The 137,668-nt window shown below is 37.8% G+C and overlaps 4 protein-coding genes across 9 annotated transcripts; 1 reads left to right on the top strand and 3 right to left on the bottom strand.

The window, feature by feature from the left end:
• Window positions 1-20,474: 20,474 nt before the first annotated feature.
• On the bottom strand, window positions 20,475-43,139 carry LOC129238717 (mediator of RNA polymerase II transcription subunit 18). Its single transcript, XM_054873849.1, has 3 exons — window positions 42,847-43,139; window positions 27,289-27,575; window positions 20,475-20,761 (listed from the first exon to the last, which is right to left on the bottom strand). Exons 1-3 carry the CDS (start codon window positions 42,969-42,971, stop codon window positions 20,523-20,525), a joined length of 651 nt encoding a protein of 216 aa, XP_054729824.1. The 5' UTR covers window positions 42,972-43,139; the 3' UTR covers window positions 20,475-20,522.
• A 12,935-nt stretch (window positions 43,140-56,074) lies between these two features.
• On the bottom strand, window positions 56,075-64,120 carry LOC129238877 (uncharacterized). The gene is made up of 2 exons (XM_054874100.1): window positions 63,905-64,120; window positions 56,075-58,012 (listed from the first exon to the last, which is right to left on the bottom strand). Exons 1-2 carry the CDS (start codon window positions 63,998-64,000, stop codon window positions 56,237-56,239), a joined length of 1,872 nt encoding a protein of 623 aa, XP_054730075.1. The 5' UTR covers window positions 64,001-64,120; the 3' UTR covers window positions 56,075-56,236.
• Window positions 64,121-65,568: 1,448 nt separating this feature from the next.
• On the top strand, window positions 65,569-70,042 carry LOC129239268 (uncharacterized). 6 transcript variants are annotated; one of them, XM_054874637.1, is made up of 2 exons: window positions 65,569-65,677; window positions 68,802-70,042. In XM_054874637.1, the coding sequence occupies exon 2, from the start codon at window positions 68,823-68,825 to the stop codon at window positions 69,744-69,746; it is 924 nt and encodes a 307-aa protein (XP_054730612.1). In that variant the 5' UTR covers window positions 65,569-65,677; window positions 68,802-68,822; the 3' UTR covers window positions 69,747-70,042. The 6 variants fall into 6 exon arrangements, with proteins under 6 accessions (XP_054730612.1, XP_054730613.1, XP_054730616.1 ...); XM_054874638.1 differs by having other exon boundaries at window positions 65,590-65,673; XM_054874641.1 differs by lacking the exon at window positions 65,569-65,677 and adding an exon at window positions 65,728-65,822.
• Window positions 70,043-74,482: 4,440 nt separating this feature from the next.
• LOC129237421 (autophagy-related protein 9A) lies at window positions 74,483-135,973 on the bottom strand. The gene is made up of 14 exons (XM_054872167.1): window positions 135,822-135,973; window positions 129,568-129,705; window positions 123,364-123,541; window positions 118,451-118,664; window positions 117,821-117,945; window positions 114,329-114,456; window positions 113,244-113,428; window positions 103,055-103,233; window positions 102,864-102,995; window positions 91,963-92,116; window positions 91,440-91,898; window positions 84,885-85,186; window positions 84,638-84,737; window positions 74,483-74,764 (listed from the first exon to the last, which is right to left on the bottom strand). The coding sequence occupies exons 2-14, from the start codon at window positions 129,701-129,703 to the stop codon at window positions 74,645-74,647; spliced, it is 2,412 nt and encodes an 803-aa protein (XP_054728142.1). The 5' UTR covers window positions 129,704-129,705; window positions 135,822-135,973; the 3' UTR covers window positions 74,483-74,644.
• Between the last annotated feature and the right edge of the window lie 1,695 nt (window positions 135,974-137,668).

Genomic DNA, 137,668 nt, shown 5'->3' with positions numbered 1-137,668 from the left:
ATTCCTTCCAGACGGATTAAGGCGAATCTAGAGTTTTACTATTTATAGTATTGCAAGTAGACGAGTACCAGCCAGTTCAGTGTCTAGGAACACGACCTGAATATAACGTATTAAACCACTGCTTGGGTGCGATCAACCCGACGCTTCAAGGGGAACGCCCGACGAAGTTAAACATACCGCACAACAATACATACATACGAGTAAGTGCTGCAAAGTGGGGGAGATGGAAACTCCTGTTAACTATTTTTGCAATTGTCCAGGTTTATTAACAACAAAATTACGAGCTTTTGGCAAATCATTCCTCAACAACATTGACGAAATTTCAGGATTAAAACTTAGGTCTTTACTTTTCTTTCTAGGTTTTTTTTTCTATATAGTTAAAATATTTCAAGATCACAGGACTTAGATTTTAAATCTTAAGTAGTAGGCATTTAGGAAGTTAAGTATTCTCTCTCTCTACAATAGAAAGGCTCATGTTAGGTATACATTTATATGCGTGTTATTAAACTTAATAATGGAGGAGCATTCCCCGAAGAACATATACAATATGTATGCATGCATATACACATATATTACAAGGTTTGCATTTGATATGTCCCCGTCCATTTGTAGTGTCGTCTAGAATTCAATTTAGGAGATCTGGTTCAGTGAAATTGCATTCAACTTCAAAAGGATATCATTTGCTTTCGCTAGTTTAGTCGTAGTCCTCTGATCTCCAGAACATGGGAACACAGGGGGCCATGAAATTAACTGCTGAGCTTGCCAGAAAGGGGCTGAATTGGCTGTTGTTGTTGTTGTAGCAGTAACTTTGCCCTGTCAGTGTAGTGTAATCATCGGTCGTCTTCGTCTAGCTCATCTGAAGGTAGGCCCAGGAAACTAGCTGTTTCGACAGGTTGGGTCCAGAGGAATAGCGGTGTCTGATGAGTGGGTTTGATGGGGCATGTGAAGAGGTGGTTAGTGTCGTGCGGGGTGCTTTCACATGCCAGATATATGTTTAGTATGTCGGGCTCAATTCTGCTACAGTATCCAGAACGTAGTTGTGCCAAGGTTACGCGGGACTCTCGGTGAAGTTGGAGCTCTTCGTCTGCGACGGGTGGTGGTTGGACTCCGATGATTCGGGGGTCGACAGCTTAAGAAGGTGGTCTCAGAGACCTGTTACCCGGTTCCTGTTGTAACAGCATAAACATTCCCCATACATATACGGGAAATGCTGCTGAAATCGCAGTCCTTGGCCAGATATAAATATAGGTCGTTCCGGTTACGTAGAATCGACTGTCATGGGAACGATCTCTTAATCGATCATGGAATCCCCCTGACTGTTGTTAAAGGGGAATTTCACAACTTATTTCTCAGGAAAACGCAACAAAGATGTGGCTCCATTTCTTCATGTGCTATTTCGAAAACCCTTTGGCCCCAGTACAATAGAAGAGGGACTCAGAAAGGCTTGGGGACTCCACGCCAATCAATATCCAAACTCGTCACTGTGTTTACTGGTTATTCGACGATCGGCACACAAGCGGAAAAACTAGGGTTACCATTTAACACCTATTGCAGAAGCTATGGGGACTTTTCAGAGAAGGAGAATGTTGAGAATGTTATAAACGCCCGGGTTTGGTAGCTAGACAATTCAGGTCACTGGGTGCGCCTTTCTTCGACAACCTGGAGCAATGCACCAACTTAAATCCCATCAATCTTCTACATTACATTAACAGCTCTGACTGGCTGTAGATATCTGCCTGTTGCAGGTTTCATAAAGGTATCAAAACGGCGCTTTAGTGCTAATTGGGGAGTGCCAGAGTGGTACTTCAACCATTTCACCTACCTACCTTAGTCGTCGTCCAAAATAAAAACTACATAAATATTATATTAATATGTATTCACAATCCAAAAAATTGAGGAGTCACGATAGTAGAATTCTCAATGCTAAACATGGGCAGTAAACACCAAGAAGATTTTTCTAATAGCTTTTGCCTCTTATCAAGCAATAACAAAACTCCCAGCGCACGAGTTTTTCTGCTAAGAAATATTTTCATAAAAACGCTTGTCCGTCGGAGACCCTCCATTTGTGGGATACTTCCAAGACACACATACTCATATGCTCATTAAAATAGGTACCCCCACGTTCATACGGAAATACAAGTTTTTTAAAATTAATAATAGCAGATATTCAGTGGTTTTTATATAAAAAATACCAGTCTAACGGTTAGACGCGATAGAAGTGAAACCTTCCGTAAAACAAACTGAGAGAGAATGAGACGAAAGCAGCATTAGGGGCGGGATAATTATAGGTTCATTATAATATTGCTATAAAGTTCATATTTTATTTTCTTCATTTTATTATTATTCATCCTCAATGTTTTCAATTTCAACAAATGATACGAGTGGTTTATGATAGCTAAAATATGATACAAACGCTTTGGTTTCGATGTTGTCAACATATCTTTGAAATACCGCGTCAATGGTTGTTTTTGATCGTGTTGTCGATTCAGTGCGATTGTTACACATTTTTAAATTGAATGTTGTATTCAGAAAGTCAATTGAAGGAACCACTGTGTCCAATGCAAAATTTACGTTAAAATCGCCACTTAAAATCATTGGAACTTTATCGTAATCTTTTCTAAGTATCCGCGATACTTCTGGTGTATACTTTATTAAATTTTCGTGAATGAATTCCGTGATGCTATTTATTGATTTTTTTTTCTGTCGATATTCACAACACTTTTCTGCATTATTTTTCGGCATAATTGCGGTAAATATTTAAAAATGAAAATATTTAAGAATATAAAAATACACACGCGGTTGCTATTATGAGCGTCCCCAGCAAAACCTGCGTGACCGAAACTCTAACACAATTACACATATGCACTCGTATTTGTTTGAAAATCGACTTTTTTTTTTGGTTCTCCGTCACCTTTGGAAAATGTGTAAACAGTAAGCAAACTTTATTCAAATATTTTCCCTCATTTTTGCATCAGTAAAATTAAACAAACGCCGTAGCCGAATGGGTTGGTGCGTGACTACTATTCAGAATTCACAGAGAGAACGTCAGTTCGAATCTCGGTGAAAACACCAAAATTAAGGAAAACTATTTTTCTAATAGCGCTCACCCCTCAGCAGGCAATGGCAAAACACCGAGTGTATTTCTGCCATGAAAAAAAGCTCCTCATAAACATATCATAAAATAAAATAAAATAAAATAACTGTATAAAAAAAATTTTTTTCTTGTGATTCGAACCAAGGATTTTGGATCGGAAGCTCACATTGCTAGTCGCTCGGCTATCGCGCCATGCTGTCGGCGCTGGCCTGAAAGTTATTTAGTTCGTCGCTACGTTTATATCAACATATAATATAACGCTTCGTAACTAAATAACTTTTAGGCCAGCGCCTACAGCATGGCGCGGTAGCCGAACGACTAGCAATGTGAGCTTCCGATCCAAAATCCTTGGTTCGAATCACAAGAAAAAATAAAAGTTATTTAGTTCGTCGCTACGTTTATATCAACATATAATATAACGCTTCGTAGCCAAGAGGGTCGCTTTTTTCGTTTCACTTTTTCTCAAATCACTCCCAACGATTCTAAAGAAGTTTTCACTTCAATAATAATTCATTCAATAAGAGATTTGGTGGGTCCTAAAACACTCAGGCAAAAAAGGAGGAAAGGAGAAAAGTATCAGAGAAAAAGATAGGAAAGAATAGAGACAGAGTCAAAGGTAGTTAGTGAGAATTTTCCAGATTCTTTATCAAATCTGTAAATATCCTCCAGATTTTGCCCTAGCAAAGGCAGGACACTCACAGAGAAAGTGCTCAGTGCTATTCGCCTCCTCCAAGCACGACAGGCTCATTGGGTCTTCAATGATTCCAATGGTGGTCATATGCTGCCCCATGGGTTGTGTCCTGTTATAATACCGACCGTCAACGGAACGTCTTTTCTTCCAAGTTTTAGTAGAAAATTTGACAGTTTTCTGTTCGGACTTGTTACAAAACACTCTGCAGTTCTGCAGCGTTTTAGACAGGACCATCGCTCTCTCATTCATGATTCCTGCGGAACTGATTCCGATTATTGGCTCTGGCCCTTGTGGGTGAACCGCTGATCCCCGGTTGGCCAATTCATTGGCAATTTCGTTTCCTTGAACACCGGAGTGTTCTGGTAGCCATAAGTGTACAAGCCTGTTCTGCGACATAATTAAGCTTCTTCTAACATCACAAATTGAACAATCTTTGAGGTTTGCTTCGCGTTCTCCAGGGTCTTCAGTGCAGCCTGACTGTCCCTGAAAGCTCCAATCTGTATCCCGCTCTATCTCTTCTCAAGTATCCATTCGACTACTTTCCGAATGCAAAAATTTCCGTTTGGAAAACACTTGCCATTTCCTTAGCATAGTGATACGTATTACTATCGGTTAAGTACCATCCGGCTCCATACCCTATTTCATTCTTGGACCCATCGGTAAAGAAAATATCCGTCAAAATGCATTTTGGATCATTCCATTGCTCACGCAATAGAAATCTGACATCAAATTTCCTTGTAAATGCAACTATGGGGATCAGGTCGTCTTTAGGTGCCAAAAACAGTGGATACTGCTCAGATAGCAATTTAAAGATTTCTCTGTGTCCCGAAGTTCCATCTTCGTGCTAGAAACCATATTTATGGAGTCTACACATTGCTTTTATTGCTTCCTCTTGTCTCTTAAGATCCATGGCGAGCAAATCAAGCATAGCATTTAGAGCAACGCAGGTGCATACTATCCGTAATGCATAAACATACAATTCTTTGCAGCCTGTATAGTCCCCAGAGTGTGGACCTAATTATAGGCCGTCTCCACCAAACCACAGAAGCATAATTGATGATTGGTCTGATAAGTGTTGTGTATATCCACCAGACCACGGAGGCGTAAGTTATAATAGGTCTGATAAGTGCTGTGTATAGACCCCAGGTTATGCCAAAGGCTCTACGGTATTGCTGCAAAATCCTTATTGCGTGATTCACCTTCAATGAAACGTGTGTCTCCCAAGTCAGCTTCTTATCCAAGATTACTTCTAGATATTTAACTTCATCGGAAAGACCAAGTGTCACACCTTTCAGTGTTGGAAGACTAAGTCCTCCTAATTTCTGTTTTCTCGTGAACAAGACTATGGTGGTTTTGTTCGGATTGACGGAAAGACCTTGTCTCATGCACCAGTCATCGATTTTATCAAGAATACTCTGCACTTTCGTGCAAAGCCTCCTTAGGGATTTATCCGATGTTAGCGCACAGACATCGTCCGCATATGCTTGGACATGAAAACCGAGTTCCTGAAACTCCGCTAGTAGAGAGTCTACGACGAAGCACCACAGCAGCGGAGAAAGAACACCCCCTTGGGGATATCCTTGCTTGGCCCTGACTGTGATTAGTTCGTCACTGTTCTCACCAGCGGTTAACAACCTCTCAGAGAGCATGGAATATATCCATTTTACAATTGTTTGATTAATTCCATGTCGTTCGGCAGAGGAACATATTGAGTCAAAAGTGGCATTATCAAAAGCTCCCTCAATGTCCACGAACACGCTCATTGTCTACTCGTTAGCTTCCAGCCCGGCTCAATCTTGCTAACAAGATCGTGTAAGGCTTGTTCACATGATTTTCCACTCTGGTAAGCATGTTGATTTCTATTAAGTGGACTTCTCGACAATACCTTCACTCGAATATGTTTGTCTACCACTCGTTCTAAACTTTTCAACCAGACCGATGTCAAACTGGGGAAACAGTCATCTTTTCCTGGTTTCGGAATAAATACTCCTCTTACGCGTCGCCATTGGGATGGTATATGACCAAGTGCAAGACAGGCTGTGAATATCCTTTTTTGGGCCTCAATCAGCCGCATTGCTGAATATATTCAGGGGACTTAAAGTTTTCAAAGGAAGATAAGGAAAAGCAAAGTACCTATTTTAGTGGTCGCGCAAAATAACCGTATCTATGCCCAACTCATTATAACGAGTCTTTTAAATTCAAAATGAAGAAGTGGTTGCATTTGTAAAAAAGCGAAATTTCAGTAGTAGCTTTAAACTTTTCCGAGCGGCACAATGAAATCTATAGATAAAGACAGCGTGCCTATTTTAATGATCATATGTGTAATAAAATGGAGGTTGGCTGGACATCTTTGGCTTTAATATCTTTCAAGCGTTTATACATATGTATATATGTACATATGTATGTTAAGTTTTTCCAGTTGAGGAAACACAGGCACTCAAACAACAATAACATCCCGCTCTAGAATGATACTGCGTCAATATTTTGGCCTTTTATCTTGAATGTTGATTTGTCTAAAACAAACCCTTGATCCAATTTAAAAATTTTTACAAATTAGAAAAATTCCATAAATTTTTCATTACATTCTATTAAGTGTAACTTTGTTATATAGAGAAAATGCGCAAAATCACCAGGGGAAAAAATTTGAAGAAATCAGCGGCATTATTCAGCACCTTAATGTGATATTATTTGTCACGGCGTATATGCGGCTAGTCTTCTACTATTAATATTTTAGATAAAACCCGCTCTGTATACAACTTGATTGAAAAAATAACGCATTCAAAATTATACATATACAAATATATATATATATATAGATACATACATACTGTATGGATGCACATATGTATATAGACAAAAATCCACATATTCATATGAATTTACATACATATGTGCCTTCTTAGCTTTGTTGTATAAACATACATAAATAAATTTTTTGAAGTTAAAGGATTTCAAATATAATCTTTGATGATAAAATGCACATTCATATATATGTACATGTGCGTCAACATTGATTTCTATGAACATACATACAAATATACATACATAAATATGTATGTACATATGTGCTGCATGCAATTTCGTCATGTGCATCAGATTCCGAACGACATGCGGCAGTTAATGTTCTTTTGTTTATGATTTTCGCACTCTATTCTGTTGTACCTATAAGCCTATGTATGTATGTATTTACATTTCCATGGGTATTTTTGCACTTATTCATATACATACATATATGTACGATTACGGATCTAATATGTATGTATATGTAAATGCGTATATTCCTATATACATATATAGATTTATATTGAAATGCATACACATTTACAGGTATATTAGTATGGGTATATACTTCAGTATGTCAGCGGTTCTAATGGATGTTCGGAGGAAAAGGCATGCATGTGTGCTAATACTTGTATTCACAAATTGTGTAGGTACTTATGTATGTATTTCAACCCAACGACACAAAAAAGACGCCTACATGCTAACATGCAAGTAACGTACAAACAAACATTCAAACATATATGCACACATAGTTAGGTATACCTCATTTTATATGTACATAAATATCCATGCATCTGTACGTGCAAGTAGTGTATTACGAATGTTCTTGCTATTTCAAACAGGTTTTCCATCCGAATCAGACTAAGCATACACTGTTGTCACATTTCATGCACGGCGGCGTTGAGTTAACGGCCGCTATGACTTGTTCCCGATGTTAAATTGTGTTGAAAAGGCAAACAAATCAATCCCTCGATGAAAATACATACACGTTGCTAGTTTCTTTTTATCACATCATTTCTTGCTTCAGACGCAGGGCATTTACAGATAAACTTGTTTTCGAGTTTCGCGGCGGCGTATGCACACATGCATATAACCCGATGCACACACATACGTGTATGTGTGCATTCAAAAGTTTGTAAATGTATGGGCAGGCAAGATCCGAAGTGTATTGCTGTGTAAAGCAACTCGTATTCTCAATTGCGGCTCCACGAAAATGTGGCAACAACGCTTGATCGGAGCAGACAGAATGTCGCCAGCTCTGGCGGTTATGCCAGACACTTAGTCGGGTTTTGTTTTCCCCTCTTTGATGCAAACAACAATTTTTTGTACAAACACATGAATGTATGTATGTTCGTGCATATTTATGTACATATGTATGTACATTTCACGTTAGTTTGAATATATATATTTGTATATACATACATACGTACATACATAAATCGGCGTGTATATGCATACATACTCAACTAATTGTGATTATTCTACGAATGCATGATTATAGGCAGCCTGCAATTATGGCAAATCGTATACAAACATACATATATGTGTACCTAAATATGCATACGTACATATATATATATGTACGTATATTACAATGTATATACAACTTTGGTCGGTATATACATACATCCATATACATACATAACTATGAATATTATATTTAAAATATTTCTGCTAAGGTGTTGTATATGTATATATGTATGTTCATGTACTTATAATATGAATGCAATATTATTTCTATTAATATTGTTTAATATTATTATTAATTCACAGCGCATACATAAATATGTACATACTTATGCACGCATGTGTATGGATATGTAGATATATACATACATATTTACATATGCATATATATTACATACATACATATTTACATATGTATGTATATACATACATATTATATTTATATAGATGGGTATTTTAAAGTGATAGCTATTTTGTATGCGCTAGCTTAAAGATAAGAGATTTTTAGTTTATTGATAATTTTATAACAACATACTTATATGTGCATACATATATACATACATAGGTAAGTAAATATTTGATATGTATGTATATGAACGTACATGCAGTCAGTCACTTTAGTAAATATACGCTCGTAGAGTTTACGCGGCCGCCGTAGGCGAATGATTAGTGCGTGACTACCATTCGGAAGTGCGCAGGTTCGAATCTCCGAGCATAGAACACCTAATAATAGAAAAAATTTGTATAAAAGCGGTCACCCCTCGGCACGCAATAGCAAACCTCCAAGTGCATTTAAGCCATGCCGTCTATGCTGACGGTATCTATGAAAGATTCTCCCTTCGGATAAAAAAAAGTGTATTTCTGCCATGAAAATCTCTTCATATATGTATAGGAGGAGCTCGACCTAACTCTCAAAAATAGTGTAAGCGCCAATATATACATATATGTATACATATATACATATGTATATACATAGAGTTCACTACTTTTTCTGTAGTGCCTAAGCCGATTGGCAATGTAGGAAGTAAAAAACCTACATATCGATGGTTTTCGAGAAAAGTGACACAATTCAAAAATACAAAATATTGAGTTGGGTCAGTTTTCTAGATAAGTGAACCGCCAATTCGATCACCTGACAAAACGACACTAACGCCATCTCTCAGAATTGCCTCAAGATTCGCTTATGACGCTTTTCCAGATAAAAATATATAAACTCTGTAGTTGATTTTTGCTTTTAACGGCAAAACTCCGAATTTGAGTTAATTTTGAGTTGTGTCGCTTTTCTCGAAAATCATCGATATGTATGTGTGTGCATATAATTTATTTCATTTTATATAATCGTTCAAAGTATAAGGGGATTCCGATAAAAATAAAAGAAGTATTTATCCATATAACACCTATGCATGTGCTTAAGTATGTATACACTAGGAGCGGTACATACCTGCATGTGTACTTGGCTTTAAATTGATTAATGTACATAAATGTATGTACATACATACATACTTAGCATTTGATTCGATAATGGCGAGCTACTTAAATGCTAGTACAAGTGGTTGATTGAGATCACATCCGGCGATTGAGAAGGGACCACAAACGGCCTTCGCATCGGTCCACTGTGTTATCAATTGTGATTACATTACACATTTCATTGGTAGTTATACAAGCCCTGGATTAAATCGAACTGCTTTTGTGGGTTTATTTTTCAAGCACTACCCTTAAGTGTTTACTTTAATATTCGAAGGATTACGTGATTGTCCCATTCAATGCAATTACATAAACGCGGTAAACATGGTTTGCAGCTTCATTCCCTATTGCGAACGAATCGTCTCCAGACGACCATACCATTCGCATTCCCTACGTTATTCGTCAATGCTCGCGAGCATGCTTGTTGTTGGAGCAGCTTACTAAACCCGGTCAGTGAAACGTAGTTACTGGACGTTTTGTTGTTGTAGCAGAAAAAACATTCCCATACATGGAATGACAGTCCTTGGCAGGATATATAGTAAATCCGGGTCATTCCCGTAACGTAGAATGGACTGTCGGGGGATCGTACCGGTCCTCTTCGTCTAGCTCATCTAACATTAGGCCCAGGAAACTTGCTGTTTCGATAGGTTGGATCCAGTGGGATAGCTGGAGCTCTTCATCTGCTGTTGGTGGTGGTTGGACTCCGATTACGTCATGATCATTGTTGTTGTAGCAGCATAAACGTTCTCCTACATACATGGGAAATGCTGCTGAAGTGACAATCCTTGGCCGGATATAAATCCGGGTCGTTCCGGTAACGTAGAACCGACTGTGTCGTTTGCCACAGACGGTGAGCGGCTCATATGTGATTGTATGCTGATACCGTAAAGATGGATAGCAAAAACGCAGATGATGCAATTGCAATGTTTGTAATGTATGCCAGTTTGAAAAGAAAAAATGAAAGAGAAAAAAACAAAAACAAAAATCAAAACGCAAAAATTATAGGAAAATATCTTCTTCACTAAGTAAAGATTTCTTACCTCAGGACAAAGCTACGAGGACTTCAAATTCTCGACGAATATTTCCACCACAACCCCTCGGCTTAATAGTAGTAGAAACATGTTCAGGAATTATTTCTACACTAAAGCCATTTAATCCTATCCCATGCTCTGGTATTTTCTGTTTTTTTTTTTTTCATTTTGTATTTATAGGCCCCTATTATGAGTTGCATTCGATCTTCGATATTCGTTGGTTGTCGAAGATCGAATGTCAATTTGGTATTATGAGCGGTGCAACGCTCTCGAAATTTTCGTTGTATACCGAATTTAGAGTCGAATGCAATATTGCTTTCGATTGTGTAGCGTATTGTGGGGAAACTTGTTAAAATGTAAGTTGTTTGCGATTATTTATTGTTTTATAGTAACCAAATAATAAATATATACTAATTTTGTTAATTTTATGCAGGTCGAAAGTCATGAGTACCAAACAGCAATTAGAAAGGCTAGTTGCATTAATGGAAGAGAATCCACAATTCGCAAAAGGGATTTCCACCAAAGTACAAGCAGCAGAAAAATGGGAGGAATTTACAACGGAGCTGAATTGCTTGGGACCACCAGTTAGAACGGCAGCAAAATGGATTAAGGTTAATAATGGTTTTTTTTTTTTGTGATTTATAGAAATACATTTTTATTTTCCCTTGGCACGTATGGGCTGAAATACGTAGAGGAACTGAAATAATTTTTTTTTTCGAATGGCGAATAATTGAATAAAGAAAATTTATAACAAAAATAAAACAGAAACTGTGGCGTAAAGGTTTCTATTTAATACTTTTTAGATTTTTCTATAATATTCTAAGAATTTCACATCTTATGTTTTCTGCTTCTCCGTTATTTGACTCCACTTCAATATCTTCAGTATCATCGTTGAGGGTCTAATCGGAAACTGTAAGGAAATTTCTTATTAAGTACGTCAACACATTTTGAAAATTCTAAACTTACTCAGTGGAAGCCATTTCTAGGGGGTTGGATGCGCCCCTCAACTGTTTTCTACTTCTAGCTAGTTCCACTAATCTTTCATCGTCCGATGAATCGTCGAACCACAACTCCGTTGTACTCATTTTCATAAAAAATACTTTTTTTAACTTTTAAAAATAATGTTAGCAAAGAATTTCAACACAATCGATTTTTCTTTCATTTTGATTTGCTGTATCAGCTGAGAAAAAATTATCTATTGTAAATGCGTCGAGCGATCGAAATTCACAATAGTCCTATTCTTCAACGAATGAGCACCATACAAGGCGAATTTATTACAGGTGACAGCAAACACATATAAGTAAAACCCTACATGTATTTGTTGTTGCGTTTGGTCCAACCATCACGTCAAAATCAGCAAGCAAATGTAAACATACGAATGTAAACATACCAATACATACAAACAAAGCATATCATTTTGACGTAAGCCATACCTACGGTGAAAAATTCAGCTGGGTGAATGCTGTCACCTTAATAAATCCACCTTGGCACCATAATACCAAATGAAAATTCGTTCGATCAGCACTTTCGACTACAGTCGAAGATCGAATGTTGCTCATAATAGGGGCCATAATTCTAGCTCGTTTATTAGACACTCAATTAACTGCACTATTAATTTCTGACTCAAACTCAGTTTTTCGTCTGTAGCCTACTTTACGTTTTAGCAAAATGTGAGGCGACAATATTTTTCATATCCGTAGTTACCATATGTAAATAATTTAAGTATTAAAAAACAGTACTAACAGTATTTTTTCAAAGTTTTTATCTTTTTTAAACAAACTTTACAATATTTGGCAGTGCTCGTCTGCATTGTTTACATACTTATTTCGTTATACATATAATCGTTTTTTTACATACGCATTTGCTAATTTTCATTTGGCGTTTTTACGCCTATTTTGTTGATAGTGTATATGCTGGCGGTGGTGTAGGTCATGATATTGTTGGTGATGCTGTTATATATAGATGGTGTTGTATTCAATATCAAATATGCACAACGATAGCGAAATTGCTTCCGTTTAAATTTGTAATGGCTCTTCGTTGTTTTGCCTACTACTACATGTCACAGGGCATGTTATTTCCTTACGTTAAATATAATACGTTCACATGTGCATTAATCACCTATAAATCCACCAAATTAATCTACCCGTTCACACATGAAAGATTGCCTGCAAAATTGACAATCATCTGTCAATACTGCTTTGAGAGGTTTTTCTTCATAGAAATTATTTTGGTGGAATATTTCGGTGTTTTTGGTTTCTCTAATTATTATTAACGATATGAAGAAAATATAACGAAGAAAAAGCTAATTTAATTGCGCAATTGGCTGCTAATAATAAACACTTGTAGGAAATCCGTATACGACGTTTACTGAGGTTGCAAAAAATGATGGGTGCAATGCGCATGGAATATTCTATTTTACATTTTATAATTAGTAATAAGAGAACAAAACGTTTATGAACACACGTTTTTTTCTGTAAAAATAAATCCATAATTCATAATATTTAACAAACATTTTATTAGAATTATATTTAAAGACCTGAGCAATTGCCTGCTAATAATAAACAGTTGGAGGAAATCCGTAAACGACGTTTACTGAAGTTTCAAAAAATTATGACAGCAATACGCATTCGAAATTAGATCTTACATTTTATAATAAGTAATAAGAGGACACACGCTTTGTTTTGTTAAATAAATACATAGTTAATAATACCTAACAAACATTTTATTAGAATTATGTCTACAAACCTGTATTCTTTGCCGGCATCCATTTTATTTAGTTTTTACTTTGACGTTTTTCTTTGTTGTATTTATAGGGTTATTTTATAATCTCAGATTTTGGGAGAGAAATTTTGTATGGGTAATCTCACTTTTTAATTACGAAAAAGTAGATCATCTACTTATAGGCGAACGCATTATTAGTCTCTGGTAGTTTATGAAAATAAACTTTTTGTTCAACCCATTTCCATACCTCTTAATTAAAGCAAATTGCAGCGTAGTAGTCATAGCAACTCATACAGTTTTAACTTACCTCTCATATGCACGGCTTCCAATAAAAGAGGTCGAGCACACAGATTGCGCTTTTATACTGTTTCACTAGAGTTTTCAGTGAAGCTTTTAGTATGGGTGAAAGCCAAGTGGTGAAATGCTTACACTTGGTTGCCATATATTATATAGGTGCTATAGCATATGCTATACATATATAGTGCTGTAGCTTCACTGAGGACGTGTGTGGTCATTAAACCTTCGGCTCCTACTTCAATGTTGTCTTGGCATCCCTGGCATTTATCGCCGTATTTTTGATAAGGTGATATTGAGGGATAAAGTTCTCGCTCTCTACTATTGCTTTGATATTATGCTGTATATCGTCGTGCGTAGTTCTCTTCCAAAAGTGCGGAATGCGACTGGGTAGCCGGTCGACTGACATTTGACAGTATTCATTGCAAAGCGGATGGATGCTAAATCAGAGGGCCAAGTCTTGTGTTGTTTCTGAACGAGTATTGCTAACTGAGCTTTAAGGTTTCGGATTTTGCGTTCTACAGGATTTGCTTCAGGGTGATATATGGGTGTGACAACTTTTTGTATGCCCCTACTAAAGGCTATAATTGACGAGACAAATTGTACACTATTGTCGGATTTAAGACGTCGTGGTACACCATAGCGCAGTTCAGCTTCAGTTGCAGTTACTTCCTTTGTTTACTACTGGTTGTTTGGAGTAAGCCCATTGGTTTCATATTTGAGAATTTGTAGCATTGACATATTTCGTACATATTTGGTTAAAAGGAGCGGCCGGCGATTCGATCGATGGTTTTCTCAGCCCCATAATGGCCGGCTGTACTTTCGTCGTGATATAATTTTAGAATATTTTTTCGCGCTCATGAGTGGGTAACTTATGCTGAGCTTCTTCATAGCAAAATAATTCAAAAAATAACCCCGATTGTACCATATAGAGATATTATTATTTTTTGTAAGTAGTCATCTTTAAGCTGATCAGTTCGTAGTTCATTTTGTTTCTTAGGTGGCAGTTGTTTGGAAATCACATATACAACTGAATGTTTTGTGATCTTCTGACGCACACGCCGAATTGGATAGCATATGAGCTACGCAATCACTTTTACCTGGGATATAATCAATTTGAAAGTCGTAGTTAAGAGGTTGGTTGGTTTTTGGTGTTGTAGCAGTAATAAGAGGCTTCGTCTGTAATCTAAAGGTAGGGCCAGGAAACATGCTTTTTCGACAGGTTGGGTCTAGAGGGAGAAGGTTGTTAGTGTAGAGAGAGAGGAGAGGTGGTTAGTGTCGTGCGGGATGCCTTCACATGCCGGACATATGTTTGGTATGTCGGGGTCAATTCTAGATAAGTAGGAGTTAAACCTGATACAGTATCCAGAACGTAATTGAAAACAGTGTTACCCGGGTCTCACGGGGAAGCTGGAACTCTTCATCCGCAATGGGTGGTGGTTGGACTCCGATTACGGCATTCTCTGGACAGGAGCTTATGAAGATGGTAACAGTCTCCCGGTGAATGTCGTTTACTGCTTGTCTAAACACTCTCTATTCCAGTAGGTCTATGTTTGTTTTGTCCTGGATCTCGTGTAGTGTAGTTGGCGTGTCCTGACGTGCCTAGGAGGCGGCTCTGGCTCAAGCAGGTGTTTGCAAGGGTTTAACCTGCTCGTAAAGGTGTTGTATTGGGGACATCAGGAGGCAACCCGTCGCTGTCCGAAGGGCAGTGTTTTGGCAAGTCTGGAGCTTTATCCACTGCGTGTCACTGGTTCCAGGCGACCAGACAGGCACAGCATAGTTTAGAATCGATCGGCCAATTCCCTTAAATGTCGATAGCAACAGTTCTTTGTCTTTGCCCCAAGTGCTGCCGGCAAGCGATTTGAGGACCTTGTTGCGATTTTGGACTTTAGTGGCAATTGCAGTTGTGTGCGCAGAGAAGGAGAGTAAACTGTCCAAGGATATACCCAAAATGTTGTGATTGTTTACCGTCGGAATTGGTGTGTCATCAACTTTTACCTTGAGGGGCAGTTTGACCTCCTTCGTCCAGGTGGTAAAGAGGGTCGCCGTGGACTTAGTGGCGGAAAGTTGGAGATTCCTCGCAGTGAAAAAACGAGAAAGGTCGGTGAGGTAGTTGTTCACTTTCGAGCACAGGCCATCGATGTCATTGCCCGACACCATTATCGTGCAGTCATCAGCGTATGACACCAGGGAGACTCCCTCTGGTGGCTGGGGGAATTTCGAGATGTAGAAGTGGAACAACAAGGGTGAAAGGACACCACCCTGTAGAACACCATGCTTAAACTTCCTCTGTTTAGATGCGTAGTCACGAAAAATCACTGACGAGTGACGGCCGCTCAGATAGTAGGCGGACCACCTCTTCAGCCCTGGCAAGAGTGTCGTCTGATAAATGTCATCTAGTCTCGTGGAATGCCTGATTGTGTCGAAAGCCTTCTTCAGGTCCAACGCTACTAGCACAGTCCTCTCGCAGGGGCGGTTTTGGTTAAGCCCGCGGTTTGTCTGGGCCTTTATGATGGTGAGTGCAGTGGTGGTGCTATGCACTCGACGGAAACCATGCTGAAGTGGGGTCGGGGTCAGATGTTTCGTAAAGAGTGGGAGTAGGAGGGCTTCAAGTGTCTTCACTACTGGGGAAAGGAGAGTTATCGGGCGATAAGGTTCCCCTTGGTTGGCGGGTTTCCCAGATTTCAGTAGTGAGACCACTCTCCCTGCTTTCCACTTGTCAGGGATGATGAGAGTGGTCAAGGACAGATTGGAGGACAGGTCCAATGGCTTTAAATGATTTCGCTTCATTGATGGCTTCCTCAACCTCATCGCTGGAGAAAGTAAGTGGCGCACTGTCGTTCGTCAGTTTGTGCAGCCGTCTGGTGGCACGACTTAGTTCTGTCGGCCGGAGGATGCAGTGTAAATAATCGGCTAAAATAGCTCGTGCATCTCTTCGGGTCCGACGAAGTACAACCGCTGAAGGTGATTGCCACCTTGTCATTGTCCTTCGTCGGGTTCGATAAAGACCTAACGGTGGACAAGAGCTTACTCACACCAGTGTTTAAATTGCAGGTCTTCAGGTGCTCAACCCCTTTGGTCCGCTTATGTTGATCTACCAGTTGCCGGTTCTCCAAATTGGGATCCCTTATGCGGGGCTCCCCGGGATCAATCTGGCGTAGGTGGTCACGCCCGTTTGCTAAACTGGCTGGTTCAGATGGGAAATTGGGACGTATGGGTGAGCCGCAGTGGCTGTGATCGCCTTGCGGAATGCGCGTTCGTCTGCGCCCACATCAGTAGGGATGGGAAGAGCGGCGAAGGTGTCTTCGGTGAATTCCGCGAAGCCGGCCCAATTAGCTTTGTTAAAGTTAATATAGGATCGGTGATTCGCGGAAACGAAGTCGGCGGGTCTCTCAATCGGGATGATAATGGGCAAGCGGTCTGATTCAAGCGATAGCATAGGTTGCCAGGTTATGCTATTTATCAGACCAGCGCTAGAAATTGTTGTCAGACGAGCTGCTGCAATTGCCAACTGGGGGGAGGCGTCGCACCTATGTCAAGGTGATATCCTGCCGGGCAACAGGTGACAGGGGGTATGTAGATATTATATATTTCGAGCTCGGCATCGCCTGACCGGACAGCTATACCTTGACATTCTAAGGTGCGGTCCCTGCGGTCGATGCCTTCGTCAATGAGACGATACTGCACTGTGTGGTGGACTATGAACGCTAGACCACCACCATTGTCTCGCTCGCGATCATGTCTGTACACGTTATAGCCATCCCTCGTGATCAGGGAGGACCTAACGTGCAGCTTGGTTTCTTGAACCGCAACTATTGGGATACTGTGTCGGCTGATAAAATCAGCTATCTCGTCGACGTCACTCGTGAGTCCGTTGCAGTTGTATTGTAGAAGCTTGAAGCTTCTAGGTAAGACTGTTGTAACACGGGAGTAGGTGAGAGCCGCGTGTGGGTGCCTACATTGGGGCTGCTGTGCATTCCGCTGTTGCGGCCTGATGGTGGTGGGCGGCCGCGCCACGGGGGGCGTGTGCAGAGCTCTGCGGCAAGGGTCCACTCACGGGTGGTGCGCAGGCCGGAAGTGACACCAGCCTTTGCAAAAATTGCATTTGACTGATGCCATGTTCCGGACCAAGAGCTGGCGGTTTGTCCCCGCACTGGGGTTGAAGCAGGAAGGAAGAGGATGGGGTGTGTTGGAGGAGTTGTGTTGCTCCGATAGGTTGGTGGTATATTTGCCCGGTTAAATTTTGCGCACGTCCACACTATAGCAAGAGCTTCATGTTTTGAATAATTACATTAAACTGATGTTAATAAAATGTTGGTAGGAAAATATAAAAGGCAACCTTCCAACAAACTTAAAAATATCCTTGAAAGAGGGTTACGTTTGAGAGTTGTAGAGAAGATTGCATGGTGTAATAATTAGAGGTGAATAGTTCACTTTATATTCACTTTAATCGCCATCGTAAGACAATGAACTTTCATACAAAACAAATGAATATTCAAATAAAAGGGAAAATAGTCAAAACTGTACAAAATATTGATGCTTTTGCTGTTTTGCGGAGTGTGCTTTTGTATTTCAATTTAAAAGCTGTTTTTGTGAATAAAATTTAAACGAGTCCAAAAAAAATCAATACGATATAAAATATTGTGTTTAAAAATACTATTATAAGTTACGATTTAATATATAAGTTGATCGGTTGGTTGGATTCATCGACAATCCAACTAGCGCTTCCGCACCATTTTGTTGTCACATCCTCACTACCCGTTTTGTGACTATATCCAGTCCGTGCGGTTTAAGTACCTTATTATGTTGTTGACGTCAAAGCCAGGCAGTTCGTTGTTGGAAACTCTCAAACAGTGGTTGGCCCAGGGTAGACATTCTCTCCTTTCATAAGGTAGAGCATTCGCGAAGGAAATGGAAAACTGTTTCCTTCTCCTCCGATTGTTAACAACTGTGACAGTATTTGTTGTGAATGATGCCCATTCTGGCTGTTTGTTCCCCGATAGACCAAAAGTGAGTGTCGTGAGTCTGCAGGCATCTCTTCGTTTCATATTTATCAGTGTTAACGTTTGTTTGTAGTTGTAGGTGGGCCATAACGTTCTGCTAATTTTGCATGTTGTCTGGTTTTCAGAGCTCTGCGCAGGTCGGAGTTTTTCTATGGTGGCCTTTCAAAATCCATTTATGTTCAGAATGCTCCTATTACTAGAACCTTAATTGAGTTTAATAAAATCCCTAAATTTGTTGAGATATATTAGATTTTTTATTTTCAGAAAATCACCTATTAAAATATTTGAGTATTTATTATAAATAGTTTGTACTTTCTTTTTTTATTGCCTATTAACCTTAAAATGCGCTAATTATAAGTATAGGGTTTTTCAGTAAGAGCTCTTCAACTTTTGAACTTTTTTGATTAAAACACAAACGGTTTGACTTTTTTAACTCATTTTTTTTTATTATCGAGTTTGAACATATACATTTAAGTATGAAATTCGATTTCTTTTGCATGACCACCGCGTGCACGTTTTACGAAGTCCAATCGTTGAACACAATTTTCGACCACTCTTTTGCATAAATCGGCCGAAATTCCAGCAATTTCGCGTTCAATATTGGCTCTGAGCTCACAAATCGTCGCCGGCTTGTTACTGTAGACCAATGACTTCACATAACCCCAAAACTGGACGGCTTGTTAAATGGACCGTAAAATGGCCGTAATGCTCTTAAAGTAGCAGCAACAGAACGATTATTTTCATAAAAAATTTGCACGATTTGCAATCGTTGCTCAAGTGTGTAGCGTTCCATGATGAAATGTATACTAATGAAGTTTACAAATGACAAGCGAAAAATAAAAAATATTGCGTCGTTCGCCCTCCCTATCGGAAAAAAGTTGAAGCGAACCTATTGAATAACCCTATATAACCTTAAAATATGCCCACTTAGTCTATAAGAATCTATTATATTCATTGGCTTAATAAATAAATAAAATTCCTATTGAATGTTACCGTCGAGACGATGTAGTCAGTGCTCTCCGAGGTATACTGAGCTTGTCGCAATAATAGACTCGCATGACCATAATTTTTTTAAAAGTGATATCTCTGCCCATGTGAAATTGTTTATCCTTACCTATCATTGGCGAGAGAAGTAAAAATATGTATAGACAATTATATCCTTGGTGTGAGCTTTTCTGGCCTCCCACTTGGAGTGTTTTAACTTTAACCGGTTTTCATTTCCTGCGCAATTATAATGTTGTAGACTATACTTACATTAATAAAATATATCTCAGCCATTTGTTTTGCTGATTTACCTCTATGGGCACTATAATAGATATATAATAGTATTTAATAGTATATAATTTTATAGTATATAAAGGGTTTAAATTTCAAGGGCCGATGTTGAATGTAAACTACACCTAAACGTCAAGTTTTTGGCAAGGAAAATGGCAAATTAAGATAGGGAATAGGGCATCTTAAAGTGGTCCTACCCATAGAAATAGACAAGAGCAGCAATGAAAGCACAGCACCTGAAGGTAATGCAAATTAAATTAAATTACTGATGGCCGACAACCGAGGACTAGCTGCTGTTTATAGAGAAGGGAGTGAGGTTGGCTCTAATAAAGGAATCTAGTGATGGTAAGTTCATTAACATATTTCTCTTCCCACAGTTTTGCAACGCAAACCTGGTGACGACAGTATGCGAGTAGAGGCCCTAGCCTTCTGATTACATTAGCGTACCTGCCTTTTAAAGAAGACTCGCCATCGCAGGCTCTCAGAGACCTTGGTAAGTTGCGATGCGAATGCGCACCATTCGGCATGGGGTAGCAGCGACATAAACAGATGAGGTGAGTTTCTTTTTAAATACTTACTCTTTACTCACTACTCGACTCTCTACTAATATTAATATACCTATGTGGCCGAGGTTATCATCCCATATACTATAATAGTATTTTAAATCTTTTATTTATGAATACAATAATACATATTATAATTTAAGGCAAACCTCCAAGCCGTTTGTAATCGATTTTTTCCAACTGCACCAATGGTTTCAATTGCTCAGCAAAGATACGCATTTCATCTCCAATGGAATCTTGACCATTTGGAGCTAGAACGGAAAGTTCAACCAAATAGCTCTGAGATACTGATTCTGTACTCATTTCTTGTTGTTTCCCAGGAACAGCTTTTATTTTGGAAACAGTTATTTTCATCCTTCCTTTACGAAAAATATATCCTGAAATGATAATGAAAAATTTCATATTACCAAAATTATACTATATTACGTGCTAATCTGACTATGCCATTTACTACATTTATTTTAGTTCCGTATTTAGCTTAAGCTGTCATAACGGCTATTATCCGCTCCGACATTGGATTATTCAAATTTCGCAGTGTTTGCTCTGCAATTACTTTGTATTGAATTTTTGCAATAATCCGATCAAACTCAATTAAAGTCTTGGGTATTCTCACTGTTACTGTGCATTTAAAATATGCCAAATTATTTGCATGGGGTTTGTATCTATTTCGCACTGCAGACAGCGAACCTCTTGAGTTTGATTTCCTCCTCACACAACTAGTTCTCGCAAATTTTTTTTTGCGTACGACAAAAATTTTGCTATCTCAGATAGACACAAGTAACTCACACCAAGTTATGGAGAATTCTTGCGTACGCTGACTTTTTTTGTTTTGTTTCTTGCTTTCACGCTAATTCCAGTAAAGTTTTAATGGCGGCCACTGAAGCCCAATTGGATTGTGCGTGGTTCTCGAAACCATTGTGGGCATGAAACACCAAATGATAGAAAAAGGATTTCTTAATAACGGTCGCCTCTCGGCAGGCAATGGCGAACCACCGAAACGGCATGAAACTGTAGGTTCACCATTTGCAGGGCACAGGCGCAAATTGGAAAAGACTTTAGGCGAAACACATAAGAAAGCAAGTATGCGCCAGTTATATACATACGTAAGTACACATATTTGTATTTTGCCAACACATCTCAAAAGCTAACGTTTTTCTCACTTGAGTAGACTAGAGGCATTCCGTGTTTCTTATATCACTTCATAATCATGTTATTAAACGTCATGTTACTTCATTTTTAGAAAAATAATTCTTAGAAAAGTGGAAAGAACAAGCAAAACAGATTGAAGACATTGAACTGAACGGACTTATTGCTTTATTTTGTACTTATTATTAATAACGGTTCTTTGATAACTCATTACTCAGACACCGCTTTTCAGAGTAGCTAGTTGTATGTGATACAGTGGCAGTAGATCATGACTTCAAACGCTCAAAATGGCTGAGCTCCAAAAATGAGTTAAAGGACGCTATATTTATATATTTCTGCCTTTAAGAAGTGTAACACAAATTAGAGGAGAAATTTGGCGTTAACACCACAATATTATTTTTAAAACCATAAATTAGAAATAAATGCTCTAATCGATCAAAATACGGCGGCCGCCGTAGCCGAATGGGTTGGTGCGTGACTACCATTCGGAATTTACAGAGAGAACGTTGGTTCAAATATCGGTGAAACACCAAAAAAATTAAGAAAAACATTTTTCTAATAGCGGTCGCCCCTCGGCAGGCAATGGCAAACCTCTGAGTGTATTTCTGCCATGAAAAAGCTCCTCATAAAGATATCTGCCGTTCGGAGTTGGCTTGAAACTGTAGGTCCCTCCAATTGTGGAACAACATCAAGACGCATACATATATATGTTTGGCCGAGCTCCTCCTCCTATTTGTGGTGTGCGTCTTGATGTTGTTCCACAATTGGAGGGACCTACAGTATATATATATATACATACATAATCGATAAAAATTTCGAATACTTTCATGTAATTCCCAGTAGAAAACCCCTTTTATCAAATTATCTGTAAGTATCCTATCTAGCAAGGCCCTCTTAAGTCAAGCGATTCAAGGAGGCTTACCAAGAAGCCAGGGAAAAGCGCTTGCCTGAATGCTTTCTTTCTATTTATATTTTACTCCAATGCAGCCCTGCATGAACTCACTATACTGCTCTGGTAATGCGATTCACAGCAGATAATTTATATGCATGATTCAATTATAGAAGGTTAGGTAAGGGAATTTTGACGTCTTCCTCCCTTATATTGGATTGTATTTACGAAGGATTGGGAAAGAGGGGAAAAAGTTTCCCCCTTCTTACCTAAAGGTAGTAAAAAAGTACGCAAAGTAGCAATTAATGGAATAAAAAATGAAAGAAAAACTGACCAATATAGATTCCATCTACATGAAAACAAAACAACAAAAACACTATTGCTTTCCTTTAATATAAATGTCGATCAGGATTATTTTATGATTAATTTTCGGAAATTTAGAGTGCTAATCATAGCTCTATAACTATTGTTAATGAAAGTATGTATCTCTGTTAAGTATTTACCAATATAGTAAATACATCATTACAAGACTGAAAGCAAGTATTAGTCTTTTAACCCATCTTATAGTAAATTATCACTTATTTGTAATAATAAATTTTATTAATTCAAAATTAATTAAACTTATAACATTAGTTTGTTAAACTAAAATTATTAAATCTAAAACAGCCCCTCTTGATTAAGTGTATTTATTATTTTTTCTATTACATTTACACTATTTGGAATAATAAATTATTACCCTGTGATTCCTCAATCTCTTAAATCTAATTAAAAATATTCACTCAATCCTTAAATTGAAAATGGCATTATATTTATTCTTAGTTTTCGGTTCAACTTCAAGTATTTTCAATAAATAAAAAGAACTATTTTAGTAATTGATAGTATTTCCTTCAACATATTGACTAAATCGACACATGGCTTTCTTATGCTAGGATACACTCGTTGCATGTGAATGCTACTATTGCCGGCTGCAGACCAATGAATCTCTCCACCAAACTAGTTCTTTTAAATGATTCTTTATTTTTTTTTTCGGTCTGTCCACATAATTGTAGAGTTGTAACAGCCAGCCTGCATATGCCCTCGCGCGTTATCTCCATGTATCCGAGGAGACCTTGATAACTGGTTTTCTATCCGACTATTTCAGAAACAAGAAGCACTCAAATGTTTCCAGTTTAAATGTTTACTATTTTCAACGAATAATAATAAGGCAAAGCGTCAAAATAGGAACGGTGTTGCCGACCTAATAATTTGCACCAAAAGTTTAAATTTTACTACAACTTAAAAGTTTTTTTTATAAAACATATACGTATATTTGTAAAGAAGCAACATGCCATCAAATAAGGGAGCCGATTTGTCAAGAGGAAGGGAGAAAGTTGTTTGCTTACCTAACCTTCTATAATTGAATCATGGTTTATATGTACACGAATTTTTCAAGTGATCAATACGTGTATTCAAAATTTAAAAGCATTAATTTGAATAACTTAATGAGTTTTGTAAAAAATTTATAAGAGAGGTTTACTTAGTAGAGTAGAAAAACAAAAGCTCTTAAACCAATTGCAGTTCCCTTGTAAATAGAAGAACAGTAGAAAAGATTACAAAAAAGACTGACGACAAAAATGTATGTCAAATAACTTAATTTGATGGACAGCTACGGCTAATGTTCCGACAATTTGCTCTTTATACGGGAATAGTCGTATTAAGAATATTTAGGGCAGGGAAGTGTATAATAAATATTTTCTATTACATGTTTCTTACATGTAAGTTTTAACTTTAATTTAGATATGACGGAGGAACTTCTTAAGCGTTTTGTACACAATTTTCCAACTCCAGTATAACATTTGAACTACATAAACTGCTGCTTTTGCGAAAGTATGTAGAAGATATGGGTGCACTTCCAAATATTGCTGCTTACAGTATTGACAATTTTATGCAAATTTTTATGATAAAACATCCAAAAACTTTCAAGACTCTGCAGCAGATCAGCAAGGAAATACACCACATGTAAAAAAAATATTTGAGCACACAGTCGAATATATGAATATTTTACGGGCATGTACTGGGTATATTTATAATGAAAAGGTTGATGAGAAACATTTTAAGATGGATTAAGAATGTGCTTAATTATGTATTTTCTCTCAGAAATTAAGTATTTATTATTCCTCTTTTACTCGACTTCGACAACACTTATTTATAGATTAATAATATGATAAACAGATTCAAAAAACGTACCTAGGAGCTTATACACTTCAAATGCTAATTTTGAAACTCACAACTGAATCACATCATTGCGAAAAACAGCCAAAAATTGCTTCAGGGATGCGCAAATAAATGCAGATTAAAATTGAGAATCCATAACCTGGAAAATACTGTATGTGGAGAACACCAGCAAAGAGCGAAAATTAGAAGCAAGTGAATGAAATGTAATTAGAGTTAGTTGATGTTGAATAAAGACCGGTGTAGGTGGCACGCACCATAAATACAATAACAAGTTCTAGGGTGTTTATTTTAATATACATATATATCGTAAGTAAGTATGGGTTGATACAATAGCGACGAGGAGCGTTTGTATTTCTTTTTTTTTTTTTTAATTCCTACAATTTGAAAACTTTTCGGTATGCTTTTACTTTCTCATTTACATAGAGCGAAAAATCAACTCGTTCAAGAAAGGAACAAATTGAAGCGCCAAGAATAAGAAAAATTTATTTAATAAAAAAATATTATTGGAATACTACAGGGAATTTCGTGCACTACGGGTCATATTCATTTATGTATTTGACGACACATTTAATTGGAAATTGCATCGAATTGCGGCAAATTAGAGTGCATTGCAAATATAGCAGTGCATTGAATTGTGACGGTGGAAACTATTTAGATTGCGGAGATGGAAAAATGGTTTCGGTCTCTCACTTTATACTTCTAGCAGAAGATATAACAAATGTAGTGAAGAAGAAAAAATAAATTCCTTCATTTAGGTGGCCACAACTGCAACAGGTAATATATAACATCCCGGGAGCTCTGGGAAAAGAAACTGATGTATTTGAAATATTGGTGTGCAAATTAAATGAGTGTTTTTCTTCTAAGCGAAACCCGACTTTCGAAAGACATTTATTTAATGGCTTAAATTCGGTCGAAGGTAAGACTTTAATGAAACGCAAGATGAAATAAAGGAAATCATAGCTACATGCGCGCCTATAGAACTGAAAAAGCTGTTTCACCGAGATTCGAACCAACGTTCTCTCTGTGAATTCCGAATGGTAATCACGCACCAACCCATTCGCCTACGGCGGTCGCCGGCATAGCACCAATTAGTACTAGATAAAACAAGTCGTGATATTACTACTTTCATAACACACAAGGGAATCTTTCGTTATAAAAGATTGATGTTTGGAATCAACTCTGCCCCAAAATTTTTCCAGCGAATAATGGAGAGGTTGCTGTTACCGTGTGAGAAAGCACTAAATTACATTGATGCCGTCATTATTTCTGGGAATACCGAAATAGAACAAGAGAATGCCGTTAGCCAAGTACTGAAAATTTTCAAAAACAATAACACGCTTCTTAATAACGATAAATGCGTATGGGGTGTCAAGAGTTTAAAAATTTTTGTTATCTGAGGAGAGAAAATCTCCAAACCAGGATAAGATTAGCACGATTCGAGAGTTTAGATCACCGCAAACAAAAGAGGGGGTTGAGTATTTGTGTATTACGAATGGTGACTTATTTGCGGCTGTAGTAGCCGCTTTATGCTGCTGATGAAGTCCATCAGATTTTTTATATCTAGACCTGCTATGAAAGAAATGAGAAACAAGAGGCTTAAACCTTAGTCGTGTGAGAGCGGGACAGTTAAGGAGCAGGCGCTGAGATGATTCCACCTCATCTTCCATACAACTGTCGCAAACAGTACCCGAAGTAATTCCGCGTCTCACAGCATATACCCCCTTGAGGACGCTAACGAAATTTGAAAGTTGAGATTTTGTGATCCTCAGAAGATCCCTCTAGTCTCTCCGATCCACACATGGCCAGAAGGATTTGGCGGCTGTACAAGTTTGTGTACTTGCCCAGCGCTCGTTGAGTACACGAGAAGTCCATCTTTCCAGGAGTAGAGCACAGGTTGTCAAGGGGATCCCGATCCTCTCCTTTTGCGGGACACTACCTCATACGTCCCTTGTCTCCTCAGCTCTTCCGCTTCGCAGTTTCCCGCAATGTCACTTTGACCAGGTACCCAGATTAGCTTTATCTCAAAGAATTCGGATGCAATCGAGAGTGAAAACAGGCATTCCCTGACCAGTTTCGAGTGCACCAAAATAGAACCAGGGCCCTAATTGCCGCTTGGCTATCGGATTAAATATTTACCTTCTTAACAGTTATTACGCAAGTATGTAGCCAATCAGCTGCTTCTTTGATTGCGGCTTCCTCTCCGGTAACCTGAACTTGTGTCTGATGGGGAGCTCTTTACAGAATACTTCTTCTCCAACCCTACCATCCAACTTGGATCCATCCGTGGACAGGTTAGCTACGCCCGGTCCCCAAGTGTTGCACCCGGTCCACACCTTCCTTGATGGAATGTGGGTGGAGAAAGTTCAACTTGGACTAAGCGAGGTTACACACTGATCCGTTGTCAGAGAAATGAACCCAAAGTTTCTGAGAATATTTGAGTATCCGTAAGGTCGAACTTGAAGCCCGAACCTCTCAGCCTGATTGCAGTACGTGCAGCGGCAGTTTTGCCCTCTCCAGTGCGTTCCACCAGACAATGGCAAAATTGGCTTTAATATGGTATTATAGAGCCAAAATACAACTCTTGGCGAAAAGCGAAGTTGGTATAGTTTAATTTCTCATATTATAATATATTTTATATTATATAATGTTACTTACCACGACTCACATATTCGAAATCCAATCTGCAGCCCAATTCTGTGAGGAAGTCTAAAATTGTGGAGGTACACCCAACATCTATGCTAGAGCGAACAAGTGTTGGACGCGCTCTGTCTAATTCTGGTTGTCCGATGTATCGTAATTGAAATGGTGCATCTCTATCTAATGCTCTCCGAACACGAAGCATTAGTGGAGCTGTTTGTGTTGGTTGCCGCAGACTTAAGCACACTTCCAAATCATGAAAAGTTTCAGGTGACGCATCGACCGTATCACATAATCCTCGTAACCTATGTTTAAAATATAAATAATTGTATTCATAACTGTTTTAAGCACATACTAATCACAATCGCTTTCATTTATAAATATTTAATAGGAAAGCTGACCGACATTTCCCCGTATCTAAAATAGGGTTACCATCAGCTCTTGGTCCCACTCAAAGTCGATTCCATGTGTCAGACCAGAATATCTCGGTTCCTGATAAGCGTCAAATGATGTAATCTTCGAAAATGTTCTGGTCTGAGCACCACCTGAAACTAGACGTTGCCCCCTGCCATAGAGCTCTGCATCCTCTACGACTACAAACGATGAAGTTAACTAAACTGCATACTGCTACAACAACAACACACACAGAAGGAGAAACGTTACAACAAGCATTACAAAATAACGGAATCCAGAACATGAACTTAGCACATCGTTTGTTAGCAGCAATAGCTGCAATATGCACCGTAAAGATCGCAAGCAAGATAACGGTCTATCCTATTCGATCGTACAGAGAATCCACCTAAGAATGTCGAGGTATAGCTGTCCGGTCAGGAGATGGCGATTTCAAAATAATGAATATATCCATATATACCCCCAGTCATCTGCTGTCTGGCAAGATACCACCCCGACATGGGTGCGCTTATCAGAGGTGAAAACTGATTAGTAATAAGAGTAAGGCGCATGGCGATCTTTAGTACCCAAGTCTACTAAATGATCGTTGGAGCTCGCCTGACCTAACAACTGCCAGCTCTGGTCTGATAAATACTATAGCATAATATGGTGGCCACTACTATCCCTAACATCAGATCATTTACCCATTATTATTTCGATCGATACGCCTACAGAGTTTATTTCCGCGACGCAAGAGCTTTACACCAGCTGGGCGATGGAAGCTGCTGTCTTAGCAACAAGGCAAGATATGCTGAAGAGGTAGTCGGCGGATTTTCGTTGGCTTATATTAAGCTCAGATATGCCAGGCTCCATAATCACTGTACAGGGAGCGCGAATTAAATATTGTGCTGGCGTTAGCACCTCTAAGACGTCAACGTTTTCCACGACAGGACATAGGGGCAGCGAATTAACAATTGCAGTTTATTGACAAATAAGCGTCCGAAGTTCCTAAAAATTTAAAGTTGATGGGCCTGCAACACGATAAAAATGATATTTAGGTATTTTGATTGAAGCTTTCCGAAGGCAGCCGAAAGAGGGAGATCGAGGAGCTATTAACCTCCATTCAATTCCGTCTCTTGAAGACTGCTCACGAATCGTCCTCAAATGCTCCAAGTTGAAAAAATAATTAGTTTAGCTCTCGTAATTTACACATAGTTTCGACAAAAAAAGTGGCATTTTCGGACCATATAGTTTAAAGTTTTCCGCGCGTGCAAACAAATCTTTTCAGAACCACTCGAAATGAATCAGTTGAGAAATGAGTCGAAATGAATCTAGGTGAATAGCCGTGGTTAAAAAAAAAATTGACAAATATAGCATTTCCTCGGAGGCTGATTCATAGAAAAATGGTCCACAAAAGTCTATCTCAGTACTTGTAAATGCTCGATTGGTTTTTACTCCTTCCGAAAGTATGATTTCACTTATAACGCATGGGATGAAAAGTCCCGGGCCCAACACATTTATGGCATTAGTTTTGCATTCACCTCTTTTTCAGTTAATACTAAACTTAAAAAGTCAACTGTTAAAATTTAGTTTGTGAGTTATTGTGCTAAGAGTAGTTCTACTTTTGTTATTTTCAAAACAATGGATCAAAAAGAACTTCGACTTTTAGTTTTACACTGCTTCTTGATGGGAAAAAATACCGCTCAAGCGAAGCAAAAATACTGGATTATCCAACACTGCTATTTAAACGCAATTAAACGTTTTAAAAACGATGCTTTTTAATGCTTTGAAAAGCTTTTCTAAGCATAACTAGTAGTAACAGCAGAGAACGTTCCCAGATAAAAAAGCGCGAAAGACTTCTAGGCAGATTGATAGATGATCATTAGATTCCAAGAACTGCATCCCAGGTGGAGTGTTGCTGACATCCATCGAGAAATTTTGATTGACCTGGAAAAGCCAATAATGAAGCGAAGAGTTGTGCTTCGATTCACAGAAACAGGGCTTCACGATCGTCTAGAACGGAAGAAGCTATTGGTAACAGCATCGCAGAATTTAGTTTGTTCGAGAACATATATCCTAGACTCAAAATCAGTGGCGTCATATTTTTTTCAGCGATGCAAGGAAAATAAATAGGGTTGGTCCAGATGGTAGGAAATATGCAGCGGGCCGCAGCAGCTGTTTCCCGGGCCTACCTCAAGATGAGCCTGACGAAAGCGACCGATGATATACTCTACACTGAAGCCCGTCTTACTGCTACAACAACAACGCTCTATTTTTTACCTTCTTTTGTTTGTCTTCTATATTAATGATTGGTTCAGTGGGGAATAACTTACCCCGAAAAATTAAACGTACAGAAGAGAGCTTACGCTTCAAACGTAAAATGCTTCGTTACCTTGCCAAATATTGCTGAATGTACTCAAAAGATTTCTCATTATTTCAATCGATTCCAATTAATCCTTACTCCTACTACTATTTTTATCTGTCTTTCTAGCTATAACTTTAATTTTGATATATTGTATATATATAATTGGCGCGTACACCCTTTTTGGATGTTTGGCCGAGCTCCTCCTCCTATTTGGGGTGTGCGTCTTGATGTTGTTCCACAAATGGAGGAACCTACAGTTTCAAGCCGATTCCGAACGGCAAATATATTTATGAGGAGCTTTTTCATGGCAGAAATACACTCGGAGGTTTGCCATGCCTGCCGAGGGGCGACCGCTATTAGAAAAATGTTTTTCTTAATTTTGGTGTTTCACCGAGATTCGAACCTACGTTCTCTTTGTGAATTCCGAATGGTGGTCACGCACCAACCCATTCGGCTACGCCGGCCGCCAATTTGATATTATTGTTAATTATTTTATCTACGATTCCATTATATATACAAGCTATTCTTAAAAGATCAATCTTTGTAAAAATAAGCCATGGTTGTATGTTTCGACTTTAATGAATAAATAAAATAAGTATACTTGTCCCTGCCTGCATTTTTATGATTTGACTATTATTTTACTTTGTTCTTAAGTATATTTCTCTAAGGATTTTCGAATTGCATTAACTTTTGTACATGAAGGTATAAAAGGTACGTTTCTCCTGATGCAGATTGAAAACATGTTAGATTTATAAAAAGCATAATATGCAAAACATTTAAGGGTGTAGTTCTCAAGTATATATAGTAAAAGGAATGTATCTAGTTTGAAGTTAAATAGGTATGTGAACATGTAAACGTGCCAAGTGATATAAAATTAAGCATTGAAATTAAATAAAGCAAACAATTTGTTTATGAGTTTTATTTAGCAATCCCGTAATGGAGAAAAACGTAACAATATTAAATGGTAGAAATATTGTTCATTTACGTGATGCTTTCTCTTTTGTTCCTGCATTCTTGCAACAATGTTTTGCAGCAGTTCAATACCGAGACAATTTGGCTACCAGCGTCTAAAATCTAGATATTTAGCTGCGGTCAAAATCTTAGTACAGTCCAATCGTGATAGTCCGACACATACGGGACCGACTCGTTGCCAGATTATCAAATATTCCGGACTACCGAAAGTTCCATTTAATGACACGAAAAGACAGAAAAAAATCACATCAACACCGTCAGAAATCGCGAGAGAACTGGCGTTGTTCAAATTTAATGACAAATACGTTGTGACCGGGAAACAAAACACAACCCCCCTCTGCTGCTCTGCTACGACTGATCATAATAAAATAATGCCAATTGCATCCATAGACGTTATGAGGTTGTCGGATTACCGAACGTGTCGGATTAAGAAATGTCGGACTATCACGATTGTACTGTAGTGTTCATACGTAAAATGGAATGGGTTGAAAAAGTGCGTGTAATCGCTTTTATAAAAAAATTATTTTTCCCTCTTATAGCCCAAATGTCAAAATAAAACAAATCCCAAAAAAAAATCCAACGTTTATTTTATTTCAGTAAAGTAAAATTATATTTAGAAAAACTGCAGCGAATTTTGTGCGGTCAAAAACTTAGTAGCAAATTGTAAGAAAAATTTTGACAAAACTTTTATATGATGGTGATTTTATTCTTATTTTTACATGGGGTTTTGTTTAGAATTTGAATTAGTACATATTTTGCTGCATGACCCTTATTCTTTAGAATTGCAACACAACGGCGTCGCATTGAATCAACAAGTTTTTGACATCTTTCAATCGAAATCGACTCGCATGCCCTCTTTACAGCTTCACAAAGTTGCGTATTAGATGTTGGCTTGTGTTGGGCTACTGCTTCCTTGACATCAACCCACAAATTTTCAATGGGGTTTATGTCTGGTGACTGTGACGGCCATTCCATTACATTGATCTGATTCTCCTCAAACCATCTTTTAGCAACTTTGCTCGTGTGTTTGGGGTCGTTGTCTTGCTGGAACGTCCGAACAAGCGACATTTCGTCTCTGGCATATGACAGCATGATGTCTTTGAGTATATCAACATATGAAGCGCCAGCCATATTTCCTTAACCTAACGAATGGGTCCCACGCCTAGCCAAGAAAAGCATGTCCAGACCATAATGCTAGTACCACCATGCTTTATTGTTTTTGTCTTATACTTTGGCAGGTATTCGGTATTAGGTCGACGTCTTACATATTGGCGCGATCTCTTTCCACCATACAAGACAATCTTCGACTCGTCCGACCATGAAATGTTGCGCCATTTGGTCGAATACCAATTTATATGTTCTTTGGCGAATCGAAGCATCTTCTCTACATGCGTTTTTGTCAACAACGATACTTTTCTTGGCCTGTGAGCACCCAGGTCGTGCTTACGCAAACGCCGACGAACAGTCTTAACGCTCGAAGACACTTTTACGGCATCTTTTATCTCAGTAGCAGCCGCAAATGGAAACTGCTTTGAGTATCTGAAGATAGACTTAACTTCTCTGGCCAAAATTGCAGACTTTCTTCCACGCTTTTTGCCGCTTGGTTTGTACTTGATGGCATTACGTACCATTGTTGGTGAGCAACCAATGATATTTTGCACTTCCACATAAGTTTTTCCATCAGCAATCAATTTGTTTTATGAGAGCGCGTTTCTCGGGTGTGCAATTTTTCTTCTGGGCATTACTGAATGAAGAATAATAAAAATTTGGCCATTAGCTACAGAATATCAATTAAATAAACTTATCTCACCGTTTTTTTTTTTTTTTTAATTTTCACAAAGATAGTCGCGATAAAATTTCATGCAAAATTTACGAAACTAACAGGATAAGTTTAACAAGTGATTGCATAACTTGAAGCCGACTTCTTAATCTAACGGATTTTACAGTGGATGGCGAAAAATTGTTGTGATAAAAAAAACGTGGCGACGTAAACTGTATGTATAAACATAAACCGTAACTGTATGTATAAACATAAACCGTAACTGTATGTATAAACATAAGATTGAATCAACAAATTACAGTTTAAACACAATCTGCATTAAACACGCAGTGAAAACAGTTGACTTTCCCTTGGCTAGGTATCCTTATGATTGACCATTCGCTTGTTTTGTGAGAAATATTACGAATTTTCTAATGAAACTCAAAGATGTTGATTTAGTGCAAAACTTGACTAAACTTTCCATTACTACCACGATATATTTGTATGAGGGGCGCCCAATAGAAAGAGCAATATCACTCCATTATAACGATGAAAGTCCCAACCTCCTAGGGTCTCTATAGAACCATCAGGAAAAGCTTAAAAATTTGATTTTTTTTCGACCGTATTTGCATCTTGTTCTGAAATATCGTTGAAGAGAAATGTATAAAGCAATTGTTAAGCCAGCAAGCATTTAACTTAGGTTTTATAATTCATACTATTTATGAAAATTTATTATCGTAAAATATATACCATAAGAGACGCAGGCAAAAAATTTATTATTTTTATAAAAATTGTTATTGTATATAACATGTCCAAACAATAAACCGCCACAGGCGAAAATTTGGTTTACAAATTGTGCGATTTATATTTCGAATTTTCAGTATTTGTAAAATTATATATTTAAAATTAAAAAAACACAATTTTATAAAAAATTTTGCAAAAATATATTTATTTTTGTAACATGTATATTATATAAGTACTTTACCAAAGAAAAAGCGCCGCGCGAAAAAAATTTTCACTTTTTTTGAAAATAATGATTTATCGAAGGCCAAAGGTTAATTTAACTCTTTTAAACACTATTAAGTTCTATCGAACCTCATTGTTGGTTGGCTGGGTTTTTTCGGAATCGCATTATTCTTTTCTCACTATCGTTCCTTTGAAACTACGTGAGCTACGTCCCGCACATTTATTTTGAAGAACATTTGTAACATTAGAATTTTAATAAAATTCGTAGTACTATTGAGTAAAAATAGCTTTAAATGAAATCTTGAATTAATAAAGTGTTTATAAAATACGTTCACATATGCATTAATTACCAATAAATACACCAAATTAATCTACCCGTTCACATATGGCAGATTACCCGCAAAATTGATAATCATCTGTCAATACTGTTGTGAAAGATTTTTCTTCATATAAATTATTTTGGTGGAATAATTCGGTTTTTTGGTTTGTTTTATTATTTTTAACAATATGATAAGAAAAGACAAGGAGAAGGAATAGCTAATTTAATTGCGCAATTGGCTGCTAATAATAAATAGTTGGAGGGAATCCGTAAACGACGTTTACTGAGGTTTCAAAAAATTATGGCAGCAGTACTAATTTGAAATTCGATATTACATTTTATAATAACTGGACACATGCATTTTTTCTGTTATATGAATGCATAGTTAATAATACCTAACAAACATTTTTTTAGAATTATGTCTACAAACCCTTTTCCGGCATCCATTTTATTTAATTTTTACTTTAACGTTTTTCTTTCTTCTTCTTAATTGGCGCGATAACCGCTTACGCGATTTTGGCCGAGATTAACAAAGCGCGCCAGTCGTTTCTTTCTCGTGCTAACCGGCGCCAATTGGACACACCAAGTGAAGCCAAGTCCTTCTCCACCTGATCTTTCCAACGCAGAGGAGGCCTTCCTCTTCCTCTGCTACCACCAGCTGGTACCGCATCAAATACTTTCAAAGCCGGAGCGTTTGTATCCATTCGGACGACATGACCCAGCCAACGAAGCCGCTGGATCTTTATTCGCTGCGCTATGTCTATGTCGTCGTAAAGCTCATACAGCTCATCGTTCCATCGTCTGCGATATTCGCCGTTGCCAACGGTCAAAGGTCCAAAAATCTTACGCAGAATCTTTCTCTCGAACACTCCAAGCGTCGCTTCATCGGATGTTGTCATCGTCCAAGCTTCTGCGCCATACGTTAGGACGGGCATGATGAGAGTCTTGTAGAGTGTTAGTTTTGTTCGTCGAGAGAGGACTTTACTGCTCAATTGCCTACTTAGTCCAAAGTAGCACTTGTTGGCAAGAGAGATTCTACGTTGGATTTCAAGGCTGACATTGTTATCGGTGTTAATGCTGGTTCCTAAATACACGAAGTCTTTTACAACCTCAAAATTATAACTGTCCACAGTGACGTGGGTGCCGATACGCGAGTGCGCCGACTGTTTGTTTGAAGACAGGAGGTACTTCGTTTTGTCCTCGTTCACCACCAAACCCATTCGCTTTGCCTCTTTATCCAGTTTGGAGAAGGCAGAACTAACAGCGCGGTTGTTAAGGCCGATGATGTCAATATCATCGGCATACGCCAGCAATTGTACGCTCTTATAAAAAATTGTGCCTGAGCGATTAAGTTCTGCGGCTCGTACGATGCTCTCCAACATCAGGTTAAAGAAGTCACACGACAGCGAGTCACCCTGTCTGAAACCTCGTTTGGTATCAAACGGCTCGGAGAGGTCCTTCCCAATTCTGACGGCGCTACTGGTGTTGAGCAACGTCATCTTACATAACCGTATTAGTTTTGTGGGGATACCAAATTCAGACATAGCGGCATACAGGTAACTCCTTTCCGTACTGTCGAATGCAGCTTTGAAGTCGACGAAAAGATGGTGTGTGTCGATTCTCCTTTCATGGGTCTTTTCCAAGATTTGACGTTTTTCTTTACACTCATAAAAATTATGATCTATTGTATTACACAGAAAACACAGGGTTGTATACCAAAAAGTATGGTTATTATCTAGGATTATTTTATAATCTCAGATTTTGGGAGAGAGCTTTTGTATGGGTAATAAAGATTTTTAATTACGAATTGGGAGTTAAGCACGAAAAAGTAGATCATCTACTTCGTTTCCACGACAGTCGGTTCTACGTTACCGAAACGACCCGGATTTATATCCGGCCAAGGACTGTCACTCCAGCAGCATTCCCCGTATGTAAGTATGGGGAATGTTTATGCTGTTACAACAACAACAACAACAACAGATCATCTACTTATATGTGAAAGTATTATGAGCAAATTTATCGTGTAGCAATGGAATGCCACTTATTTCGCTAAAACTAGCATCAACACTATTCAGTTAATAATAGGTCTTAAGTTATTTGTTTGTAAAATTTGTCTGACAGCTGATAGCCTCTGATGCTAGTGCTGCATGACAACCTCAGTTTATATAATAGTTATTAACATTGTATAAGCTTAATTAAAAAAAAATTAACAAAAAAATTTGTCTTTTACCTTCACCAAATTTTGACATAATAAGTGCACTTATCACATTTATTTTAATCATTATTACAACTGTGTAACATACACACACATTTCTAACACTTTTCATTTATATATATCATAAATTAACAATTTAAATTTCATTTTTAATTGCAAACTCCTAATATGCCAGCCAAATTAACAATGAAATGGAGTGCTGCCAGAAGGAAAGAAAACAATACAGATAACGTTAATCTATAGAGAAGTCTACACGCTACGAATAGCGTGAATTGCGTATGTCGTTCAAAGCTAAAATTCTGCCTAGCGACTGCAAGAAAAAAATGCATTAATAGGGGCAGCGGTAGCGGCCATCATTCTAGTTGCCATAGTGCTGAACAGTCTGAAAAAGTCGCGGCGGTGCCGAACAGTTTCAACTATTGTACTGTACAACAAAAACCCATCATCAAAAAGTTCATTGGTAAATTCGAACTCATAGTCCTAAGAGCAAAGTACTTTCATTCATAAAACGATCCGCCCATATGCCAATTTTCTCGACCGTTCGAAAATAGTCAATATTGGAATATTTCGCGTAGAATTATTTGGCAATATTTGGTAAATCTTAATTTTTTGTCATGTCGAATGGTCGCGGCTCGTATATGTGGTTGCACCCATATATGTATGTAAATATGTCTTCTAAATGCTCGACAACCGCAGCTGCTGTACGTCAAGTGCGCGCATGAGCATACAGTAAGTTGCAGAAAACAGCAAGAAGTATCTTATAAAAAAGTTCAGTGGATATTTTTTGCGAAGCCTAATATTTTTTCTGTGGCAAGTGCACGCGGCCGCATATGTATAAATTCAAATTCAACAAAGTTTTACAGAGCACCCATAAATTATGTATGTATATAAATTTTGGATGATTTGGAAAAAATCAAATAGGTCATATTTAAAAGCTACCGAACATTATTTGCTTCTAATCACCAACAAATTCTTATCGACTGCTGCTAATAGTCCGAGAGCCAGGGGTCGATTTTGGACTGCGTTTTTATATCGTTAAATTCTTGACTATACTTGTGATTTAGCTTTCATGAATAACGAAAGTGAACGTCAGCTGGCGCACCCGCGGTGGGTGTGATTGTGGGAAGGTACGAAACTTGTCGAAAAAAAATTTCTACCAACTCATTTTATACCGGCTAAAATTTTTTTCATGTAGTTTTGATTTAGTAGAATAAAAAAAAAAAAAGTCAGCTGCGCCGTAGAGGGGGAAAATACGTCAGCTGAACGCAATGATACATTCTTACTTCGGCTGCTTCCCTAAACGCAGCTGACCATCATTATTATATTTTCATATGTGTCCAAAATTATGTAAAAAAAATTTCAATCGGCATAAGTAGTTTTTCTTTTTAATTTATTTTAGAAGTTCGCCTGTTCAGCTGACGCATTTTCCGCCCTCTAGGGCGCAGCTGACTTTTTTTCTACTAAATGTCAACAATACAAATACAAATAGTCTTCGCGAAAAGAGTACCCCTCAAAATTCCATACGTTCCTGTCATTGAGACCTCTCTATGAATGCGAATGGAAACAAAGCAACATATGAACATTATTTCCACACACTCTTTTCTGTTAGAATATGATATTATATTAATAATATAGTGAAAATCGCCCAATTTTTTATTCCGAATTTCAGCCAGCAGCGCTATTTTCCTGTTAAATAAAACGTATATATACGTATACAACTAATATTAATAATAAAGTGAAAATTTGGATTAAAAAATCACGGTTTAAAAAGTGTCAAAAAATGCAAAGAAAGAAACTAATGAAAACTACAAAAAATGCAGTTATTTTCCGCGAATTTCATTTAATTGGGTTTTTTTGCAAATAGTATGGAATGTGAAAGAGGTAAGAAATTATTTAGTTATAAAGTGACTGTCTTCAGTGCTTCAAGGGATCTCATATTTGAATAAAAAAATGCCAGGAAAACGAGTTTCGAAAAATATTATTTAATTAGTGTATTTCAATCACTACAAGGACAAATCAGCCAGAGAAATCGCCGATATGTTCTCCCTCAAAATTAGAGCTGTATATAATATAATAAACTGTGCTGAAAATAAAGAAAGGCTCGAGTTGAAACGGTCTACAGGCAGACCAAATAAGGGACGCAGCGAATTGAATGTAAAATTATTATATTAAAACTATTTATAATAGCCCGCAAAGCAGTACAAGAGGAGTAGCTCTTCAAGCGGAAAAAGACTACGAGTTAAGAGTTTCTCATCAAACTGTTCGAAAAGTGTTGCAAAAAAACAAATATTCTTCAAGAGTGGCTAGGAAAAACCCTTCTTATCAGCACAAAACGTTGACAGAAGATTATGATTTGCCACCGAACACATATCGCTACCCACAGAGTACTAGGATAACGTTATTTTCTCAGATGAGACGAAAATGATGCTCTACTACCATGATGGACCCCAGAGAGTTTTGCGCAAGCCTCTCACAGCACTACCAAACAAAAATATTATCCCATTATCACATTCCCATGGCAGCCGGGCCCCAGTAAACTAGCCCTGTTTAGTGTACCGTATCCCACCCCCAATCTTTCGTCACAGCAGCAATCCATTGCAGCAAGTTTGCTCAAAATACTTCTCTTCAGGGCTGGCATCGAACCCAACCCCGGACCAGAAGTATTTTACTGCTGCATCTGCCACAAACGGCTCCACCCGAACTCCACCTCGGTTAGGTGTAATAAGTTCAACGGGTGGTGTAATAAATTCACGTCAAACTGCCGCCACCAACAACACCTCAACGGTAAGGAGCCCCCACGTGCAACACAACTCCCTCACTGACCCACAACCCTCCTGCTCCTACCCCAGTGCGGGAACAAACCAGCAGCTCTTGGTCCCCCGCATAGTCTGCTCCGTGTGTCAGACCGTAGTTCCTCGTAACTTGACAATTGTCCAATGCAATTCTTGCAGTGGCTGGTGCCATTTTCGGAGGTGCTCCGGCCTGTACACCACCCGTGAGTGGACACGCGACTTCGTTGCCCTCTGCTGCAGAGCTCTGCACCCGCAAGATTCATCAGAGAAGAGTGGGGAAAAATACCATGGGAATATGATATTCAGAAACTAATTAAATCAACTAAATAATTTCTTACCTCTTTCACATTCCATACCATTTGCAAAAAAACCCAAATGAATGAAATTCGAGGAAAATAACTGCATTTTTTGTTGTTTTCATCAGTTAAGTAAAGAAAGTGAATGAAAAATACTTTTGTCAACACATACGTAATAGAAGTGCTCCAGAAAAACACCAAAAACACATATTTAGCGAACGTCAAAAATCGTAAACTGGGCTTTCGCCGGGACCTGGAACCCCCGCTGGAAAACATCAGCTGTTCTGTTCTGTCAAACTAGTGAAAGGTCAACTACACCAATACTAACACAAGTAGAATATCATACTGATGCAGAACAGCTTGAAAGAGAAAGCAAATGGGTACACAATCTGTCCAAAAGAGCATATAAAAAAAGAAAAAAATAAAAAAAGAAAAAAAGAAAAAAAGAAAAAAATAAAAAAGAAAAAAAATCGATAATGTTGACGAAATGGAGAAGGAAACAATAAAGCTGTCAGCACAGATACAAAAAACTGTTTGGTTAAGTACACCTGTAAGATTAATTGCCAAAGATATCCTTCGAATATAATTGAACTCATAAAGGAAAAAAGAAAAATCAGAAAAAAGTGGCAGTCGATTAGGTCTCCATCACTTAAAACACAATTAAACAACCTCACCAAAACTGTGAAATATGTTATACAGAAAATAAAAACAGAACTTTAAATATCAATCTGCAAAACCTAACTGCAGATAAAACCTCTGATTAATCTCTTTGGCGAACTATGGCACATATGAAAAGACCAATTCAACATAATCCCCCAATTAAACAGCCAAATAGCAACCAAGCTTGGGCAAAAACCGATTTGGAAAAAGTTTGAGTTATTTGCACAACACCTCCAAAAAAATTTTAAGCTACTTAAGGCGTCTGGCCACCCTGGCGGACCAAAAAATGCACTTTTTTTTTTTTAATTAATAAATTCGAAGCTATGGGCCGGAATATTTTTATTTTTTAACTCAATATCATACAGGGTTTCAAGAATAACATTGTGAACTTTTATTTGAAAATATTAAAAAATGGCGCCGTGATGTTGGTTGCCGCGGAGGTCCTCCACACGATACGCGCGGTCCTTGTCCCACCTGGTCCTCGGTTATGGTACATCTGAAAAAAAAAAAAAAAATTCCGGTTATTCTGAAGTAGTGTGACTACAATGTAGCGTAGCCTTTTTTTTTTCGACGATTAGAAAAATTATGGTGAGCCGAAAAAAAAATTTTAATTTTTTACCGACATTTTTCAAACAAAAACATTAATAAAAAAAAAACTAATCAAGTTATCAAAAAACTTCTACGTAACATTGTAGATAATGTATCTAAGAATATTCAGTAAAAATTTGAAAGCAATCAGAAGGATAGTTTCCGAGATCTCGAAGGTACCAGGTCAAAAAATGTAGTTTCGAGATAATCGCAAAAGAAAGTAACCATTTTTTAATATTTTCAAATAAAAGTTCACAATGTTATTCTTGAAACCCTGTATGATATTGAGTTAAAAAATAAAAATATTCCGGCCCATAGCTTCGAATTTATTAATTAAAAAAAAAAAGTGCATTTTTTGGTCCGCCAGGGTGGCCAGACGCCTTAAAGCGATAAATAACTCTTTGTTTCCCTGTACTGTGCAAGAATCTGTGGAAATTCAAGTTTTACCACAGATGAGGTAGCAAATGAAATCTCCAAACTAAAACAAAAGAAAAGTCCAGGATTTGACTTAATCACAGCCGAAGTGCTAAAGAACTTATCTCACAAAGCGCTAATCTAACTCACTTTAATAATGAATGCATGCATTGAATTTAAATACATACCAATGAATTGAATACATACCATCACCTATTTGGATTTCGAGAAAAACATTCAACGATAGATCAGATACATCGTATAGTACACATCATAAAAGAGGCCATAGAAAACAATCAAGTGTGTTCAGCAATTTTCCTTGACGTCGCACAGGCGTTTGATAAAATGTGGCACGAAGGACTAATCCGTAACCTCAGATCGATGCTCCCATATCAATATACTGTGCTATTGGAATCATATCTCACATACAGATATTTTAGAGTGAAACAAAGACAAGCATACTCAAACATTAAAAAAATTGAAGCTGGTGTACCACAAGGCAGCATTCTTGGGCCAGTGTAATGTATTTACTCTATACTGCAGATTTACCTGTTTGAAATACAAGTAAGATAGCCACTTTTGCTGATGACACATGTATCTTAGCCTATGGAAATAACGCAAATGAATCAACTAGAAAGTTACAGCCATCGATAGAAGAAGTTGTCGCATGGACTGACAACTGAAGACTTAAACTAAATGAAAGCAAGTCTGTTCACGTAGACTTTACAAACAAGAAAATAGCCTATAACCCAGTGAAAATATCATCTGCTACTGTTCCGTATAGTAATACAGCAAAATACTTGGGTATGACATTGGATGCAAAGCTCAAATGGAAAGAGCATGTCAAATTGAAAGCAACTGAAATCAACTTAAAATCAACTACGACAGTCGGTTCTACGTTACCGGATTTATATCCGGCCAAGGACTGTCACTCCAGCATCATTCCCCGTATGTAAATATGGGAAATGTTTATGCTGCTACAACAACATCAACAACTTAAAAATTAAAAAAATTAAATGGTTAATTGGCAGAAAGTCTACATTGTCAATACAGAACAAATTATTAATATACAGTAGGTTCTGTTTTTATGCGGCTTTTTTTTATGCGGTTTTGAAATAGTGCGGTTTTTTTTTAAATTACAAAATGCATGTCGACCTATCGGGAATTGTACATATAAACAAGATTCTAAACCAGCTAAGCAAAAACCCATCACAGATTACATTAGAAATGCTAACCCTACAAGTATGGAAGATATATAAAGATATAATTTTCATAGATACAATATTTTTTTTTGCGATTTTATTTAATTATTTCAGATTCATGCGGTCTATGGAACGTATCTATAGTAATAATATGGGACTAGTGCCCTTTTTTATGCGATTTTATTACATTATTTCAGATTTATGCGGTTTTAGCATTTGAAACGTATCTATAGTTTTACTATAGAACTAGTAGCTTTTTTTATGCTGTTTTTTTTTATGCTGTTTCTTGCGGAACGTATCTACCGCATAAAAACAGAACCTACTGTACTATACAACCAAGTAGTTAGGCCGGTATGGGCATACGGCATTCAATTATGGGGATGTACCACTAAATCAAACACTGAAGCTGTAAAAAAAAAATTGGAATTCTCGATCAAAGCTAAAATTTAAAATTTTTCTTTACTATGAAAAGATATTCTTTACAAACTGTATGTAAATTTTCACTCAGATAAAACCAAACGACACCAACTACTTCTTCTGATACCCACTAAAACGTACCTAACACTTCTCCACTTAACTTTTCGTCTCCAAACAGCCAGATCGATTTCTAGAGCTGGTTCAAATACTCATTTTCTTACCTGTGTATTAAATGATCTACAGCCGAATCCAGAATAGATCCTTGCAATAAATATTCCTGATTAGGTATAATCCGACTTTGAAGTGCTTGAGATAACAACTCTTTTGAAGAAGTTATTTGAGACATTCTTACAAACTATATTATGTTGTCTTGATTCCGACGTGAACAGATAGTCCACAAAATGGAAAATGGGTTTTCTTCACTTTGGTTTACAATATTATATGTATAACTTTTAGCTCTATTGAAAGTGATAAGTTAATATTTTGTTGAAATACGCATGTAAATATTATAATAAACTTATAATAATCGATAGATTTACCTCTTATGAAAAGAAACGATATACATATTTCATAAAGTGATTATTGCGCCAAGAAGTTGTATTGCTTGTTCATCGCCCGACACAACATGCAACCCAACGTGTTTATACAAGGTGGTTATTAAATAAGCTGGTTACTTTCTCTCTGATTTACCGTAAATTTAGGTTAGAAATTTAAAATTCGGCGAGCAACATAAAGAATTGATCAAAAAGCATTGCCTGCCTATTGAGTTCCCACCGCTGGGCAAGGTGCGGGAGGTAGTCTCGGTTCAAAACCTCTGTAATGCAAAAACAGTTAAGACTACTCTCTGCCGAGAGATCCGAAATTACTTTATTGTTATTGTTATTATGAGGCCCCTCAGCAGACCTCTGTGGGCCCACGGCCCTTGAGCCAGTATAAGGCAGACCATCGTGCCATGACGGATAATGTTGCTACCGCACGATGAAGATTGATCAAGATTTTTGGTGTAATTCCTGCGAGGTTTTCTCTGGCTCGTCCAAGTTTGAGAGTCTTAACTCGCTTTCACCCCCCTTGTTCCAGCTCGAGCTTACCGAGGTCCAGTCTCTTCAGAAGTCGAAATAATTTGCCTGGGTTAGGCTGGTTCAGTAACTTGCCTGGGCTTTGTTGGCTCGGTGATATGCTTGGAGGGATGTATTCCCAGCAGCCTTCGGCTTCCGCGGTTTCATAGCGACAGAGCCGAACCGGTAATTCAGTCTGTGGTCCATCCCTTTTACAGATACGTACGAGCCCTCATCAAAGCCGGTGCTCAGATGCACCAAGCTTCGATTTTCAAGCCACCGTTCTAAGCTTTCAGCAGCCCTACTGCATATCCCACAGACTTGTCTGAGCCCCTCATCAAATTCACCGTGACACTGTGCCTAGGGGGTATATCATCCCCCATTTTTGTGTCAGGCTACGGACCTTCCCATGTCGCGAGATTGGATGCCACACCTGCTACCCACTCCACGGCCTTCTCATCTTTGCTTTCCACAAGTAGACCCCGCCTGAAATAAACCCCTCAAAAGGCCAGTGGGTAAGTCCAACCTTTAAAAAGCTCATCAACCTTCTGAAGCACAATGAAGTCTTCCTGCCCTAGTGTCACCGCAGAGTAGTTCTTGGGCAGCACTGACAAATTGATACATTTGAGAGCATCCATCTTGTCTGCTGTGCGTTATTTTCCAACGGGTCTGCCGGGGGAGGAATACCCTGCCGCTCCCTAGGCCATACTGAAAGAGACATTGATTGTGTTCGTTCTTTCTTAGCACTGGGTAATATGCGGGGTGATTTATCCACTTTTGCGCTTTGCATCAGGTGCGGGCTCAACTAATAGTTTCCCGTTTTCCTATTCTAGGGAGGGTGCAGGAGCAGGTCTCTTCCTGTCTACTCTACTGCGGTATTGGTCCCGCGTGACCATCTGTGCTCCATAAGGCTGGCACATCGCACGGCACGCTGGCACGGCTCAGGACGTCGCTCCACACGTTGGCGAGCTGCATCTGGGGTTTTACCTCCTGCAGGGGTCGTCCAACTCGCCGAATTCGGCAGGTGGCAGGAGAGTCGGGAATTTACCGCTACTTCACCTACCCTTTCCCCCCGATTGAGACAGACAACTCTCGGACTCTGAGAGTGAAGAGGTTTGTGGCTTCTTCTAGTTCGAGATGGCTGCCGATCTTGCTGCTGGGACACCTCCGTTGGTTACTAGCCCAACAGGTATCTGGTCTTGCGCTAGGCTGAACGACGACGGTGTTGGTTGTTGAGAACCAATAGTTTGATGCTGAGTCTGTGATGACTGAAACACTCGTCTTCTCAGCAACTAGGGCTGGTTCGTGGTACACAACAAGGCTGGTGAATAGTCCCTGGCTGCAAATCAGCCAAGGGGCATGGTCACCCATAACAAGAGGTGGCAGTTCTTGGTCTTTAAACAAATGAGGACACAAACAAAGGTGCGACTTCCAAATTCGCTGTGTCGTCAGACTCCATGAACAAACAAACAAAACGAACGGGAATAACTTGTTTGTGAAGAAGAGGAGTAGACGAAAGCAATAAAAACTACCAAACACTAGAAATTATAAACACTTACATTCTTGGCGCAGACTGATCCACGTAAAAATGAAAACATATGCATTTGGGGAGCTGTATATTAATTTACGCATTCACAATTTAATACACGACACCTCGTTTTATAAGTTTGTTATATCTGACAAATCACAATATTATCAAGCCCTTTACTGAATTTTCACAAATATGAAGTTTCTGTTCCTTTTGTATTTTTTGTATTGGAAAGAAGCATGAAGTCAGACTTGGCGAAAATTACGTAACTATTTGGGAAGACGTCACCTTCAGTACCCAATTCGCCTTTTAACCTGTTAAGCGACTAGTTTTTCTTAGACACCTCGATTTACTGTGCTGAATTAATTTCAAGCGAATACTGTAGATGCAAAACCGGTTTTCAGCCAAATATTGGAAATTCAGGAAATTCAGTGTTCATGCTTATTTTATAATGTCAAAATAACCGGGAAAATTTCGTTTTTTGCTTAACTTTAAATTTCATGGCAAATCCAATTTCCTTTTTCGGCGTGACGCACATATACGACATTACCTAAAAAATGAACTTTTGAAATTGACGCATATATACGAGATAATGACTTAACAGGTTAAAATACGGCGCCACGCTCATACATTTGCAGTCCAGCAGCTTATATGTGTGCACACGTACTTGCTTCGTGTCACACATACTTGTAGTCTGCTTTCGCATGATGAAAATAAAAAATTTTAGATTTTTTTTCCGAGCAAGCGTCATGCACCCGACACGCACACATATAAGCTGTTGGACAGCAAATGCATGAGCGTGGCGCCGTAGCTTTATTAAAGCTTGAGACAAACAGTAATTTTCATTTACCTCGGATTTGTTCCAATTTGTGGCGCAGTTAGTAGATATTTTCATGTTTTACTGACCGTCGCCGAGCTAAGAGTAAACGGGAAAATGATAAGTTTCTGGAGCACGCATTTCTATATTTCCTAACAATAATATGAGAACAGTTGCTTCTACATTGCAACCACATTTCATCCAAACCTGTGCTTTCGTGTTTTTCTTAATGCACATGTATATAACTAAAAGAGCCATCGCTTCATATGCTTATTTTTTTCGCATGTTAACAGTACTACGATCAGAAGGAAATCATGGTTTATGGATTTGTGTTCAGTGTGAGTGCTACGGACTAGGCACAAATCGCTGGGAATTGTGCCCTGTTTGTGGCTGCCTTAAGAAGTGTACGCGGCGTGGGTATTAAAAGTCGATTAATAAATATTTCGGTTTCTATGTAAGCTTATCGACAACAAATTTGTATACTTCTAGTTTCGTTCTGTAATATAACTACAATGTCAATTTTACGAAGGCTTTTATTTGCAAATACCCATTTATCCAAAAACTTTTCCAGTTTTCTATTGAAAACAAATTTACACCGTCAGACGCCCCAGTCAAAAGTATATGCATCGCATCGATTTGAAAGAGGAGTAAGCAGTACAGTCCTGGGTAGTATTCAGAAGAAAATCCAGTTATTATTTACCTGTAAGGTTTGCCAAACTAGGAATGATTATCTAATATCTGAAGTATCATACCGAAAAGGAGTTGTGATCGTTCGCTGTAATGGGTGTACGAATAATCATCTAATTGCTGATAACCTTAATTGGTTTACTGACCTTAATGGGAAACGAAATATAGAAGAGATTCTTGCAGAAAAAGGGGAGCAAGTGTATAGTAATTTATCTAACGTAGCTGAAATAATTTCTGTTGAAAATAAACACTAGTTTTATAAATGTGAAGTGCGAGTGTTCAGGTGGAAACAACTGGTCTTTTAGCGTTTTTCTAAGTATGCTGATTTAGAATACTGAGTTTCAAAATTCTGAACTGGAAAGCACGCTACGCCGATGAGGGAAATTGTATTCAGAGATGTTTCAATTTATACAGGTCCGATAATACACTTATGCCGCAAACCAGCATTATAACTACTACATATTTTATGGACTTCGGAACAAACTGAAAGGAATAATAACATTAACAAATTCGTATAAATAAAAATAAATGCTTTATATAAGTATACCTCCACATATAATTTTCTTTATATTACGGTTTTTGTTGTACCAGTATACTAATGGTGCTCATACCCACCAACGTAAATGTACGCCAGTATCGGCTGACACGTGAAACTAATGATAGCCCTATGTAAATGAATTCTCACCACAGTTCCGTTCTGTAATATCGTAGAACGTTGTTTCATCGTGGCAGCTGATACGGGCGTATGTCGTTGTTGTTGTAGCAGCATATTTACAACCGGAGAATGCTGCTGGAGTGATAGTCCTTGGCCGGATATAAATCCGGGTCGTTTCGGTAACGTAGAATCGACTGTCGTGGAAACGTGACGTATTGGGCGTACGTTTACGTTGGTGAGTGTAAGCACTATAAGCCCTGCTAGTCCGCTGGAGTTACCATCGTCATCATCTTTTTCAACTAACGGCAGGCCCAGGAAGCTGTTTATCTGTAGTGCGATTCACTAACTCTTATCGATTCGAAAATTGTTATTTTTCTCTTCAGTATTTGTCGATTGCACTGTCGATTGTGCTATTCACTAACTTATGTTAACTAACACCGAACAACTGTTTTCTTCTATTTATTCAAACTGATAGAGAGTGGCATCTTTGTCAAATTAAATGTCAGAATGAGCGAATAACATGAAGAAGAGAAACAAAAAAACATAGACGCCAAACTATTAAATGCAGTGAGTGTTTTTTACCAAAAATATATGTACAAAGTAAGTACAATAAAATAACTGCTTATTTCAATTTATTGTTTTATTAATAATTTTTGTATATTGCTTTAGGATGACATCGACAGCTACCAAAAGAAGCCGTGCCACATCCGAGCAGCTAAATCACCTGCTTGACTACCTAATGGAAGTCCTGGGTCTAGCAGGATCTAGGTTCCACAGCCTCCATGGTAAGTTTGAGTGCGATAAAAAGTGTCTGGGTGGAGCGGTGAAGACGGTGAATCAATGGCAAACGGTAAGAAAATATTGTGTTATTACTTAAAAGTAGAGAGTTGTTAATAATTTCCCTAAAAAGGTATGGCGGGACTTAAAAAGCCCCACCAGCATTAAAGCACGGAATAGGCGAAGGCAACAAGCTTTAGCGGGAAACAGGCCTATCAGTGAGGAGCCCCTAACGGAATTCGAGAGGCGGGTGTCTGCTCTCATAGGGGAGGAGTATATGAAGGGCCACGATTCAACCCCTGAAAATATTCCACTGGAGGAGGTAAATTCTATGAAGTGTATGTTTTAAAGTGTAACTTACTGGTGTGTAAATTTTTAGGTAATCCAAATGGTTATCGAAGTGGAAGATGAAAGGGTGATTTCGGAAGCCCCGTCGCCTTTACGGACGCCACTGGCAGAGAATTTCACGCTGAGGTCAGGTAATTCCCATATCTCAGACAGGAGAACACCACGGGCGAGCTTGAAAAGAAAGCGCATGGAAGAAGACGGTAATGCTCGGAAGAAATTTTTAGAAATAGCAGAAAAACAGGCAGATGCACTAAAGGTAATTTCTTTTGAACTTAATGTAAAATAATTTTATTATGTTTTTCCATTGGTGATTGTTGATGCTAGCCCAGTCGAGTAGAGAAACAGTAGAAGTCGCGAAACAACAAGCAGATGTTTTAAAGGTAATTTATTTTCAACACATAAAAGTGGCATTTTATTAATTGTTCTTGCTATTTTTTAATAGATCTTAGCCGAAAGCAGCTCTGCAAGTGCCCAGGCGAATAAAATGTTGGCGGAGGCAATAGCCGTATTGGGGAATGGTCTAAGCGCTACCGCAGAAGCATTCAACAATCTAACGAATGCAATCTACCGTATGTAGATTAGAAACAAATTCCGCAGTTCCTTTTTATGTGCATATATACATAATTTTTTTTTTTAGTACCTGAAGTTACTTTTTATTTTTTTTTTTTATAAGTAAACATGCTGTGGTAATGTTAAGTAACATTAATTAAATGAATTAAAATGTATTGTTTTCGTTTTTACAAATAGACTGATCTTTGAATTTATAAACCATGTGTACATACGCTTATGCATACCTATATACATAAATAGATTTATGTGCCTGTAACCTAAAACTGTACGTAAACTGAAGTTAAAGACTGAATTGTTTTTATTGAATCTGCATATAATTTTGTTCAATAAAAGGTTTTAACAATAAATATGAAAATGTTTTAACTATTTATACCCGAGTGTTCACATAGATATGTATGCGGAATGATTATGAGTGAAAGTAGTATTTAAGTAAAAAAATTAGCAATCAGTCGGTCTTGGATGCGCTTTGCTGTTGAGGATGGTGCATCTTTGTTTACAAAAATGTCGTTTGTTCTGGGCTCTGTGAATTCATTTTCGGTCTGGTATATTCCTTCTCCTAAACGAATATTATGTAAAACTGAGCACGCGTTAACTACTTGTCCAGTAAATCCTGGATCGTACAAGAGTGTCCTTTGTTGAGACAAGCACCGCCACGTTGCCTTAAGAACACCAAAAAGTCTCTCAACTGGGTTACGAGCTTTGCACAATGCCTCATTGTACAAGAATTTCGGAGTACCTTCCGGTTGGTTTGTTAGAGGAGTCATCAGCCAAGGCTCCAAAGGGTACCCGGAATCACCTGCAGAGAATTTTTGATTTTTAATTCCCCTATTTTTATTTAAATATATTTATTAATAGATTAAAAAGCCTACCAATCAAAAACAAGTTATGGTTTCCATTTTCAAAATTCCGTTGCATAACCATTCGCACCGCAGAGGAACTCCAAATGTATGCATCGTGCCGTGCTCCCGGAAATTTGGCATTTACGTTTAAAATTTTAAGTGTAGGATCACATATCTGTAAAACATTAAAAGGGAATCTTGATTCTTGAATACTTTACAAATTATGTTGTTACCATTTGGACATTAAGCGAATGGTAGCCGTGGTGGTTGACATACGCTTCTTCATGACGTTTCGGGGCCAAAATTGACACGTGCGTGCAATCGATAGCTCCAATGGTACCTCCCACAAACGGGGAGGTTGCTGAAGCAAAAATTTCTTTTGCCGCTTGCCGCTCCACTTGGGTCATGGGGAATCTCACCTTTGCGCAAAACATGGAGCTGTTGATTGCGGCTGTTACCCGATGAATGCTACGGCTAACGGACGACTGGCTCATAGATATTCCCCATTGCTCACTTACGGGTCGTTGATAACACCCGGTTGCAAAAAATCGCAGTGCAGCTAGAACCTAGTTGTATAAAGGCAGAATTTAGAACTGAATTAGCTTGAATGTTACCAAATTTACCTATTTTTCAGTCGAAATCGCTGTTACTCTGGAACCTCTCAGATGGCTGTCAAGCTGCGAAACTACGTCCTCAGTCAAGTCAGGAGTTAAACGGAATAACTTCTGGAACTCCCCTGCATCCAAATCGAAAGGATTGTCCACATGCCGGAGCAAACTTCGATCAACTATTTGAGGGCTCACTTCCTCCTCTCCACGCGATAAATCGTAAGCCAAATACTCAAACGCCATACTCACGCTTTTTAAATAAGTTTTTTTCATCTAATTTCACAGTTTTGATTAAAATCACTAATTCTTCTTTATCGTTTGATTTAACAACACCAAAATTATTGTCGTTTAGTTCGCGATAATCGACAGGTTAACCAAACAGCTGATTTTGTCTTGTCGATTTTCGTAATGAAATGGGTTACTGAATAGCAAAATCGTAAAAATTGTGGTTAAGGAAAGATAACAAAGCGAATATCAATCTTAAATTATGGAGGGAACACTTCTCGAACCTGTTAAACAGTGACAACTGCGCATGTCCACCCCAATTGTCGACGACGAAATTGTCGTTCCGCTACCCGACCATGACGAGGTGAGAATAGCGATAACGCTGCTAAAGGACAACGCCGACGGATTGCCGGCTGAGCTATTCAAACATGGCTGCGACGAGCTGGTAAGGTGAATGCATCAGCTCCTATGCAAAATATGGTCGGATGAAAGCATGCCTGCCGATTGGAATTTACGTGTGCTCTGCCCAATCCATAAGAAGGGTGATCCTGCAATTTGTGCCAATTACCGAGGGATTAGTCTTCTAAATATCGCCTATAAGGTTCTAGCGATCGTATTGTGTGAAAGGCTGAAGCCCACCGTCAACCAACTGATTGGACCTTATCAGTGTGGCTTTAGACCTGGAAAGTCTACCATGGACCAAATATTCACAATACGCCAAATCTTGGAAAAGACCCATGAAAGGAGAATCGACACACACCATCTTTTCGTCGACTTCAAAGCTGCATTCGACAGTACGAAAAGGAGTTACTTGTATGCCGCGATGTCTGAATTTGGTATCCCCACAAAACTATTACGGCTATGCAAGATGACGTTGCTCAACACCAGTAGTGCCGTTAGAATTGGGAAGGACCTGTCCGAGCCGTTTGATACCAAACGAGGTTTCAGACAGGGTGACTCGCTGTCGTGTGACTTCTTTAACTTGATGTTGGAGAGCATCGAACGAGCCGCAGAACTTAATCGCTCAGGTACAATATTTTAAAAGAGCGTACAATTGTTGGCGTATGCCGATTAAATCGACATCATCGGCCTTAACAACCGCGCTGTTAGTTCTGCCTTTTCCAAACTGGATAAAGAGGCAAAACGAATGGGTTTGGTGGTGAACGATGACTAAACGAAGTACCTCCTGTCATCAAACAAACAGTCGGCGCACTCACGTTTCGGCACCCACGTCACTGTTGACAGATGATTTCGAGGTAGTCAAGGCCTTCATACACTTAGGAACCAGCATTAACACCGAAAACAGTGTCAGCCTTGAAATCCAACGTAGAATCTCTCTTGCCAGCAAGTGCTGCTTTGAACTAAGTAGGCAACTGAGCAGTAAAATCCTCTCTCGACGAACAAAACTAACACTCTACAAGACTTTCATCATGCTCGTCCTAACATATGACGCAGAAGCGTGGACGATGATAACATCCGATGAAGCGACGCTTGGAGTGTTCGAGAGAAAGATTCTGCGTGAGATTTTTGGACCTTTGCACATTGGCAACGGCGAATATCGCAAGCTATGGAACGATGAACTGTATGAGCTTTTCGACGACATAGACATAGCACAGCGAATAAAGTTCCAGGGGCTACGTTGGCCGGGTCATAAGGGCTGGAGGGTGGAGACGCTTGACGAAGAAATGTTCCAAATCATGCTAGAAGAGAACCCGACTAATTTCAATGATGTTGAACTACAGGAACAGCTGCTTGTAAAATATGTTAGCAGAGCCTGCGATGCCGCTGTGTGCAGGAAAAGACAGAGCGCGCCCAGAAAAGCTGTATACTGGTGGAACGAGGAGATCAACACTCTAAAAAGCGAATGCAAAAAAGCAAGGCGCCTTTTCCCAAGGAGATACGTGCTAAGGCACCAGGACCTGACGGCATTCCGAACAAAGCGCTGAAGATCGCTATCAGGCGCAACTCAAAGCCTTTTGCAGAACACTTCACCAAGTGTATAAATGAAGGCATATATCCGAAAGTATGGAAAAAGCAACAACTATTCCTACTTCAGAAACCAAATAAGCCAGCGGGTGGCCCAAGTTTTTATCGGCCACTTTGCATGATAGATATTATGGGTAAAATCTTTTCGAAATTAATCTGCACGTGCCTGGAACAGCATCTGGAGAAAGTGCTGGCTGAACTATCCGAACATCAGTTTGGTTTCCGAAAAGGTCGTTCAACCATCGACGCCGTCAGGAAGGTGACAAACATTGCAAACAAGGATATTGGGTGACAGATGGATGCATGGTGATAAAGAATAGGCTGTGTTCGTAAATGCGGCATGACTTGCAGCATAAGCATCAGTGGCAACACTGCAAGTTTGACATTTGATACTTCTTATACAATTTTTGACAATTTGCAAATACGTTTGTTTGCATTTTTGAACGCGTATAATACCAAAATGGAAATTTTGCTGAATCTAACACTAGACGAAATTTGTGAGCAAAGAAAAGATAGATTTTCTTTAAATTTAAGAAAAAGAAGGCTATTGAAGTCAAAGAGAAAAATGTTTAGGTACAAATGTTTGTCTTTAAAAAGAAAAATACCTAAAAACAAATCGTTTGTTAAAACAATAAAGTCGTTTCCCGAGGACATTTTCTATTCCCATTTCCGAATGAATTGGGCCACTTTTAAAGTAAGGTTTTATAAGTTTTATGAAAATTAATATTTTATAGTTTTACTTTAATTAGGCTTTGGAAAAGGCTTTGACTCCACTGGGTAACTGCAAGGCTTGGCCGTGATGGTCATTCGTTAGAGAACTGTCTGTACATGACATTATGGAAGCTATGCAATAGCAGGGTGTTATATCAGGGCATTACTGAGATTTTCACTAAAAATTTAAAAATAATAATTTATACAATTATTATTAACATAATTTAACTAAATTTCAATACAAAAATTAAAATAAAACAGTTTTGCACTTACTTTGCATCAGACATCGTAGTTAAATGCAGTAAACAATTTTTTGATAGAAATTATGAGTGACAACTGATAGAATTGTTGTCTTTTTGAACGCTTGATTATTGCAGTGCTGCCATATTAGCATTTCTGAACGTTCTCTTTATTATGCAATTGTAGTTTGCGCGTCATGTTGCATTTAAGAACACAGCCATACTGTGCAGTTGCCACTTTGGATGTCAAAAACGTCTTCAACTCGGCATACTGGGCCCCTAGTACGGGTTATAAACAGTTATCTGTCGGAAAGAGTATTTCTACACGAAACAGATGACATATGCAGTGACAGGCGGAGTACCGCAGGGATCTGTATTGGACCCGATCCTATGGAATGTGCTATATGATGGGGTACTGCTACTCCCAATGACGAGAGAAGTGCAAATAATGGGATACGCAGACAATATTGCGTTGACCATAGTCGCCAAAACAATCCTCAGATTCAGAGTATCTGCAGCGAGGCAGCAACAAAAGTCGAACAATGGCTAACGGCGGTTAAACTCCAACTAGAAGGACAAAAACAGAAGCAGTTCTCATTACGAGTAGAAAAAAGTTAAAAACGACCACACTAAACATTGATGGGTTTAGCTTCACAACACAAGCAGCTCAGATATTTGGGTTTGATGATCGATGCTCGACTAAGCTTCAAGGGGCACATTAAAAAAGCATGCGGAAAAGCAGTCATGGTGCCGGTGGCACTATCCAGAATTATGGCCAACATTGGTGGTCACAGTTACCCAGTCCACACTCATGTGGCTCTGAACTCTGTAGAGTCTACGACGAAGCTAAAAGCCTAAACAGGCGACTAACGGCGGAAGAGCGTAAGGAAGAAAGACGGGGGAGCATAATTGAGTGACAAAATCGGTGGGACCTAGCGACAATAGGGAGGTGGACGCATAAACTTATCAGAAGCGTGCAGGCTTGGGTTGAAAAAAGACGTGGGGACACATATTACTACCTGACACAGGACATGGCTGCTATAGAGAGTATCTGCAAAAACTCGCCCACGAGGACGCAGCAGACTGCTCGTTCTGCGGCATCGGTAGTGAGAACGTGGAACATGTCTTCTTCTCCTGCCCGAGATACGGATCTGAAACAATGTCCATTGAAGAAATCATAAAAGAAAGAATAACCCCGGGCAACATTGAAAATCACATGCAGCAATCGAACTAGGTATCGACCATAATGAGAGAATGGTCCGCAAATGCGTTACACGAAGTGCGGAAAAAGGAATGGGAACGCAGCAAACAAAGAAGACAAAGAAGTAACGGTAGACGGAGACAGAAATATAAATGAAGAGCCATACGGGCTAGCTTGGCCCTGCGATGCAATGCTTAAACGGCGGTACCGCAGGGCAAACTAAAGCTACAGATGTCGGAGTTAGGTTTTAGTACGTAGGTGTACTGTTTCGCAAGTCCAGTTTAGTAGAAATACTGACTGTGCGTGGTCCCAAATGAGGTGCCCCAAACAAACTGCATTTGGAGGCTTTACATTAATTTGTGCTTTTACAATTTAACATACGGCGTCAGGTCTGCTTAGTTTAAATCTCATAAATCACAATATTACCATGCCATTCACTGAATTTTCATTAACATTTCATTTCTCATCATTTTGTATTGTAAAAAACATTGTTGTTGGTCTAGTGCCACCACCTTTAAGGAATACGCTTGGAGCCCTACTGTATACGTAAACTAACAAACAGATATTAATTATGTTATTAATATTATAAATGGCTAGTATATTTGTGCACTGCGACCTGAAAAGATATATTGTGTAGTATTTTTGTTCTAGTTTCATTTGAATTTTTTTTTTGAATTTTGAGTATTGCTTTGTGATGTGTCTACGCAAACAAACTGGATATTTCCAGGAACTCAGTAAGAGACTAATATTTACTTTAAAAAAGGTTTTCTTTTAAAACACGAAAGTACGTCGGATAATATAAATCTAATGATGATAATGAAAGGATTTGAATCTTTTTCTTTTTCACGAATTTTAGCACGCAGACGAGTGATAATGAAACCAAAAAAACAAAGGGTTAAATCTCTTAAAAATGCAGGCAAGTGACTTCGAAAAACCTTAAGATTTTTGGTTTTTACAAATAATAAGGTAATTAGTGCATCTGTAATTTACCGCCAACAAATTCCCACTCTGGGCTTCGTCTTAAATTTTTACCACTGCTGGGAATGACAGCCTTCGGCCGGATCCTTCCGGTAATATAGAACACACTGTCGTGGGAACGCTGTTGCTTCGATGAGCTCCTTGACATTGTCAGTAATGCGCCATTTTCAAACAGAAATATATTGCAAATTTTTTTATTTATTTTTTATTAATTTCTAAAAAATATATGTATGCAATAAAAGTTTTATTTCTTCTGCTATATGGCGCACATATGTATGTATGGATTTACAGGTATTTTCTTTGTAAATCGATCGAATAAAACAGTTGTAATTCAAATACGACAATCACAGTTTTGAAAGAGGATTTTTTTTAAATAAAATTTTAATATCAAACTCTTTTAGGCTTACTAACTATTGTATAGTTTATGCCACTATAATTTTGATGAGCCGGTGAAATTTTGGCGTCCTGAAACGTTTGCTGCCCGACTGGCGAATCGAAATATTTTGAGCCGACAATGTTGCAATTAAGTGCAAGTGAAGATGGGCATGGCGATGTTGTGTTGGAAGTTCGACTAACTCCAGAGTTGACTACTTCGTTTTTCTTGGAAAACTGCACTTCAGGATTTCCTATAAATTCATAATCGCCAAGTGAGGGGGAATTGCAGCGCTTACGAGTAGGCGATATGACAGACACAAGGGTGTTATAACCACTCGAGTTTTTATTATTTGGCGACATAAAATCGAGGCGATCATACGTATCATCAATGCTTCTTGAATTGGTACAAGCCGTTCCCCCTCCACCTCCTTCTCCAATGTCAATATCTATCACTCTTGAAACTTTTGATGGCAAAAATGTTTCTTTTAAAGAACGTTGACACACGGTGACAGGACGTTGCCAACTCGGTTCAATAAAGACATCATCGCTGTGGTTAGCCAAAATGCGTTCAGTGTGTTTTACATCATCTATTCCAAGTGTCTTCCAAGCATCAGTAACAGCTTCTATGCTTTCGTAATCTCGTTCAGTGTTTGATGTTGACTTATTGTCTTTAGGCAGTTGTAGACTTTGTTTACGCACACACTCTGGAGAATTGGGCTTAATAACTAGGGTTGATCCAACAGTTTTGTTGGGATCACTCGATGTTGTGATTGAAACTGCATCATAGTTTGGATATTTGCATAATTTTTCAGAATTTGATTGAAAGTTTAGATTTGTTCCATGTGGTACTGATTTATTAGAATTTGTGGACGATACAAATGGCGGCTGTATTTTACGAGGGGGTTTGTTCGGGATCTGCTTTATAATTGGGGGTAGTAAGGTAGATATCGAATTGGAATTAGAATTTGCGAAAAAACTGTTAAGAGAATCACTTGATGCAGTGAATTCTCGATAAGAAACTCCACTATGGGAATTATTTTCGATGTTTGTGCACTGTTGATTGTTGGGTGCCAAGGGGCTTCGAGAACCTGCCTCCATATTTGCAGCAATGTTCCAATGGTTTTCATTAATGTCATTATTGAGACTGTCACAGTTTATTAGCTTTTTCATAGACTTCATTTTTGCGGCCATGCATCGGAATATTTCTTGGGGGTTGGTATGGTCCAGTGTGAATATGCCTTCACCAGTGCAACATTTCCTGCCTGCCTCAAATGTAAATTTTCCATCACGATACCCATATTTACGAATAAATCGGTACGGCCACCTTGCTCTTATTTCGTTAAGGTCTTCCGTGCACTTCAATTGAAGTTCAGTTGCAGTTAAGTGGAGAATGTACGATTTCGATTCAAGGTTGCAACGTATTGATGTATCGGAAGGAATAAGAGTAATAATAAATAAACCATCCCCAAAAGAGCTACAATATAAATCATTATCTTCTTCTATTGCTGCTTGTGGGGTGTGGAGGCTGTTTTTGTTGCGAAAGGCAACCATTTGTAATGCATTCGTCCATTCTTTTAAATCCTCCTCTGACAGGGTATTTAATGTTAGAGATTCAGTTTTCTTTATAACTTGTATTAGATTTGCGGGGGCAGGTTCTTGAGTTATCTTTACACAATTTTCAAGTGTTACTATTTTCGGATTCTTGTCCTCTTTCGATTCGCAAATTTCGAGACGTTCAATACCATGCCGACTTGAATTGAAAAGTAGGCAATATCTGTGGCAGTTTTTCTGTTAACGGAAAGAACGAACAAAACAATTAATAAATTTGTAAAATTGGTATACGTGTAAAGCAAAATAATATTTAAATTTATTTATTTATTCATGTCTAAGAATTTTATTCCTACCGACAAATTAGACTACGATAGACTAGTACACTAGACAGGGCTAGTTTACTGGGGCAGCAGCCCTTGGTCGGGAAAAACACGAGTCATTCCGGTAACGTAGAACCGGCTACCATGGGAATAGCATACCCCGCTGGAAGGATCAGGGGCATACGTCTCAATTTTCCAGCCGAAGCAGCTGTTCTGGCGAACGAGCGTGATCAACCTACGTCAGGCCGATCCAGGGGAACCTCGGATAAAGGATATCAATTCCGAGATGCGGCAACCTGTAACTCTACACAAGCGGAACAAATGAGAAGAGCATTTGAACTCAAATAACTTCACCTCTGGTGTGAGCAAGCTCTGGTCCACCATAAGGTCCCTGTCGAACCCGACGAAGCACAATGACAAGGTTGGTATCACCTTCAACGGTCATGCTTCGTCGGATCCGAAGAGATGCGCGTGCTACTTTAGCCGGCAATTTATTTTGCATCCTCCGGCCGACAGATCAAAACGTAGTGCCACCATACGGCTGCACAAACTGACATACAACAGTGCGCCGCTTGCTTTCTCCAGCGATGAGGTTCAGGGGGCCATCAAGCACATGAAACCATGCAATGCCATTGGCCCTGACGGCCTAAACATGCTGATGTTGAAAAAGCTGGGTCCATTGGGAGTAGAATATCTCACCAGGGTCTTCAACCTGTCTATGGTCACTCTCATCATTCCTGATAAGTGGAAATTAGGGAGAGTGGTCCTACTGCTGGAGCCTGGGAAACCCGCCAACCAAAGGGAGTCTTATCGTCCGATAACTCTCCTTTCACCAGTAGTGAAGACTCTTAAGGCCCTTCTACTCCCACTCTTTAGGAAACACTTGACCCCAGCCTCGCACCAGCATGGTTTCCGTAGAGTACTTAGCTCCACCACGGCACTCTCCGTCATAAACACCCGGGTAAGCCGCGGCCTCCACCAAAACCGCCCCTGCGAGAGGACTGTCCTAGTAGCGTTGGATCTAAAAAAGGCTTTCGATACAGTCAGCCACGCCACACTACTAGATGACATTTTACAGTCAACACTCCCGCCAGGGCTGAAGAGGTGGACCGCGAACTACCTGAGTGATCGTCATTCGTCGGTGATATTCCGCGACCAAACATCTAAACAGAGGAAAATAAAGCTAGGTGTACCGCAGGGTGGTGTTCTTTCACCCTTGCTTTTCAACTTCTATATCTCAAAACTCCCCCAGCCACCAGTGGGAGTCTCCCTGGTTGTTGTTGTTGTAGCAGCATAAACATTCCCCATACTTATATACGGTGAATGCTGCTGGAGTGACAATCCATGGCCGGATATAAATCCGGGTCGTTTCGGTAACGTAGAACCGACTGTCGTGGAAACGGAGTCTCCCAGGTCTCATACGCCGATGACTGCACGATAATAGCGTCGGGCAATAACATTGATGGCCTATGCTCCAAGGTAAACGACTACTTCGGCAGCCTTTCTCGCTTCTTCACTGCGAGGAATTTACAACTCTTCCCCACTAAATCCCCGGCGTCCCTTTTCACAACCTGGACAAAGGAGCTCAAGCTACAACTCAAGGTGAAAGTCGATGATGCAGAAATTCCGACGGTTAATTTTGGGAGTCACCTTTGACAGCTTGCTCTCCTCGCTGTTGTTGTTGTTAACAGCATAGGCATTCACAGGACGGGAGTTCAAGAAGATGGTAACGGTATCCCAGTGAATGTCGTTTATAGACTGTCTAAATACTGTCCGGTCCAGTAGGTTACGGTCAGTCTTGTCCTGGATTTCGCCAGCGTAGTCAAGGAGGTGTCTCCTGACGTGCCTGGGAGGCGGCTCGGGCTCAAGCAGGTGTCTGCAGGGATGGGACCTACGGTAACATCCGAGCAGGAACTGCTTGCTGAGCAATTTGTTGTGCTCCGCAACTGGGAGCATTTGTGCCTCGTTATGAAGGTGTTGGATGGTTGACATCAGGAAGCACCCGGTCGCTCTCCGAATGGCGGTATTTTGACATGTCTGTGGCTTTGTCCACTGCGAATAACTAGTTCCAGGCGACCAGACAGGCGCAGCATAGTTAAGAACCGGCCGGCCAATTGCCTTAAATGTCGAAAGCAACAGTTCTTTGTCTTTGCCCCAAGTGCTGCCGGCCAGCGATTTGAGAACCTTGTTGCGATTTGGGACTTTTGTGGCAATTGCGGTTGTATGCGCAGAGAAGGAGAGCAGGCTGTCAAAGGTTACACCCAAAATTTTGGGGTTATTTACCGTCGGAATTGGTGTATCATTGACTTTTACCTTAAGGGACAGCTTGACCTCCTTTGTCCAGGTGGTAAAGAGGGTCGCCGTGGACTTGGTGGGGGAAAGTTGGAGATTCCTCGCTCGCCGGCAGCACTTGGGGCAAAGATAAGGAAATGCTGCTGTTGACTTTTAAAGCAATAGGCCGGTTCTAAACTATGCAGCGCCTGTCTGGTCGCCTGCAACCAGTGATTCGCAGTGGACGAAGCTTCAGACCTGCTAAAACACTGCTTTAAGAACCGTGGCAGGATGCCTTCTTAAGTCACCTATACAATATTTGCATAATGAGGCCCAAATGCTGCCTGTTAAGGAGCATAACAAATTGCTCAGTAAGCAGTTTCTGCTAGGGTGTTACCGCAGGCCTCACCTATGCAGACACCTGCTCGAGCCTGCGCCACCTCCCAGGCGCATCAGGAGGCATTTCCTCAACTACGCGGACGAGATCTCAGAGGGAGAGGGCTGTTAGATGAGTAGGTTTTAGAGGGCATGTGAAAAGGTAGTTAGTCTTGTACGGGGTACCTTCACATGCCGGACATATGTTTGGTACGTTGGGGTCAATTCTGGATAAGTATCCAGAACGTAATTGTGTCAGTGTTACACGTGTCTCACGGGTTACGTGTGTACTAAGTTTCGTGCCAAATTTTGCTTGTTAACAATAGAGTATAGAGCTAAGGATCTCATTGCAGTGACTGCATTACATAAGTGTGGTAAAAGGGCAAGGAATTTACGAATTGCTAAAAAAAATTTACATTTTAAGTAGTTACGTAGTTCGAACCAGTGCAGCTATAAAAGCCGTTCGAGAAAGAATTCGCAGAAATTCCCTTAGAAAGCAGAAAATCGTGTCCAGGGAAATTAATCTTCTTCTTCTTCTTCTTCTTAGCCTCACAGTCCGTGGTGGACCATAGCTTCATCAACAATTTTTCTCCACTTTATTCTATCCATGGCTACATCTCTCCAGTTGTGGGGAAATTAATGTCAAGACCAATTAGAGATGACGTTCATATAAAGCCTTCCGTCGTTCAACTTGTCATCTTTTGATAACGCGCTTGAAGAAAATTAGACTCGACAGACACAAGTAGCTTCATCGGTGGTGCGCGGTCAACGGCCATGAAATTATTTTCACAGTTAAGAAAATTTTCACTGCTAAATTTTTTAATAAACAAAGCGACAAAATCTACGCTAAAACTTTTAAGGACGCAAACACTGTTGTTCCAAGGGTTCAGTGTGGTCTCCACCATCCAGCCTTCGTAATGGTTTGGTCCTATAAAGTAAGTGAAGTGATAAGCGTGCAACGAATGATGAATAAAAACGAAAACTTTAATCGAAATACTTTTTCTCGTAATACATGTTTTTTTTTTAATTTAAGCATGAATATTAATATGTAATGTAAAGATAATAAATACTTTCAGTTTTTTGTAAAACATTATTGAAAAACTGCTTGTCTGGAGGTGCTGCCTCCCTTGAAACCCTAAACTTAAAAGCCGCCCAAAAGTGCCAGAAGCAACTTTCATTGGCATATTTCCGGTAAAGATTGCTTGACATAAAGGGCTTAATGAATTCAACGTATATTTAAATTTTTTTTTTGCTGGAATGTTAGTACAACTGTCCTCTGTTTTGTGGCTGACTTTGAGCGTGATCTGTCAATTAGCTTGTTTTTGGCATTTAATTATATCAGTTAACCGCAGTTGTGCTCTGCGAAATTCACTATGAATAAAGAGTGTTTTTTTTTAATTTTGTGTGTTTTAACGGAAAAGTGAATTCGGACCCAACGTTTATCCAGCGCATCATAACAGATGCTGAGATGTGGGTATATGGGTTTGACATGCAAATCAGTCAACAGGCGGCTGAATGTCGCTACCCACATGAGCCGACACCCAAAAAACCACGTCAAAGTCGGTCAAAAATGAAAGTCATGCTATTCGTTTTCTTTGGTTATCATAGTGTTGTCGACTAGCAATTCGTTTCAAATGGTTCTATGGTAAATAAAGAATATTTTTTGGAAGTTATGCGATGTTTGAGAAAGAATGTAAGTAGAAAATGGCCCAATTTGTGGAAAGAAAACTCATGGATCTTGTACCATGATAACGCACCGTCTCACAAGGCTCATATTGTGAACACTGATTTGACCAAAACCTCGACAAATATCATCGAACTGTATTCACCGGATTTAGCCCTCTGCGACTTTTTCCTTTTTCCAAAACTTAATTTGCCGCGGTCGCCGCTTTGAGTTGATAGAGGCCATTAAGGAGAATTCGCTGAAGGAGCTGAAGATCTCTTCAATCGCGTTTAAAAGGTATTTTCATGACTGGACTAATCGTTGGCATATGTGTATTGCTTTGAATGGAGTCTATTTTGAAGGCGACAAAAAAAAATTTTGATGATTAAACAATTATTTACATTCGTGAGAGGGTTCCACTCAATACCCCGCTCATGCTTCCCTATACAAGAGAAGAAATGCCCCTAAGATGGGAGTTTGTGCAGAGTAACGATCCTAAGCATTCATCAATATTAGTACACATTATTATTATAATTATAATATTAGTAAACATCAGAAAAGTATCAGCTTAGCACTTTCAACTGCGTCGCATATGATAAGTGCAGCGACATAAGTAAGAAAAGGCCCATTGCTCCACTAAGTGAGTGGAGCCGTTATGACTAGTGCTAATGGTGTGAATGTTCCGTCGACAGCATTTACTGCCTTGCGCACTGTGACTGTAACATCTCCAAGCACTATTTTTACTCGTGTTGGCCAACTATCGAAAATAAAAGGAACAAAAACCAAAAGATCCGTACCTATATATGTATATACTGTCGTTTCCACGACAGTCGGTTCTACGTTACCGAAACGACCCGGATTTATATCAGGCCAAGGACTGTCACTCCAGCAGCATTCACCGTATGTAAGTATGGGGAATGTTTATGCTGCTACAACAACAACATGTATATACTGTGATTATACAGATCCTTAGACTCTAAAAACTGTATACCAAAGCTAGGAGACCTATGTATTTGTTAATTCTAAAATGCGTATACTCTTAGAAAGTAGTTTAGGAGGAACCGTTTATAAAAAAAACTATTTATAAAATTTGGTTTTGAGCCGGTAAACTTTTCGAGCCTTTGCTTTCCCTTTGATTCCCAATGTTAGCTTTTGAAATTATCATTACATACACAGTAGACCATTTTTGTTGTGCTCCTTTGTATTAAATGTGCTAACAAGTGAAATTGATGGTACTGATAGGAAACTGTGAGGAATTTGCACACCTTAAGCCAACTAAAAAATTGTATTTCCTGGAGCAGTTTGAAATCGAACTGCAACTTACTCTTAACTCATATTCACTCATATATCCATTTATAAATGTCTAGCTGTTAAGAAAATAATTATGTTTGCATTCTGGGTTATTTCTCGTAATGTATAAATTTCGCAATATATTAGGTTTCAGGATTTTCGCAACTATTTCCGAAGTGCATTCTATAATTCGTATAAAACACAACTAACCTTTTTCGATATTCGGTTTAAAGAAAAGCTAGATTGCATTGGCACATTAAGGTATCCAGCTAATACAGGAACTTCGAAATCCATTTTATGTTGCATATCTCGGGGAATACTCCAAATGTTATGGCATCTAAGAATAATTTTTACTGAATCTCACTCCTTCGTTGATTCATTTTCTTATTTATGATATTCTTATTTATAGAAACACTGAAGTAAACTAAATATATTGTTCGAGATGATAAATATGAATCTATCGATCATTACGATTGGTTGGACTTAAGTCCGTTCACAGAGCATTCGATATTCCCTTTTTTTAAATTGTAGCGCAACATGTTGTTCCACCATTATTGCGCAGTCTATAAACAATAGACCTCTTCTATTCGCCATTTCCCCGCTCGCTATCTCTATGCTCAAATAACTTGACGAACAATTTAGAAAAGCAACAACAGCTCATTAGACTTGTTAACGCATTTACTTATCGCGGATAGATGACACTCTCTCTAGATATCAGAAGTAGTTAGCGGCAGGTGAAAATTGAGGGCTACGGACATTTTAATGTTTTGGAGCCGGAATCGGAAGATCTAGTCGAAAGATTTAACCGCACTCTGAAGGATCACCTGCTAAAGGTACATAAGGAGTTGCCGCTCCGATAATTGACGAAGGTATTCATTGGGAAACATTGATGAAATAGACCGTCACGTGAGGCAACATATCCAGCTAATGGGTAATAAGAAGAATAATCAATTTGACAAGGGTTACCGTATATAGCAAAGCAAAACAGGAGAGGGGAAAGTTGTTTAAGAATATTGTTACGTTTTCCTCCAAATAAAACCTCTATCTATAGTGAGTTGGACTAATTGACTGCCAAAGAAAAGTTAGAAGCTAACGGCAACACAACTTAATTCCTATATTTAATTCTAATTCTTAATCACTCTACTTTACGTTCACACGCTCAACTTAAGACTGCCTACTTTATGCGCATGCACCTCTGCTTATATGTACATATGTACTTAAAAATTACTCTAATTTTTGGCTCATACTTTCTGGTATTTCTCCTCATCATATTGGTCTCCATGAGGCTTAAGTGGCGGTTGGCCCCAATATCATGGGGACCAACTCAACACGAACTAGCCATCCATCCACTTTACGGCGTATTTGGTAGCCATCCATTCAGCATGCGAAGATCATCGTACTGACGAAGATCCCTTGTTATTTCTAAACCCCTGTCATCCCATTATTTCCTATCCTTGCCTAGGGGGTTTACCAGACCGGCTGTATTTCAACGGCGCCTTCCTAACACCGGGCCGCTTTAGGGAGTAACTGTGGTCTTGCTATGGCATGGGGCGATGTCGTCGGGGACTGTTTGAATTCAAATGTATTTGAACGTCAAAATGTATACAATGTTTGTATGACGAACGAAAAGTTAACTGAAAGATTCGCTCGATTCTTCGTTCCAAATTTTCACTATAAACGATATTATATTTTATCAAGCAAATCAATGAATTAGGAAAAAAAGTTTTAAAATGAATTTAATAAATGTGTTGAATATATATCAGATCAATATATATATATATATATATAATAATATTCTTGTCTATTTATTTCCATGTACGTATACTTTTTTCTTGGCTATAATAATTACCCGTAGTCTAAACACGGTATAACTATGTTAAGGAATACAACAAAACATCATTATTTAGTTTAGCATACAAACATTGTATACATTTGTATTAATAATATATTTAATTTATCGGCAAGATTTACCGGATTTGGTTGGTAAATATGGTTGAAATATATTACGATGTGTAAAGAGAAGGTGAAGTTTACCCCTAAATGGATTTACCTTCGTGTAGTTGGAGATTGGAAAAAGCAATATTATTGAAGTGTTTTTTGTTAATAACTTTCGAACGGAAAAAAACCGGTTCGTTCCAATATGCATCGAATGACTTTTTATAAATTAAGTAAAGTGTATAATTAGCAAAGCCTTAAATCAAATGTTTACTCAATAAATAGTGTTTATAACTGAATAGGCAACAGCAGTTTCCGTGGCGCCGCAATTTAATGGCGGATTCTTATAGAACTCGACAAAAGAAAACGAAATGAAGGAGAAAAATATTTTGATATCTCGCTTAGTTTTCGAGATATTAAATAAAAAAAAAAATAATAATAATAATTTGTTCTTTAGTTTCGATAGAATTCGGCGAGATAAGACAAAATATAAAAGTAAAATTTTTTACTTCTTTTCGCGTGGGCCGCCTTCGGCCGCGCTTCAAAAAATAACCCTCATCAGTCCAACTCCGGCTACGCAATCCACAGTATTTTTGCGTAGAACTCTTTTTCGCGTGGGCGGCCTTCGGCCGCGCTTCAAAAATATAACCCTCATCAGTCCAACTCCGGCTACGCAATCCACAGTATTTTTGCGTAGAACTCCTTTTCGCGTGGGCGGCCTTCAACCGCGCTTCAAAAAGTAGTCTTCATCAGTCCAACTCTGGTTACGCCATCCAGTGTGTTTTTGCATAGAACTCCTTTCCACGTTGAAACTATTGAAACAAAAATTAAAACGTCATATGCGTGTGTGTAGTAAGAAGGCACAATAACCCCCATCCCCATCATCAACACTGAGCTGAAATACTTTGTTTTTGCTCACATTTTTATTTTCATTTGCAGGCATCCGGCAACACTGACAGTTGCCAATTAATTCCTATTCACGTTTAAAATTGGAAAGTGATGATATGCGTAAATGGAGTATCGATCAAACAATTTAATGTTTATGCTCGTTGGTGACATTCCACATTAAAAAAATTCCTTCGGTGTTTTTGTTTGGGGAAAATACCCATTTGGTCCCCCGACTTTTTTAAAAAAAGGGGTATAAGGGGGGGTAGAGGGGGTATTCTACTATCTAAAAGTGAAAACCTCACTTGCCGGAGGCTTATAGTTTTTAAGTTATTTGAGTTTAAAAATTGTAAAATTGACCAAGAATCCTCCTATTTTGGTTACTACAACCAGCCGAAGTGCTGCCAGACATCGTATAAATAAACAATTTTAGAAAATAATAAATGAATAGAAATACAAAATTTTACAAATTATTTCTATATTATATACGTCTATTCATATATATATATATAATATATATATATATATATAGATATAGGTATATTTATGGATATATGTATATATTTATATACATATATATATTAATGCTTGATTTTCAGTAAAGTATATTTGATTGTATGCAATTTAAATATATGATATATATATATACATATATATATTTAAAAAAAAAAAAAGAAAAAAAAAGCGCCGCAGGCGAAAATTTGGAATAAAAAATCGCGCGAGTTTTAATTCCAAATTTTCACTATATTATGAATATATGATATATATATATATATTTAAAAAAAAAGAAAAAAAGCGCCGCAGGCGAAAATTTGGAATTAAAAATCGCGCGACATAAAAAACCAAATTTTGAGAGTAACTTTGGCTGCCACGTCATCGGTTGATATTTCACCAACACAATCATATTTTGCGTCATGATCCATGTGATGTTAGCCAATCAGCTGATTTTTTCAAAATTATGAGAGCCGGTTAACGGTCCGATACTCGTATTGGTCACACCTTTGAAATATGTTCACTATGTTTTTGTTGTAGCGGCATAAACACCCTTCATACATGTACGACCATGATAATAATATACCTTCTGCTCAAATATGAACGAGACGTTATCAATAAAACGGTCCGCGGATGACATATGGCAAAAAAAATTTTTTTGTTTTTTGGTAGGACTGTTATAAGCTTACATGGCAAATTTCAAGGTGATATATCACATAGTTTGTTTTCTGTGCTACTGTAAACAAGTCAAGCTCAAGTGTGTTCTTCGAATTTAACGATGGAAATTCAAGTTGAATAAAGAATTTGTTTAAATTTTGTTATTCCAACAAAATTTCGGCTTCAGACGCCTTAAAAATGTTGCAGACAACCTATGGGGACTCTGCTCTATCGCGTGCACGTGGTTTCCAGTGGTACAAATCGTTCAAAGAGGGCCGTACATCGGTTGAAAACTTGCCTCATGAAAGTCGTCCAGCAACATCAGTAAACGACAAAACATCGGAAAAGTAAAGGAAATTGTGCTTGAAAATCGCACAAATCGCAAAATCAGTTAACGCTGTATATTATTTAGACGTTTTAAAGCGTTTGCGCGAGAACATTCGTCTTAAAAGGAAGGAATTGTGGGACAACAAGTCATGGTTCTTGCATCACGATAATGCACCAGCTCATGATATGGCTCCATGTGACTTTTTCCTGTTTCCCAAGCTCAAGTTGCCGCTCCGTGGAAACCATTTTGAGACAATTGAAGTCATAAAAGAGAATTCGAAGAACACACTCGAGCTTGACTTGTTTACAGTAGCACAAAAAACAAACTATGTGACATATCACGCTGAAATTTGCCATGTAAGCTTATAACAGTCCTACCAAAAAACAAAAAATGTATTTTTGCCATATGTCATCCGCGGACCGTTTTGTTGATAACGTCTCGTTCATATTTGTGCAGAAGTTATATGACTGCTGCTCGTTGTCTGTGACTCGATGAGTTTGGTCTATTCTTTATTTCAACTATTTTTTGAACAACGTAAATTTATTCGATAAGTATATACTTTGAGGTGCATATTAAAAAATTGGTAAAAAAAGTTTGTTGGGCCAATCGATGTGTATTGGCCAGTATTAATAATCATTTTGTTATTAACAAGAAACACTTTTATAATGTTGCTCTTCATCATCACTAAATACACATATGTAGTCGTATATTCACTAAGCTTCACTTTTCTATACGCACCACAAAGTAAATATTACCTTATTATCTATAGGAACTAAAATATTTCTTATGATTCTTATCGTATACTTTCAGTTTTTATTTGGAGTATACTAGATGGATTGTTGGATAAGACAGACTCTATTATCGGAAAATCTAGATGCAACATCCGATTGTTTCAAAATACTAAGCTGGCTAAATATAGAATATTCTGGTATATTAACGTATAAACAAATTGAAACGATTTTAGTATGCGCAGCGTTCGTTGAAAGTTGCTTTGAAATTGCGGGAGATGATTTAGTAAAAAGCATATTAGATAAATATACGCATGACAGACTGTCTTTTAAAGAGCATTACACAAAACTTAATGCTATGGGAGTTACGCTTCATTCAGCAGCCAGAATTTTAGCCACTGCTGAGGGCTATAAGCATGTTTATGCTGTAGAAAACATTTTGAAACTATTGAAGAATGACGTTAGTCTCTTATATAATAATAAGACATGCACAAAGAATTTAAATGCAAATTCTTCCCAGTTCAAAATGAATTTGTTAGTACAAAGGATGTTTCAATTACCACCGGAAAATATTGATATAGCGATCGAAAGGTTGCTTTTAAATTGTGATTTTTCTCTAATTGGATATATATTTTTAGACCCTCCAAGCAGTTTATATGTTAGCAAATATAAGATATTGGAACATAAAATATGTAAAAGAATCTCTGATGGAAATCTAGATCCATCTTTCATTAGATCAATGTTCGTGACTGTTTCAAATTCATCGAAAGGAGCTATGTTTTTTAAGTCTTGTCTTGAAAATAAAGCTTTCGGAAATAGCTTAGTAACATTCTTCATATCCTACTTCCAGATTTTTGAAAAAGAAAACGTGCATTTAAATAGCCACAATAGTTTATCTGAAATACTTTGTTTAGTGCACTGTGTGCTGTCTTCGAAATCTCCCGCTCGTATAAAATTGTACACAACAATATGTAAAAACGAAACTATTGCTCGTCTCATAAATAAAAAAGTTTTTATTTATAACTAAAATAATTACCCTATAGAGTATTGTGTTTTAAAAATTTTAAGTAATACTTGCTTTCTTTCTTCCTCTTTAAGCATCCTTATGCACAGACGATCATGTAGTTTTGATTTAGTAACCCCCTAACTGCCCTATTTTGTCATCATACCAATCTGACTTTTCAAGCCTAAGCTCAATTAGACAACGTTTAATTTCGTGCATAATGAAAACTCGTCGCCATAGCAAGTAGTAATAAATTTAATGTTCATTATTTTGCTGTTTATTCATAAATAAATATATTATAATATTGTACAAAAATCAAACCTTTTGTATTTCGAATTATTTGGTCGGTAGCCCGTTTCTGCAAAATTCGGCAAAATGCTGTACAATAAGAGAATTGGTAGTCATTGCAGAGAACGTAAATTCGCGCAGGAACGAATGAGCAGGTTAAATGTCAAATGCTAACAAAACGCGGGTAAGAATATTTATTATTTCACCACGGCCTTGGAAAAGTTAACAAAAGATTGTTAACATAGCGTAGCGTAGTCAACAGAATTAAATATAGCGTTTGCATTGAAATGCAAAATGCCATGATTTGGTGTTCGGCAAAATAACATAACAGCAGACTTGTACATTTTTCTTTCATGCTTATTTGCCGTCGGTCAAAAATTAAAAAACACAACAAAAACAAATTCATTGAAAAGTTCGAGCTCATATTTCTACGAGCAAAGTATTTTTATTCATAAAACGAGCCCCCCATATCCCAATTTTCTGTACCATTCGGAAATAGTCAATATTTGGTAAATTTTGAATTTTCGCACGCTACGTATATTCGAATCTTGATTTTTTTTTGGCGATATGTTGGTATTCATGTCTCTCATTCAGGCCGACGAGTTCGGCCATTTTGAATGTTCAGTTAATTGTTGACAGCTGCTTTGCTTGCAGGTGTTTCGGCTCGTCTTCGATTTTTACCTATTTAAAAAGATGGATTAAAGAACCTGTATCAAATTTTGTGTGAAAAACGAAATTTGGTGCGCGGATGTATTCCGAATGTTGACTGTGTCATACGGCGAAAAAATTAATGAAGTGAAGAAAATGGTATTTGCCAATCGTCGAATCTCCGTTAGAGAAGTTGCTGAGGACCTAGACATATCGATTGGCTCGTGCCATTCGATGTTTTCAATGATTTGGGCATGAGACCAGTCGCCGTAAAATTCGTACCAAAACTGTTCAATTTCGACCAAAAGCAGTATCGCATAAACATTGCTAATGAGACGTTGGACTCTGTCCGCGACGACCCAAATTTGCTCCAGAGGTTCCTAACCCTTGTTGACGAATCGTGGGTTTATGATTATGAAAACCAAGGCTCAATCATCTCAATGGAAGCTGCCGCACGAACCAAGACCGAAAAAAGCGCGCCAAGTTCGGTCGAATGTAAAAGTTTTGCTTACTGTTTTCTCCCGGGCCCGGAGTTTTCAGAGGGTTGTCAGAATTAGACATCATTGGAAAGGGCCCGCATTTGCAATTTTTCCCCGGGGCCCGGATATACTCTCTACGGCCCTACCTACTGTGTATTAATACAAGCTAGCTCGTTTTAACCAAAGCAATTAGTCTTTTTCATTTCACATGTATTTATATTTATATACATGGTACATATAAGCCTAAGAAAACTTACATTAGGTTGTGCTATTGCAATGTTTGTTACAGTGACTTCAACATAATTAATCACTAATAAAAATGACATACTTGTATTCTAAACTTCGTACCACATTGCGCACATGGTGTCCAAAGCTGAAATTCTATGCTTAGCGATTACAAAAACAAAATAGTAAATTCGTACGCCAAAAAGAAATTCATTCATAAGTTAGAACTCATATTTCTAGGAGCAAAGTACTCAGAATCGCGTTAGCGGTTATCGCGTCCATCAAGAAGAAGAAAAACAAACTATCTTCATTCATAAAGCGATAATAATATAAAATAAGCAACAAGAAGTTTATAAAAAAATTCAGTCCCGGACATTTCAATAGTAAATGGAAATAGGAAAATGTCGAAGCGATTATTTATTGTTTTCTCAAAGTAGGTAAATATTAAATCAATATATCTTTACGTATATGGTTCTCCAATTGTACAAAAACATATGTACTATATATAGCCACAAAGGTAGAAACTTACTCTGCAATAGAAGTGTCTTGATGTTGTTCCACAAATGGAGGGACCTACAGTTTCAAGCCGACTCCGAACGGCAGATATTTTTTATGAGGAGCTTTTTCATGGCAGAAATACACTCGGAGGTTTGCCATTGCCTGCGGAGGGGCGACCGTTCTTAGAAAAGATTTTTGGTGTTTTACCGAGATTCGAACCGGCGTTCTCTCTGTGAATTCCGAATGGTAGTCACGCACCAACCCATTCGGCTGCGGCGGCCGCCTGGCTAAATTATCCATTACCAACACGATATATTTGGATGAGGGCGGAGGGAGAGGGAGCGAGGCACCACTCACCACACCCAATAGAAAGAGCAAGGTCACACCATTTTAACGATGAAAGTCCCAACCTCCTCGGGTCCCTATAGAACTTCCAGGAAAAGCTTAAAAATTAGGTTTTTTACGACCGTATTTACATCTTGTACTTAAATATCGTTGAAGAGAAATGTATTTATAAAACAATTGTTAGCCCAGCAAGCATTTAACTTAGGTTTTGTAATTCACACTCTTTATGAAAATGTTGCATTATCGTAAAATTTTTAAGTGACCCTGGCGAAAAACTTATTATTTTGTATAAAAATGTTATTTTATAATATTTTTTTTTTTATATTTTGGAGCATGTATATAATTTGTATTTTAAAACAAAACGGCGCCGCCGGCGAAAATTTGAACTAAAAATCGCGGAATTTTGTATTCCAAATTTTCACTATTTATGAAAATATTTTTTGTTTTGTAACATATGTATATATATGTACATATGTATGTACATTTCCAAACAGAAAAGCGCCACGATTTCTTAGTCCTAATTTTCACTATTTTTGAAAATAATGATTTATCGAAGGCCTAAGGTTAATTTAACTCTTTTAAAAACTACAAAAGTTCTATCGAACCTCATTGTTGGTTGACTGGGTTTTTTCGATTTCGCTTTATCCTTTTCTCATTATCAGTTTTTCGCCACGTTCAGAAGAATGAAATGAAGAATAGAATTTTAATAAAATTCGTATATTATTATAAAATAACTTTAAATCAAATCTTGACTTAATAAGGAGTGTTTATAAGTGATTATCGTTACTTCTCTGTGCTTGTATTTAAGTAAAATGAGCGTATGTAGTAGGGTATTTTTTCAAGCTTACACAAAAATTAAGCATTTCAACGTTAAATATTGCTATTAATTCTTAATGGTAATTTATAAAAAGTACTACATTATACATCAAAAAGCTGATATAGTTCCTACATTTGTGTGTTATAATTTTTAAATTCGATCCACGCACTTAGACATTATAAGAAAATTTATCGTGGTAGGATTGGAAAGCCAACCCACATTCCGCCTTCGGATGCATTCAATAATAAATCTGTTCGCGAAGTTTATGGAGCACTTCGTCCAATTTACGTGCGGTTACTGGCGGCGTCATCGGTCTTTAGTTTTTTTCGAAATGAGGAAGGAATTGCCGTTACGGTGAATGACGAGCGCTATCGAGCTATGCTGACTGAATTTTTATCAGCTAAACATCGACGACAGTTGGTCACAACAAGACGGCGCAACTTGATATACAGTGCTCTTAACTTATATGTAGCTGAGGTGGGCATATGCAGGATATCATATTCAAAAAATAAATGAAATTGTATACCATAAAATAAAATGAAGTTATACGAGTATATGAGTATTATAATAAGAAAAAATTAATTCCAAAAATATTTCTGTTTGGTATTATCATTTTAAATTCACAAGCTCTTAAAAACCCCCGACAATTGAAAAGTTGTGCGTCATAGACTTTGCGTTCAAAATACAAAAATATTGAAACCGAAAACACAGAAATCTAAAAATACTCTGATACAATTTATGAGTTATGTTTTTTATGCATTTCCTATTAGATGCGATTTCATTTTTTAATAATCCTTTCGCCTTGAACTAACTAAACCCAAATTTAGAGGTGAGAGGATGGTGTGAAATTATAAGGGCTGTAATTTTTTGTAAATAGACAATTTTAGTTAGTAAACCCAAATAGACAATTTTTAGATATAAGTTTTTAATAATAAAACGAACAACTGTAATTGGTAAAAGTTGTTGATAATATATTAAAAGCAAATGTACGTCAGCTTAACCGCAGCCTCTCTCGTCTTGGACCAGTGGATTATCCACCAAGATCACATTTTTGGACTTTTATTTGTGGGGGTATGTAAAGTCCAAAGGCTTTGTGGATACACCAGCTTCGATTGAGGTATTGGAAGCCAACCTTACTAAAGTTATTCACAAGATACCGACCGAAGTTCTCCAGCGAGTAATTAAAAATTGAATTCTAACGAGGAGCTTTTTCATGACAGAAATACACTCGGAGGTTGGTCATTGTCTGCCTAGGGGCGACCGCTATAGGAAACAATTTTTCATGTGTACGGAGATTCGAACCTGCGCACTCCCCATTGGTAGTCACGCTGCTACGGCGGCCGCGTCAAGGGCATACATCACAAAATAAATGAAATTCTAATATATTTCGTTAAACTTTTGAGTAATTTAATATATGTTTTATTTAAAAACAATATTAAAAAAATTGTTCATTTTTTTTAAATACATCATATATTTAATGCTATTAAAATACAGAAAAATAAAAGTTTTCTAAATACGTATACAAAACTGTATATACATCCCCATGATGGGATTGAATTGAGAAAAAAACTAAATAAAGTATTTCTATTTTTAATTTCTACTTATATCCAATCTTCTTCCTGCTATGATCGTACATTACCGAGAAGTGGGGTGTCTTCTGCTGCACTTGAAACAATAATTGTTTTCTTTGAAGTACTAGGCCCTGTCTCCTGATCCGGAGTAGTTTCTGCTTTAGGCGTGGTCTGCAAATAAAAGTATACAATTTATTTTATACAGAAATATTGTTAGGAAACTTGCAAACTTTTTAATGATTTTACAGTTTTTTAATTCAACATGGTAATATTAAACCTAATTTAACTAACGAATTCAATTAATTTTGCTAGTTAAGTGGCGTCCCTATTTACAAATTATTCTGTATTAGTGTTCCTAAATATCTTTTGTTCTATCCCTATACTGTAATATTTTAATTACGTTATTTAATCTTCTTTCTTGTTTTTAAGTATTGTCTGCAAAATTTCAAAATACATACATATTTTTATGCAAAGATTTTCACAATAATTTCAGTTTATTCCAATAATATACCTACCTAATATGTTTTTCTACTTTAACGGAAGGAGTCAAATGCAACGTTATGTTAAAATTTCAAGGTAATGCGCATTCAACTATCGTGCTTTGAGATAACATACAGTCCGATACACTTCATTAGAGGCAATAATTTTTGTGGAAGAAAATGATTATTAAAGCAACCGTATTTAGCACTGACCAAATAAGAAAAAATAATAATAAAAATAAGAAATTTCGTTATTTTTTAATTTATTATTTAAAGCTTAATAGTTTGCGCTGCCACCTTGTGTAATTCATTTACATTATTAACATTAGAAAATACGTTGATGCACGGGTTTGTACAAATTTTCCAGATAGCCTAATGAAATTTCAGACCAGGCCGTTTTAATGATTCGAATTAAAGCTGTTTTGTCTTCAAATTGTTGCCCATTTTTATAAACCTTACGAGCAAGCCATATCCACAGATTTTCAATAATGTTCAGATCTGAGGAATACGGTTAACATGTTAAAGTTTCACTTGAAGTGTGTACAAGTACATTATCCTGCTGAAAGATTTAATCAATAGGTCCAAATGTTTCACGAATCTTTCCCGTCATTTTGTTGTCTAGAATTTTCAACTCAAACGCGCTATGGTACGATATTACTCCCCATACCATGACTTAAACTTCACGGCTCTGATATCGACGAGAGTACTTTTCCTCCTTTCTTAAATCATGGGAATAGTAATTGTATCTATTCGGCCCATCCACATTGAACTTTTTTCGTAACTCAATACTACTTCTTTCCACACACCGGGATCGTTATTTGTAGCAGAACTCCAAGACATGTGGTCCCTCGATGCAGCGTTCTTTGCGAAACATTTTCAAAGATGTATTTTTTTATATTTTTTGGCTTCAGATGTAGCACTTTCAGAATATCCTTTCGAACAGTTAATTTGCTGGCTGAAACATTTGCCATTTCCCTAATTTTTACTTTTGAAAGGGCGGAATTTGATGCGATTCTAAGGAGTTAAGGTCAAGACAAAGATTTGTCCTTTTAAACGATTTGTCCAAATAATGTAGCGTCTGAGCGCCTCTATACAAGTGAGCCAATAAATTAGGTACAATATTACAACTGCTGAAGTTCTACTACAGCGAAATACCGTTACATGAAATAATATTTCGATGCATGTTTATTTTCGAGCCTCATCATGTTGGTCTCCTTGCCGCGGGGATGAGGCTTAAGTGGTGATTTAGCCCTCATATCATGAAGGCTAACTCACCACGAACTAAGAGGGAAGCTCCATATGGGGATTGGATTGCCAGTTCGGCACTGAATGGCTAGCCAATCCCTATGAGGAGATCACCGTACCGACGTTCCCATCGTCCCTAACCCTGGTATCCCATCTTATCCTTTCCCTTCTCCCCCCTAATCCAGGGTGTTATGCGTTACCGTGCCCACTGGATGGTTTGCAGCCAGGGGTATCCGGCTGTATTCTAACGGCGCCCTCCTGATACCGGGTCACCTCAGGAGGTAGAATGACCTTGCCATGGCAGAGGGGACTGCCATGGTCGACGTTTCCCCTTTCCCCCCTAAAAATCTTAGTCCGCCACGCTTGCCACGTCGAGCAGCGCGGACGATAATGAACATATGAAATGCACAAAAAAACCGTAGCCTCGGATAAAGGCACACACAAAGCAAGACCCAACCCTACAGGAAGGTCAGGTCTTTCGTCAGGAAAGACCACACATACGAGCGGTGCCAAGCCCGTGGCTAAGCCAGGGCTTGGCTCTCACTCCGTCCCTTCGGGGATCGCCTCCACGGCAGCGAGGCCTATTACTGGTAGCCATCCCAACCCTGTCTCAAGACAAGTTGGTGATGACATCCCATCCACATCTGGGGTCAGGAGTAGACCCCCCCTCGCAACAAAACCTTCGGGAAGCAAGGACGGCCCTGTCCCAAGACAAGCCGAGCTTGCTGTCTCCGTCACTCCAGGCGACACGGGAACTCCAGAAGGAGTAACACCCAAATCGACGTCGGTGGCACCAGACCACATGGCTCAGCCAATGGTTTCTGGAGCTCGCCCTTCTGACACAATCACTGCCCCGGGTAGTACCCACCCCCGGAAGCAAATTAGTGGTTCAGAAAGGTACTACCGTACCAAGCGTTCAGCCTTCAGGATCCTGGAGAGACTGAAGGACACTAAACTAGAGGATCTGACGGAGGAGCAGTCAGACTCCAAAGCGTGGGCTGAAGCCTTCATAGCCGAACACCGGGAGAAGGCTAAAATGGACTCTGCGCAAGGTAAGCGCAAAAGGTCGAGTGAGGGGACATCGGCAGAAGCCAAAAGATCCAAGGTGTCCGCCACTCAAACAACCAAGGTTCTTAAAAAATCTTTTGCGGAAGTAGCGAAAGGAAGTCATATAAGGGCGGTGATTGATCGCAGTTCCCATGACGGTGCGATCACGCAAGCAAACTGGGATCTGATAAGCAGGAGTCTATGGAAAGTCTACAGGGACATCCTGCAAGAAAATCCAGGACCCCCACCCAGCTGCTCAGACGCGGGTTGGTTCCAATCACGCGTCAAATTAACCAGGTGCGCGGATCAACGATCGGTCGATCTGTACACTCTGGCAATTAAACGCATAGGGGAGCCTTGGCCAGGGGCCCGCCTCGACGTGGTCCTCCGTGAAGACATCCCCAATCGGCCAAGATCACGAGCCTGGATACCAGAGTTCCACACCGACCCAGAGGAAGTGTTGGAACTGCTCAAACTAGGCAACCCCGAGCTACCTACCAGCGATTGGAAAGTAGCAAAGATCGGCGAAGTGGATGGCAAGAGGAGACTAGCGGTGATCATCCTAAATGAGGAATCACTGGATCCACTTGCTAACTTGAAATGGAAGGTGAACTACGGCTTCCAATCACTGACACTCCATGTCTACAGACAGGATGTAGCCAGTAAGGACAGCTCCGCAGATAACTTGACGTCATCCGCGGAGGAGAAGACGGTTGCGTTAGACAACCTAACGGACGACGAGGTGGCATCCAATTCCGGTATGGTAGGCGAACTCTTCCGAAGGGTTACCCTAGAGGATATGGGGGAATATTCCGATCTCTCAGACGCTCTGGAGGACGAGGAATATATTCCCACTTCCTCTGACGAGGAGATCGCTGACCAAACCGTGGTTGGCTGTCATCTAACAACGCACACCAACGATGGTGGGGGTTGTACAGATCAACCTCCACCACAGTAAGGCGGCCTCAGCCGCACTCATCCTCCGTCTCGCTGAAAGAGAAGAGGAAATCGCTCTCATCCAAGAACCATGGGTCATAAAAGATCGGGTTTGCGGGTTGAGTAACAAAGATTTTAAACTGGTCTATGTCACCGACAAAGGTAAACCCAGGTCGTGTATACTAGTGAAAAAACATATTAATGTATTCTTATTGATGCAATTCAGCGATGCGGACAACGCAGTAGTATCAGTGGAGTCCTGCGGAAGGACAATATGGCTTGCCTCGTCCTATATGGCACATGACGCGGTACAACCACCACCATCTCCACTCCTAAGAGGTGCAACAGAGGAAGCCGCGAGACGTGGCATACCACTAATCCTGGGCGCAGATGCAAATGCTCACCATCATGTCTGGGGTAGTACAGACACTAACGAACGCGGTGAGTACATTTTTGAATTCATCATGTGTAACTATCTTCATATTAGCAATATAGGCGACTCCCCTACCTTCGTAACAGCTACTAGAAGGGAAGTTCTGGACATTACGTGTGTCAATGAACGGGGGTCACAAATTATAAGAGATTGGAGAGTGTCTAAAGACAACTCCTTCTCAGACCATAGGTACCTAACGTATAGCATTGAATTACCAATCAAACTGTGTAAACCGGTCGTGAATCGCAAACGCACAAACTGGGGTATGTTCGAAAATATTGTAGCCAACAACCTTACGGGCATGACATACCAAATTAACTCCGAGCTACAACTCGACTCTACTGTTGATGAACTGACTTCAGCATTTCAACAGGCTGCGAAAGCAGCCTGCCCTCCAAGGACGAAAAGAGGCAAACCGAAACCTCTATGGTGGTCCACAGACATAGCAGACCTAAGAAGAGAATGCAGAACCAAGTATAACGAAGCGAGAAGAACTAACTCGTGGGATGGATACAAAGACTGTCAACGCAGATTTAAGTATGCCATTAGGGCAGCTAAAACGGCGTCTTGGAGAGATTTCTGTCAAAAGATAGATAGTACCTCTGAGACAAGTAGACTCAGGAAAGTTATATCAATGAGCCACAGCAACCCTAGTTACCTCATCAAAGAGGACGGCAATTGGACAACTAATAGTGAAGAAACACTAGAATTACTATTGCAGACACACTTCCCAGGTTGTCTATGCAATGAAGATGGTAGAACTCATCTTACAGTTCTCAATGAGGGTCCTCCAATAGACTTTATTACGGAAGACAATATAAAATCTGCCATTGGCAGTTTCAAACCTTATAAATCGCCGGGACCAGATGGAATCATCCCCGCCGACCTGCAACACACAATTAGTATGATTGCACCCAGCCTCGTCTCAATTTTTGAGGCAGTAGTACGACTTAGTTATATCCCCAAGAAATGGGCGGAAGTAAAAGTGGTCTTCATTCCCAAAGCAGGAAAAACCACACATACGAGACCGAAGGACTACAGGCCGATCAGCCTATCATCCTTCCTGTTAAAAACTTTAGAAAGATTGCTAGATGGGCACATCAAGGGGAAGATTGGCAACAAGCTATCACCTTCCCAACATGCATACAGCAAAGGCAAATCAGTAGAGACGGCGCTTCACTCGCTGGTCGACACGATTGAGAAATCACTTCACTACAAGGAATACACCCTGGCTGTCTTTCTAGACATCGAGGGTGCTTTCAATAACATACACCCGGAAGCAATTACCAAATCGCTAACAGAAATGGGAGTAAACAGAGCGCTCGTCTCGCTCATAGAGCGAATGCTAGTCGGGCGGACGATTCGCGCAGATTTGGGTGAAACATTCATCAAGAAATTTCCGATCAGGGGCACACCGCAGGGTGGGGTAATCTCTCCACTTCTATGGAACCTGACCGTCAATAATCTCCTTCAGGAGCTAGAAAAAATGGGAGGTAAGGTAATCTCATACGCAGATGATATTGTAATAGCAATCTCTGGCAAACACCTTCCAACTATGTGTGATCTTCAACAAAGAGCCCTCAACAGACTATCACTATGGTGCAAGAGTCGAGGACTAGAAGTAAATCCGGGAAAAACGGAACTGATACTGTTTAGCAGGAAACACAAAACACCTGCTCTTCAACAAATTCTTTTGGGGGGAAAACCCCTTAAAGTAACAGAAAACGCTAAATACCTAGGACTTGTACTAGATAGGAAGCTAAATTGGGGACTCACAGTCGCAGACAGAGTACGCAAAGCTACGACGGCGCTATACTCCTGTGGAAGGCTCGTTGGGAAAAAATGGGGTTTGAAGCCCAGTATGATACACTGGCTGTACACAGCAGTAATTAGGCCAATTCTCTACTACGGTATTGCAATATGGTGGAACGCCCTGGAGAAGGGCGTGAACATCAAAAGGGTTGACAGGGTCCAAAGACTTGCATCTGTTCTTATCACCGGTGCAATGTCAACCACACCGTCGAAAGCACTAAATGTGATACTAAACTTCCTTCCAGTAGACCTGCAGGCAAAGTACATGGCGCGCAGTGCAGCAATAAGGCTGAGCACTTTAAGTAAGTGGTCAAACACAATTTATGGCCACGGCAAAATCCTGGATGGCACATTGGGACTTCCCAGACAGGTGGACTACACAATTCCGCCTACACTTGCCACTACAACGTTCGTGACCCTCCTACCCACGAGGGAAGAGTGGGAGCGTGACGTGGTAAGACAGGGCGAGTCCATCCATGTATACACAGATGGCTCAAAGCTCGATGGCAGGGTGGGCGGGGGTGTGTATTCCGAGCATCTGGGGATTTCCTTCAGTTTTCGGCTCCCCAACTACTGTAGTGTCTTTCAGGCTGAGCTGATGGCAATAATGAAAGCCGTGACACTGGTACAGTGTGATGCGATATCTGGTGATGATATCTACATTTTCACTGATAGCCAGGCGGCGATAAAATCCCTCACTAAACAGTCGACAACCTCTAAGGTAGCCATGAAATGCCGCACATCTCTTAACGAGATGGCTGAGTCATTTCACCTAACGATAGCATGGGTTCCTGGCCATTGCGACATAGAGGGGAACTGCAGAGCTGATGAACTCGCGAAAATCGGCACCAAACTGACTGATGAGCACATAGACACTGATATAGGTATACCCTTGCAAACATGTAGACTACATATCCACGAGGAAATTGTAAGTATAGCGAATGAAAGATGGCGAAACGAAGCCACTTGCAAAATAGCCCGACAGATGTGGCCGACTCTCAATGCTAAACGCACAGAACTACTACTAAGGAGAGACAAACATAGTCTCAACATACTGACTTCAGTCATAACTGGGCACTGCCTAATTGGTAGGCACGCCCAGAGAATGGGTGTGCAAACACATGACTTCTGCAGAAGTTGTCTAGACGAGGAAGAGGAAGAGACGATTTCGCACCTTCTGTGCCATTGTCCTGCTCTATCCAGACGTAGACTTGCCAATTTGGGCAAACATTTCTTTAATGAACTGGAAGATCTCGGCTCTGTCGAAATCAAGGATCTAGCAAAATTTTTGAATAGTACACTGTGGTTTCAGGAGGGATAAGGGCTAGTTTCCCCAGGCGGCATCACAATGGGCTACGAGCCTGAGTGTGTTCACAATGGACAACCGCTTCAACCTAACCTAACCTTATTTTCGAGCAAAGTATACTCTTCACTGAAATTATCAGAAACCCTTGTGTTAATAGTGGTTGAGCAATAAAGTTCGTAGCGTTTTGAGCAACAAAGTTCGTAGCGTTTTTACCGACGACTTTATTAAAAAAAAACAAAAAACGTTTAAATAAGAAGTTGTTGAGCCAGACTTAAGGAAAGAGAGCGGAAAAGATGGTAATCGGTCGGTGCAAAGTCCGGAGAATACGGCGGATACTGAAGTACCTTCCATTCGCGCTGTTGTTGTAGCCTTATCAGTGTAGTGTAAATCACCGGTCGCCTGTGTCAAAGTTGAGCGGGTCTCGCGGGGAAGCTGGAACTCGACATCTGCTGTAGGTGGTAGTTGGATTCCGATTACGGCATTCGGTGGTCGGGAGCTTAAAAAGGTGCTAACGCTCCCCCGATGAGCGTTCGTTTATTGTCTGTCTAAACCCTGTCTGGTCCAGCAGTTGTCTGTTCGTTTTGCCCTGGAGCTCGTCGGTGTAATTGAGGAGGAGGCTTCTGACCCGGCTTCAGCCCAAGCAGGTGCCTACATGGATGAAACCTGCAGTAGCACCTAAGCAGCAACTGTTTCCTGAGCAGCTAGTTGTGCTCCTTTACAGGTAGCATAGCGTAGTTTAGAACCGGCCGGCCTTAAATGTCTATAGCAAAATTTCTTTGTCTTTGCCCCAAGTGCTGCCGGCAAGCGATTTGAGGACCTTGTTACGATTTTGGTCTTAAGTGCCAATTGCGGTTATATGCGCAGAGAAGGAGAGCAAACTGCCAAAGGTTAAGCCCAAAATTTCGGGATTGCTAACAGTCGGAATTGGTGTGTCATCGGCTTTTACCTTGAGTTGCAGTTTGACTTTCTTTGTCCAGGTGGTAAAGAGGGTCGCCGTGGGCTTAGTGGGGAAAAGTTGAAGATTCCTCGCAGTGAAAAAGCGAGAAAGGTCGGTGAGGTAGACGTTCACTTCGGCGAACAGGTCATTAATGCCATTGCCTGACGCTATTATCGTGCAGTCGTCAGCGTATGAGACCAGGGAGACTCCCTATGTTTGGATGTTTGGTCAACCCTGGCGCGGGAGTGTCGATTGAAAAATATCATCTAGTAGCGTGGAATGGCTGACATTATTGAAAGTCTTCTTCAAATCCAACGCTACTAGGGTAGTCCGCTCGTAGGGAAGGCTTTGATTAAGCCCGCGGTTTATGTGGGCGTTTATGACGGTGAGTGCTGTGAGCTCATCGGAAACCAAGCCAGCTGTTTCGTGAAGAGTGGGAGTAAGAGGGGTCCAAGTGTTTTCATTACTGGGGAAAGGAGAGTTATCGGCCGATAAGATTCCCCGTGGTTCGCGGGTTTCTAAGGTTTGGGAACACTCTCCCTGATTTCCACTTCTTTGGAATAATGAGAATGGCCAAGGACAGATTGAAAACCCTTGTGTGATACTTTACACCCAATGGACCCGGCCTTTTCAGCATTAGCATGTTAAGTCCGTCATCTTTTGATGACTTGGGTTTATTGATGGCCCACTGAGCCTCATCACAAAAGAAAGCAAGTGGCGCACTGTTGTTCGGAAGTTTGAGCAGCGGTCTAGTGGCACTACGTTTGGATCTGTCGACCGGAGGATGCAGTATGAATTGCCGGCTAAACTAGCTCGCGCATCTTTTCGGGTCCTATGAAGAGCAACCGTTAAAGGTGATATCCACCTTGTCCTTGTGCTTCGTCGGGTTCGACAGGGACCTTACGGTGGACCTGAGTTTACTCACTCTAGTGGTGAAGTTGTCGTTCGCCTACGCATACATCGGAGGGGATGGGAAGAGCGGCGAAGGTGTTCTTAGTGAATTCAGCATGTGAAGTTAATATATAACCGGTGATTCGCGGAAACAAAGTCGACAGACCTCTCAATCGAGACGATAATGAGCAAGTGGTCTGATGCAAGCAATAGCATAGGTCGTCACGTTATGCTATTTATCAGACCCGCGCGAGCTTTGTTATGTCAGGCGAGCTGCTACAATTGCCCCCTACCCTGGTAGGGGTGTCGTTTTTGTTTTGTTTTGTTTGTTTGCTAACAGTAGGGGTGTCGTCATTCATAGTACAAAATGTCGAATCGTCTATCTGCTCTGCAAATTAAGGTCCCTTTTGATAATTTGGTAGGCTTGAGTGCTAAAGATCGTGATACGCTGTCACCTACCACTAATCGGTTTTCACCTCTGATGAGCGCACCTATGTCAGGGTGATATCTACCCGGGCAGCAGGTGATAAGGAGTATATATATTAGGGCGGGTCGATTTAAAAATCGCTCATTGCTCTGTGAAAATCATATTCTAGGGATCAAAATAAGAAACTTTGCCGAACCATACCTCTAAAACTAATTCTGATGTCCTTGAACACTTTGTCAATGAACGTGCAAAATTTGAGCCTTTTAATTTCCAATTTTGATCCCCAAATTTTGTTTTGTCGTGGGAAAACCCTTTTGCCATCATTTATTTTAGTTTGCTTAGTTCATTCTACAAAGTTCACTTTTACGCAAGCAATAATTTCCTTAAATACGCAGTGTAATTTTACGGGAAGGCGAATTTTGAAGAACTTCAGCTTGAGCTAATTTCAATTTGTTCAACCATAGAATTCGTAATGTAGATACGTATATCAAAGTAACTGAAACGCTCATCGTAATTGTATTTGCAACTTACATTTTGTTTGTGTAGCTCATGTAAGTAGAGAGTACTTAGGCACATATCTGCGACTGTGATGTCCATGGGGTTCACTACTTTGGTATCGATTCCATATAAACTATAAAGAGAAGATTAAACCTTCCAGTTTAAATCTACAAATTCAAGCTCAACAAGATAATAGGTATCGAACTAGATGATACACTCAAATCTTGAGTGTATGTGTGTGCTTTATTGTTTAATATCTATGTATAGTATATATACTTACTTATATAAAAGTGCTTCTGATGGTCCTTGCAAACGACCCTCTACTTTGCTAATACGTAATTTCCGCATATTTTCCAAGGAGCCGAGGTATGAAGTTTGCAACCGTAGCATATTCCCTTCTTGCTCACCAAGGCTTTGCTGAAGCATTTGCTCAAAACCACTTGTCTGAGGAATATTTTGAGAAGCGCGCATTTTTTTGTAATGAGATTTATCTGGTTTAGTGGATTGCTTAAAAGACGAGGTCAACAATTCAGCTCTTTGAACATTGTGAGCATTGAACACAGACGTTGCCAAGGAAGAATACTGGAAATGTAAATTTTGAGATTTATAGGCATATGGTATACATATATGTAAGTTTTAGTGTTCTTTGTAGTAGTTTTCATTTTTTGTGCAACTTAACCTCTGCGGATATTTTACAAGCAAAATGTAACACTACTATACTTTTACAAAAATATAGTTCATATTACACCAAAAACCAGAAATGCAAAATTTCATTAAAACTTTTGAATTTTTAACCAAAATTCTTTTGAGTATGGAGTATACCCATTGAATTTTAGCAGTGCAAGTTTGAAGTGACTACGAAATACCATTGATTTTCTTTTCTTTTCTTCTATAAAAAAATTCCAACATGTACTCTACATATATAGAAGAAAAGGTGTGACACTTCCGCTAAAATTTCTAGTTAAAAAGTTGAAAGCTTGGATGAAGTTTTGTACAAAGTTTTAAACTTCGTCATATGGTTTTTTTTTTCATATTAATGCAAACATTAAATAAATTACTTGTAATTTGTGGCATCCCAATTGGGGATCCGTTTATACCAATCGCAGAGGCAGAACCCTAGCCAACTTCATTTCTCAATCTAATTTCATTATTTTTAATGACAACTCCCCAACTCATTTTAGCACACACAATACAATACTCTTACGCACATCGACATCTCAATGTGTTCCCCCACAATTGCTGTCAGCTGCAACTGGTCTATACAGGACGAATTATGTGGAAGCGACCACTTCCCTATAGTCGTCTCACTTTTTCAATCTCAGCAGCCTAGCTCTCAAGTCCAAAAACCCCGATTTATTACTAAAACAGCCAATTGGGTATCATTCAGTCAACACTCAGAAAAACACAACTGCAACCGCCTGGTAGCAGATAATATAAATAAAGAGGCCTCAAATATCAATAAAATTATTCTTCAAGCCGCACATGCTTCCATCCCCCAATCTAACCCAAATAAGTACACCCACAATGTCCCATGGTGGAACTCAAAGCTACAGGAGCTTCGTATTCAAAAAAATAAGTGCTGGAATTCCCTCAAACGAAACATATAACCAAGGCACTGTGATGAGGTACAAACGAGCTACTGCGATTTTTAAAAGGGAACTTAAACAATCCAAAAGAAAATCATTGGAAGAATTTACCTCCCAAATCAACCCCAGCACTCCAACGGAAAAAATTTCGGCTAATATAAAACGACTTAGTGGTTATAAAACAAAACACGGAATTCACTGCCTGAAGAGTCTCAACGCACCCTTTTTCAACATTAGAGATCGTAAACAAATATCAGATGAATTTGGCTTGCATTGGTCTAACTCATCTAGTGATAATAAATTCCCTCTTTTATTTCAAGATAAAAAGAATATATCTCTCAACATTACGTTTCCACAAACCTCCGACGCCAAAGCATTAGAAATTGACAGAGAAATAAATTTACTCAAACTTAAATCCGCTCTGCAAAACTTCAAAGGTAAAACACCTGGTTATGACCGAATAACGTACTCTATGATCTCTAAACTTCCTCTGTCAGTAACAAACAGATTGCTTAATTTCTACAACAGCATTTTCCAATCACATATCCCCCAATCATACAAACTTGCTATAATAACCCCTATATTAAAATCTAAATCAAACAAAATTGAAATCGATTCATACCGGCCAATTTCCTTAAATCCATGCTTATCTAAACTATTGGATAAAATTATATCAAACAGGTTGTGGTGGTTTGTTCGAAGCAACAAACTTATCCATAACAATCAGGTTGGATTCAATCGGGGAAAGTCAGTAACAGATGCTCTATTATATGTAGACCATCATGTTGCAGAATCTTTATCCGCAAGAAAACATCTGTCAGTAATATCACTCGACTTCGCAAAAGCATTTGATAAAATTGGAATCCACGCTATAATAGATCAACTGCTCGAGTGGAAACTCGGGTCGCGAATTTGCAACTATATAAGAAACTTTATGAGCCATAGAAAAATTAAAGTCAGATTAGACAATGTCCTTTCCGAAACTTCCCACTTCAAAACGGAATACCGCAAGGCTCACCCCTTTCAGTAATTATATTCCTAATAGCATACAACAACCTTTGTGCCACAATTTCCTTTTATAAAGAAGTCTCGTTCTGCGCTTACGCAGATGATTTCAATCTTTTAGTTAAACAAAAAAAGGATAAAAATGTTAGTATTAATCTAAATAATTTATTTGGAGACATTAACTCCTGGTGTAACTACTCTGGTGCTTTACTCTCGGTACAAAAATGCAAACACTTACATATATGCCGTAAAAAACAGTGCTCGCCCTCTGTCCACTGCAACAACATCCAAATAAATAAGGTAGATACTTTAATAATACTAGGAGTCACTTTTAACAACCACTATAATTGGAATTCACACATAGCACTTTTACAACAAGACCTTTCACAGCGCCTTAATATCATCAAGTGCCTCTCTAGCTTCAAATTCAATTGCAACTCAGTAACACTTATACAAGTAACGAAAGCGCTCTTGATATCAAGAATTGATTTCGGCCTCTTTCTATATGGTTTCGCACCTAAGTTAAGAACTATTCTGAATGCGGCTATAAGAACCGCACTAGGACCATTTAGAACGTCCCCGATTAATAATATGCTTTTTGAAGCTAACATTCCCTCAATAGAAGCGAAAAGGGACTATATCACAAATAAATTAAATAAAGTGCTTATGAACAGCTATGATGCCCTCTCTTCAAAATTGCTCAAACCTACAAAAAAAAATAGGCCATCTAAAAGAGTCCCCTCAGCAATTAGTAGAGCAGTCCTCAACAGCAAAAAACTTAACCTTCCATATCTACCACTAAAACATATTCTAACCCACATCCCCCAATGGCGTTTACAGAAAGCAATAGTTAACACTGTGCTCCGAAAGTATAAAAAATTCGAAACACCAGCTAAAATATATCAACAAGCTTTTGCACACATACAAAATGAACTCAAGGATTACACCTTCATATCCACAGACGGCTCCCAAAGCAATAATATGATCGGATTTTTCGTAACTATCGAAAATGAAAACTGAATAGTATCCAACCTAGCTGCATACAGTACAGTCTACTCTGCTGAATTAATTGCTATCATGTCGGCTGTTAATATAATTAGAAATAAAAGAGGTAAATTTGCAATTTGCTCCGATTCACTTTCATCTCTCGATGCCATATCCAATATCGAAAACAATGATTACTATCTCAGTTCTATCCGTAGTATTTTACAAACAAAATACCCAAATATTTTACTGATATGGTCCCCGGGCCATGCCCTTATAAAGGGTAACGAATTTGCTGATAGCACAGCTAAATACGCCACCATAGCTCCTGTATTAACAACTACTAATCTAAATGTTAATGATATAGCTGAATTTCTCAAGAAAAAATTCATAAAACAATATAAATCTGAGACTTGGCAAAAATGCTCAACTTGGTACAAAGCGCAAAATGTTAAAAAGCTTGATTTAAGCAACCTCCTAAAACACGCTAACCTTTCACTTTCTAGAATGGACCTTGTTAAACTCACGCGAGTACGTCTGCGCCATTCAAAATTAACCCATAATCACCTTATCGATAGCAATACCCTCGATCTCCATTAATCACGTTATGTCCGAATGTTATCCCTTCAACTCACTAAGAAACCATATATTCCATAACACCGATCCCATTCAATGCATTTCCAACCCCACAATCGATAATATTAAAAAAATTATAGCTTTCTTAAAAATATCAAAATTATATTACGAAATTTAAACAAACATGTCGAATAAATATATTATATCTCCTAATTTATAATGAAATTCTAAACGACGCATAAGCACTTAGTATTAAGCATTAATTAAGCACTAATTTTACATCATAAGAAGAAGCTGAAGGCCTTAGCAGCCATAGCTTTCCTAACTAGGCTTTTAATTTTAATTATAAGCTTCAGTTTGTAATAATAATAACACAGGCCAACAAAATCTCGCTTTTTTACAGCTTTTAAAACGGCTATGGGTGTTTCTTGAAGGTTTTTTTATGCTGACAACGAATATGACCTTGAAAATGCTCCAGCACGTCAGGATTTTTGGCAATTTGAGGTTAAAAAGTCAAAAATGCAGATTTTGGCCATTTTTTTAAATTTTTTTTTGGGCAAGGTAAAGTTTTTTTTTAATTTTCCACAACGGCATCGCAAAGTACTAGTCTTCAGCTTTAAAATCCAATTTTAAAAATATTTTTGCGATTAATATAAAAAAATATGTGCATCGCTATTCTCTCGAGGAATATGAACGATTTAAACGAAACGTTTTTAAAAATTAACAAAATTTCTAACGAATTGGCCCTTTTGTAAACGAGAGCAAAACAAATATTTATTGAAATCGAGGCGGCTTACGCAAGTACATACAAAAACTTCATGTCTATACTATTAAAGCAGTGCAACATTTTAAATATCTGAGAGTTATGTTCACATGGTGCAGTGATTTAACACTTGCAGTCAAATCAAAATCGCCCGTAAAGCACGTAATTCTTGACATACAATTACTCGGTTTTCCTTTTCTCTTTTTTATGTATCTGCGCCAATATGGAAGTATTATATATTACATACATGACCATACGTGAGTATAAATGCGCGTGCAGGCAATCCTAAGATTAAAAGTAATACCTAACCGATAGTAAAACGAATTAGAGGACAGTAAGTAGTAGTATAAACAGAATCAAATCGCTGAGCGAACTTGGTCGAGCGAAACTTCGCTGTAAAAATTAAAACACACTGCAGTATATAAAATATGTACAAATGGTACAAAAATATAAGGCTTTCTGCGAGATATTGTATGGAAAAACAAATACTTGAATGTGGAAAGCAAAACGCGTGTCTATAAAACAATCGTAAGACCGATATTACCATACGGTGCAGTAGCACGTGCGGAGAACACAAAGTCGAAACAATTATTGCGTTCTATAGAAATACACACATTAAGGGCGATAACCGGAAAAACGGGATAGGATTGCTGTAGAAACCATGATATTAGAATCCAGACGGACACTGACGACATTGTCAAAATTATTAGATCAAGAAGACGCGCATGAAACGAGCAGGTTTTAAGAGGCTCCAACAATCGTTTAATTAAGATTGCCCGTGACGGAATCACAGTGGGTAGACGACGTCCCGGAATACCCACGAAAAAATGAGCGCAAAGCTGGATATCAACTTCAATAGAAAATTAATATCAATTATGAATTTAAATATATAATTCGGTATGTAATAAAACATTAACTATATGATAAATTATAAAATTTTGTATCTAAGTTGTGTAAAAAAACAGGCATGTCATAAATAAAAGAAGAAGAAGAGTATATGAGATTGCACACAACCAAAACGAGAATGGATTTATTTTTAATATTGTCGCTGTCGCCGTCAAAAAATCAAGTGCCAATGAAAAAATCTAGACAAAGGGACTGAACAAACGTTGCCTCACTTCTATATTATATGCTTCTATATTATATTTTAATTATAATTTAGATTGAAGAATTTTGGGGTTTACCTTCTCATTTTGATGATTTATTCTGTTTTAGTTCTGTTTAACTAGGCGAAATATTGCGACGTATATCACAAACCCCGCATATGTAGTTGGCGCGTACACTCTTTTTGGGTGTTTGATCAAGCTCCTTCTCCTCTTTGTGATGTGCGTCTTGATGTTGTTCCACAAATGGAGGGACCTACAGTTTCAAGCCGACTCTGAACGGCAAATTGTTTTTATGAGGAGCTTTTTCATGGCAGAAATACACTCGGAGGTTTGCCATTGCCTGCCGAGGGGTGACCGCTATTAGAAAAAACTTTTTCTTCATTTTGGTATTTCACAGAGATTTGAACCAACGTTCTCTCTTGATTAGCGGCGGCCACATAAATATAATTTACTAAATGGTCAGGCAACTCTTTCGGCTTTGTTATTAAATTTTGGGTTAACAGAGTTGCCAAGAAGTTTGACTTCAAAATGCTTGCTAATATTCCTTCAAAACTTCGTAAAAATTTGATGTTCCAAAATTAAAAATTCTCCATATAACTAAAACTAAGTCTTTTATAAATTAGCTGATTTTACTGTAAAATAATTTTTCCATTGGAAAGCTGCCAAGGTATGCTTGAAGCCTCACAAAAATTCAGTTGCCATTCTTCCTCAACATTTTGTTTATATCCAAAGAAGGATATATCTACTACAACGGATATATAGTACGATAAGATTTTCATATGTATAGATAGCTTATAATGTATATTTTTTAGTACCTCAGCATCAATTGTACCAAACGAAATTAAACTTTCCGTTATGGGATTGGGCTTCTTGTCAGTTTCGGTTTCCATATCATATCTCAGATCTTCCGCAGCATGTTCCCGAATTTCGTTTAAAAAATTCACAGCATCTGGTGGCACTTTCCATTCTGGGTTAGTTAAAGTAAATCGAATTAATGAAAGCTCAATTTTTCCATTATCAACTTCGTTCATGGCAGTTCTGTCTTGTTCATTCAGTTTTCCCATTTGCTTTGTGCTAGGTTTGGGAAGTTGCCAATTGGGATTACCATGTTTTCGAACATCCATTTGAGCAAATGAGCATACGTTTCCAACGCCCTTTACACTGACTGTAAAGCTTCTAAAGAATTTCACCAGCTCCAATGCTTTCGGCCGAAATACAAACATTAGTATGAACGGCGTTACAAGGGGACTAATAATTTCATTTAGTAAGTAATCCTATAAATGCGTACATATACATTAATATATTTCATTGTCGAAAAATTTAAATACGAGAATTTACCGCTTTGAATTGAAATAAATTCTCAAATTCTTTCCTCACAACAGCTGTATGTGCCTTGTTCTTCCAGTTGGATGGCAGATAATGAGCATGTGCTAATATAGCAGTCATCAATTGTTCGGGACACCATATCAAATTTTCGTCGGGTATCATGGATCTGAAAATGAGCAAAAATAAATGCGTATAATTATATATTTGAAATAACACAAACACGTTTTAAAATTTACCATAACTTAGCGGTTTGAGTTTCGAATATAACCTTATACTGCATATATGCTTACCCCTACATCCGCATATACCATATTTTTTTATTGACAATTGTATTTAAAGTGAACTATAAAATACAATAAGCTTATAGTTATGGCTACTGTGGCCTTAAGCTAATATACTGGATGTGTATACATATGTGTCTGTAGAGTGTTAGTTAAATTTCATTTAGGATATTAAAATATTTTAAATAGCTTATAAGTTTAACAATGTTGTCAGTAGGGTCCTTTAAGTGTAGATCTGAAGGTTTTGCAAAATGTGTACAGTCTTATAGGAAGTGTTTGATGTTTGGAGCTGAGGTATTACAGAATTTGCAGATATTCACGTATTTTTATTTTTTTCCCTAATTATATTTGTTATTTTTTTCCTAGTAATGTCAGTATTATGCGTAAATGTGTGTGTTCATTGATTGCTTGCTTCATTGGGTTAACAAATTTGTACCAGTGTGTAGGAGGTTTACATACATAATTAGGGGACGGTTTTGTGCTTCTTTTGCTGCTAAATCTGCTGGTGTATTGGCCTTGATTTTCGGGTGTCCTGGTATCCATATGAGTTCAATTTTATTTTTGTTATAATTAATTTTATTAAGCAGTTCATGAAGCCTGAATAATAATTTATATTTTTTACCATTTCTAATGAGGCTAAGGAATCGGAACAATTTGCAAATTTTCAGGTGTATGGCTAGCATATTGTACTGCTTCATATATGGCTATCGTTTCTGCAGCAAAATTTGTGCTGTAATACGGTAAGACTTTGGTAATTAATATTTTATCATTGTATATAACGCTGAAGTTTGTTTAGTTTGCGCTTTTCACTGGTCATTAACGATTATGTTTTTGCATAGTTTTTTTGTGGCAAACTCTCTCATTTGTATTAACAGTGGTATGCCTATTTCAAACGTCATGTTGCGAATCGATGTAGTACGGTATGCGCCCTAGGCCCATATAGCAGAGTTTAGTAATGAGTTGAGAGATATAATCCGTAATAAATTTTTGATACGATTTAAGATTTGCTAGCGGCAAGGATTGAATAGTGGTAGCGTTGAGTTTTCGGCTTGAAAGGCATTTTATTATGTTTAAACGTTTACGTGAGTTGACAAGTTTTGAAATGTGGGCTTCCCATTTCTCTTATTAAATTCGATACCTAATATTCTTAAGTTTTCGGCGTTGTTTATTGTAAAATTGTTGCATGTGATATTTGTCTGACAGGGTTTTTTACTGCATATACATACGTACGTGTTTACATTTTTTTGTTGAGAGGCTTACACCTGAGTAATTGCACCCGTTCAAATTATCATTTTGAATGTCGTTGATTATTAGATTAATGTTTGTATTTTCATGTTTATTAATTTTTTTAATGAGAGTGAAATCGTGTGCGTAGGCAAGAAAGTCTATTTCATTGTGTACTGATATAATGTTACTGAGTTTGTTGTATGCTATAAGAAATAGTATGACTGAAATTTGGGATCCTTGGGGTATCCCATTTTAGAGTGGGTATGTTTCGTAGGAGTAAGAATCTAATATATTATTTTAATTTTTCTGTTTGTCATAAAATTTTTAATGTAATTTAATATTTTAGAACCTATTTCCCATTCTAAAAGCTGGGTTAGAATGGTGTGTACTCCGATTTTATCATACGCTTTAGTAAAGTCAAGTGAGATGATTTACAAGTGCTTTTTTTGGGATAGGAAGGACATGATCTGATGGTCTAGATATACTAGATAGTCAGACACTAATTTACCCTTTCTAAATCCGATTTGCTGGCTATGTAGTAGTTTGTTGCAGGAAACAAACTACCATAGCCGATTAGCTACAACTTTGTCTAATAATTGTGCGCGGACCGGATTTAAAGATATTGGGCGGTAGGATTTGGTCAAAAATTTGTCTGTTGAACATTTGTATTTCGATTGCTTACATTTGAGGAATTTGATTGCTTGGAATGTTGTTATAAAGATAAAGTAAACAGAGTTTCATGGCTGCCGGTAAGTTTTTTATCATGGGATAAGAAACCGACGCTTCAATTTTGATAGAGCTATAGAGAGTTCTATTGGAGTTATATCACTTTCTATATATTTGGAGCGCAGTTTTGCTTGGGGTTAAGTTGTTGATTGCTGTTAAGGAGGGGTATTTGATGTCTAAAAATGATCGTGTAAAGTTGTTGTCGCTGGCTTCATTTGCCCAGCATTTTCCAAATGAGTTGGCTATTGTAAATATATTGGTTATGTCTATTGAAATTTGTATTCTTATGACTAGCTGTTCATATGCGTGATATGATACTGACATCATCGGCAATAATAACCGCGCTGTTAGTTCTGCCTTTTCCAAACTGGATACAGAACCGAAGCGAATGGGTCTGGTAGTGAACGAGGACAAAATGAAGTACCTCCTGTCGTCAAATAAACAGTCGGCGCATTCGCGTATCGGCACCCACGTCACTGTTGACAATTATGATTTCGTTGTTGTAAAAGACTTCGTTTATTTAGGAGCCAGCATTAACACCTATAACAATATCAGCCTTGAAATCCAACGAATAATCTCTCTTGCCAACAGGTACTACTTTTGACTAAGTTGGCAATTGACGAATGAAACTAATACTCTACAAGGCTTTCATCATACCCGTCCTAACGTATGGCGCAGAAGCTTGCACGATGTCAATATCCGATGAGGCGTCGCTCCGGCTCTCAAAGTATTCGATGGTTGCAGAGGAAGGTCTCCTCTGTGTTGGAAAGATCAGGTGGAGAAGGACTTGGTATGTCCAACTGGCGCCGGTTAGCACGAGAAAGAAATGACTGGCGCGTTTTGATAAACTTGGCCAAAATCGCGTAAGCGATTATCGCGCTAATTAAGAAGAAAAAGAAGAAGCTGTTCATATGCATGGCGTCGGTCGTACAAATTTCAAGACATATGCAATTAGGATTGAATGGGTGTATGTCAGTTCCAGACTGAAAAATGATTCATTCACCGAAAGCATTATATGCGATACTAAAGACAGTAAATTTTTCCCCCCATTTTCTTTAATTATTAATTCTTTCTTGTATAAGAAACTAAATATTTCTTCAATGAGATATATATGTACACATCAATGAGATATATATGCATACACCCGTTTTTTGTTGTTGTTTTTTTTTGTATGTAATGGAATTGGATGAATGGAGGGAGACGGGAAGGTCTAGTATCCAGTCTCCCTTGAAATTGCATTTATCTCTCATGACAACGAGGACGTATTAAAAGTCGGAATGGCCGGGATTCCGTTGCCTTCGTGGTCGGACCCTCGTACAAGATGAGGTAATTAATGTAGTGGAGACTTGAAGATGTCTGTTTTTCTCAATCGTGTGTGACCTTTATTTAGAAGTGGATTTCGGGCTAGTTCATTGGGATGCTCTTCAAGCTTTTGTAGGTATTTTTTGCTCAACCGTACTATTTCATCGGCTACACAAGGTATGCGAATGTTAGCGTTCTTTATATACCATGGCTCCCGTAATTATCCGCATGACTTTGATTGCACTCTCTGAAGTTTTTCGATATTTGAAGGCGTAACATTTCTATACCATATGTCCATATTGGTTTAAGCACGGCTTTAAGCAATAGGTTTTTTATTTTAAGCTTCATATTTTTCACTTTCTTTTCAATATGATTTCGCCATGTGAGTCTTCTATCTAAGTTAATTCCAAGATATTTTATTTCATTTTGCTGTAGTATATTCTGACCATTAATTTTAACAGCAGGGCAAGTTTCTTTCCTTAGAGTAAAAGTAATATGCACACATTTGGTTTATTCTCCACTTTTTAAACCATGGTTCAATTGCATCTACATGCCTTTGTTGTATAGACGTTGGCACTTTTGGGTCTTTGTGAGTGCAAAGTATTGCAGTATCAACGGCAAATGTTGATGTCATTGCTCGGCTAAATTTGTAAGTTAGGCCGAGGTGCCGTACATTATGGAAAGGACTTTTGGATGAAGGACACTATGCGATGAACTTGCTTAGTTGTGTTTCATGAATAAAGGGCAATATTTTCTGCAAGAGCAACTTTTCAAAAAGGTTCAAGAGTACAGAAAATAGACTGATTAGCCGGTATGAGGATGCTTGGCTTAGGTCATTCCCAGGTTAAATATGTGGTGATAAGAAGAATGGCAATATTAGGAATCTCTTTCAGTATCTTTGGAGCGATTTTGTCATAACCTGGTGCTTTTTAAGGTTTAAGTTGATTAATAACTGTAACTATGTTATTTGTTTTAAATCTTATTGGCTTTTTTGGTGGTTGCAATATGTCTAGTGGTGCACTAATAGCTCCAAAAGATTGATTGGGATTGAAGACAGATTGCAGATGTTCAGCAAATAATCAACCTTTTTCAGAATCCGTACGTGCCCAGTTACCATTCCCTAGTCGAATTGGCGATTTATATTTTTTGTTGCAATGTTCCGCTTGGAAGTCGAACCCAACTTTTGCTATTTGTGGTCACTACTGCCCTAACAGTTCCATGCATTAGTTGAGTCAATGTATATATCTGCCTATAGATTTCATGATCATTCTTTAAGGAAACATTGGTTTTTATATGAGTACTACTTACTACTACTACTTAAGCCAGTTTATAAGATTGGGATTGGGGGATCTGATTACCCGCTGTTCTCCTGCAAGGACTACCTTCCATGGTTATAATAGACGGAGAATGATCGGAGGACAGTTCTAGGGTTGAAGATGCTGTTACAATCTTGCGATCAATACCTTTTATAACACCAAAATCAATCAGATCAGGCATCTTCTGGCAGTCAGATGGCCAATATGTTGGTTGTCCAGTAGATACAACATCAAGTTTTGAGCTTAGTATGGAACTAAAAAGTTTTCTTCCTTTAGGTGTGACTAGCTTAGAACCCCAGTAGTGGTATTTGGCATTGAAGTCACCTGCAGCCATAAAGTTTGGCACAAGTTTGGCAAACAAATCTTTGTACTGTTGCTCGGTTATAATTTGAAAAGGTGGGCAGTACACAGCTGCGATAGTTATTGTACCGGACAATTCTTGCAGTTTAATAATAGTGGATTGAAGGTATTCTTCTCTAAACTCCTGTAATATTCAGTGCTTTAGGTGTTTTTTATTAGTATTGCTGTACCACCACGAGCCATATTTCTAGGATGTTTGGTATCATAAAAAAGATACTCCGGAATTCTAAAATAATTTTTATCTGTAAGATGACTTTCCGATATAAGCATAATGTATATGTTATTTGATAATAGAGAATTATAGACTTCGAGCTTGTGCTTGGCGAGACCGTTAGTGTTCCGGAATTCTAAAATAATTTTTATCTGTAAGATGAGTTTCCGATATAAGCATAATGTATATGTTATTTGATAATAGAAAATTATAGACTTCGAGCTTGTGCTTGGCGAGACCGTTAGTGTTCCGGAATTCTAAAATAATTTTTATCTGTAAGATGAGTTTCCGATATAAGCATAATGTATATGTTATTTGATAATAGAAAATTATAGACTTCGAACTTGTGCTTGGCGAGACCGTTAGTGTTCCAATGACAAATTTTGATTTTGTCCATTACGGCTTATTTAAAAGGGTTTGCATTAAAATAGTTTGATTTCTAACCAGATCCTGTATCATGCTTTGCATTCCAAACATAAATTAATTAAGAGTTTGCACGAGTATTAGTAGCATAGATTCTATACCACTATTATTCATTTTACTTGTTTCCACATTTGGGTTGGCGTTTAGGATGTTTGCATACTACTGGATACAGCGATACAGCAGCTTTCATCATTCCCATCATTCTCCGCGGAGAACGTCGAACACTCATCGGTTAGTACTTTTGGTTCACTTTTTTGTTTTGCTCTTGCGGATTTTATTCTTATTCAAATGATTTTGTTAATTCCAGAATAAACCAATCGCATTTAAAATGATTTAAGTTAAGCGTATGAGCGTGTAAACGAAAAGTAAAGCAATAAAGTGATTCAGTAAAGCAAACAGGTTATGTTGCCATTAACATGCGATCTTTATTTAACCATCCAGTGATCGAACTCAGATAAATTTTTACGAGACATTTTATTGATAAAAACGTAACAAATTCGTAACAGCATTATTAAAACAATTGCGAAATTTATAGCAATATGTGTAAAAACAACAAATTAAGAAAATGGCTGGCTTAGTGCAAAAATACAACTTCAACGAACATGTTCCAACTTTTAGCTGAAGAAAACGACAGTGGGCTAGAAACAAATTCCTATAACCAAAACAAAACTACAGACGAGACTTCAACAACAAAAGAAACAGTGGAAATTCCGAACCCACCGCCAATATATGTAGAAGGCGTCGAACAAATAAAAGCTCTCAACTCAGCCCCCACCCAAGCAATTGGTAAGAATAACATTCTTAAAACTCAACGAAATAATGAAGTAAAAATACAAACAAACGAGTCGACTAACAAAAATGCTAAAAGAAAAACAAACTAAGTTTTACACATTTAAGTCACTACTTCAAGGTAGTGATAAGAAACTTGCACCCATTTTTAGACACTGAAGAAATTAAAACTGAACTTAGTGAACTTGGGCATGACACACAGCAGGTCTATAACATCAAACAAAAACATACAAATAAGCCACTGCCACTATTTTTTAAAGAAATTAAACAAAAAAAAAACAACAATAAAGAAATGTATAATATAACTTCACTGCTACAAACCAAAGTAATTGTTGAACCCCCACATAATAAACGTATGCGTTAAATGTGCTGGTAAACACAAAAACACTTGATTGTACTGTGACAACAACAGACGGGCAAGTTAAGAGTGCTATGTGCTCAGGCAATCACACTGCCAATTACAAAGGATGCGAAATCTATAAGGCCCTCAAAATATAATGTTTCCCAGCTCTACGCCATAACACAAATAATGTCCACAATCCTGCTACACAACCAAGAAGTACTGTATCACACGAAATCAGACCTGATATCAGCTATGCCGATGCAGCAGCACAAAACATGATCCAGAAACCAAATAATGCAAAAACACACACTCGCGTATCTACGCCAACACCGAGTAGGGCTTTAGAGCTACCTGTAAAAACTCCCATTAACAACAACCAAAATAAAGAAATGGGAGAAATAAAGGATATGCTAAAGCAATTAATTCAACAAATTTCAAACATGATGGGTGTAATAAACACTCTGCGGATGACTCAATTTGGCAAAAGTGGAGCAAAAACTTAAAATCCTTGCTTGGAATGCAAACGGATTGTTTAACCACGGTCATGAAATAAAACAATTCCTTAGCGACAACTTTATAGACATAGCATTTATTTCAGAAACGCACTTCACAAAAACATTGCTTAAAAATTCCGCGATACACAATAGTAAGTACAAACCACCCAGACGGCACAGGCATGCTGGAACAGCAATAGTAATTAAAAATACAGTAAAATTCACAAAGGTGGGACATTTCAAAAAAGATTATATTCAATCTACAAATATTCAAATCAGTGTATTCACAATCTCGGCACTTTATAGCCCACCTGAAAACAAAATTTCTGCAGAACAATACTTACAATTTTTTAAGTTTCGGTAATAGATTCATATGTACCGGCGACTTTAAAGCAAATTATACAACTTGGGGCTCAAAAATTACAAATAAAAAAGGGAAGAATCTCTTATAAGCAATCCAATCTATTAGAGGAAAACACATAAGTACGGAAGAATCAACATTTTGGCCTACTGATATAAATAAAACACCTGACTTACTCGATTTTTGCGCCGTAAAAAACTTTGACTGTCATCTTTTTGAAATAAAAAGCCTGCACGACCTTTCGTCTGATCACTCACCAAACCTACTAACGTACGGGAAAAGTTAGTTGTAGTCGTAGTAGTAGTAGTAGTAGTAGTAATAAACTAGCAAATGGAAAAACTGACTGGGAAACGTTTCGTAATTATATAGATTTAAATCTACAATTACACATTGCTTTAAAATCTGGTGCTGACAGGTAAAGCTCTATAGATTACATTAATGACATCATGCAAGAAGTAGATCACAAGTCAACACCTTATCTGAAAGACATAATCCACAAAAACAACGCTAACTGACCTATGATTAAGAAAATTATTTTGGAGAAAAGGGAACTTACGAAAAAATGGCAACAAAGTCGATATCCCTCAGATAAAACTAAACTAAACAGAGCAACTAAAAACCTAAAACAAGTCTTAAAACCAAAATCCGAAAATGACACCTCTCACTATTTAAAAAATTTATCGGCAACAACAGAAACTAACTACTCAATCTGGAAAGAAACCAAAAAGCTTCTAAACCATTCACCTACCGCCTATAAGGAAGGAAAACGGAAACTGGGCAAGAACGAATGGAGAAAAGACAGCAACACTAGCAAATTATTACGCAGAAACATTTTCAAGCTCTACATATAACTCTCAATACCTTCCCGTTTGCATCAGAGCGAACTTATATTCAAGATTATAAATTTAGACCGGTGACGACTACACGAGAAATCCAAAAAATAATAAAGATTGATATAAAACCAAAAAATCCCCTGGATTTGACAAATCGCAGGACTTATATTAAAACAACTGCCATATTAAAACAACTGCCAACATATTTACTTAAATATTTACCGAAGGTTTGGAAAATAGCGGAAATAAATGATATTCCCAAACCTGGCAACCAATTAGCCTACTTCCTATTATGAGTATTCGAAAAGCAGTTAATTGTGAGAATAAGACCAATTATTGACCAACACAAAGTGATGCCTGACCATCAATTTGGTTTCAGACAAAAACACTCGACAATACAAAAAATACACCGAATATCACATAAAATATTAAGTGAGCTAGAGCAAAGACATTTTGTGTTGGCATTTATTTGGACATAGAAAAAGCATTTGACAAGGTTTGGCACAAAGGACTGATCACTAAGTTAAAACTAGTGCTTCCTAACAATATATGCAAACTACTGGAATGTTACATATCGGATCGACATTTCTACGTTAATTTTAACGACAATACCTCATCACTCCGAAAAATTACAGCAGGAATTTCACAGGGTAGCGTTCTCGGACTACTGCTTTACAATCTACTATATACACTGCTGACATACCAGTGTCCACTGACGTAAATGCAATTTTGGCTACATTCGCAAATGACACAGTTTTATTTTACGGACATACAAGCTTAGCGAAAGCTACAAAGAAGATGCAAGAAATATTTAACAAAACCAAAGAATGATGCTTAATTTACCATGGGATTATTCCACAAGACGGTTACACAACGAAAACAAAATAGAAATGATATTCTCACGAATCGAAAAACTTAATGATAAGTTTAAGATAAAATGTAGTTATTCTAATAACCAATTAATATTAGATCTGCTTCAGTATGTTTAAGTCATCAAATATCTGCATTGTACATGTACATAACTTAACTTTTTTTGTTTTTTTTTTTTGTTTTTTCATAAGGGCTTTTATAGTAGTTTTTCCCCCTTAATTTAATTTATATATATTGTTCAACATTATCTTATGGAAAAAGTATATTTAAGAATTAAGGTAGCGTACACCATATTCTGCAAATAAGGTTTAACCAAAAAAAAATTGTATATTGAACGTTTTTTACTACTTAATAAATAAATAAAATAAAAACCAAAGGATGGTTCGACTCGTGGAATATTAAAATAAATGCTCTGAAAACGCAACAGGTTATATACACAAAAAAAAAGAACTTCATACCAAGAAACGTCACCATAACTAGAACTCCCAATCCTACATCCTTAACTGCGAAATACCTAGATATACATCTGGACAGCAAATTATTATGGAAGCATCACATTAAAAATAAGCAGAACCAAATCAAAAATAGATTGAAACAACTCTACTGGCTGCTAAACAAAAACTCAATTTTGTCCTTGTACAATAAAGTTTTAATCTACAAAACCATTATAAAACCTATCTGGGCTTACGAAATACAACTATGGGGAACAGCCAAAAAGTCGAACACAAATATTATACAAAGACAGCAATATAAAATTTTAAGAATAACTGGCGCACCCCATATATCTCAAATCACGACTTACACAGAGAACTGGGCATTACTACAATCAAAGAAAAAAATAACAAAGGTCAGCAGAAAGTACCAGGCAACGATAGAAACACACTGCAACAACAAAGTGAATGTACTTCCTACTTCCTCCTCATGCGAGCCCGTCGACTCCAAGTCAAACGACCGATCGACCTTATATAAATCACAATCTTAGAAATATCACTTAGCTGTTAAAAGAAATTGATCCAGTATCTATAATGTATTTTGAAAACGAATTTTATTGATAGTAGTATAAATAATATTAACTAACCCATAAATGCTCTTATAAAAAGTATAAGAGTTAATTAAATGGCAAATAAGTTACTTTGTGAAAAAAAAAAATGTTTTATATGGGTCACTGTATATATTGTGCATATTTTTAATAACCCTTTAAATATTCTTATTTCTTTGGAATAGTGTGTGATTAGGAAAATTTATGAGTTTTATTTTCGATAATTTAACAATTCCTAACACGAATTGGCATCAATTTGTGGAGTCGATGCATGTGCACTGGATGTGAATGTAACTGTCGAACCATCTGCAAAATTCGAAACCTTACCTATTTCTTACCTGCATATTAATCCGATTAGACTTAGAATTGTTAAAATCGTTAATACGTGCTCGACTTGAAAAACAAATTCTTCGTATATGCCGAATGCTAAAATTAATACTACAATTCCACCTGTTACAAAAAGGATATTCCTGCAAAATAAAAACAAGATTTTTATTATTAAAACTTTTCATTTTAATTACGAACAAACCTTGCAATAAGAGTCATTAAAGGAGATGAAAACGAGCTGAGATATCTGTCTGCATATTCATAAGCCCGATTTAGACGTGCATCCAGTTCATGTTCTAATTCATTAAAGTGGCGTAAATATAAGCGACCGTAATTAGACCACATCCGCATTCCTAGAGTTCCCGGCTCTTTTCTTAAGATCTGTTGAAAAAATATATATAAACACATACATATATATCTATAAAATATATACAAAATATATAAGTATATATATCGCACCCTAAATACAAAAGGGTCACAACTCAAAATTTTCCAAAACTGAGTTTTTTGCATAAATTAATTCAGAGTACACATTTCTAACTGCTGCAAATATTTCGTTCACATAACTATCTTCTTTAACTGGAAAAATACAGTTATGTCTATTTTTATATCAAGTGTGTTGCTTTTGCACGATCAACTAAAGAGAATTATTTTTAGTTGCGTTAATGGGCTCAAGAACAGCTGATTACTTTTATTAGACATAAAGAGTTTTATTTTGAGTTCTGCCTCTATAACTGTAAAAAGTGATAAATTTCGTGGTATATTATTTTGCATTGTGCCTCTTTAGTTGTGAAAAGTGAGTTCAATTAGGTTAGGAAACATATAAAATTAAAACATTTTATCAGTTAAAAAGGCACAACTTAAGATAATATCACTAGTTAATCGAAAAAATTTCAGTTAAAGAGTCATAAATCAAAATTTTGTTTTATTTTCGCAAACATAATATAAAATTGAAAAAAATATAGTAGAACCTTGTTGTATATTTTCATGATGGAACAATATTTTCTTTAAATATTACAACAATTTTTACATAAAACGTTTTTCGTCTCTCCTGAAAATCTTAGTATTTTGAGTTGTGACCCTTTTGTATTTAGGGTGCGATATATCAAATATAAATAACAAGGAAAAGAAAGGACTTTCATATAAAATAAAAATATGACTACAATGTATACAATTTCAAATGTTCTGGGCAGGATGCAACAGAATAGGTCAAATTACATACAGTGGTCACACAATTTATTCGTACACCCTGCGTAGTACATAAAAAACTTTAGTTTTGCGCAAAATGCTTGCTATGACAATACATTTCTTTTGGGTCACTGTAAGAATGTTACATTCCTGATGAATTGCTGCAAAAAAAAAAATCCCGTTATTTCAACTCACACTGAGGGGTTTCAAGGAAAGCAGGCAGACGTAGCAAAATTCTGCAAAACATTTATTCGTACACTTTCAGCTCATGATATTGTTGCTGCAAAAGTAATAGTAAAAATCGTTTGTGTTTTTACTATTATAATATTGCTGAAAACGAAATAGGATTGGTTTCTTAGTTTTTATCGATTGAATGTGACAAAATGGGTCGACGTACGGATTTACTATTAGAAATGCGTAAAATTGTGATTAAATTATACTTTGAGAACAAGTCTCTGCTCGCAAAATTGACAAAAAATTGGCAAATCGCATTCTATGGTTATTGCTAATTACGTTAATACTGGTAAATTGGAAGCTAATCACCACCAAGCCGGAGGGCGAAAAATATTGACTCCACGTGAGGAACGCACAAAGTAGCATCAGTCACGCAAAATCCAAAAATCCACACTATGCCGAAATATTCAAGAGTCTTTGCATAAAAAAGTCAGCCCACAAATAGTTCGTAATTGTCTGCAAAATGCTGGTTATTATAGCCAAGTTGCACGCCGCAAGCCCTACATTTCAGCTATTGACAGAAAGAAGAGATTCAAATTCGCCAAACGATATATAAATGAGCCAGATTCTTTTTGGGAAAACTTCATATTCAGTGATGAGTCGAAATTTAATGTTTTTAGAGCAGATGGCCCTCCAAAAGCTTGGCGAAAAGAAAAAATAGCTGCATCAGGAATAGGAAAAATGGTTTTTATTAATGATAAAATAGGCACACATCTGTATTTAAACATTTGGAATAATACATAAATTGCACGATAATGCCGTTCAACTTGGACTGGATGCTAAAAGACTCTTGTTTCAAGAAGACAATGACTCAAAACACTCATCGTATCTCGTGCTAAAATTGCTTTTTTATAGTGTTAAATAAGCTTAAAACTCCACTTCAATCCCCGGATTTGAACCCGATTGAGCATATCTGGGAGCTCTTAGAAGGGAGAATCAAAAAGCACAAATTAACATCAAAGGCGTCATTAAAGGCAGATTTAAGTGTTGAGTGTGTGAAAATTGCAGCTAATGAAACCAAGGTATTGGTAAAAAGTATCCACCGACGTTTGGAAGCAGTTATTAAAGCTAAAGGCGGCCCAAAGAAGTCCCGAATACTCGTTTTTTCTATTAATTTTTTAATAAAATATTCTTTATATGGCTATGTACGAATAATATTTGTGCATAAAATTGTGCCTTATTTTGTTATTGCCTTAAGTTCTCTAATTCCAGAAAGGAAGTTGGGAGTTTTTGTTCCTTAAATATTGAATAAGTATGTTATTTTTTACGAATATATTATATTAAAATTTTTTTCTTTTGTATAAATCGTGCTAAGTATCAGGTGTATCTGTTTATAAACTGTGAGTGTACGAATAAATTGTGTGACCACTGTATATGTATATATATATTTAAATCTTTTCTAAATGGATATCAAAGACAAAATATGATGGCCTCATATATATGTATGTTGATCATGTAGTAAACTCAGCAGTCCAATAAAAGTACTTTGTCTTGAGGCGGCTGTGGAAAACACCAAGACGATAAACTAAAGCTAGTTAAAATCACATTAGTACCAATAGGGTACTAGTTGTTATATGGATTCCTGACTAAACCTCTAAGAAAAAATTGCAGTTATTAATCAACAATGCCGCTAGCTATATTTATTCTGAAAAAATTTACCACATTATCAAACCAAATCAAACTCAAATTATTTTTTTCCAAACTAATATTTACACAGTCAGACCGTACTTGTAACCTTATTTTGCCGTACTTCATATATTCTGCCGCGTCAAAAATGTTTTTCGTTGGAGCTGTACAGTTGTGAAATACTTTACCTATCAAAATAAAACTGCAAGCTAATCTAATCTCAAAGCTTTGTTGGTGAATCATTGAAGTTCCTGCGTTATCGTTTTCGAAACAAAACACGCTTCACTTCCATATAGCAGCGTCGTCTTAACATATGTGTTGAATATCCTGAGCTTGGTGTTTCTGGAAATATGTGAATTTGCCCAAATTTTTTCATACGCGCCGGAATTCAACCCTTGCCTTAGTCAATCTCTTGTTGACGTCTTCCTCTGCTCTGCCGCCTTTGCTAAATGCACGTATACAATATTGGGTAAAATATTGAGCAGTAAGATGATGCAAGAGAGGACTATCCAATGCTACCGATCTGCAAGATCATCTATTGACCAAAATTTCCAATTTTTTGCTACTGACATTCAGATTGTCCTTGCTTGCACAAACCTACGACAGGAAGAGTATTAGTGACGCAGATATAACAAAGAATGGCCTAAGAAGACGAAATACATGTTAGTATCAATATCCGAGAACAGGAGACCACCAAGAGCAGTGATTATGAACGACTACAATTTCGAAGGGGAGCAACTCTATGTAACTACGATGCGATGAAATATACCATCATTATTAAAACTGCTCATATCAAAACTAATTAACAAGAAATGCAAAACGACTATGCATATGTATGTGTATTTACCAACAGTGAGACCTGTTTTTATTTATGGCTCGAAAACATGGGCAATGACGGTAAATGAGGAGTAACTGAAAATACAAGAGATGAAAATTATAAGAAAGAAACACGGACTAATAATAGAATAAGAAATAATGATGAGGTTAACCAGAATCTGGGAGAAGATAGTATGTGAACGAAAACAATAGTGAAAAATCCTGTGACAGGCCTAGGTTCACCAAGAGCCAGAGCGCCAAACGATAATGATGTATAACATAGTGGGCAGTACTTCCGTGTGACATGCAGAAATAGACCATAAAAAGACACGTGTTTCCTAGACCAAGTTTTCTTTTGATTCGACACTATTATGGATCTTAACTTGTGTGAAAGTGATCTTGAACTCTGTTTCTTAACTCGGTGATACTAAATCGACGGCCAAATCATTATTCGCTCGGTTCATCACTGAGAGTCCAAAAACTTTTGAATTGACAAATTCGACTATTCACATAACATAAATTAGCCTTCTTATTTTGTACTATACTTTAGCTAACAAGTTTGAAATTATTTTGTGCAAGTGCCAGAAAAACTGCCGTGAAATCTGTGGACAACTTATCGCTGCTAGATATCTTGGTGCATGTACTATAAATCGACGTTGGAGTTCTCTTCCCCAGAATTTAATACCTATAAGTAACATGAGCATATAATATAAAAGTCAAATAATATTAATTCAAAAGTATTTCCCCCATTTTTTGGAAGTTATATTTGATTTTTTTCTGTAGTGTGTTGTGATTGTACATACTGTTTAACCTTATATTAGGACTGAATCATTAAATAAATAAACAGTTATATGCATTATTTCATCCTGACGTTTCGAGTTACTCTACCTCAATACTATCAAGAACAAAAAATTCTCCGATCTTATGGTCACCATGCTCCTCCGAAAACAACCAGCATTGTTCCATGAATATCCATGACAGTTCTAAAATCATAAGTTGATCACTCCAGACCATGAGCAAATTTTTAAACAAAAAAATCTATTTAAAACACTTATTTAAGAGAAATATTTTTTACGTTTATATTCTCCTACATAACAGTTATCAGGCAATGTAAAAATAAATTTTGGATATAACTAATCAACAGCGTAAAAAATATATTGTTTTTTATACATTAACTGCTATAAGCAATTTTCTGGAAAACATAAGTTATATGCCACAACTTTAAACTTATATTCACAGTATCATTTACTACCCGCAGAATTATAGCTTGCAATTGCTTTAAACTACAACTGATACAGGATGACAAGGTTCGGTAACGTGTAGTAAGATTGATACAAATTTAACAGAAAAGTTACAAATAGAAAGTCCTCCATTTGATTACTACTATATGATTTCTTCTTCACCCTTATGAATATAATAGAAATGTCTTGGCTGCTGTATAAACTTAAAAAAATATTCGTTCTTTCTACATAATAAGGCCTCTTCTATTCGCCATTTCCCCGCTCGCTATCTCTATGCTCGATTAACCTAACGAAAAATTTGCATACGAAAGCAACGGCTAGAAAAAACGGCCACAAAACACTTACGTCCGTCAATACACCATCTAAGGCTTACAGGATCTTTTGCTCCAGTTGCCATTTGTGATCAGAAAAATATCTTCCGAAAACTTTTTTAGCCAAGTAGTAGGAAATATGAAAATGAAATTATATCTGAAAAATTTTGCGTGAAAAAGCTTCAAGTGAAGCGAATAGAAGTGAACGAACATAGAGTAAAAGCAATGGAAGCAGAGAAAGATCAAGGACTGTTAAAAGAAGAAGCGGTGGAGACAGTAGCTAGAGTGAGAACACAGCAGTTGCTTGAAAGTTAACAACAATTTAAGATGACATATTCAAATATACTTTTCACTACGATTGATTCCCGTTTGACTTGACGCTATTTAGAATTTTTGATTCGTGTGTGTGTAATTTGTGTTTTTGTGCAAACCAGAATGTGAGTCACTACTGATTATCACATACGAGGTGACAGAAGGTGGCATTCCATTGGTGTTGTAAATAGAGTCAGCTGTCGTCGTGGAAGTAAACAAAACCAGTCTGCTCTATTTTAATCCAGGTTACCTCTATTGCTGCTCTGCCTTTTCACTGCCTTGCTGCATTGTTGGTGTTTTGCGCTAACCTGCGGCTGTTTTGTTGTCCTGGTCCCTTGCTGTTGGTGCTTGCCCTGTGCGCTGACTATCTGCTGCTTCCTTACTGTGCCTTTGTGGATCTGGTGCCCGTATTATTTCCATTTAAAATTTTTGGAGTTAGCGTGTGGAACTTGGGCAGCTGATATTCGTATTCAGTGTTGCCGCATCACTATTTGCAGATCAGTACTTTTTGCCAATTTAGTTCTTTTTTAGAGCTGCTATCATATTGTAATTTTATTATATCACAAACCATTTCTGCTGTTGCACAAAATATGCCTAACGTTGAGAGAACGCCAACTAAAATTCCCGCTGTTGTAGCCATGCACAGCGCTATCTTACAGGCTATTAGATCAATAGAACAAAATTTTTAACAAACAATTAAACATTTTGCGACAAAAGGTGGCATACATGGACTTAAAGCGCAAATAGAGATGTATTTTTAATTGTTTTTCTCTTTGAGACTTATGTGATCGCTGATGACAGGCTTAAATATGTTCAACTTCTCTGGATTTGATCCTTTAAAAGGAAAACACAGCTGATCGGACCAGTGCAGGATACCTTTTCGGCCATAAAAAATTTTTTAAATCCTCTTATAACCCAATGCTTAGCATGGTCGGTAAAGGTACTATTTTGTAAATCAGTATGTGTAACGCTAGAATCTGTTTCATACCCCGATACATAAACTACATATACAAGGGAATCTGACTTAGAGAATTGTGAAGCGTTTTTAGTAAACCTTAAACCTACTTCTTTCATTATTGCTGGACACCTAAATGCACGCGTTGGTGAAGGGCAAAACCCTTATCTTCCTTATCTTTCTTACCAGGTATCTCTGCTACACGGAAATTCAAAGATTTAGATCTAGATAAGAAAAGTAAACAATTACCGAAATTAATTGATAACTGTGGAGGTTATATTCTTAACTCTTCGCGGAGATACACTGAGGGAAATTATGTATTGCGGCTCTGTTGGGAAATCAGTCATTGATTATGGTATCTGTTCCTTTAATGTAAAGAAGACGGAAGATATATTTTCACCCAACTTAGCTGAGAAATACCAGGAGTCAAATGCAGGCTCGTGCGATGGTGAATATTTGCACACGAAAATATCTATCGATGAAAAAGTTTCCATTTTGTTTAACAAAATTAAAGGAGCTGCAGATGTAAAACCAAGTTAAGTTTGGAAAATACTCTACACTGGACATTGCCGTCTGTTAACGACTCATTTTTGGATGCACCCTTTGATTAGTGCGAATTGCGCTTTGAACTCAAAAACTCCTGGAGGCGATAGGATCAGAGTACTACAAGTTTGCACCAGAATGTTTCCTGAATGAAGTCCTCCGCTTGTTAAATTATTTACTTTTGAATAAACAGGCCCCTAATTATTTACATTCTGCAGATGTTGTTTCCCTCTTCAAGAAAGAAAATCCCGATTTAGTATCAAATTTCAGGGGACTTTCTTTACTTGACAGAGTGTATAAAATATTTACCGGCATTATGCTAAATCGAATAAATGCATGTATCGATTTTAACAGTATCCTTAATGAATTTGAAGTTGGATTTCGAAAGAATCACTTCACAATAGATAAAATATTTAGTCTAACAAGTATTATTCAATTAAACTTTAAGCAAAAGAAGTAAACTTTTCCTTTTTTCGTCGATTTTGCTTGCGCTTTCGACACTGTTCCGCGTAACATGGCATTTTACACGCTTGCGATCTACGGAAGGTTAACACATCCTATACTTTTTCACTATGCTTAAACGATTTCAAGGATTATCTGAAAGGAGGCATAAAAATTTCAAACACTTATTTATGCTGATATAAAGTTACTGATCGCCATTCACTTGGGAATGGCCAGGGCGATTCTTCTGCATATGGTTCAAGCAGCTGACAACGTTCGGGATTAGCCCACGTATCCTCTAGGCAGCTTCAGAACATCCCTTCGGGAGTGAGCTAACGTGAGAAGGCGAAGCGAGAGACTTTGTCGCCAAGTACTGTCGTTCACTCCGCTGGACGACCGTCTCGCAATAATCCGCATCAAAGCCCGTTTTTAACATCTCGCTCACTTGCGCCCACGCCCCGACGGAAGAGGACGATGCGACCAAAGATTCCTTCCATGAGCGCTTGGAACGTTCCTAAGAGCGCTGTCCCCGCCAGGGTGGACGAGGAGGTAATTTTTGGTTCCACAGTCACTGCAGTCAAACTGCGCACACGCCTCTGATACACACTGCCTAACAAACCATCCATTGCTCGAGCAACATTTCTCGTTCTCTACGTATCGCCGCCGAAGAAGAAATCGGATTCCGGCGAGCCTGAAAAAACAGTTCATACGACGAGGAATGTGATGCTGCCGCAGAAAGAAAAGATGCTGGTAATAGAGCCACTCTGCGATCGGGCGCCTGCGAGCCATGTGAGATCGCTACCGAGAGCTATGAAAAGAAGAGAGACGTATTATCCGAACGAAGAAACGAGAGGCCGAAATACATGAGTGCGAGGAGCTTGAGATGCTGGCCAATTGGAACAACGCCCGAAAATTCTACCAGAAAGGCCGGCGGCTTACAGAAGGTTTTAAGGCCGGGGACGAAGAACAAAGACGGCGATCTGGTGACTGACATTCAGAGCAATCTTATATTAAGATCCCGATACCCCAATCCTTGAAGACGGAATTGTCGTTCAGCTACCCGAACATGCTAAAGCGACTACTCAAACATGGCGGCTAGAAGCTGGTAAGGTGCATGCATCAGCTTCTATGCAAAATATGGTCGGTTGAAGGCATGCCTACCGATTGGAATTTAAGTGTGCTCTGTCCAATCCATAAGAAGGGTGATCCTGCAGTCTGTGCCAATTACCGCGGGATTAGTCTTCTACATATCGCCTATAAGGTTCTAGCGAACCAACTGATTGGACCTTATCAGTGTGGCTTTAGTTCTGGAAAGTCTACCATGGACCAAATATTCACAATACGCCAAATCTTGGAAAAGACCCATGAAAGGAGAATCAACACACACCATCTTTTCGTCGATTTCAAAGCTGCATTCGACAGGTAGAAAAGGAGTTTCCTGTATGCCGCGATGTCTGAATATGGTATCCCAGCAAAACTAATACGGCTATGCAAGATGACGTTGCTCAACATAAGCAGCGCCGTCAGAATTGGGAAGGACCTCTCCGAGCCGTTTGATACCAAACGAGGTTTCCGACAGGGTGACTCGCTGTCGTGTGACTTCTTTAACTTGATGTTGGAGAGCATCGAACGAGCCGCAGAACTTAATCGCTCAGGTACAATATTTTATAAGAGCATACAATTGTTGGCGTATGCCGATGATATTGACATTATCAGCCTTAACAACCGCGCTGTTAGTTCTGCCTTCTCCAAACTGGATAAAGAGGCAAAGAGAATGGGTCTGGTGGTGAACGAGGACCAAACGAAGTACCTCTTGTCGTCAAACAAACAGTCGTTTTGTTCACTCAAAGAGCTTCTGTAACAAACTCACACTAACTTTAACCTCACCTTATACTTTTAAATGTGCCTTATTTTAACGATTTCTCTGCTTATGCCAAAACTCTAATTTTTAGGGCAAGATGTGGCCTCATCAAACTCAACGCAAGAGCTTTTAAAAATGTTTGCAACCTTGGCGATGCCGAAAGCAAATATCATTTTATTTGCGCTCACTTTTTTACAAAAACATCCGTTCATTTTATTTTGGTGAAAATGTTTTAGATTTAGCGAAAGTTATTATCCTCTCAGCGGAAATAATCCGTTATTCAAATATATATCTGATAGTGCTAAATATATAGTCTTCCACATTTTCATAGCAAACAATCTTATAAATTATTGACAATTTTTTTTTTATTTATTTTTCATTTTTGTTCTACCTATTCCGAAATATCATGTCAAATATATATATGTACATATAATTGGGGCGTACACCCTTTTTTTGGGTGTTTCGCCGAGCTCCTCCTCCTATTTGTGGAGTAATTCTTGATGTTGTTCCATAAATGGAGGGGCCTACAGTTTTAAGCCGACTCCGAACGGCAAATATTTTTTATGAGGAGCTTTTTCATGGCAGAAATACACTCAGAGGTTTGCCTGCCGAGGGCGGCCGCTATTAGAAAAAAACGTTTTCTTCAGTTTGCTGTTTCACCGAGGTTCCAACCTACGTTCTTTCTAAATTCCGAATGGTAGTCACGCAACAACCCATTTGGCTACGGCGGCCGCCATCATACCGAATCATGTACCGTATTATACATAAATATTATAAAATAAATAAAATACTACTACTACTACTACTAATTTAAATTAAAGACAATATACATATGTACAATATTTTCATAGTATAATACTTACATTTACGTATGAAAATGAGATATATAAACACTGCCACACAAAAATTACTGGCGCTAAAATCAAATTTGCTATTGCTACCCACATAATAAGTTTTGATAATCGTTGGGCCAGTTCAACCTGGTTGCTGCGGAAATTGAAATCATCACGAAGTTGCCAATTATTTTGAAATGGTGAGCCAGGACCTCCTGAATGGAATTAAGAGTTTAAAGGTATTACTTGCACCATAAACGAAAATAGAATTGCAAAGAAACTTTCTAGAAATGCTTTGCTTCAAACTATTTTATTTAAGGGGGTCTTCTAGTCTAGAAATTTGAAAAAATCGAAAATTTTTTTTTTCATAATTTGATAGTTTAACTATTCAAAAATATCTCCCTAAAAGGATTTTTCAAAATTCGAATTATTTTCGAAGCTACAACGATTTTAGTGACGTGGCAGCTAAACTGATTTGAGGGGACGGTAAAACTTTAAACGCGTGTTTCTCGAAACTACTTCGTTCGATACGGTTGTCACGATATCTCAAGTTCTAATCAACCGATTTGCTTGAAATTTGTCATGAATATTCCTTAAATATATCTCTATCGTATGAACCTCGAAAAACTGGAAATTTCAATTTTTTAATATGTGTAAACAATTCGAGAAAGCTTAAAAATAAGAGAAAAATCGACCTCAATTTTTTGAGTAGCCGCCATTTTATGGAAAAATTTTTTTTTCCGTTTTTTCTGGTTCATACGATAATGACATTCATATTAATTAAGAATTTGTATTTTTTTTTTTCAGATGACCACAAGGGTAGAAATCGTGACGACGAGGGCACTGCCTTTTTTTCCCCCCTTCCACTTCAAGGACGCATAACTCTATCAAAATTCATTTTTTTTTTCAAATTTATTTTGTGTGCTCCTAAAATATAAATAAATAAATGATAAAAAAATGTATCTCAAAAATATCAATAGCTTTTTTTTTATTTATCGTCAAAAAATGTTCGAAATTCGGGCCTCTAGACTAGAAGACCCCCTTAAGGCAATCAAAACAGTAAATAAATATCTCATTGCAAACAAGCTAAATATGAAATATGTTAGTTGACTTACTGAATAGTATGAATTGTATATTAAATATAAGTCCACGACTCAAAGTAACTACCTCTCCAAAAAGTGGTAGGTGAAATTTCACAGGCAGAAGGTTTTTGTTCATCAAGGCAACCATATAGTTTTTAAACCTGAAAAGGAAAAAAAAGTTATTGCTCGGCACATGATTCTATGGTAAAATGTTCTATTCAAGCAGCTTTCTCTTTCTAAACCGTCACTGCAAAACAAATTACTTATATACAAAGGCCGCAAATAACTGTTGACCGTTTTTAGTTGTCTGCAAATAAGTGTCTTTTACTCAAAGACTCAGAGAGCAACCGATTGCAACGGATCTTTAACGCGCTCGCTCGCGCTCGGCGAGTAACCGTTTTTTTGTTTTGCTTTGCTCTGGTTGTTCCCCAACCGTTTGGTTGAGTGAAATGAAGAAAAAAAGTCTTTTGCGTATGCATTGGTATGTATGCGAGTGTTGCTTTGGCTAAACATATTATTTGCGATCGTGAATTGTGCAAAATGAGAAGAGATTTTAATAAAAAAAGTCCATCATTCCTTAAATTTAATCCGCAAGAAATTAATCAATTTGTAATGTATACTGTTTGAAATTGTCAGACACTCATGCTACAAATTTAAAACGACATTTAACTACAAAATATGCGGAAAATTTTAAAGAATGGGACAATAACGAGGCCACCGAAGTGCAACAATGTGAAAAAAAGAAAAGCGACGTATCACACGAGTTAAAATTCAATTGTTTCTTCAATATTCAATTGTTTCTTCAAAAATTGCCACCACCGAAGGATAAACATTCCTGTTCCTGGACAGTGAAGGGTTTAGAGAAATAATAGATCCAATTTATGAATCACTTGGCTTGAACCCAATAACACTTAACGCTTTATTAGTTATTAAGCTCAACTCGTAATAAATAGTGAATATATATGTTTATAATGAAACATAAAAAACAGCAAAATAATTGGAAACAAATTTAAATTGTTCTTTAAACAACATTTTTTTATCTACAAGGAAAATTAATGTGAAGACCGTTTGTATTGACTTTTTCAGTCATTTGCTCACATATATATATATATATATATATATATACAATATATAATTGGCGCGTACACCCTTTTTGGGTATTTGGCCGAGCTCCTCCTCTTATTTGAGGGGCGACCGCTATTAGAAAAACCTTTTTCTTAATTTTTGATCTTTCACCGAGATTCGAACCTACGTTCACTCTCTGAATTCCGAATGGTAGTCACGCACCAACCCATTCGGCCACGGCGGCCGCCAATCACATACTGTGTCTTATTTTGCGAACGTCAATCGTATCTCTCCTTACCCGATGTTCTTAAAAAAGCGTCACACGAATGGCTGAGCGCTCAAGCGCTCAAGAGAAAACAAAAACAAAACGAAACGAAGTGTCTTGCTCAGAGCGTGAGCGAGTGTGTATGCTTTTTTCGGTTGTGTTCGCGAACTTATCGGGAAAATATTTTAGAAGCTGCTTTAGAGCCGTGGACACGCAAACATTTCGGTCGTAGACCATGGACGTTCCAACAGGACTCGGCACCGTCTCATAAAGCTCGTGTGAAGTGTGAACCAAGAATGGTTAAAAAATCATGTTCCACACTTCATTTCGTCCACACAATGGCTTTCGAATTCGCCAGACGCAAATTCAATGAACTATTCCATCTGGTCCATTTTGGAGAGCAAGGTGAGGACTAAAAAATATGCCAGTATGAATGCGCTGAAAAAAGCGATTATACAAGAGTGACCCAAAATACCTCAAGATCACATTCGTGCAGCATGCAACTCATTTTTTGACCATTTGAAGGCTATAGTCAAGGCAAAAGGTGGTCATATCGAGCTAAAGTGAATATATGTTAAAATTGTAATCATTTTTGAACTACTATATTTCGTCTTTGAAATCAATAAAAACTAATTTAACACAAAAAAGTTATGGTGTTTTGAATAGGTAACACTTCATATCGTTCACCCTGTAATAGTAGATAATACTTACATAATGGCAATATTATATATAAGTTACCTTTTCTTCTTAACATATTCGCATAGGGAAACGAGAATTCTTGTTTTGCGGGAAGTGTGCTTTCCTGAAATGAATAGAAGTGCTTTCCCTAAGGATATTTACACCCCGGTCTCTCTTTCAGGCCTTCACATGTAAACTGTTTACTTTGAAGATCTCATTTCGGGTTTTTTCGTATTCTGATCCTAAATAAACAAATCTGCTGGCGATTACGTTTTCAAAGAGACTGTCTCACTATTGCGTGGACCCGTTATCGCCGTGTTATTACTTTTTAAAATATTCCCTAATTAACTAATTTAGGTGTAAGAACTTAATCCTCTACACGTTATATATGAGTTTGTTTCAATCTGTTAGTGACATAGTAGTGATCAACATAATTGTTCTTTCCATCATGGATAAATTTAATCAAGTTGAAAACGAAATTAATGACGTTTTTATCAGACTTAAAAAAGTGCACACCTATTGTATATGAAACAGAAAGTAATACATAGTACTTTTGAATCAGAGGAGAATAAAAATATTGAGAATGAAGCAGAAATGATATTAGTGATATGTGGGATGAAATTCGTATACCACCACGGTTAGAATCATTTTAAGGAGTTCCAGGTATGAGGATTTATAAATTTTCTGAAAATAGTGTTGAGCTATTTTTTAATGATGGCTTCTTCTTGTACCTGTGCCATGAAACAAATAAATTTCATAATGAAAGAGTAACTTAGTATATATAATGCTTACAAAAGTGCGTTAAATTGGTCTGAAGTCACTACAATATAAATTAAGCTATTTCTTGGACTCATAATTTGAATGGGGCAGGTAAAAAAAATGCATTTCTATTGAGCGAAAGATCCCTTGATAGAAACAGCAATACTTTCAATAATTATGACTGGCACAAGAGTTAAACATATATAGACGTTTTTGCACTTTAATGGCAACACCCAAATAAAAGATGACTCTTACCGATTAGTAAATAGTCAGCCTATTTTAGACCACTTTATTCCAAAATTTGAGGAATTTTATTTCCCAGCACGAGAAATTTCTTTAGATGAAGGAATGATTCCTTGGAGAGGAGAGTTTTCATTTAGAACATACCTATAATTCGACTAAGATCATAATATATGGGTTGTTCGTACGAGCAGTATGTGAAAGTACGGATATCTAATAAATCCAGAAATATACTATGCAAAAGGTCAAAAATTACAAGAGACCATGTTAGTTGCGTCCGGTATTAGGTAAATGACATTACCGTAAAGTTATATGGCAGACCCTATATATGGGGCTCTCATTAGTTTGATAGTAACAGCTGACAGGAGACTGCGTTCACGTCGGTGATTGTTTGCAGCATAAGAGTTAATACGGATATGTGCTTGCAATCTATTTTTTGAATACATTTAATCTTAAAAACTTGCTATAACGAGTATTTGGATTTTAATCACCTCATATTATTAAACTTTGGTACATACCTCAAGATTCGATGATATATATCCAATTCAGTTAATTGTTCCTTATCGATACACATATGTTGTTCGGATTGAACTTCTCTAATCTTCATTTTTACTTCGTGCCATGTTGTATTGTCTAATTCTTTCTGCAAAACAAATATTTGAGTGAATTGTAACTTGGGTGATAACAAGGTCGTAAATACAAGCAGTTTTACTCCTCAGATAATTAAAATAACTTTAACTTGTTCTTTTTTAATCAGAGCTTTTACGGAATATATATATATTTAACTGACATTAATATTCTATTAATACAATATAATACTTTTTTCGTCATTTACTTAACTTTTCTAGGAAAAATTGTCCAATACCCAACTTGTTTTCAAAATTTAAAAGAAAAACAACATATTATCTCTGAACAATAAACGCTAATGAAACCAAACTTTTTAAAGAAGTATTTATGTAAAAGATGTAGGTGAGTACTTACACTTAATGAAAATATTTAAATATATTAGCATTCTATATATTTAAGCCTACGTTAAATGATAAAATTCATTTGTAAAATTTTGGATACACTACAAATTGAAAACACAGATTCAATGGAAAACTGTCTTGTATTTACGACATCACTTCCTATATCAACTTTTCACTTACGTCGTCTATGTGCAGGGCGCTTTGATAAAATTTCTTCATGTCCATATACTGAGTTATAAAATAGATAACTCTCAGAAAACGTACTACAAAATACAGCAACGCCAGGAGAAGTAATAAATATGTAAAGCCGTTGAAATGAGCAATACATTCCCCCGTTGGAATTATAACATCTCCTAAACTAACTTTGGTATGGTTGCTCAGTGGTGTCTTGTCTCTGAAAAATTAAGCAATAGAATAAATATTTTATTTATGTTCTTTTACATTTATAATCATTCTGCTTCCCTATCTAAAAATTATTGTTCTGTAATACAAAAAAATTTTTGAAGTAATGGGTAATGGTAATGTAGTGTAAGGTTATTTTTACGCATAATCGAACGTATTAGAATATTTAAAAACTCATGTACGAGTATACTCTGATGATGGAAAGCTTTTTGTTCATACAGTCCATCAAATGAAAATATGCTTCTGCAATTATTGCACGGGTTGGTGGTACCTTAAATTCCATGAAATAAACAAAACATTTGCTTAACGGTCATTAAAATATTATAGGTACGCTGCCTTTATCTATCCATTTCCTTGTGCCGCTCGGAAAATTTTAAAACTGTTATTGAAATTTCTTTTTTTTACAACTGGCATCACTGCTTAATATTAAAGTGTGTTATTGGCTGCACAGATTCGGTTATTTTCATAAAGTGTAACTTTGCGTGGCAACTAAAATGGGTACTTTGCCGATAGCTCTTGTACTTTACTTAATTAAGTGGGTGAATAAGGGGCCGCCGTAGCCGAATAAGTAGTGCGTGACCACCATTTGGGAGTGCGTAGGTACGAATCTCCGTGCAAGAGACTGCAAAATAGTAGAAACTCACCCCTGGATAGGCAATGGCAAACCTTCGAGTGTATTTCTCCATTTGTGGAAAACATCAAGACGCATGCCACAAGTAGGAGGAGGAGCTCGGCCCAAACACCTAGTAGAAGTGTACGCGCCAATTATTTATTAAAGTAAAAATATTGAATGTAACTCAGGCAACGAATTAGATAGTTTATTTAATAACTATTAATTAATATGCATTTCTTTCTGAGGAGTGGAGGCCGCTGAAACAAACAAACACGTATAAATTTATACCTGAGTCACTTGGTCAAACATTTTGTTGTAAATGCAAAAAAGAGAACTACTACTGATAATTTCTTTGTGACTTTTGGCAATAGGGGTCCTTTTAAGTCATCAAAAGCCATTGCAGCTGAAATCAACAATTTAGTTATCAGCGAGAACTGTACAGCGTGGATTGTACAACATGAACCTTCCAGGCAGAATAGCTCGTAAAGTTCCTCTGTTAAATAAGCAAACTTAAAGATGCGGAAAAGTTCGTTCCCTGGCTGCCGGTTCCACGTTACCGGAATGACTCGGGTTTTTCCCGACCAAGGGATGCCGCCCCAGTAAACTAGCCCTGTCTAGTGAACAGCACATAATCCCACCTCTTAAGTCACAGGAGCTACTTCTCGCAGCAACCTTGCCAAATGCTTCTCCTCAGCGCAGGAATTGAATCCAAACCTGGGCCAGAAGTATTCTATTGCTGCGTCTGCCATAAACGGGTCCATCTGCCATCTTAAGACCTGTTCAGGCTATAAGACTCATAGGAGTGGTCCACAAGGTATGTGGTCACGTGTTGCTCCCGCCAGCAGGCGTCCAATGCCTCCACGGCCGACAGATCCAAGCGTCGTGCTACCAGAAGCCTGCACAAACTGACGAACGACAGTGCGCCACTTACTTTCTCCGGTGATGAAGTTCAGGGGGCCATCAACAAATCAAAAACATCTAAATCATTGGCCCCGACGGACTAAACGCGCTGATGTTGAAGCACCTGGGACCATTGGGAGTAGGATTTCTCACGAGGGTCTTCAATCTGTCATTGGCCACTCTCATCATCCGTGACAAGTGGAAAGCAGGGATAGTGGTCCCCCTACTGAAACCTGGGAAACCCGCCAACCAAGGGGAATCTTATCGTCCGATAACTCTTCTTTCCCCAGTAGTGAAGACACTTGAAGCCTTCCTACTCCAACTCTTCACGAAACACCTGGCCCCAACCCCACATCAGCACGGCTTCCGACGAGTGCATAGCACCACCACTGCACTCACCGCCATGAACGCCCCAGATAAACCACGGGCTTAACCAAAACCGCCCCTGCGAGAGCCACTAAAGTCCAAAACCGCAACAAGGTCCTCAAATCGCTTGCCGGCAGCACTTGGGGCAAAGACAAAGAACTGTTGCTATCGACATTTAAGGCAATTGGTCGGCCGGTTCTAAACTATGCAGCGCCTGTCTGGTCGCCTGGAACTAGTGACACGCAGTGGACAAAGCTAAAGACATGCGAAAATACTGCCATTCGGACAGCGACCGGTTGCCTCCTGATGTCCCCAATACAACACCTACACAACGAGGCACAAATGATTCCGGTAATGGAGCATAACAAACTGCTCAGCAAACAGTTCCTGCTGGGATGTTACCGCAGGTAACCCGCAAGGTGAGCCTGAGCCGTCTCCCAGGCACGTCAGGAGACATCTCTTAGACTACGCTGACGAAATCCAGGACAAAACTGACCGCAATCTACTGGACCTGACAGTGTTTAGACAGTCAATAAATGACATTCGCCGGGAGACCGTCACCACCTTCTTTAGCTCCCGTCCTGTGAATGCCGTAATCGGAGTCCAACCACCACCTACAGCAGACGAAGAGCTCCAGCTTCCCCGTGAGACACGTGTAACACTGGCACAAATACGTTCTGGATATTGTAGCAAGTTAAACTCCTACTTATCCAGAATCGACCCCAACATACCAAACATATGTCCGGCATGTGAAGGCACACCGCACGACACTAACCACCTTTTCACATGCCCCCTAAAACCGACTTATCTAACACCCCTCTCCCTCTGGACCCATCCCGTCGAAACAGCATGTTTCCTGGGCCTACCCTTAGATGAGCTAGACGAAGATGACCGGTGATATGCCCGACACTGGCGGGGCTACTATTACTGTTAACAACAAACAAACAAACAAATGCGGAAAAGTTTTGCACAAGATCACAAGTCATTTTGTGGACCAGAAGGTCACACTGGGGCAAATGTCAGACGTCCTACAGGAGGGGCAAGAGTTCTTACTGCGGTGCACAAAAACAAAAAAAAAAAAAACAATCAAGCACGATGGCGGCGACATAATGTGTTAGGAATGCTTCTCTTGATATGGAGTAGGACCTATTCACCTTATAATAATGTGCTACTTCGGTGGCTTTTTATGCAAGATGTTGACCCAAAACTCTCCTTAATGCTGGTATGTGAATAGTTTTTACAAAATAATGTTAAAGTTATCGATTGGTCAAGCAAGCCACCCAACCTAAACCCAATTGAAAACTTTTGGGGAGATTTAAAGAAGCGAATAGGGAAGGGAACATAAAAACTAAGAAGAATTTATGACAAAAAATCAAAGAACTATGGTATTTCACTTCCACAGAAACCTGCCGTAGGATTATCAATTCTATGCCAAATCGAATACAAAGTCATTAGTTATTGATTAAACTTCGATAATTTATAATATAATATATGTACAGGGTGGGCCATATAGCGTGTGCTTTTTGAACCAGCAATTTTTTTGAGAATGGGAGAGAATGAGAGAACAAAATTGGGAAATATTGAAAACTTATTTCCAAAGTGGTGAGTCTTCTTCGTCTTTTTTGATTTTCACATCGGTGGCCACGTCAATAGCAACATTGTCGGATTTGGGGCTCAGAAAATCCACACATTACTGTAGAGAAGCAACCCCACAACGAGACACTGTTTGGTGCGGTTTTTGGTCTGGCGGCATCATCGGGCCATTTTTTTTTTTCGAAAATGAGCGAAGAGCCGCGGTTACAGTAAATGGCTAGCGTTACCGTGACATGCTCAACGAGTTGTTTCCAAGAATTGAAGAGGATGACATGGACGACATTTGGTTTCAACAGGACGGTGCAACTTGTCACACTGCCAAAGTTACACTCGTTTTTGAAAACCGAATAAATAATCCAGCACAATTTGGGGTCGGTGCGATGGCGCGTTATCATCATGCAAAATCCAAGAATTGTTTGCCCACATTACTCAAACACTTCAAAACGGGTAAATAGTGGCAGGTGTGAGTCTTACAGTCCTACCAACATAAGAAAAAAATATGGACATTTCCGGTACTTTTTGATCATAGGGTATTTTGAGTATGTCAGGATCAATTCTGGATAGGTAGGAGTTTAACCTACATAATATGTATAGCAGCCTGAACGCGGATAATTAGGCCACGATAACGCGGGTATCACGTAGCATTAAATTGCCAACTGTAAAGTCGATAGTTTCAACGCTATTAGAACAGTCTTCTGGCACGGGCGGTTTTTGTTAAGCCTGCGAATTATCTGTGTGTTTTTTGGCGCTAAGTGGTGGTACTGTTCATTTAGCAGAAACCCTACCAATATGTAGCTGGGGTCAGGTGTAAAAAACGGGAAGGGCCCGCCAAGTACCCCTACTGGTGAAAGGAGAGTTATCGCTGAGTTTTCCAACTGGGATAAAGCGAGCTGCACTAGCAGCGATCACCTGGTAGAATCTATTCCCACCAACGCGCACATCGATGGGAATGAAAACGGTTTCTACTTTGCATAATGTGTCGGTGTCTCCACAATTGGAACCTGTGCGAGCTTGCCAGAAGAACATCACTCCTCCTTTCTTTCTACCCTTGTGCGTGTCGATAGTACACATCTGATAACAGCACTGGTGTGACTACATTATGCATGTGAACTTTTTTTATGCATTGAAAAGGTAATTTTAACTAATTTTTCTTATTTAAAAACAAATTGTTATCTTATAATTACAAAAGGCCGAAAGTTAATAATGAAATAGAAATTACCCAAATAATACCGGATGATCGATGCAATATATCGTGAAAGTTAGCAACCACACTACAAAGCCAAATTTGCAAATCTGAAAGATCTCATCTAGAACTATTACGGAGAATCCATGTTTTTGATGATAGTTATACATCCGAGTAAAAAATGAATCCAAGTCTTCAATATGATTCCATCGAGCTGAAAACAGAAAGATTTACATTTTTTATTATTTTAAATATTCATTTAACTTTACTTTATAACACTTTCAGAATTCATCACTATCACTTTCACTTTCAGACCATGAAGCAATAATTAAAGGTGATGTAAGTAGCCTAATTTCACCCTGTGTTAGCCATCTTGAAGCTACTTAATAAATCCGTGTTGTCCTCTTGGAAAAGCTACTTTTTATTTCAGAGCAAATTCTAAAGAAAAAGTACTCAAAAGCGTAGAAATTAAAACTTTTGCTGAAAAAATTAGCAGGCAATACTGTTTTGCCTATTCCATTTTGCTTAGACTTACGCATCTTTCAATTTCAATTTCAATTTATTTGATTTTTTTTTTTCAAACACGAAACGCGCTGCATTATTTAAAGCGATTTGCAATTTTTGCTTCGAATTATTATCAAGCCTGCAATATACTAATTCAGCGTATGATACATGAGGAACAATGAGTAATCTAACAAGTTTTAATTTAACTTTACGCATCGGAACAAACCTATCAAATAGATAGATGACTAAAGCATTGAAATGTTGCAGTTTTTCATCCACTGTTGTGAATAACCGACACATATTCCAATTAAGCTCGGCAGCCTCCTTATTTAAGAGATCATGCTGAATAAGCTTAAAGCCTCTAAAAAATATCTCCTTTACTTGATTGTGTCTGTTGAACTGGATGTTGTAAGATAAGAATATCAACTCGTGGTCGGAAACTCCAGCCATAGGAAGCTGATCAATATGACTGACGTAATCTCTGTCACTGACGCAAAATACATCCAAAAGACTTGGTTTGCAAATCAAGAGGACACCTCAAACTTCAATTAAGCTGAATGCCCAGTAGCTAAAATGAGTTGTTTTTGAGTAATGAATTTTTGAGTAAAAAACCTGTTTCGCACTTTTTGTTTTTTGCAAAATAAAAATTTTTTAACTACTTCTTTGCAATTGTTTCTACATGAAGTCGCTCGTGTAAGTAATTACGATCATTTTGAACCCAGACTTATTAAAATCGGTTCATTTTTGACTAAGTTATGGGCATTTAAAAAAATTTTTTTCTTATATAATTAAAAAATCGAGTTTGAGCCGAAAAACAAAATTGCCGATAACTCTTGAAAAAATTTTTTTCGGGCGAACAAAAAAATAACATCAGGTTGGGGTCGAGCTCTAACAAACACTTGCCCACGAACAGAGAAAACTGACGTTAGACGATTTTGCTTTTTATACTGCATAGCCAAACGCATTAGTTCGCGATTTTTTCTTGTAAGACATTCGTGGATAAATAGCTTCCCTTCAATACTGAGGCCGACATCGCTAAGAGAAAGTGCTCGTCTCTTATCTTTGCAGAATTTAGCTACAGCTTTCAGCAGTTGAGAGCGATCTGCAGCAGAGCTCAATTTGATTATAATTGGAGCTACGCTTTTATTGTTTGGGCGTCTACTTGTGTTTCTGCGTATATATAAATTTATCTTTTTTAACACAGATTTTATACTTGTAACTTTGCAGGTAATCTCGTTAAAAAATCAAATGTATGATTAGCGGACGTGACGAAATAAAAGTGGTTTTTCCTTGTTAAGAGTTTCCACTATTTGTTTTATTTATTACTTCAGTGTAGGTTTACAAGTGGCACATATAGATTCCAATCCGATGCATGGTCAAAATACATATATGTATATATGACACAAATCCATGGGAATAGTTAAGTTAAAAATATAAATAATTAAGTACCAGTTATAAAATAACATAAAATTATTCTATGGCTTACAACGACCTTTTTCAATTTTTTACTACATTTTCAGAAAGGGGATAAACTTATTCCCTTTTTTCCCTTGCTTCCAAATTGCATCAATGGATTAAGTAGCATCCGAAATCAGTTGTCAAACTTTACTTAACCTTGTATAATTGAATCATGCTTTCAGACGATATTTTACTTATGTGGTCTGGGAAAACATAAAACAAAAACTGAAATTTGTATACAATCACCAATAGATGAAGCGGTTTGATGTGAAAAAGATAGTTCGCGGTGTGCGTAGTTTTACACATATGAGATATTTATATGTGCCATTCCCACAAGAATCTACGTACCGAAATGACTTCACTTTTATCGAACCAAGGGCTATTATATCAGTTATCTAATCGTTTAAATCGGTAAACTCCACTTATTAGAATACTATCTCTAGTAGTACATTTGTTCTATTATTTTTAGTAAATAAAATTTACTTCTATTGTATTATTACTAAAACTCATACTTTTTTTTAAGTACAGCAAGTTGCGTTATACGAAAGCTGCTACTTACAGGGTGCGCCATATATCGTTTGCTTTTTGAACCACCTATTTTTTTGAGAATGGTAACACAAATGACATGTCAAATGTGTTCATAATGTACTTAAAGGTTTGACATTTACGAAATGGGACGTTATACGCTTGAACAAAATTGGGAAATATTGAAAACCTATTTCCAAAGTTGTGAGTCTTCTTCTTCTTCCGCGGTTACAGTAAATGGCAAGCGTTACCGTGACATGCTCAACGAGTGGTTTCCAAAAATTGAAGAGGATGACATGGACGACATTTGGTTTCAACAGGACGGTGCAACTTGTCACACTGCCAAAGTTACACTCGAACTTTTGGCTACCGTTTTTGAAAACCGAATAATCAGCCGAAATTCCGATATCAATTAGCCGCCTCGGAGCTGTGATTTAAGCCCGTTGGACAATTTTTTGTGAGGAGCCATTAAGGACAAATGCTATGCGAACCATCCAGAGACGATTGATGCTTTAAAACACGAAATCGAAGTTGCCATTCATGAAGTTGGAGTCCAAACAATCGAAAATGTGCTTAAAAATTGGGTTGATCGAATGGCATAATGTAAAGCCAGTCGTGGCAGTCATTTGAACGATATTATTTTTCATTCATAAATGACAATGTTCAATCTTCAAAATAAAAAAAAAGTTTGAAAAAATATTGATTCGTTTTCTTTTTATAGCCGATTCAAAAAGCAAATTTTGCATGGCCCACCCAATATATGTTAGTTGAATTGGTTATTATTATTTTCTTAAGTTAGGTTGGTTGGTATAAGTTAAAACTGAATTTAGTGCATATTATTAGTTGTTGGTAATTTTAAATGCGAGTCCCATTGGAATATGGACGCGTTCGAATATGAATCTACACTTTCCGTCACTGAAATCTCCAAGACGACTTTGGTGCAATTTTGTGGCATACCTGCTAAATCGATTTTGGCAATTTTCCAGAAAAAGTTACACCAATAAGTTACTTAGCTTATACGGAGCAGCAGCTAATAGCATACCCCAATCCGTTATCTGAGCGGATAACCTAAGATACATAAACGAAACCCATTCATATTTACTCAGGTAAAGTAATAGTTTTAGACTACCGCTGCTTAGAAAATATATTCTCTAAAGGATTAAAATGTTTTAACAAGAGACCAACTCAAATAAAAAATTCTGTTAACATAAACACTTTCAAGAGGCTAATATAATATTTAATCAGTGTACAACGTTGTTGATTAGATATAACTAGGCCCTTCCTTTCCAAGCGGTGGGAATCTGCATTTCATTAACTATTATAAACTATAAATTACGCTGTAAAAACTTAAAAATTGTAAACTATAATTTGTTTTATTTTACACATACTTATATCTATGTAGGAATATATTCAGCTTCTATGCAAAATATGGTCGGTTGAAGGCATGCCTACCGATTGGAATTTAAGTGTGCTACCGCGGGATTAGTCTTCTAATTATCGCCTATAAGGTTCTAGCGAACCAACTGATTGGACCTTATCAGTGTGGCTTTAGTTCTGGAAAGTCTACCATGGACCAAATATTCACAATATGCCAAATCTTGGAAAAGACCCATGAAAGGAGAATCAACACACACCATCTTTTCGTCGATTTCAAAGCTGCATTCGACAGGTAGAAAAGGAGTTTCCTGTAAGCCGCGATGTCTGAATTTGGTATCCCAGCAAAACTAATACGGCTATGCAAGATGACGTTGCTCAACACAAGCAGCGCCGTCAGAATTGGGAAGGACCTCTCCGAGCCGTTTGATACCAAACGAGGTTTCCGACAGGGTGACTCGCTGCCGTGTGACTTCTTTAACTTGATGAGCATCGAACGAGCCGCAGAACTTAATCGCTCAGGTACAATATTTTATACGAGCATACAATTGTTGGCGTATGCCGATGATATTGACATTATCAGCCTTAACAACCGCGCTGTTAGTTCTGCCTTCTCCAAACTGGATAAAGAGGCAAAACGAATGGGTCTGGTTGTGAACGAGGACAAAACGAAGTACCTCCTGTCTTCAAACAAACAGTCGGCGCAATGGCGTATCGGCACCCACGTCACTGTTGACAGTTACAATTTCGAGGTTGTAAAAGAGTGCGTTTATTTAGCAACCAGCATTAACACCTATAACAATGTCAGCCTTGAAATCCAACGTAGAATCTCTCTTGCCAACAAGTGCTACTTTGAACTAAGTAGGCAATTGAGTAATAAAGCCCTCTCTCGACGAATAAAACTAACACTCTACAAGACTCTCATCATGCCCGTTCTAACGTATGGCGCAGAAGCGTGGACGATGTCAACATCCAATGAAGCGACGTTTGGAGTGTATGAGAGAAAGATTCTGCATAAGATTTTTGGACCTTTGCACGTTGGCAACGGCGAATATCGCAGGCGATGGAACGATGAACTGTATGAGCTTTACGACGACATAGACATAGCGCAGCGAATAAGGATCCAGCGGCTACGGTGGTAGGGTCATATCGTCCGAATGGATACAAACGCTCCGGCTCTGAAAATATTTGATGCGGTACCAGCTGATGGTAGCAGAGGAAGAGGAAGGCCTCCTTTGCGTTGGAAAGATCAGGTGGAGAAGGAGTTGGCTTCACTTGGTGTGTTCAATTGGCGCCGGTTAGCAAGAGAAAGAAACGACTGGCGCGCTTTGTTAAACTGGGCCAAAATCGCGTAAGCAGTTATCGCGCCAATTAAGAAAAAGAAGAAGAAAAAATATTTGTGCAAAAATAACTGATTTACTATTATCCAGTAAAATTAATCATCATTATTTGTTATTGTGGGGAAGTTCGCTATTTTTCTGTCAATTGCTGTGCATAGTCACTAGTCTATTACAACAAGCATCGCTAGAGCTAAAATATTTTAAGAAAATATAATAGATAGTCAATTAAAAATTCTTTGTACGGCTTGCTAGATAAGCAGAACACATTTGAATACTGCCCTTCACACTTTTAGAAACCGAACAGAGTTTCCAATTAACTGTAAAATAAAGTTAGATTAGAGATTCGATAAAATTTCGGAGTTTAAAAGTCACGACTTTCGCTTTGAACATTTATTCAGCATGGTATACTACTGATACATTTGTATATTGGGGGGTTCACGGTTGTCGAGTGTAGACAGAGACCGCATCAGTCAACTCATGTAGATGTCTTCTGACGTGCCTAGGAGATGGCCAGCAAACGCATGCTCCCTAACTGGAAGCATGAATTCCTCACTAAGCAGGTGTTAAATGAGGGGCATCTGGAGACATCCCGTAGACGTTCTCATTGCAGTATTTTGGAGGATCTGGAGCTTCGTCTGCATATATCACTAGTAGAGTAGATAGGCGATGCATAATTTTGAACCGCCAACAAGGCTTCTTTGCCTTTACTCAAAGTGCTATCAGCTAGCGACTTGAGGACTTGAGTGACTCCCTTTGGTGGTTGAGGAAGTTTCGAAATATTGAAAATATATGGAGTTGAGAACAAGGAAAAAAGGACGCCATCCTGCGCCTACCTTTGCTTTGTCCTCCTCTGTTGAGAGATTTGATCTCGAAAGACTATTGACGAGTTTCGATCTCGCAGCCATGGATAAATTGAAGACCTTGATGATATAAGCTATTGCCGTAGGACTTGGGCTTTTCAATATCAGCGTCAACATGTTGAAAGATAGTGCTTCTAATATATAATGCAAAAATACTTAATATTAAACATTCGTCTTACCTTTATTGGTTTCGGGTACATCATGTATCATGATTGCACTATCTCCTGGAGTGTCGTCGTGAAACTCTTCACCTTCCTTTCGGAAAGGATTACCTTCATTTAAGGACTGGTAATTTGTATCGGTAGTCGAACCCATTTCTGAAAATACATTATAAAAAAAATGGTGTTAAGATGTTAATTTTAGTATAAATAACACCAAACATCTTCGCGCACGCTCCTACAACTAGAAAACCTGGAACGGATAACTTATGCATCCACACATCTGCAGGTTGCCGAGCTGTCATTTGAAGGTTTTGAAAGTGGTTGGATCTATTACTCCTATATCTTTTTGCATAAAATATTTCGTACATTTCCGAGTGCTACTGGAGTGGCATCTTTCTGTTCGTTAGTTTGAACAAGATTAAACAAGTACGGAGGTGCTAAAATCGGTTCGAGCCACAAACCAATGAAAATTGTAGCTTGTAACATAAGACGGACGGACGGGAAGCAATACTCGTATGTTTTATAAGATCGTTATAGCCATAACACGTTTGCCCAAAAATACGCCTATTTGAGACATTTTTTTTCGTCGTACTTCTATTTTTGAGTTCATCATTTCCACCACATGTGAGCATTATTGCTTCATTTTTAACAAATGGACGGCACACATCGACTCCTCTCATCAATGTTCGTACATATTTGTATGTCAATTTATGCCGTGAAGCACTTCTCTCTAATATCGGACAATAAGTCCAGTTAACTTTTATTTATTTTATTTAATACCTCTGTCCCATTTATTTTATACCTATGTCCATTGACATTAAGTATGTTGTTTAACAATTTGGTCAAGATTAATGGCCAGTGTCAAAAGCGATAAAATTAAAATAAACGAAATAATATACAATAATACAATACAAGTTTCACTTTACATGATTACATTTTACAACTATTTTTAATTATTTTTTTACATATTTATGGTTTTTTAGCATTTATCATACTAGGTCGCCTTTAAACGCCTCTTGGCGTTTCTTTCCCTTTCAAGAAGTTTGTTGATTGCATTACTGTGTGTGTGTATTTTTTCAAAGTGCCTTGTTGTTATCTTTTTGATTTCTTCGTCTACTCTTGCTATATTAAAAGTCCTGTGGATGTCATAATTTTTCGTGTTCCTGTCAGACATGGTCAAAATTCGAAGAATCTTAGATTGCTGTCGTTTGATTTTTTTATATGAGTTTTTTTAGCCGTTCCCCACACCTGTAGTCCATATAGCCAGATTGGTTTAATCATAGTTTTGTACACTAACAGCACAGTATCGATTGTTTTCAAGGTCTGATTGGATTTTATTTGTAATTCTATGAATCTGTTGAATAGTCGAATGTTTTTTTCTAAATCCAAATTGATGATCCGGTATTATACGTTTTTGGTCTAAAAATTGGCTTATTCGATCATGCAGTAATTTTTCAGCAATTTTAGATATTGTCGGTAATAAGCTTATTGGTCTATATGACACGGTAGTTGGATCTTTACCCGGTTTTGGCAATGCAATAATCTCTGCCACTTTCCAGAGCTTCGGAAAGTATTGTAAGCGAAACATTGCATTAAAAACGTTTCGCAAAAATATATATGCCTTGGTTGGTAGCTCCGCTAATGCTTTTTCTGTTATCAAGTCATCATATCCGGGTGCTTTTTTATGTTTTATTCCCTTTTTGATGCAAGCTATTATTTCGTGTGTATTCGTCCATTTTATTTTTGTAAAGTCATAATGGTAGTTATTTTGGTTGTCAATTTTCTTTTCTTCGTCATTTGATAGAACCTCTTCAAAGTATTTTGCTAAAGTTTTCGCTTTTTCCTCTCTTGTAACGGCCCATGAATTGTCCTCTTTCTTTAGTGGTGGCTGATTTTTTATTTGGGGTTTTAATGTTTTAGTACATTTCCAAAGACAGTAGTTTGTATCTTTATTGGGAGTCAGGTTCTTCAAATAGTTTTCGATTTCTTTGTTATTTCTTTTGTTTAAAGTATCCTTAAGAATTTTTGTGGCTAAGTTTAGTTTTCTCTTGTCGTCAGGTGATCTAGTTTTTTGCCATCTTTTTCTTAACTTTTGTTTTTCAATAATTTGCTTCTTTATATAAATGTCAGTTGCTGCTGAATTTCTTCTATTTGCTTGCTTTGGTGCCGATTTGATCCCTGCTTCGAGGACTACATCGTTGAAATGGATAATGGCACGTTCAATGTCAAGTTGCGTTTTTAATATCACATTTGGTATAAGTTGATCGTCAATATGGTGGCGGAATTTTTCCCAGTTGGTTCTGTCATTAAGAAGCGAAAAGATGTATCTATAGATTTTATATAACTTATATATTCAAGTAATATCGGCGAGTGGTCAGAAGAAAGTCCATAGCACGACTGAATTGTCAATTGGTTATAGCTTATGTTTTTGGTTATCCGGAAATCGACCAAGTCTGGTATATTCTTTACGTCAGTTGGCCAATAGGTAAGTTCTCCGGTACTTATAAATCTTCAATTGTTTTTGTTAATTGCGTTAATTAGAATACGCGCCTTTTTATTGGTGAGTCTGTGAGCCTTTTTGTGGGGTGAGTCTTGAGCCCCAGTCAATGTGTTTTGCATTGAGATGTCTAGCTGCAATAAATCTATTGTTAAGCGTTCTTATGTATTTGTCATATTGATCTGAGTTTATTATATGTCTAGGTGTACAGTAAATGGAAGAGATAGATACTGGTCCATTTTTGTCATATATTTGCAATGTCGTGGATTGAAGATGAGGCGTCGAATACTGGAGTTGGTCTATCTGAGTTATGCTTGATTTAATAATTATAGCTGTCCCTCCATGGGCTCTTCCATCAGGATGGTTTGTCACATACATTTTATAATTAGGAAATTTCAGAAAACTTTTGTCAGTGAAATGTGTTTCTGCAATCAATGCTATGTCAAATTATTTTTCATCTAAAAATTGTTTTAGTTCTAAATATTATAGTTCTGTGTTAGTCCATTTGCATTCCAAATTAGAGTTTTATCACTTTTGTTCATTCATATTCGTTAAAAGCATTGTAATTATATTCATCATATTTGTCATTTGGTTGACTAGGGATTTAACCATGTCTTTAAGCTCTTCAATATATCATTGTTTTTTTTTTTTAGATTCGTTGGTCAGTTCCTGCTCTTCTTTATGTTCCCTTGAAGAAGAATTATGTTGTTTAAGACTGTTGTTATTGGCGTATTATTTTTATTTGTATTTAATGTTGGTTCTTTTTTACGCAGAGGTTGAAATCTTCGGACTTTAAGTGCTTTATAAATTTTTCATCCTTTGTAGTTGGCAGTATGGTTACCTCCGCATAAGACGCATTTAACTTCCTTTATTTGGTTTTTGCATTCTATTGATAGATGTCTACCAGCGCATTTCACGCATACTGGTGCACTGGCATTTCGTGCACTGTGAAATAATGCTCTTATGGTGAGGTGCCTCAAAGATGACTATGCAGTTCATTAGCTTGTTTATATTGTAAATGTCTTTGTTGTTATCACTTGCTTGTAGTTCGATGAAAAATAATGGTAGTGGTTTTTTTGTTGTTCTTTGTATTATACTAGTAATGTTAAGTACTTTTTCGTTTAGACCTTTTTTAATTTCTTCTTGGTCTGTAGAGTGGTGCATATTAGGTAAGACTACTTTAAATCCTCTTTCACTTTTTGGTCTAAATGTATACAATTTCGTTCCTTTTTCTTTTAACATATGGTGTAATTGGTTATATATTTGCAAATTTTCTGCTTGAATGCGAGCTTCATTATTTGCTAAAACTTTTAGAGTGAAGCTGTTATTTGCAACTTCATTTAAAGCACTCTTTAAGGTTTTTATACATTCTACGCCTTGAACATATATTGGCGGAGGCTTATTATTTTTTTCTTTTTCATCTTTATTTACATTTACATTTTGTGACGATGGATGTTTAATTTGCCCACTGTTTGCAGTTTGAGCAAATTCTTCTTCATCATGCACATCTAAAACTGCAAATTTGTTTGCAGAAGAAGTTCCACTCAGCCAGTAATTTGGCAGTTTGCTTTGACACAGGGTTGATGTTGCTTTAATTTTTTTGTTACTGGCAGTCGACGTTGAGACCTTTGTAGGTGAGTTTCGAACCCTTTTAAACGCAACTTGCTTTTTTGGGGCAGCTGATTGCGTAGAGGCAGACAAAAGGGTCGCTACCATTAGTTCTGTTGATGCAGTTGTTGTTGTACCATTTGAAGAGACAGCTGAACAAGTAGTTGTTGATGAATTTATTGTGGTAGCTCTGACCCACAGTAAGGACCCTGTCGGAATAATGTCCTGTTTAGGGATGAAAGTAAGTTCGAGGTATTTGGGCAGAAAAAACCGGTTGAAGTCTGAAGAACCAAAAATAAAGAGTATGCCGACCAAAATTTAATAACCACAGTTAAGCACGGTTGGGGTTCGGTGATGGTGTGGAGATGTATGGCGACAAGCGGAGTTGGCAATTTGGGTTTTATTGAAAGTACCATGAACAAAACAGATTATCTGAATATTTTACAAAATAATTTTCTAACCAGTGTGCAGAAATTATACTTGCAGGGATCTTGGATCTTTCAACAAGATAATGATCCCAAGCACATAGCAAAAATAGTAAAAGAATGGCTGCTTTATCGTACTTCTAAGACATTGGATCATCCTCCACAGTCACCGGACTTAAACCCTATTGAACATTTGGGGAGCATTTAGACCACCAAATCCGGAAAAGGACAATCACCAATATGGATATGCTGTAACTCGTTATAAAGGAAGAGTGGGACAAAATTTCATCTGACGTGACAAAAAAACTAGTTGAGTCGATGCCCCGAAGACTGTCTTCCGTTATCAAAGCAAAAGGCAAATCAACAAAATACTAAATCGATATCATTTTTGTAAAATATACATATCTCTGTACACTTTATTTTGACGCGTGAAATATGCACTAAATTTTGTTTTTGTCTTACAACTTTTGTTGTTGTAATTTTTTATTTTTTGTTTTTTTTGTTGTTTTCTAATAATTAGTAGAGAATCAAATACTAATTTAAAAAACATGAAATTAAAATATGTGACCTGGTCTACGAAAAGGTACCTTACGTGCGAAAACAAGTTTTCGATAAAACAGCAGTTAAAGTTTAAACTTTTCAGTCTTTTTCGTATTTGTACTTGTCTTTTTTTTTACTTTTAACAAACTTTTAAACAAATTTTGACTTTCTGGTTATCACCATTTTAAAGAGCCTTTCACACACTATTCGAATCAACAAAAAAGTGAAAAATGATTTTTTGACACGTAAGGTACCTTTTCATAGACCAGGTCACATATATTGTTTTGTTATAAAAGAGAAATAAAATCCATATTATAACAAAATGCTTTGTACACTTTATTTTGACGCTCACAGTATTTTGAAGAATAAAACAATCATTTAAAACTAGTCATTACTAGTTACATATATTGTTAAAGTCTAATCTAAATCGATGTTGGATTTTTTTTTACATATTGGTATCGTTTGCGGGAACAAGTTCATATCAAGCAAGCCCATAAACTATTCATCCAAAGGATGTTTTAAAATGACGTAACATTTGAAATTGCGCGCCATTTTATAGTTAGCGTTTGCGCATCTGGGGCATTTTAGTACTTGTCTTACCCTTCGACTGTATTTCTACCAGCAACTGTTGTTAGCGAAGGCCTACAACCATATTTTAAATAATAAATGTACATATGTATGTGTATCCTTAGGTATGAAAGCAAAATTATAAAAAATTGTACACTATTCATTCAAATGTATAAGTGTATTTTTCACTAATAAAACAAAGTAGAACGTTTTAAATTTTACTTTTCAATAAAATATATATTGTATGGAGTAGAAATAGTTATATTCGAAGCACGACGTTATGGACAGACAATAAGAAAATTTGTCTAAATAGTAAATAGTAACACACAAGGACACAAATAACATGTGTCGCCATATACTAACTAATCTAGAATACGTAGACCTGTCCCCTTCCTGTTGTAATATTTATTACATTTTTATTTTTATAATGCAGGAAACTTTCTGAGATGTCTTTTTCTTACGAAATTGAGCAACTAAACAATGACGGTGCCCCTTCCTCTAGCATTTTACTAACGTAAAAAGTTTGATCACTGTTCTTTAAAAGTCCGCAAAAAATTTAATTGTAACAAAATTTGTGAAGCTACATGTAGTATATATTTACTATTCACCATCATTAAAACATTTTAATTACTCACCAATGATTATATTTACAAAATAGTCGCAACTACGCCACTAAAGCAACTAATAATTACACAATTCCAATTTCATATAGAACAAAATATTTACGACTTAAGCAATTAAATTCGTAATATAAATAACTCATCTACGGACAACCAATATGTTTATACAAATTATGATTACGTACAGCTGATTCTATAAAGTTACCATATCGTAAATAAATCGACTACAAAATAATTATGTACTTAAAACCAATTTACACAGTGATTTTTCAACCCGCGAAAAGTCATATATATCGAACTTGACGGAAATGTTTGAGGGAAGTTAATCGAGGAGTCATTATGTCATTGCTTTGACGCTTTCATCGTATTCATATTTTCATCATGTAAATTGGATCATACAAACATTTCATATAAAATATAACATAACAAGCAGTTTCAATAAGATATATCCGGACAAGTCAATGATAAGCCTTATATGCGCTGTTTTTACTTTTTGCTTTTTCGAAACGTGTTCGTTGTGTAGCAATTATTAAAAAAAGCATTTACTTAGTTAAATTCCAAATCGTATGTTATACAGACCATCTGCAACCATGAATAGCTATAGGCATAAGATCATCTGGACGTGTTGCAAACGTTATGCAACAATGTTATTGCACGGATCACAAGATGACTTCGACATGTGAAGTTAAAGTTCGCAGTTCATATTACAGATAACCCGACAGGTACGTTAAGACTTAGGGCCTACGGTCGCCGACCATGACATAACGGGGCAGCCGTATATCAAATACAAGGATGATAGAAAAATTGGTTGCCTCTTCCGACTGCTCAGTGTCGTCGAAGCCCATCAATAAAGGACTAAACGGAGTCACTTGTTTGTGAAGAAGAAGCAATAGAAACTAACAAACACAAAAAGTTATACGCTCACACACACACTTTCTCACTACGGTGTCTTTCCCATAAACATGTAAAAAAACTGCATTTGGACGCAACAGTTCGTCTTAATTAGATTGTTTAGTTCAAATCTCACAAATCACAATATTACCAAGACATTCACTAAATTTTCACAAATATGTAAGTTCTCCTCCTTTCGCTTGTTTTGTATTCGTAAGGGACTTGACGTTAGACTTGTCAAAATCGCGAGATGTAAAGTAAATGTTTTGGGAAGACACCACCTACAGTATTCCATTAGTCTCGATTCTACAGCATATGTTAGAACACTAGTAACTATCGATATCGGTACATCGACGTGCTAGAAAAGCTGGGAAAACTCGTTATGTTTGCAAATTTATGGTGCTCACACACACCGACGTCCTGTAGTCCATGCCTGTTGCCCGTGAGATACAAAAAATTGAGGAAAACTTGAGCCTATCGAAAACTTTAGCAATCGTTTGTTGACATATTTACACCATGCATCGGTATGTGTTTGGTTGTCTCGACACAATGTTGCCTTTCATATCTTTGCATTCGCACTGGGAGTATTCGATGTGGTACCAGCTAGTGGTAGCAGAGGAAGAGGAAGGCCTCCTCTGCGTTGGAAAGATCAGGTGGATAAAAACTTGGCTTCACTTGGTGTGTCTGTCGCCGGTTGTTGAACTCGGTCAAAATCGGGCAAGCGATTATCGCGCCAATTAAGAAGAAGAAGATTAACACTGATAACAATGTCCCCCTCGCAATCCAACATAGAATCTCTCTTGCAAACAAGTGCTACTTTGGATTAAGTAGGCAATTGAGTAATAAAGTCCTCTTTCGACAACAAAACCAACACTCTACAAGGCTCTTATCATGACCGTCCTAACGTATGGCGGAGAAGCGTGGACGATGACAACATCTGATCTAGCGACGCTTGGAGTATTTGAGAGAAA

The sequence above is a fragment of the Anastrepha obliqua genome, chromosome 2, assembly GCF_027943255.1.
Source record: "Anastrepha obliqua isolate idAnaObli1 chromosome 2, idAnaObli1_1.0, whole genome shotgun sequence".
NCBI lineage: Eukaryota > Metazoa > Arthropoda > Insecta > Diptera > Tephritidae > Anastrepha > Anastrepha obliqua.
The sequence above is the reverse complement of the archived record's forward strand: the minus strand, read 5'-3'. Positions and strand labels throughout refer to the sequence as shown.

Excerpts from the sequence above, each read along its gene's own strand:
- LOC129238717 (XM_054873849.1), bottom strand. The coding sequence starts at position 42,971 with ATGTCTCAAATAACTTCTTCAAAAGAGTTGTTATCTCAAGCACTTCAA. Across the intron at positions 27,576-42,846 it reads GTAGATCATTTAATACACAG|GTTACGAGGATTATGTGATA; the intron begins GTAAGAAAATGA and ends TTTTAAACATAG. Across the intron at positions 20,762-27,288 it reads TTTCGAATATGTGAGTCGTG|GATATATTTTTCGTAAAGGA; the intron begins GTAAGTAACATT and ends TTATCATTTCAG.
- LOC129238877 (XM_054874100.1), bottom strand. The coding sequence starts at position 64,000 with ATGCAACATAAAATGGATTTCGAAGTTCCTGTATTAGCTGGATACCTT. Across the intron at positions 58,013-63,904 it reads TAAACCGAATATCGAAAAAG|AAAAACTGCCACAGATATTG; the intron begins GTTAGTTGTGTT and ends TTCCGTTAACAG.
- LOC129239268 (XM_054874637.1), top strand. The coding sequence starts at position 68,823 with ATGGATTGTTGGATAAGACAGACTCTATTATCGGAAAATCTAGATGCA.
- LOC129237421 (XM_054872167.1), bottom strand. The coding sequence starts at position 129,703 with ATGGGTTCGACTACCGATACAAATTACCAGTCCTTAAATGAAGGTAAT. Across the intron at positions 118,665-123,363 it reads GATCATCCGGTATTATTTGG|AGACAAGACACCACTGAGCA; the intron begins GTAATTTCTATT and ends TTAATTTTTCAG. Across the intron at positions 113,429-114,328 it reads TATACAATTCATACTATTCA|GAGGTCCTGGCTCACCATTT; the intron begins GTAAGTCAACTA and ends AATTCCATTCAG.